This window comes from Euleptes europaea, chromosome 7, assembly GCF_029931775.1.
Source record: "Euleptes europaea isolate rEulEur1 chromosome 7, rEulEur1.hap1, whole genome shotgun sequence".
NCBI lineage: Eukaryota > Metazoa > Chordata > Lepidosauria > Squamata > Sphaerodactylidae > Euleptes > Euleptes europaea.
In genome coordinates, this window is record NC_079318.1 from 97,646,896 (window position 1) to 97,768,791 (window position 121,896).

Genomic DNA, 121,896 nt, shown 5'->3' on the forward strand with positions numbered 1-121,896 from the left:
GCCCGGGCCAGGCAGCTGTTGGCCCCGATCCAGCGCCTGGGCTGGGATGACACCGAGCGGCAGCAGCAAAGGCGCTGTTGTGTAATGCGGCCGGGCAGGCACCAGCCCCGGCTAATCGAGCGCTGCTCCTCCGAGCCGCCGGGGAGGGAAGGAGGAAGCCACCCTGCCAAGCGCGCTGCACCGGTTGCATTTCTGCCTGGCGGCCCCGCTGTTGTTGTTTTTTTTAATATATATTATTATTATTATTATTTTTCCTTAATTGCTATACATCTCATTTGACAATGCATCCTATATACCAATCTTTGACTCGATAAAAAATTTAAAAATTACTAGGCGCATGTCTTCAGTATTAAATATAATTAATAATAACTGACTTCCCCACCGACTTCCTCCCTCCCTACAAATATCTGGTGTCTCCTTTGTATTACTATTTTCTAATCCTTATAAGTCATTATTTTAATGTTATACTTTCCCCTTATTTAATATATTTCGATAAGCAATAATAATAGAATATTAATAATGAAGAGAGAGAGAGAGAAAAGAAAAAATCCTTTAAAAAATAAAAACAGAGACATTGCAAAGCACATTAACATAATTTTCTCCAGTCACTCGTCTCTGTCATGTACTCGGCCCCGCTGTTGTAACAGCGAGAGTCGGGGGCCGGGGAAGCCCCTCGAGGGTCGGTTGCAAAGGGCGGGGGCGGGGAGGGGTTTTGCCAAGCGAGCTGCACCGGTTGCGTTGCTGACTGTTGGCACAGCTCTGGGGAACCTCCGGGGGGGGGGGGACACTACGCAATTGAAAGAAAGAAAAAACGCAAATTGAAAGAAAAAAAAACGCTTAAGGACGTAGAGAAGCACAAATGTGGATAGGTGAGGTCTACCTGACCAGGCATCTTCCCCGGTTGTATGTCTGCCTGCCAGTCGAGTGGAGGAAGAACAAGAAGCCACACGGGGGAATAAAATAACACGGGGGAATAAACCCGTGTATTAGTTGGATGGCCCAGGCTAGCCTGATCTCCTCAGATCTCAGAAACTAAGCAGGGTTAGCCCTGGTTAGTATTTGGATGGGAGACCACCAAAGAAGTCCAGGGCTGCTGTGCAGAGGAAGGCACTGGCAAACCACCTTCGGTAGTCTCTTGCCATGAAAACCCCAAAAAGGGGTCGCCATAAGTCGGCTGCGACTTGAAGGCACTTTACACACACTCACATTAGTTGGGAGGTAGAGGCGAGGGAGGCTGCACCGGTTGAATGTCTGCCGCGGCCCTCTGCTGTGCAATAAAGGGATTTGCCAGGGGAGAGAGGCCGGGCCTCCAGGCGCCCCCTCCGGGGTTTGCAAAATGCTTTTAGTGCTACGGTTTGAAATAATAATAATAATAATAATAATAATAATAAATGTACATTCTGACAAGAGCGACGTAGTGGGACTAAAGAGTATAGCCATTTACGCAGGGGAAATTTGCGCTGGGTTCCCCGCTCCGCTTTCTGATCCGAATTCTAAAAACCGTTATTCATGGGGGTCTTTTTGCCCCGAAGATAGTCCCGGAATATCCTGACCGGATCGTGGCCATTTATGCAGGGTCGATTTTGATGCTCCCTCAAAGCTCTTTTTTAAAATGCGACCTTTGAAAGGCCTGTTCACCGTCCCGACCCCAAAGGAGAAATTTCACCCCCCACTCGCTTTTTCCTTAGTTTGCATCGCTATTAGCAGCCGCCGTTTGCCCAGCTAACGCGCGGCTGTGATTGTGCATGCTTCTTTGGGGGGATTCTTCGAGGCGGGGGCGGAGCAAACAGCTGGTCTTTGGAGCATGCAATGGGCTCGGAGGAAAGAGAAGCAGGCGTTCCACAGGGGCAGCTTCGCCTAGGTCAGGGTTGCTTTTCTGCCGGCCCCGGGGTCACCGGAGGAAATGGAAGGAGCCGTTTCACACGGTGGAGGACCCGTGTTAGTCTGGGGTCAAACGGCCGGGGGAGGGGGCGTGATTGACTCAGGGTCGAGGGCGGAGCGCTTTGTTGGACAGCGAAGGAAAGGGAAGAGGAGTTCGCGAGGGAGTTGCCAACGTTTTTCTCTGGCAGAGCTCCTGTGTCTTCTAAGAGGGTTGCCAACTTCTCAGTGGCCGCTGCTCCTGTGCCTCTGCTGGCAGTCGCAGAGAAAATCCGGTTTTGCTATCGCGCCGCTTTTCCTCAAAGGCATGGGAGCGATACTCAGGGGTAACCGCGGGGTCAGCTGGTAACCCGAGTCCAACCGGTGAAGCTTTCTCCCGTCGCCCCCATCGTGCAACCCCACAACGGCCCTCCTCTCGGTTCGCTGCTTCTCCTGCTGGGCGGGAGTTCAACAGGGGAGGCTTTTCCCGGACCATTGCGTGCTGGTGAAAGCTGCACCTGTTGAATTTCTGCCTTGGCGCTTCCAGCCGTGGACTCGGCAGCGGTGCAGAGAGAGATGGTGGGGCGCTGCAGAATAAGGCACAGAAGCGATTAACTGAACGGGGGACGAAGGGGGGGAAACTGAGGCAGAGAACTCAAGGGCGGCGGCGGGGACAGAAGGGCGCTTTCTCCGGTTGCCAGTTTCCCAACTTGACTCAGTAGCTGTGCCTTTAAGAGAAGTTGACAGATGCTTCAGATTATCTCCATGGGACGGCGGGGGGGAGAGGGGGGAGAGGGGCGTGTCCAGATGCTGACGTCACTGGACTGAGCAGCTGTTGAAGGCGCAAGAGCATGCCAAGTAGGTTTCTGGGAGGTCAGTTGGCAACCGGTTCCAGCCTTCCAGCTACAAAAAGATACCGTGTGCTTGCGCCGAAAAGGCTTGAGTAAATTGAGGAGGGGGGTTATTTTTTTGGGGGGGGGGAGGTTATGGCTCGTGTTGTGTCTTTGTTTAGAGGAGCTCACCGTGGACACATGAGCCCGTTTTATCCTAACAACAATCTTGCAAAGCAGGCCCGGCTAATTAGCAGATGGGTTCCCTCGAGATCGGCCGGCAAACGGAGCAGGATTTGAGTTCAAAATCTCCTGCTTCAAAGTCATCCCGCCAGATCTTCGCAGCAGCCTGGCTCCTTTGCTCTGTTAGTTAGCAGGCAATAGGCGATGCCTTTCAAAGCCTGAAGCGATGTAGAAGAGAGCGAGCGTCACCGGGCTGATGCCTGCCTGCCTGCCTGCAGCAGTAACGAAGGACTGGATGGGGGAGGTTGTTATCGCTAAGGAAAGGAGGCGTTCCAGAGCTGGGTACGGAGAAGCAGCAGCATCTAGGTTTTAGGGATCTGAATTTGCATGTGGCAGTCGGAAGTCCACCAGGTGCAGTTTTCCCAGGCACACAGGCGTCGAGTCAGAAAGCACCCCTGTTTAATCGCTGGCTGTTGCAGAACCGTTCCGAGACGCAGAAACATATCGGGGAAGAGGTAAGAAACTGGGAAGGCCCGCTTCAAAGAAAGCGGCCGAGGAACAAGGCGCGACCAGTGCAGGCGGAAATTCGTCCGGTGGTGCTTTGTCGTCGGTTTCATGGTCCCTCTGCGTGGAAACATTACCTTGTCGGTAAAAGGGAGGGGGAGGCTGATGTGAGGTCGAGGCATTACAGGCAGGAATTCACCAGGAGCAGCGTTGGCCAGGCAGGCTTCACGGGCGGGGCAAGAGCCACTCTTTTCATGACTGCTGACTAATAGTCCTGGGCGCTGGGCAGCAGTTTGGAGACATGGGGGGGCAAGGGGAGGAAGGGGGGGTGCAAGGACAGCCAGCCGGGCCCCCCGGTGATGTTTCGCTCCCCGCCGGAGAGAGGCGGGCCGAGCTCCCCCGCGGCGGCGGCGGCCTGCCCTGCGGGGCGGGCGTGAGGCTCCGGGGCCCCCGCTCTCCGGGGAGGCGCCGAGGCGGCGGAGCGCCCCTGGCGGCCGCGCGGGGCCGCTGCAAGCGCCGCCGGTTCGGGGCGCCACTGCTCTCCCCTGCTCCGCCGGAGCCGCGTCCCCGGCCGGCCCCGGCTCCCCTCCCCGAGCGCCGCCACCGCCTCCCCCCGCCCCGGCCGGCCCGGCCCGGCCCCATGGAGCCCTGCAGCGGCGGCGGCGGCCCGGGCAGCCCCGGCGGAGCCAAGCGGGGCAGAGACGGCGCGGCCAGAGGTAAGGGGGCTCCGCAGTTAGCGCCTCCCGGGGTTGTCTCGGTGCGTAAAGCAGATGGGGGGGGGCAGAAGGGGGGTGCGGGAGAGAAGGGGGTGCGGGAAGGGCGCGCCGGGTCCGCCCAGGTCTCCCCTCCCGCTTTCCCCCCTTCCCCACTTTCCCCCCCATTGAATAGAATAGAATCCTAGAGTCGGAAGGGGCCCCCCAGGGTCATCTAGTCCTACCCCCTGCGCAGTGCAGGGATTTCACAACCACCTCCCCCGCACCCCCCCCAGTGACCCCCTACTCCATGCCCAGAAGATGGCCTCCTCCCTCTCCCCACTTTCCCCCCTCCCCATTCCCCCCCACTTTTCTCCCCCTCCCCACTTTTCCCCCACTCCCTCCCCCATTGAATAGAATAGAATCCTAGAGTCGGAAGGGACCCCCCAGGGTCATCTAGTCCAACCCCCTGCGCAGTGCAGGGATTTCACAACTACCTCCCCCGCACCCCCCCCAGTGACCCCCTACTCCATGCCCAGAAGATGGCCAAGGTGCCCTCCTCCCCACTTTCCCCCCTCCCCATTCCCCCCACTTTTCTCCCCCTCCCCACTTTCCCCCCACTCCCCCCCCATTGAATAGAATAGAATCCTAGAGTCGGAAGGGACCCCCCAGGGTCATCTAGTCCTACCCCCTGCGCAGTGCAGGGATTTCACAACTACCTCCCCCGCACCCCCCATGACCCCCTACTCCATGCCCAGAAGATGGCCAAGGTGCCCTCCTCCCTCTCCCCACTTTCCCCCCTCCCCATCCCCCCCACTTTTCTCCCCCTCCCCACTTTCCCCCCACTCCCCCCCCATTGAATAGACTAGGATCCTGGAGTCGGAAGGGACCCCCCAGGGTCATCTAGTCCAACCCCCTGCGCAGTGCAGGGATTTCACAACTACCTCCTCCGCAGCCCCCCCCCCCGTGACCCCCTACTCCATACCCAGAAAATGGCCAAGGTGCCCTCCTCCCCCTCCCCACTTTCCCCCCTCCCCATTCCCCCCCACTTTTCTCCCCCTCCCCACTTCCCCCCCTCCCTACTTCTCCAAGAGGGAGGCGCCGGAGAGAAGTTGGCGAAGTGGAAGGAAGAGGGGTTGGGGGGGGGGTTTCAGGAGTTGCGAGGGGGGTGCTTAAAGAGAGGTAAGTCCGAAGGGGGAAAGGGGGTGTACTTCGCTCCGAGGAGGGCCCGTGCCGAAGATTTTTGTGAAGAGTGAGGGGGTTCGGGGGCAAAATGGGGGGGGGATGAGCTACCGGAGGAGTCCTTGGCAGGGTGCTCTCTAGGGGGAAACTTTCTGGGAGGGGGGTGGGGAGGGGGGCCTTCTCAGATCGGTATTCCAAGCAGGGGGGCAGAGGATCGTGCGAACACAACCCCCCCAACTTGAGTATCTTAAAGTACCCTCCCCTTTCCATTCGTAAAGAAGGAATCTTTCCATTTAGACCGCATTGTAGTCTGCATTTTGCATGCTAGGATTTATTTGTTTGTTTGTTTTATACCTTATGGGTGAATTTACTGGAGGGCCTTTTGAGTATTGGGGGTGGGGGTGAAGCTGTGGTCGTCTAATTCCCCCCCCCTTGGGTTTGTACCTATGTTTGATACTGCCCCCTAATGGAGAAGCCATGCAATGCATCGCCAAAGGGTCTTACCCTGAAGTGGGGGTCCTCTTGTGTTAGGGGGTTAACCCCTCTGGGGCCTTTTGTGACCTGGTCCGCTTTCTTGTTTTCTGTTTGACCACCCCGCCCCCAATGGATTTGGGGTTACGAAACGTGATTTCCAGGAATATTCCCCCCAGAGCGCTAACAAAGGGAGGGGGGTGTGCCTCCGTTTCCTTATTGTAGTGTTTCTCTTTGTTCCTGGGGGGGGGGAGGTAGTTGTGAATTTCCTGCATTGTGCAGGGGGTTGGACTAGATGACCCTGGGGGTCCCTTCCAACTCTATGGTTTTATGAAATCCACCTAAATCCAGAGGTTACTTGGGAGTATCTTGTCTGATTGCAGGCATGGTGAAGCGGGGTAGTTACCCCGCTAAAAGCAAGGAAGGAAATCGGTTTGTGTTTGCTTCTGGTGGGCGTGTGAACAGAAGTGGATTTAAAATGGGTGAAGTGGGAATTGTTTGTGAGTAAACCGAGTGTGACTTAAAAAATAAATTCCAGAGCGGGTTTTGTGTGTGACCACAGTACCCAGTATTTGACCCAGCAGGATCCGACTGGGGGTGTGTGTGTGGGCCAGTGGCGGAGCCTCTGCTTGGCATGCAGAAGGTCCCAGGTTCAACCCCCGGCATCTCCAGTTAAAGGGACCAGGCAAGTAGGTGATGTGAAAGACCTCCGCCTGAGACCCTGGAGAGCCGCTGCTGGTCTGAGTAGACAATACTGACTTTGATGGACCAAGCGTCCGATTCAGTATAAGGCAGCTTCATGTCATCTGGGAGACCCAGGTTCGAATCCCCATTCTGCTGCAAAAAGCTTGCTAGGTGACCTTGGCCAAGAGGCACATGCTCAACCTAGCCTACCTCACAGGGTTGTTGCGAGGATTAAATGGAGGAGAGAACGATGTTAAGCCGCTTTGGGTCCCCGATGGGAAGAAATGAAGTGAATAAACATAAATAAAATGCCTGTTTTCTGCTGCCACTGACTTTCTCAAGGGAAGGGGAGAATGTTCACTCTGGCATATTCTCCCCCCTGCCTGCTGGCAGTTGTCATTTTGGGTGGTTGGCTTTTTCCTTCGATACCAACCTCAGATGGTATGCTCCATGGGGAAGAGACTTCGTCCTCTTACATTACTTGGTAAACGGCCATGGATCATGCTAAACAAACGATCCTGAAAATGAGAGGGGGGAGAACTGGGAGAGGGGCATGTTTGTAACACCTGCAGTCTATTGCTTGGGCAGATTCCCCTGACCAAAGACCCCCATCCTGTGAGATCTTCATAGGACGGGCTATGTCTCCGCTTGGCCGCAAAAGTCCCAGGTTCAATCCCTGCCATCTCCCCTTAAAAAGGACCAGGCAGTAGGTGATGGGAAAGACCTCTGCCTGAGACCCTGGAGAGCGACTGCCAGCCCGAGTAGGCAATAGCGACCTTGGTGAATCAAGGGTCTGATTCAGTAGAAGGCAGCCATAGCAACAAAACAAGAGAAACCTTAACCCTATGAAACAAGAATAAGACATGAAACTAATATTGATACAAGTGATTTGGTGAATAATACCTAGTAAATTTAATACAGACACAAAAATAAATATAAATAGAAACACCTTGTATGTAGCCCTGTTCAAGCCTCTTTGTATCTATGCTAAACATGCCAAGTAAACATAAAAGCACAAAGTTACAACAGTGTAACAATATATCCAGACAACATCACAGCTCAAACTGGTCTGAGGAATACAATTCTGAATACACGTATGCCATTCTGAAAGTACACAAACGTATGAGAAAATTGCGATCCTTAGGCTGAATAAAATGACATTTGTAAAGTGTAAAGTCTAAAATTTGTTGATGTTTATTCCCTCCAGAGTTGCCTTTATGGTCTTAGGCTCCTATAGAATCATAGAGTTGGAAGGGACCACCAGGGTCATCTAGTCCAACCCCCTGTTGGAAGGGAGGGGCCGTGGCTCAGTGACAGAGCATCCGCTTGGCATGCAGAAGGTCCCAGGTTCAAGCCCAGGCACCTCCAGTTAAAGGGACTAGGCAGGTAGGTGATGTGACAGACCCGGCCTGAGACCCTGGAGAGCCGCTGCCAGTCTGAGTAGACAGTGCTGCCTTGGAGGGACCAAGGGTCTGATTCAGTATAAGGCAGCTTCATGTGTTCCCAATGCAAGAAATTCCAAACTACCTCCCCCCCACACCCCCAGTGACCCATACTCCATGCCCAGAAGATGGCCAAGGTACCCTCCCTCTTGGAGAACAGGTGAGCTGCCAGACGTATGGAAGTATATCTTTCGCAGTCTCTCGGTCATCAAGATGTATAAAGTGATGGGTCCCATTCCCCCCCATGGCAGCAGATTCTCCCAGTGTCTCTCCTCCCTCCCAGCCCTCTGGTTTTGCCTTTCTCCCCCCACCCCCCCCGGTTGTTGACAAAACCTGGCTGCTCCTGCCGAAAGCCCCAATTAAGCAATTTGCATGGCGGTTACACAGAGCGGCAATTTCGACAAAGCGCCGAGGCCGGCTCCCTTTGCTTGCGCTCCGCGGAGAGAGAGAGAGAGAGAGAGAGAGATGCTATCTCGGGGAGGCAGGGAGCGCTTTCCAACGCCGCCCGGCCAGTTTCTCCGTGCCTGCCCGGGTTTCGCTTGCTGGCGGTGCGCTCTCTAATGAGCACCTTCTCCCGGGAAGCAGCCTCCTTCTTCCAATGCCAGTTGGGCTCCAACCCCTTTGGAGTGAGAGGCAGCCCCAGGGTAAGCCCAGGTGGGAAGGATCTCTCTCGCTCTCGTCCAGGTAAGGAGCTGATCTTCCGACCTGCACTTTATTGATTCGTTGGCTCCGTTTCGACCCTACCTTTCTCCCCCAGCAGAAGAAGAAGAGTTGGTTTTTATATGCCGACTTTCTCTACCGCTTAAGGAAGAATCGAACCGGCCTACAATCCCCTTCCCACAGCAGACACCCGGTGAGGTAGGTGAGGCTGAGAGAGTGTGACTAGCCCAAGGTCACCCAGCTGGCTTCTTGTGGAGGAGCGGGGAAGCCAACCCGGTTTACCAGATTAGCCTCCGCCGCTCAGGTGGAGGAGTGGGGAATCGAACCCGGGTCTCCAGATCAGGGTCCGCCGCTCCAAACCACCGCTCTTAATCACTACACTGCGCTGGCGTACGCCGTCTTCTATTTTATCTTCGCGACAACCCTGTGAGGTATGTTTGGCTGAGAGTGGCTCCAGGGTTTATTGGCTTAATTTCTACCCCACCCTTCTCCCCAACGGGGACAATAATGATAATGATAATAGTAATAATAACAATAATAATAGTAATACTCATAATAATAGTAATACTAGTAATAATAATAATCTTTTATTTGTACCCCACATTCCCTAGGCCGCACTCAGGGCGGCTGACATTGTCTTGCTCACCTCCAGTTTATTCTCAGAACGACCCTGCGAGGTAGGGTAGGCTGAGACTGGCCCAAGATCGCCCAGCAAACTGCCACGCCACAGCAGGACTTGAAACCCGGGTCTCTCAGATCCTAGGCTGGCACTACCCACTACACCGTGATGGGTAGGTTAGTTATAAGGGAGGGCAGGATACTCTGTTTATGCTCAGAGGCTGGGTCTCCTTTTTTAATGACTCCAGCTGTTCCATGTGCTGAGCTTTTTGAGCTGCGAGTGTGTTCTGTAGGCTCCCAGCGTGATGTCTCCGTTCCCTTTCTCCAAGTTGTTGAGTTCACCAAACCTCTTCATCAAGTGGATGTTAAAAGGGGGGGGGAGAGAAAGGGGCATTTTGTGCCCCGTCCTTCACGCCTCTTGTCTGCATCCGGTATAGAATGCCTGGCAGCTTGGCAATGAAACATTTTTGATGCATTATATCCCGCTTCCCCCCCCCTCCCGGTTGGGGTTCCCATTAGCTTTTAGAACGTCCCCCTTCTCCATTTGTTCACAACAACCCTGTGCGGGAGGCCAGGTTGAGGGTTTGTGACGGACCCATGATCCCCCAGCAAGCCTGCATGGTAGAAGTGGGGATTCGTTCTCTCCTCCATTTCCTCACAACCCTGTAGGCCCGGCTGAGAGTTTGTGACGGGCCCACGATCCCCCCCCCGCAAGCTTCCATAAGTAGAAGTGGGGATTCGAACCCAGGTTGCCCGGGGTCCTAAGCCCACCAATCTATCCAATACACCACACCGGCTCGCCACTGGTAGGGTGGTCGCCTTCAGTTTGCCTCATTGGCCTTCCAAGATCAGGACCTACAAGGTATTTTATTCCCCGCCCCGTTTTCGGTTTTAATATCTGGCCAGATGAATAGTTCTGGAAAACTTAGAAGCCTGTGCATTATTTGGTGGGAGATTGGAGCGGGGTTGTCGTAATAATATACAATTCCCTACAGCTATTGCCAAAACCTACAATGTCGACCCTCCCTGAGCATGTGCAGAGTGTTCTGCCACCCTTTTACCTAGAAGTGCTCTCATTTTACAAATTAACCGTACGGGGGGAAGCAAGTTATTTCGCCCCTTTAATGCTGTGACTTGTCCTTTCTACACCCAGATTCTATTTCACTCGTTCCCCCCGCTTTCCACAAACCAGGGAACGTGCCGAAATTCCCACATTCTCACCGCTCAGATAGACTGTTCCTATTCAAAGCAGTTGCGAAGGAAAAAGATGGTCGCAAATAAAATAGTTATTGATCTCCTCCCCACCCCACCCCCATCTTCTCAGTAGCAGTATGTGCAGCACTGAATCGAGGCTGCGATCTGGTTTTGCTCCACCTAGCCAGCTGCCCTCACCAAGCCTCGCAGCGAGCAGCAGATCTGGCTTGGTACCTCTTAACCTATCCCGTTTCTTTTTTCATTTATTTGGAGAAGCAGCCAATATATCCCAAGAGCCTGGCCTGCTTCATGCCCCTCTCCGGGGGTCTGCTGCTCCATCCCCCCCTCCCCGAGACCCTCACATATCCCTCAGCTGGCAGCCGATTGCCTCCCCGGTGCCTGAACTTGCCACCTTCCCAGCCTCCACGGGCCCTTCTCTTCTAATCGAAATGCTTTATTTTTAACCACCGGGATTGAGCTAATATGTTAATACTCCACTCTGGGCTCCGCAAAGCCAGCTGATCGCGCTCGGGTGTGACGTGCGGCTCCTTCTAAGCCCCCATAATCCATCCCTCCCCACACACACAGCCCCCACGGTGCCCCCGTAGCTCACGCATATGGATGAGTGGGGTGCTTGGGGTCAAGGCTGATGAGAAACCTGGAGGATCGACCGGTATTTTTCAGGAAAGTTGGTCCTGTGTGCTGTTCGAATACACACTTCGGGGCCGGGGAGGCCCCGTGGCTCAGTGGTAAAACATCTGCTAAGTGTGCCGACACATGAAGCTGCCTTATACTGAATCAGACCCTCGGTCCATCAACGTCACTATTGTCTACTCAGACTGGCAGCAGCTCTCCAGGGTCTCAGGCTGAGGGTCTTTCACATCACCTACCTGCCTAGTCCCTTTAACTGGAGACGCCGGGGATTGAACCTGGGTCCTTCTGCAGGCCAAGCGGATGCTCTGCCACTGAGCCACGGCCCCTCCCCAGTTCAATCCCCAGCATTTCCAGACAATACTGACCTCGATGGACCAAGGGCCTGATTCAGTATAAGGCAGCTTCATGTGTTCAGGTCACCTAGGCACAGCGACGCTTGTCGGTTTCTACCTAAATTGCAAGCTTTGAGAATCAGGGTCTTGGCATTGGGTGGGGGGAAGAGTCCTTCTGATCCATTTCTTCCCCATCTTCATAGAATCATAGAGTTGGAAGGGGCCATGCAGACCATCAAGTCCAATCCCCTATTTAATGTAGGATCAGCCTAGTGCACCCCTGACAAGTTTTTATCCAGCCTCTGCTTAAAGACCGCCCGTGAGGGGGAGCTCACCACCGCCCTAGGCAGCCCATTCCACTGTCAAACATCTTACCTCCTAATATCCAGCCGGTACCTTTCTGCGTGCAATTTAAACCCATTATTGCAATTTCTATCCTCTGCTGCCAACAGGAACAGCTCCCTGCCCTCCTCTAAGGGACAGCCCTTCACGTACTGTGAAGGAATGACTTCTAGGCCGCGTGGCTTGAAACGGGGCCTGAAAAGGTACTGCTGAATCTGTCCTTCGAATGCCGTCGCCCGAGACGGCGATGGCTGTCCTCTTGGCCTTGCATCTTTGGGAGACATGCTTTTCGCTGCTCTTCTCCATCTCACGCCCAGCAGGTCTGTCTTCGATGGTCTGTCGTGGCTCTGCAGGGCAACCGTTGGCTCCGGTGTGAGCCGAGACCTGCCCTTTCCAGGACGTGAGCCAGACCCTCCTGTCACTGTGAAATGCCAAGGCGTATCTGCAGAGCACTCGAATGTGAACACACATGAAGCTGTCTTCTACTGAATCTGACCCTCGGTCCGTCAAAGTCAGTATTGTCTACTCAGACTGGCAGCTGCTGTCCAGGGTCTCAGGCAGGGGTCTTTCACATCACCTCCTCGCCTAGTCCCTTTAACTGGAGATGCCGGGGATTGAACCTGGGACCTTCTGCATGCCAAGCAGAGGCTCTGCCACTGAGCCACAGCCCCTCCCCAGAATTTAGGTTATTTCAGTTGTGGGGAACACAGTACTGCGGCTATGCATGGATCCCACATGGTGGTCCTGCATCCTCATGCAATGTAGGGAGATGTTGGGCTCTCTTTCTTTGGAGGTCTTTAAGCAGGGCTAAATGGCCCTCTGACAGCATGGCTGACTCTGTGAACTTAGGCAGATCATGAGAGGGAGGGCAGGAAGGGTTGTGTCAGTGTTTGGTTCTTGTGGCCCCTTCTCACATGCCCAGGGAAATGCACATTGCCACTTTGGGGTCAGGAAGCAACTTTCCTCCAGGACAAATTGGTCCAGGGATCCCGGAGGGTTTTTGTTGTCATCTTCTGGGCATGGAGTAGGGCTCGCTGGGGGTGTGGGGGGGAGGAGGCAGTTGTGACTTTCCTGCATTGTGCAGTGGAGTAGACTAGATGACCCTGGGGGTTCCTTCCAACGCTATGATTCTCCCATCCAAGTACTACTCAAGTCCTATGAAGACAGGAGCTGGGTATGTTCAGCCTGGAGAGGAGAAGACTGAGAGGGGATATGATAACTGTCTTCAAGTACTTGAAGGGCTGTCACATAGAGGATGGTGCAGAGTTGTTTTCTGTTGCCCCAGAAGGTCGGACCAGAACCAACGGGTTGAAATTAAATCACAAGAGTTCCCGGCTAAACGTTGGATGAGCTTCCTGACAGTTCGAGCGGTTTCTCAGTGGAACAGGCTTCCTCGGGAGGTGGTGGGCTCTTTTTCTTTTTAAAGAAGGTTTTAAAGCAGAGGCTAGATGTCCACCTGTCAGCAAGGCTGATTCTATGACCATAGGCAGATCATGAGAGGGAGAGCAGAAAGGGTTGCCTCAGTGTTTGGCTCTCGTGGCCCTTTCTTACATGCCCGGGAAAATGCCCATTGCCACTTTGGGGCCATGAAATAATTTTCCTCCAGGCCAGATTGGCCAGGGATCCTGGAGGGTTTTTGTTGCCATCTTCTGGGCATGGAGTAGGAATCGCTGGGGTGTGTGTGTGTGGGGGGGGAGGTAGTTGTGAATTTCTTGCATTGTGCAGGGGGTTGGACTAAATGACCCTGGTGGTTCCTTCCAACTCTATGATTCTCCAAGCACAGGATAGATCTGCTGCCATTTTTTAGATTGAAACTTCCGTCTTTCCACTGGCGTCAACCCCACGAGGCAGCGCATGAAATGGTAGGACAGCCATTCGCACAAAATGGTCCCCACAGCAAAAACAGTCTGTCAGATCCAAGAGAAAGTCGGCACTGAAACAAGGGAGAGAGTTTACCAGTTGAAGCCAGCAGAAATAAAAGCTGCCAGGGGGGGGGGAATTATCGATCAGCTTTCGATAAGTCAGTCTTTGATGGGAGGCCAGTCGTGGGTGCCACCACCAAAAAAGCCCTGCCCATGGGTTGTGGCTGGGGTTGAGTCTTGCAAGGAGGCGGAAGCACGTGAGGAAGGCGAGGGCGATAAGAGAGAAAAGGCTCCCAGGCAGATCCTGGGGCGAAGCCAGTTTGAGATAAGATGAGCTTTCTCCAGTGCCCAGGTATGCTGACTGGCAGGGGCTGGATCGATTTCAGCACAGGTATGAACAAAGGCCCTGGGCCCAGCTCCGGTTACCAAACCGAGCTGACCAATTCTGAATCAGCTTCACTTCTGAAGTGTCGCCGGATTATTTTTCTTTTTTGGAAACTCCATTTATTGGGCAATTGGAAGCTGATCGATTCGTTGATGGAGCCTGGGGGACAGATCTGTAGGTCGCAAACAGAGCTGTAGGTTTTAGCTGCCGAACCGGAGAATTGTTGGAAGCCTCCAGTTGAAAAAGTCTTTCCTTCCCGGGTGTGAGAGAAGGTAGAGATCCCTCTTTTCCCACCCTCTGCCAATTCCTCGCAGTTTTCGGTACGTACTTTGATTTAAAAGGCGCCCCTAAAAAATGGTGTGGGATTTTTTATTTTATTTTTAATGCAAGTACTTTCAGCAATGATAGGAAGGAAAGTCCATGTCGAAGAAGAGGCATTCCTTCTTTCCTCTAACACAAAAGAACGAATGCCGCTTCTGCAGCGGATCCAGCAACCAAGAGTTTTTGAAAGGGCCCGTGTTAATACATTTTTCTATCGGCTATCTTTGTTTGTATTGATGAAAAGTTTGTCGTTGATTGTCTAACCGGTACATGGACTGAATATCAAATGGCCAGAAGGCATCAAAATGATATTTCCAGCTGTCTGAAACTTGTTTAGCTGGAGGTCTAAACAGGCCCCCTGGGGTGTCATGGTTAGGGTCAGAGAATCCCCATTCTGCCTTGAAACTCCTTGTATGCTCTTGTGCTCTTCACCCTCACAGGTTTGTTGTGTGGATAGAATGTGAGCTTCTGATCTTGGAGGGCATTATTTTTTTAATACCATTTTGCTTGTGTCTGGTACGCCTACCCCACGTGGCCATACGTATGTTTAAAGACTTGGCCTTCTGCTTTGGAGCTGAAATTTCAAACATGTCACCGCTTCTGCATGTGGTAGATGTGTCGAGGGAAATACCCCGACTCTTCAGCATTTTCCTCTGTTGTTTTAATTGTTCTCGGGGCGGGGGGCTGCTTTCAGGTGCAGGAGGGGGGCTTTCTGAAACCATGGCTCTTAAAAATATTGGAAAACTTTGCGCCACCCTAAAATGTGGGAGAATTCACACTTAGAACTGATCTTCTGTGCATGGTCTAAAGAAATACACCCTTGCCCCTTTTCAGACCATATCGTAAAGCCAGTTTCAGAGGGTAGAAGAAGAAGAGTTGGTTTTTATATGCCAACTTTCTGTACCACTTAAGGAAGAATCAAACCTGCTTACAATCACCTTCCCCTCCCCACAACAGACACTCTATGAGGTAGGTGGGGCTGAGACAGCTGTGACTAGCCCAAGGTCACCCAGCTGGCTTCATGTGGAGGAGTGGGGGGGGGGATCCAGTTCATTAAATTAGGGTCCGCGGCTCATGTGGAGGAGTGAGGAATCAAACCCGGTTCTCCAGATCAGAGTCCACCATGTTGGTCTTCAGTAGAACTACTAGATTCAAGTCCACTAAAGGCCAACAAGATTTTTCAGGGTATAAGCTTTCGAGAGTCAACGCTCCCTTTTTCAGATGACCAGAAGCGGTAACCTTTAAGGTCTCAAGTCCCTTCCTCAGGTCTCCGGAACATAAATCTCTGGAAGGGGATGAATGTGTGGTGTCTCTCTGGCACATGCGTTCTTGTGCATGCACATGAACACCCACCATCCATGGCTCAGCCTGCACCTGGCCAGGGTTATTTAGTGGTAAGCAATGATTTTCTCTAGCACATCTTCAGCCTGAGGGGCAAACCTCTTCTGTGAGCCAGTGCAGGACAGATTTTGGCTGAGCGGACGGGTGCAGCAGGTGGAAAACTGCCTTTAGCACCACGGGTGATGATTCTTAGTGTAAAAAAACAAACAAACCAGGGTGTGGAAGAGTTTAAAGACCATGTAAAGAACAGATTTACATTACTAAGTTCTAGTGAACGTGAACCGGGAAAAGTGTGGTGTGAAACCTGAGATATTATCAAGGAAGAATACGCAAAGAATATGCCTGTAGCCAAAAGAAATGAAAAAAGAGAAATAAGTGGGTTGTAGATCAAACCAAGCCTGAACTCTCCATAGATGAAACGAAAATGATAAAACTGAGGTACTTTGAAGCTAAAATGAAGCTAAAATGACCAAGTGGAGGTACTTTGGTCACATTGTGAGAAGGCAAGATTCGCTGGAAAAGACAATCGTGCTAGAAAAAGTGGAAGGCAGCAGGAAAAGAGGAAGACCCAACAGGAGATGGATTGACTCTATAAAGAAAGCCATGGCCTTTTATTGTATTTGTTTGTTTTGTTTTGTGTTATAAAAATTTTAAAAAAATTAATAAAGAAAGAAAGAAAGCCATGGCCCTCAGTTTGCAAGACCTGAGCAAGGCTGTTAAGGATAGGACATGATTCAGTCAGGAGACTCTGAGGTTTTGAAAGCTATAAATGGGTGAGAACATATTAAGCAAGCTTGCTGATTAGAGATAGATATTCGGAATGCATCTCATCAGTTCTGAAAGGACTTCTTTCATTTCTAACTCTTTTCCAGACACAATTCAGAATGTGGCTTCTTGCTTTAAAATCCAAAATGGTTTGAGGCCAGGGCACTTGAAGGAACAGCTGCTCCCATATGTGGCTCAATGTCCTAGGTTCAATCCCTGGCATCTCCAGTTAAAGGAACTAGGCAAGTAGGTGATGTGAAAGACCTCTGCCTGAGACCCTGGAGAGCAGCTGGCAGTCTGAGTAGACAATACTGACTTTGATGAACCAAGGGTCCAATTCAGTATAAGGCAGCTTCATGTGTTCAAATCTGTCCCAATAGTCAAAATCTTCATAGGAGGACCTGGAAAAGACAATAATGCTAGGAAAAGTTGAAGGCAGCAAGAATAAAGGAAGCCCCAACAGATATGACTCTGTAAAGGAAGCCACGGCCCTTGGTTTGTAAGACCTGAGTACGGCTGTCGATGATAGGATGTTTTGGAGCTCATTAATTTATAGGATCTCCATAAGTAGGAAGTGACTTAACAGCACTTAACATACGTACAGCCATGAAGGAGCTTGAAAAGATTCTTAAGTGGCAGGATGTGTCACTGGCAACCAAGATCAAGTTAATTCATGCCATCGTATTCCCTATTACTATGTATGGGTGTGAAAGCTGGACAATGAAGAAAGCTGAGAGGAAGAAAGTAGATTCCCTTGAAATGTGGTGTCGGCGGAGAGTGTTTTGGATAACGTGGACTGCCCAAAAACAAATCAGTGGGTTCTAGATCAAACCAAGCCTGAACTGACCCTTGAAGCTAAAATGACTAAACGGAGGCTATCGTACTTTGGTCACATTATGAGAAGACAAGAGTCACTGGAAAAGACAATCATGCTATGAAAAGTCGAGGGCAGCAGGAAAAGAGGAAGACCCAACGAGATGGATTGACTCAATAAAGGAAGCCACAGCCCTCAATTTGCAAGATCTGAGCAAGGCTGTCAAAGATAGGACATTTTGGAGGACTTTGATTCATAGGGTCGCCATGAGTCGGAAGCAACTTGATGGCACTTAACACAAACACAACATACACAAATACAAAAGAGTTCCTATTTTTGTTTGTAGAATATTTCAATGGATTCTACCCCCGCCCTCCGTTCCAGACTGATTTTAGGGCTCTTATTCTTCTTGAATTTTTTTTTTAGTTTACAAAGCACCACGCAGCGTCAAAGGAGCGCTGTTGGCCATTTTAGAGGCGGGGAAACTGAGGCCAGGGAAACCCATCTGGGACCAAGGGGAGCCGGCGACTCCGGGGCCTAGCAGGGATTAGATCATACGTCCCAACTGGCCTTTGTCTGCTTCTGGCCACTTTTCACCCCACCTGCCCTGTTACACAAGAGGAGGAGGGAAAATCCATAGGTGTCGTCCCCCCCAGCTGGGTGAGAATTGCAGCTTTTCCTTTTTCTCTTTTCCCAATCTTCACAGCTTCTTTAATTGGTACGATACGTTCATCCTGCCCCAACGGGTGGGGTGGGGGTGTCAGCGCGAGAGGAACGTTCATCCACCCTCTCTCTCAGTGTTGCTTCCAACCCTTTTATTCCCCCTACCCATCTCCCCCTCCCATCCTTTCCGAAGAACAGGCTCACATGAACCCATGAAGCTGCCTTATACTGAATCAGACCCTGGGTCCATCAAAGTCAGTATTGTCTACTCAGGCTGGCAGCGGCTCTCCAGGGTCTCCAGGCAGAGGTCTTTCACATCACCTACCTGCCTGGTCCCTTTAACTGGAGATGCCGGGGATTGAACCTGGGACCTTCTGCATGGCAAGCAGATGCTCTACCACTGAGCCACGGCCCCTCCCTTAGAGGCTGGGTATGGATTCAGTACAGCTGTGCTAGCCAGTCAGTCAACCCGTGTTCTGCCGGGGAGTGCTCAAAAAGAATGGAGGTCTTATCTGTTTAGAGTTATTCTTGGGACCCGTTTGACTTTAAAAAGCCCCCAAAGCAAGCGTTTTGAAATAAACTAATAACGAAGCTCAAGACAATGCATTCTGTGGGCCTTAACAGAGATCTAGGATTCCTGTCTAGTGGTTTGGAGCGATTGGACTCTAATCTGGAGAATGGGATTTGATTCCCCACTCATCCACATAAGCGGCAGACTCTAAGCTGGAGAACAGGTTTGATTCTATTTCACAGGGTGTCTGTTGTGGGGAAGGGAAGGTGATTGTAAGCCAGTTTAATTCTGCCTTAAGTGGTAGAGAGAGTCGGCATATAAGAACTGACTCTTCTTCTCCGTCTATTCCAACCCCCTGCTTGATGCAGGATCAGCCTAGAGCAGCAGTTCTCAAACTGTGCTCTACGGTGCCCACGGTGCTCCGCGAAGCACCTCCTAGTGCTCCGTGAAGAGATTGGAAAGAAAAATACTACTGTCATTCAGTTTAGTATATAGGCGCTAGGTGAAAATTAGTGCTCCGTGACGAATTTCTCTCCTGAAAAATGCTCCACGTCTCACAAGGTTTGGGAACCGCTGGCCTAGAGCATCCCTGACAAGTGTTTGTCCAGCCCCTGCTTGAAGACTGCCAGAGAGGGGGAGCTCACCGCCTCCCAAGGCAGCCGATTCCACTGCTGAACTACTCTTACCGTAAAAAAAAACCCCAAAAACCCCAATGTCCAGCCGGTACCTTTCAGCCCGTAATTTATACCCATTGTTGCGAGTCCTGCCCTCTGCTGCCAACAGGAACACCTCCCTGCCCTCCTCTGAGTGACAGCCCTTCAAATCCTTCAAGAGAGCCATCCTGTCCCCCCTCGACCTCCTCTTCTCCAGACTTCGCTTATGCAGGATAGCAAAGCACTGTATGAAATTCAAGTATTGGAAGCACTTTGATGGTAAAAAAAAATCACAGCCAATATATGGAGACCCCTCATAAGGATGAACAGAAGTGGTTTGCCATTGCCTGCCTCTGCTTAGCAACCCTGGACTTCCTTATTGGTCTCCCATCCAATTACTAACCAGGGCTGACCCTGTTTAACTTCCAAGATCAGCTGGGATTGGGCCAGTTTGGGCCATCCAGGTAAGGGCAGTCACATTTAAGGTAAAGGTAGTCCCCTGCGCAAGCACCAGGGAAGAAGAAGACGAAGACGAATTGGCTTTTATATGCCGACTTTCTCTACCACTTAAGGGAGACTCAAACCGGCTTACAATCACCTTCCCTTCCCCTCCTCACAAAGGACGCCCTGTGAGGTAGGTGGGGCTGAGAGAATGTGTCTTGCCCAATGTCACCCAGCTGGCTTCATGTGGAGAAGTGGGGAAACAAATCCAGTTCACCAGATTAGCCTCTGCCACTCATGTGGAGGACTGGGGAATCAAACCCCGTTCTCTGGAGTCCGCCGCTCCAAACCACTGCTCTTAACCACTACACCACGCTGGCTCCATGGGGTGACGTCACATCTCGACGCTTGCTAGGCAGACTATGTTTTACGGGGTGGTTGGCCATTGCCTTCCCCGTTCGTCTACACTTTCCCCCCAGCAAGCTGGGTAGGCATTTTACCGACCTCGGAAGGATGGACGGCTGAGTCAGCCTCGAGCCGGCTTCCTGAAACCGGCTTCTGTCGGGATCGAACACAGGTCAGGAACATAGCTTGGACTGCAGTACTGCAACTTACCCCTCTGCGCCGTGGGGCTCCCAGTAGCATTTAGGGACCAGCAAAATTCTCTGGGGAATAAGCTTCCATAAGTCAAAGCTCACTTCACATGAGAGAGAAGACTAGAGGGGAACTTGGACTTGACTTTGTTCATCCCCCAAAGAGTGACACCTATCTACATCTATTGAATTCTACAGGGAGGGGCTGTGGCTCAGGGGTAGAGCATCTGCTCCCAGGTTCGATCCCTGGCATTTATAGTTGAAAGAACCAGGTGATGTGAAAGGCCTCTATCTGACCCTGGGGAGCTGCTGCCAGTCTGAGTAGACAATACTGACCTTGATGGTTTGATTCAGTGGAGGCAGCGTCATGCGTACATTATGTACCCTGGGCTCAGAAGCATGACTCTGTACTTAGCATCGCACCATCTGACGAAGTGAGCTTTGACTCATGAAAGCTTATACTGAACAAAAAAAGTGGGGGGGGGGAAATAAACCCAACCTTAAAAATCCGAAAGCTAGGTACCCATGGTTGGGTGGAGAAGGTAAAATTATATAATAGAAAAATATTTGTATTTTAAGGCGCTTATATGAGATCAGAAACATTACAAATGATAAAACAAGGCACATTGGCAACTCATAAGGTTGATAGACGTAAACCACACTGACCAGACGCATTTCCGCCTACAGGCCTTCGTCGGTGGTCCAATAAAAACACATATAATGCACAATATACAATGTGCATGGCCATATATGACCAGAACCAACAGGTTGAAATTAAATCAAAAGAGTTTCCATCTAGACATCAGGAAGAATTTTCTAACATTTAGAGCGGTTCCTCAGTGGAACAGGCAGCATGGTATCGCCCGATCTCGTCGGATCTCGGAGACTAAGCAGGGTCTGTTCTTGGAAGGGAGACCACCAAGGAAGACTTTGCAGAGGCAGGCAATGGCAGACCACCTCTGCTTGTCACTTGCCTTGAAAGTCCCTTGCTGGGGTCGCCGTAAGTTGGCTGCCACTTGGCGGCACGTTACACACAAATGCACAAGGGGAGACATGAGAGAGGTTTATAAAATTATGCATGGCATGGAGAGAGTGGACTGGGAGAAACTTTTCTCCTTCTATAATACTAGAACCCAAGATCATCCACTGAAGCTGAAGGGCGTGAGATTCAAGACAAAGAAAAGGATGTGTTTCTTCAAACAGCGCAGAGTGAATTTGTGGAACTCACTGCCACAGGATGTAGTGGGGCTATCAAACTTGGAAGGTTTCAAAAGGGGAGTGGACAAATTCATGGCGGAAGGGGCTCTCAATGACTGCTAATTGTGACGGATATCCCTCCCCTACCAGAGATATTATGCCTCATTAAATTAGATATTATGCCTCATTAAATTGCTGGGGAGTATTGTCAGGATTGTGCTGGTACGGTCTTCCTGTTTGTGGGCTCCCTAGAGGCAGGTGGTCAGCTGCTGTGTGAGCAGAACGCTGGACTAGATGGGCCTTGGGTCCGATCCAGCATGAAACACAGAAACAGAGCTGGCTGGAACCTCGAGGGTCATCTAGTCCAACCCCCTGCGCAACGCAGGAAGTTTACAACAAATTCCCCTCCGACTCCCTCAGTGACTCCATGGCTCTTTTTATATTCTTTTGAGAAGAAGAACAGTTGGTATTTATATGCCGACTTTCTCTACCACTTAAGGAAGAATCAAACCGGCTTACGATCACCTTCCCTTCCCCACAGCTGACACCCTGTGAGGTAGGTGGGGCCGAGAGAGCTCTAAGAGAGCGGTGACGAGCCCAAGGTCACCCATCTGGCTTCATGTGTAGGAGCGGGGAAACTAACCCGGTTCACCAAATTAGCATCCGCCGTTCATGTGTAGGAGTGGGGGAACCGAACCCGGTTCTCCAGATCGGAGTCCGCCGCTCCAAACCACTACCACGCTGGCTCTCCGGATTGTTGCTTCTGGATCTCTGGCTGAGAAATAGCTCTAAGCACCTGCTGGCTGAGGATGCCAGGACCTGACCCTTTACCCCTGAGCGCCACGTGTTCAGAGAGGGGGGTGGCTGGTCAAGTGGCAGGGGCAGCCAGTTGGACGGACAGGGTTCCCTTTTCGGCCGAGCCTCCGAGCCCCTTCGCGTGGGCACGACGCTGCCACTTCCGGGGCGGCGTGCCGTCGCTTGGCCCCGCCGGCAGCCGCGGGGAGAGAGCAGAGGGCCGGGGCGGGTGCTTTGGGCCTCCGCCTCTGGAGGGGAGCAGAAAGAGCGGGGCGTGCCCGGGTCTGAGCCGAGGGTGTTGAGGAGCTCCGGCAGCCAGCTCAGCACTGTGGAATCCTAGGAAAACTGCCACGGGGACGTTGGCTGCCGAACGCTCCTCGCTTCCAGGAGCCTTGGCGGAAAAGCCTTTTGGCAGAGGGGCCTTGCGTTTGCGAGCTGCGTGCACAGGACGTGGAAGGGGGGAGATGTTGGGCCCTTCTTGGATGGGCGGCCTCGGGCCTTCGCTGTGTCTGGAAATGGGGCTTGCCTCTGCACCGGGGTCTCCTTGCTCCCAGCGTGAGGCTGCCAACCTCCAGGTGGGGCCCGAAGATCTCCTGAACGTAAGAAAGGCCCTGCTGGATCAGACCCAGGTCCATCAAGTCCAGCAGTCTGTTCACACAGGGGCCAACCAGGTGCCTCTACGAAGCCCCCAAGCAAGACGACTGCAGCAACACCATCCTGCCTGCGTCCCAAAGCACCTAATAGGCCTGCTCCTCTGATCCTGGAGAGAATAGGGACGCATCATGACTAGTATCCATTTTTAGTAGTAGCCATGAATAGCCCTCTCCTCCATGAACATGTCCACTCCCCTCTTCAATCCTTCCAAGTTGGCAGCCATCACCACATCCTGGGGCAGGGAGTTCCACAATTTAACTATCCTGGAATGATAACTGGTCTCCAAAAGACAGAGATCAGTTCCCCTGGAGAAAATGGCGGCTTTTCGGGGTGGGCTCTGCGGCATTATGCCCTGCTCCCCGCCCCATACTCCCCCCCCCCCCGAGTCTCCACCCCCAAAACCTGCTGGAATTTCCCAACCTGGAGTTGGCAACCCTATCCCAGTGCCAAAAGTGAGTGGGGGGTGATCAATGTGGCAAGACCGTGTGCGCTCGGAAGTATTCTTCGTTCGTTACCTCGTTGCTTGGTTTCCGTCATCTAGTGTTTCGTCTAGGGCTTTGAGAAAGGGCATTTGCACCTTTTTGCACAACAACCTGACAAGGGAGGACGGAATGGTTATCCCCCCTATTGCAAGTTTGGGTTCATGGCTTGAAGTCACCTGCAGAGTTTCTGGAAGAGGTGCCGTTCAGGCTTGCACTCCACTTGTAGACAGACCAAATCGCCTTTCACTGAATTAGACCCTCGGGCCAGCGAGATCAGTATTGCCTGCTCAGACTGGCAGAGGTCTTTCACATTGCATACTGCTTGGTCCTTTCCACTGGAGATGCTGGGGATTGAACCTGGGACCTTCTGCATGCCAAGCAGAGGCCCTTCCACTGAGCCATGGCCCCTCCTCATGAAGTTACCTCCAGAGTCTCAGGCGAAAGTCTTTCTCATCTCCTACTGCCTGGTCCTTTCAACTGGAGATGCCGGGGATCGAACCCGGCACCTTCTGCCTGCCAAGCAGATGCTCTACCACTGAGCCACAACCCCACCCCTTGACTCTCCACGATCTTAAACAGAGGTCTTTCACGTCACCTACTGCCTGGCCCTTTCAACTGGAGATGCCCGGGATGGAACTTGGGACCTTCTGCGTGGCAAGCAGATGCTCTGCCACTTGAGCCACGCCCTCCCGCCCTACGAGAGAGGCGGAGAGCTGAATGCTTGTGGTAGCCACCTCCCTACCCTTCCCGGTGGTTGGCCCAAATGCCAGGATGCTAATCATATTCTTAAAGAAATCGGACCAACTCTCCCAGCTCTTTCGGGGTGCCGGATCTGCATGGCTTTGGTGCCGGCTGTTCATCCGTTCTTGAAAGGAACACGCCGAACGCAAGCAACTCTGGTTAAGTGGCACACCCAAGGCCAAACGCCGAGTCTGTGGCGGCACGCCAGGAAGTTGGAAAACACGCCCACCGCTCGGCCGTGGAGCCTTTTCCTTCTTCCTTGCCGTGCCAGTCCTCTCCCCCCCCCCCCCCGCCGCCCTGTGCCCTGATCTGGCCTTTCAGGGGACATGAACGCTATCGGGGAGGGGCTGTGGCTCAGTTTGTAGAGCATCTGCTTGGCACGCAGAAGGTCCCAGGTTCAACCCCCGGCATCTCCAGTTAAAGGGACTAAGCGAGTAGGAGATGTGAAATACCTCTACCTGAGACCCTGGAGAGCCATGGAGAGGGGCCGTGGCTCAATGGTAGAGCCTCTGCTTGGTATGCAAAAGGTCCCAGGTTCAACCCCCGGCCTCTCCAGTTAAAGCGACTAGGCAAGTAGGTGATGGGAAAGACCTCTGCCTGAGACCTGGGAGAGCCACTGCCGGTCTGAGTAGACAATACTGACTTTGATGGACCAAGGCTCTGATTTAGTACATGGCAGCTTCATATTTTGGTGAGGGGCCGTGGCTCAGTGGTAGAGCATCTGCTTGGCATGCAGAAGGTCCCAGGTTCAATCCCCGGCATCTCCAGTTCAAGGGGCTAGGCAAGTAGGTGATGGGAAAGACCCCTGCCCGATACCCTGGTGAGCCGCTGCCAGTCTGAGTAGACAATACTGACTTTGATGGGCCCAGGGTCTGATTCAGCAGAAGGCAGCTTCATTTATATATATAAGGGTGGGGGTATTATTTACTGGGAGAAGCTCTTCTTTGCAGGGGGCTTTCAAAGGCTCATGTTGAACCCCTGTTGCTTTGCAGGACAGAATGAACCCAGAAAAAAAGAGTTTGCTTGGATTTGGGAAGGGGTGGAAAGAAACATCCTTAAGGGAGAGAGGCTGAGATTCATATTGACGTTCTTTGGTGGTGGTGGGTGTTAATGGAGGCTAAGGCCCATCTTAGGTCTTAGCTGCTGCCTCGGCGTTTTAGTTTTTACTTGTATATGGCATGAGGTTGCCAACCTCCAGGTAGCAGCTGGAGATCTCCTGCTATTACAACTGATCTCCAGCCGACAAAGATCGGTTCCCCTGGAGAAAACGGCCGCTTTGGCAATTGGCCTCTACGGCTATCGAAGTCCCTCCCCTCCCCAAACCCCGCCCTCCTCAGGCTCTGCCCCAAAAACCTGCCACCGGTGGCGAAGAGGGACCTGGGCTGGGAACGCTAATACGGCACCGTTCTGGAGGCACCAGCCGACTAGTTGCCGTCCTGCCACGTCCGCTGTGGACAAAACCCCATGCTCTTGGGAGTCGATGCTCTCGACTGACTCGGCTTCGGGGCCCCGAAACAAACCACCGGCGGGACATCCATGCCTGCTTGCCTAATTGCTATTCTGCCATGCGCCGGAGGAACCCCTCCCTTGGCAGGCCAGAGAGGCAGGTGAAGCAACCGGGGCTGGTGAGGGGTGTGTGTGTTTGTGTGTGTGTGTGTATGCAATGATCAGTCGTTATATAATCTCCTGACACAGGTAGGGTGTGTCGGTTGCTGTCAGCCCAACCTGGGTGGGGTGTTGCATAAGCCGGCGGCGCTTTTGCTGGGGGAGAGAGAAATCTCCGCTTCTGGTTGCGGAAGAAAGCGAACGCCGGCGGAGGGGAGAAGGCGGTTGTCAAGCATCCAGAGAGCTGATTTAAGCCTCCCCCAGGTCACGGGAAGAGACAGTAAAGGCTTAGAGCATGTCTGAAGTACTTTTCCATGCATGGCTTTCCATGTACAAACTATTCCGCAGCAGCAACAACAAAATCACCAACCCCAGTTGCAGGAATGGGTTGAACACGGTTCACAACCATTGGCTGTGCTGCTGTGATGTCACAGAAGCTGGGAGGTCAGCGTTGCTAGGGCTTTGGTTTCCTTTTCATACTGTAAACGTCTCACCCTTCACAGCCATTGGCTGAGCTGCTGTGATATCACAGAAGCTGGGAGGTCAGCGTTGCTAGGACTTTAGCTTCATTTTCATATTGTAAACCCCTCGCCGCCATTGGCTGAGCTGCTGCGATGTCACGGAAGGGCAATGCAGAAGAAACTACTGGCCAACATCTGTGTCCTCATAACCACCTTGTGAGGTAGTCCTGGCTGAGAGCATGTCGGACCCAAGATCACCATTGAGCTTCATGGCAGATGGAAAGACTACATGGCAGGACCTAGTCCAGGGCTCTTAACTGCAGCAATGCTAGCTGTGCTAAGCATGCAGCCTCCCCAAAAACTGGGGTTCAGCTTGTTAAACAGAAAGAAACTTGCTTCTCCTCCACCCTCTAAAGCACCCCTAGTGCTTTTCTCCCTCTCTCCTAATACCAGAACGCGGGGTCATTTGCTGAAGCTGGAGGGCGGGAGATTCAAAACGGACAAAAGGAAGCATCTCTTCACACAACACAGAGTTAAACGGTGGAACTCCCTGCCCCAGGACGGGGTGATGGCTGCCAACTTGGAAGGCTTGAAGAGGGGAGTGGACGTGTTCACAGAGGAGAGGTCTACTAGTCAAAATGAATACTAGTCATGATGCATACCTATTCTCTCTAGTTATCAGAGGAGCATGCCTTTTATATGAGGTGCTGTGGAAGACAGGCAGGATGGTGCTGATGCAGTCGTCTTGCTTGGGGGCTTCCTAGAGGCCCCTGGTTGGCCACGGTGTGAACAGACGGCTGGACTTGATGGGCCTGGGTCTGTTCCAGCAGGGCCTTTCTGATGTTCTTACAACCATCACCACCTTGCGTCCCTATTTTGCCAGCTGGGAGAACGGAGCTGGCAAAACGAGTTCCTCGCTCCAGGCTAGCGATGGGTTGGGTGGGGTGGAAGGGGGAATCTCGGGGGAGAAACTGCCTTCCCGTCTGCCTCCTTCTCATGGTGCGGCAGGGAAAAGCTCGAGAGACAGGGGAGCGCGGAGGAGAAACCCCGTGAAGCTATTGCATCAAGACTTCTCCTTGCGAAACCGAGTTTGCTTCCCAGGCTGCTTTTCGGCCAAAGTTAGGGGTGTGTATATGTATGTGTGTGTTGTGTGTGTGGCAGGATTTGCCAAGTCGTCAGTGCAACTTAGATTTTGGTACTCAGACAGCGCTGGAAATATTTCGGCGTTCTTCCCCAAAAGTTGTGCATGCTTTTCCTGAAAAGCAGGGACGGGGGGAAGGGAAGCGTTGAATTTTATAGGTCTGGAAGTTCCTCCTGAGCTGTCCAGCGATCATACAGGATCTGCAGGCTCTCGAATAAGGCTGCCAGATCCCTCTTCGCCACCAGTGGGAGGTTTTTGGGGCGGAGCTTGAGGAGGGAGGGGTTTGGGGAGGGGAGGAGCTTCAATGCCGCAGAGCCCAATGGCCAAAGCAGCCGTTTTCTCCAGGGGACCTGATCTCTTATCGGCTGGAGATCAGTTGCACTAGCAGGAGATCTCCAGCTAGTACCTGGAGGTTGGCAACCCTATCTCGAAAGATTCTTCTGGATGGGGGAGGTGTTCCTCTGGGCCACCAAGGACTCGTAGCGGGAAGGGGAAGCGTTGCAAACCACGTGACAGTATAATGGGGGAAGGCCAGGGCTGGCAGGGCCCTGGGTTCAAATCCCCACTCCGCCGTGACATTTGGCGGGTGACTTTGGGCCAGTTGGCCTCTCGTGCCAGCCTACCTCGCAGGGTTGTTGTGAAAACGAAATGGGGGAGGAGAGAGAAGCGTGGGTGCCACCCTGACCTTCTTGGTGGGACAATGAGTGAAAATTGTAAGGAAGACCAAAAGGCCAAACGTGGTTTTGCGTGGAAATGAGTGCGATATAGAGGGGGGGGGAGATTTGGGAAAGGAGGGGGGAAGAGGATGTAAGAGCAGCCCTGAACCAAAGGCCAGATATCTAGACCAGCCTCCTGTTTCCAACAGTGCCCCACCAGATCCCGCTCAGGAAACGAAAGCAACCGTCTTCCTTAGCAACTGACCTTCGGAGGTACACTGCCCTTGAAGCTGGAAGTTCCACTTAGCACTCATGTCTTTTTTTAAAAAAAACTATTTAAATATAGCCATTAATAACCATGCATTTGTTTCATCCCCTTTTAAAAGCCGTCTATTTTAGCAGCAGCTGCCTCATCATGTGACAGGGAGTTCCACAAGTTAATAATGCGTTTTGTGTGACGCATTTTCTTTCTGCTACTGAGTCTCCGGCCTGTCTGTTTCATTTTATGGGCATGTTTTACAGTATTTTGTCAGACTGCTGGAAGGTGGGGGCAGAATCCCTCTAATTTATTCCTAAAAAATATTTATACCCTACCTTTCTGCAAAGTTATAACTGTGGTGGGCACCCTCTATCCAGGTTCTCCACACTCCGCCGTTTTCCTGCTGTGAATCTCCCTCTCCCTAAACTGAGTTTTCTTTAAAAGGGGAGGGGGTGTCATGGGGAGGGGTTGTTCAGCCTTCGAGCTAATGTCACACCGATGCCTCTGGGATCCTTTCTTGGGAGGGGATTGAGGAATGGGCCGTTCCAAGTTGCCCCTTGAAACCGTGATCCCCGGAATGCCCCTCTCGGGGAAGTGGCTCTCTGCACATGCTCTGCGACACCCAGCCAGTGGTGCTGGGCATCGGGAAAAGTGTCAGCCAAGAAGAAGAGGAGGAGGAGTTGGTTTTTATATGCCGACTTTCTCTACCACTTCTGGAAGAATCAAACCGGCTTACAATCACCTTCCCTTCCTCTCCCCACAACAGACACCCTGCGAGGTAGGCAGGGCTGAGAGAGTTCAGAGAGAGCTGTGACTAGCCCAAGGTCACCCAACGGGCTTCATGTGGAGGAGCGGGGAATCGAACCTGGTCCCCCAGATTAGTGTCCACCGCTCATGTGGAGGGGTGGGGAAACCAACCCGGTTCACCAGATTAGCCTCCGCCGCTCATGTGGAGGAGTGGGGAATCAAACCCGGTTCTCCAGATCAGAGTCCGCCGCTCCAAACCACCGCTCGTAACCACTACACCACGCTGGCCACAGTCTCGCTCTCCCTGGTGATGGACCCGCAGCTCCTTGCTTACGTTTTTGGGCATGAATAAAACCGGCTGGGACGCTGTGGCTCAGTGGTAGAGCCTCTGCCTGGCATGCAGAAGGTCCCAGGTTCAGTCCCCGGCATCTCCAGTTAAAGGGACCAGGCAAGTAGGTGATGGGAAAGACCCCTGCCTGAGACCCTGGAGAGCTTAGGGGAGAGGCTGGGGCTCAGGGGTAGAGCATCTGCTTGGCATGCAGAAGGTCCCAGGTTCAATCCCAGGCATCTCCAGTTCAAAGGACCATGCAAGCAGGTGATGGGGAAGACCCCTGCCCGAGACCCTGGAGAGATGCCGGTCAGAGCAGGCAACACTGAGCTTGATGGATCAAGGGTTGGATTCAGTAGAAGGTAAGGAGAAGGGGATGTAGCTCAGTGTTAATCTGCCTGGCACGCAGAAGGTCCCAGGTTCAATCCCTGGCATCTCCCAGGGGTTCCCAACCTTTTTTTTGACCAGGGACAACTAGGGCTTTTTGGTTCGGCGCAGGGACCCCAAGGTTCAAAATAAAAATTCCGAGAATTTGAAAATAAACTTTAATCAAAACTGTTAGTTAAACATTAAACTTAGAATAATATTTGAATATATATATTTTTGTAATGGAGAACTTTTAATTGAAAATATTAATTTATTATGGGTTTATAACTTTGTTTCGCAGACCTTAATTTAGTTCTCGCGGACCCCTGGGGGTCCATGGACCCCTGGTTGGGAACCAGTGAGCTAAAGGGACCAGGCAAGCAGGTGATGGGGAAGACCCCTGCCTGAGACCCTGGAGAGCCGCTGCCGGCCTGAGTAGGCAATACTGACTTTGATGGACCGAGGGTCTGAATCAGTATAAGGCAGCTTCATGTGTTCATGTGCTCCACCCCAGCCTCGGCCACCTCCCCGTGCCAAGCTGCCGGCTCCCGCTTAAAAACGGGCACCCCACCCAAAAGGGAGGCATCTGGGCCTGAGTCAACCGCGTCGGTAGCTTAGGAGCGTGGCACGCCGGGCGAGCTTCTCAGGCCTTGAGAGGCTTGGGGAGGGGGAGATAAAGTGGGATCCCTTTTTTCTCAACCCCCTTGCACCCCCCCTTGTCCCTTCGCGTCCCCCCCCCTTCCTTCTCCTCCTTGGCCCGGGCGGCCCTGGGAGAGGGGAAGCGGCTCCCGGCTGGCGTTGGCTTGCTGGGCTGGCTTCCACCCGCTGGGACTGGCACGCCGCCCAGGCCTGGTAGCGGAGTTATGTAACCGCGGGGTTCAGGCGAGGACGGCGGGCTGGGATTTGGCGGCGGGAGTCCCTTAGCAACCGCACTTACTGATTTAAGCCGCTTCCGTGGAAAGGCTGGGGGAAGGGAGGGGAAGCAGGGCAGGAGCTACCGGAGAGCGAGGGACCCGCACGGTCTTTTTCTAAGCTGTGTGGGTGTGGGTGTGTGGAGTGCGGGTGTGCATGCAGGTGAGAAGTGCCGTCAAGTCGCTTCCGACTCATGGCAACCCTATGAATCAAAGTCCTCCAAAACATTTCCTGTCCTCCTGTCCTTAACATAAGGATATGTCCTATGTGTGTGTGCAAAGTGCCGTCAAGTTGCAGCCGACTTATGGCGACCCCTTTTTTTGGGTTTTCATGGCAAGAGAGTAACAGAGGTGGTTTGCCAGCGCCTTCCTCTGCACAGCAAGCCTGGTCTTCCTTGGTGGTCTCCCATCCCAATACTAACCAGGGCTGACCCTGCTTAGCTTCCGGGATACGACGAGATCAGGCTAGCCTGGGCCATCTACTTGAACCAAAAAAGGGGGGGAGAAACTGACATGGTGTAGTGGTTAAGAGCGGTGGTTTGGAGCGGTGGGCTCTGATCTGGAGAACCGGACTTGATTCCCCACTCCTCCCCATGAGCGGCGGAGGCTAATCTGGTGAACTGGATTTGTTTCCCCACTCCTATCATGAAGCCTGCTGGGTGACCTTGGGCTAGTCACACTCTCTCAGCCCCACCTACCTCACGGGGTGCCTGTTGTGGGGATGGGAAGGTGATTGTAAGCTGGTTTGAGTCTTCTTTAAGTGGTAGAGAAAGTTGGCATATGAAAACCAACTCTTCTTTTTCTAAGCTGTGTGTGTGTGTCAAGTGCCCTCAAGTTGCTTCCGTCTCACAGCGACTCTGCGAATCAATGTCCTCCAAAATGTTTTCTGTCCTATCTTTAACATAAGGATATGTCTTATCCTTGAACAAAAAAAAAAGGGGGGGGAGAAACCTAGTCTAAAAAAACAAAAGATGGGTAACCAAGGTTGGGTGGAAAAGGTAAAAGAGAGAGAGAGAGAGAGACAGCGTGGTGTAGTGGTTTGGAGCGGCGGACTCTAACCTGGAGAACCGGGTTCGATTCCCCACTCCTCCACATGAGCGGCGGAGGCTAATCTGGTGAACCGGGTTGGTTTCCCCACGCCTACACCCGAAGCCAGCTGGGTGACCTTGGGCTAGTCACAGCTCTCTTAGAGCTCTCTCGGCCCCACCTACCTCACAGGGCGTCTGTTGTGGGGAGGGGAAGGGAAGGTGATTGTAAGCCGGTTTGATTCGCTCTTAAGTGGTAGAGAAAGTCGGCATATGAAAACCAACTCTTCTTCTTCTTCTTAAAATTGTATAATAGAAAAATATTTTTATTTTAAGGCACTTATATCTCGGTTAAAAACATTAAAAATTATAAAACAAGGCACTTTGGCAACTCATAAGGTTGATCGACCTGAACTACATAGACCATATGCATTTTGGCCTACAGACCTTCCTCAGTGGTCATATAAATACTCATGTATATTTTTCTATTATACAATTTTATCTTTTCCACCCAACCTTGGGTACCCAGTTTTTTATGTCCTGTCCTTAACAGCCTTGCTCAGATCTTGCAAATTGGGGGCCGGGGCTTCCTTTATATAGTTGATCCATCTCGTGTTGGGTCTTCCTCTTTTCCTGCTGCCCTTGACTTTTCCTAGCATGACTGTCTTTCCCAGTGACTCTTGTCTCATGATGTGACCAAAATACGACAGCCTCAGTTTAGTCATTTTAGCTTCTAGGGTCAGCTCAAGCTTGATTTGATCTAGAACCCACTGTTTTGTTTTTTCGGCGGTCCAGGGTATCCATAACGCTCTCCTCCAACACCACGTTTCAAAGGAATCTACTTTCTTCCTATCACACAACGCACAACACAAGCCTTTATCGCCATATAGTTTCTTCCTGAGCTTCCTTCATTATTGCCATATAGTTTCTTCCTGAGCTTCCTTCATTATTGCCATATAGTTTCTTCCTGAGCTTCCTTCATTGTCCAGCTTTCACACCCATACATAAGTAATAGGGAATACGATGGCATGAATTGACTCGATCTTGGTTAGCAGTGACACACCCTTACACTTAAAGATCTTTTCTAGCTCCTAGGTTTGGGGGTTTTTTTTTGTGGGGAGGGTTGCTTCTAGATTTCTTACAAACACCAGCTCCGCCAGCCTCACAAAATCCTATTGGATTACTTTTGCCCTTATGGAGGGAAATAAGATGGCGGGGAGGGGGGCATTTTGATCTGTTAAGCAGCCTGGCCACGGGGCGGGGGGAGAAGTTAACCCTCTCCTTTTTCAGCCCCATAGCCTTAGTCCTTTTCCTCCTTCCTCTCCCACAGCTGCTTTTTAAACATATATTTTTTTAAAAAATGCTTGGATACATTGTGCGTAGGGGGTACAAATCTAAAGTTGCATGTAATGCAGGGGTCCCCAACCTTTTGGAGCCTGCGGGCACGTTTGGCACAGTGGGCGCAGCGACAAAAGGGGTGTCCCAGGAGGGTGGGCTGTATGGCGTGATTCCCTGCTGAGGTTTCTCCCAGGCTCCACCCCGAAAATCTCCAGTAACCCTACCCCCTGTCATCTTTTCTCTGTCGGGATTCAGATTGGAGTCTCCTTGGGACAGGGAACTTTCGTCCAAGGGTTGCCAGCTCCGGGTTGGGAAATAATTGGAGATTTGGGGGGGGGCGGAGCCTGAGGAGGGCAGGCTTTGGGGAGGGGAGGGGCTTCAATGTTACCGAACTGATCTCTGTCGCCTGGGGATCTGTTGTACTAGTGCACTGGTTCCCAACCAGGGGTCCATGGACCCCCAGGGGTCCGTGAGAACTAAATTAAGGTCCGCGAAACAAAGTTATAAACCCATAATAAATTAATATTTTCAATTAAAAGTTCTCTATTATAAAAATATATATTCAAATATTATTCTAAGCTTAATGTTTAACTAACAGTTATGATTAAAGTTTATTTTCAAATTCCCGGAATTTTTATTTTGAACCTTGGGGTCCCTGCTCCGAACAAAAAAGTCCTAGTGGTCCCTGGTCAAAAAAAAGGTTGGGAACCACTGTACTAGTGGGAGATCTCCAGCCGCCCCCTGGAAGTTGGCAATCTTATTCCATCCTCTTCGGCTGCGTAGTCAAACCTGCCACGTGCGTCAGATGATGCTGTCAGGATAATTATTACGTGGGGGCAGAATTCAGCCCCCAAACATACAGTCATTCCCAAGGAAGCTGGAAGTGGGGCGGAGAAGCCAAAAGGGGAGGATTGGCCACCCTGTCAGACGCCAGTAAAAGCCCAAATTTACACGCCAGCTCGTGAGCTGTTTGCCAGCTCGGGCCAAGAGGTGCCGGGGCAGACGCCTGCCCCCTTTCCCTTTGCCGCAGTACAGGTTTTGTTGCAGAGTCTAAGGGAATGGCGCTCTGTGTGTGCTCAGAGGTCGTTTCCCCCTAACTCGTGGTGCAGGACTGAACCTCTTTCCGTCGGCTTCCCTCCCCAGTCCGGGTGCCGCTTCTTCCACGCCCCTTTTCCCCTGGGGAAGGGCTCGGAATCGGGACCCTACTTAGGGGGCCAAAAGACCATGGATTCTCTAGTACACTGGTTCCCAACCAGGGGTCCGTGGACCCCCAGGGGTCCGTGAGAACTAAATTAAGGTCCGCGAAACAAAGTTATAAACCCATAATAAATTAATATTTTCAATTAAAAGTTCTCTATTATAAAATATATATATTCAAATACTATTCTAAGTTTATTGTTTAACTAACAGTCATGATTAAAGTTTATTTTCAAATTCTCTGAATTTTTATTTTGGACCTTGGGGTCCCTGCACCGAACAAAAAAGTCCTAGTGGTCCCTGGTCAAAAAAAGGTTGGGAACCACTGCTCTAGTATGTCGTGCCTTATTTGAGAGCCAGTCTTGCCTCTAAATATATTAAACCCAGATTCTGGAGCTGGAACCCCTTGGCTAAAGCCGTTTTCTCCGTGGCTGGTGTGGATCAAACCTGACGCTTCTTCTGAACCTCTCCCTTTCTCAGTTTAATGCTCCTGTTTTGAAGGACACGTATACTGAAAAAATACCGCTGTGCAACTGAATGTGACAAATTATAGAATTTCGAAAAGGTGACTTATAATTCCACCTTTAGACTTATAATATTCCAAATGCTTATGTCCAAACAATGTACACTGTACAAATCCTAATATAGACTTATAATATTCAAAATACTTACGTCCAAATAATACTAACTATACAACAAGGTTTCGCGATTTTATCTTTGTTTCGCATCAGCTTCATCAGACGTCTGTTGCTTTTTATCTTGCTATTTCCAGGAGAATCTTTTAGCCTCTCTGATTCTAATCCTGTTGCTTTAAAACCGAATTTGCAACCTAACTATACTTATACCCTGAAACAAAGTAAGAGTGGTCTGCCCATTTAAACAGAATAATCTGCTTGGGTAAAGTATGTTGGTGTAAAATTATAGGTATAAGTGTACTTACGTTGTAAATTTTGTGCTTTGGGTACCGCTCGCCTTTTGGTATTTCCTGTTTTGGAGGAGGCTGCCTGGTGCATCTCTGTGTGAATCCCTGCTCTGGGAGGCTCACCCGCTTCAGTGGTTTATGCAGAAAAGGTCAGGGTGGCCCCCTCAGGGCAGGTCATCGGCCCTGAAGGGTGGGGTGGCCTGTGAATAAAAGCACTTTGTACAGGCTCAGAAGCATGGGTGTTCCAGGGTCTCACACCAGGCATTGACGACCGATTGTGAAGTCAGCTGGAATGTATTCAATAAATAACAGAAGTTCTGGGGCTGATATTAAAAGTCCAGGGCCTCTGCCTCTCACCCTCCCTCCTTCCCAAGAGCCCTGAGTAAAGGCAGGCAATGTTCTTGCATCTCTGAGTTGGATGTTATCTGGCATGGGGGGAAATTTCCTTCCTGACCCCAAAGTAGCGATCGGTCAGTTGGCATTACCCTGGGCACGCAAAAAAGGGCCACGAGAGCCAAACGCTGGCTCATCCGATCGGCAGAGGCGAGCCTGAGGAGGGTGGGGTTTGGGGAGGGGAGGGACTTCATTGCCATAGAGTCCAATTGCCAAAGCAGCCATTTTCCCCAGGCGAACTGCTCTCTATCGGCTGGAGATCAGTTGTAATATCAGGAGATCTTCTGCTATTACCTGGAGGCTGGGGGAGAAAAATGCACCACTGTACTAATGTCATGGAGATAAGGAATTCAGTACAGGAGCAACAATATATGCAAAGGTGAAAACAGTATTTATATAATAATAATATTATAATACACATACAAAGTGATTGCACAAAGAGGATGATGTTTCAAAATTTGCAAAAATTGGCACAGGTCGAAATTCAAAGTCTCATGTGAGTATTTTTGAAGAAAGTCACGTCTCCAATTGGGATGAGTTCAAAAAGGCGAAGAGGAGTTGGCAACGAGGAGACGATCGTTTCGAGCTCCAAAAGAGGCTCTTCCTCACGCGAGGAAAAAATACTCACATGAGACTTTGAATTTCGACCTTTGCCAATTTTTGCCAATTTTGAAACATCATCCTCTTTGTGTAGTCACTTTGTATGTGTATTGTAATATTATTATTATATAAATACTGTTTGCACCTTTGCATAGATTACCTGGAGGCTGGCAACCCTAGTTCTGCCCTGTTCCAAGTCCGCGGCAGCCGGCGTACGTGCGCCGAGCCTGTCGGGCCCCGGTTGTAGCCCTGGAGATAAAACAGTTAAGTCAAGGCGTTGAAGGGCGGCAAAGTAGCTTAGGCCCGCTTGAGCCCCGGCAGATCTTGAGATTAGCTCTCCCTGGCCAAATGCTCTGTACGGTTCAGCGCGGGAAGATCCCAGGCTCCCCTCACTAAGCTGCTCTTTCTCCCCTTTCCATCCCCCCCATTGACTTCTCCTTGCATTACTGGGGTGGGGGTGGAAGGTACAAGGAGAGTGACGAGGATGATCGGGGGCCTGGAGACCAAGCCCTACGAGGAAGGGTTGAGGGACTTGAGGATGTTCAGGGTGGAGAAGAGGAGGTTGAGGGGGGACAGGATTGCTCTCTTGCCTTGACCTGGATGGCCCCGGCTAGCCTGACCTTGTCAGCTCTTGGAAGCTAAGCAGGGTTGTCCCTGGTTAGTACTTGGATGAGAAACCACCAAGGAAAGCCCAGGGTCGCTCTGCCGAGGGAGGCAACGGCAAACCCCCTCTGTTCATCTCTTGGGTTCACCTGGATAGCCCAGGTTAGTCTGATCTCGCTGGATGCCAGAAGCTGAGGAAGGTTGGCCCTTGTTGGTACTTGGATGAGAGACCACCGCAGAAGCTCACGATTGCTACTAAGAGGCAGGAGATGGCAAACCACCTCTGAATTGCTAGAGAATAAAACTGCTGCTTAGAGAATGAAACTGCTACTATCATACTGCCCTTGTACACATCTAAGGTGAGGCCACACTTGGAATACTGTGTACAGTTCTGGTCACCGCACCTAAAAAGGGATATTGCAGAGCTTGAGAAGGTGCAGAAAAGAGCAACCAAAATGATCCGGGGACTAGAGCAACTGCCCTGTGAGGAGTGGTTGAAACGCTTAGGGCTGTTTAGCTTGGAAAGAAGGCGGTTAAGGGGAGACATGATAGAGGTCTATGCAATTATGCATGGGATGGAGAGAGTGGACAGGGAGAAGCTTTTCTCCCTCTCTCATAATACGAAAACGCCGGGTCATCTGCTGAAGCTGGAGGGCGAGAGATTCAAAACGGATAAAAGGAAGTCTTTCTTCACACAACGCAGAGTTAAACTGTGGGACTCCCTGCCCCAAAATGTGGTGATGGCTGCCGGCTTGGAAGGCTTTAAGAGGGGAGTGGACGTGTTCATGGAGGAGAGGGCTATCTATGGCTACTAGTAGAAACTGAAACCAGTCATGATGTATACCTATTCTCTCCAGGATCAGAGGAGCTGGACTATTATTTTGGGTGCGGTGGAACACAGGCAGGACGGTGCTGCTGCCATCGTCTTGCTTGTGGGCTTCCTAGAGGCACCTGGTTGGCCACTGTGTGAACAGACTGATGGACTTCATGGCCTTGGTCTGACCCAGCATGGCTTTTCTGATGTTCTAATGTTGGGTGGGAGACCACCAAGGAAGTCCAGGGTGGCCACACAGAGGCCGTCCGTGGCAAGCCACCTCTGTTTGCTTCTTGCCTTGAAAACTCTACTGGGCCGCCATGCGTTGGCTGCGATTGGACAGCCACGTTCCGACCCCAAACCCCGCTTAGGTGAAGTCACTCGTGCAAGTTGTCTCTGCATTTCTCAGCTTTTAAAGGGTTTGCAGCTGTATGTGTCAACACAGTGGTGGGATTAGAATCATAGAGTCGGAAGGGGCCGTACAGGCCATCTAGTCCAACCCCCCCTGCTTAATGCAGGATCGGCCTACAGCATCCCTGACAAGTGTTCATCCCATCTCTGCTTAAATACTGCCAGTGGGGGGTAGCTCAGCACCTCCCTAGGTAGCTGATCCCACTGTCGAACCACTATTACTGTAGACAAACTGGAACATGTCCAGAGGAGGGTGACAAAGATGGTGGGGGGTCTGGAGACCAAGTCTTATGAGGAAAGGTTGAAGGAGCTGGGTAGGTTTAGCCTGAAGAGGAGAAGACTGAGAGGGGATATGATAACCATCTTCAATTTCTTCAAGGCCTGTCATATAGAGGAGGGTGCCGAGTTGTTTTCTGTTGCCCCAGAAGGTCTGTTGCCCCAGAACGTGTTGAAATTAAATCCAAAGAGTTTCCGTCTAGACATTAGGAAGACAGTTGAACAGGCTTCCTTGGGAGGTGGTGAGCTCTCCTTCCCTGGAGGTTTTTAGGAAGAGGCTAGATGGCCATCTGTCAGCAACGCTGATTCTATTACCTTAGGCAGATCATGAGAGGGAGGGCACCTTGGCCATCTTCTGGGCATGGAGTAGGGGTCACTGAGTGTGTTTGGGGGGGAGGTAGTTGTGAGTTTCCTGCATTGTGCAGGGGTTTGGACTAGATGACCCTGGTGGTCCCTTCCAACTCTATGATTCTATGACATGCCTGGGCTGGTATAAAGTATTCTATCTGTATAGGGTCATACATTATATGTGTGCATTATATGAGTTTTTATTTAATCACTGAGGAAGGCCTATAGGTTTAGGTCCATCAACCTAATGAGTTGCCATTGTGCCTTCTTAACTGAGATATAAGCACCTTGAAATAAAAAATATATATATTTCTCTTATACAATTTTATCTTTTCTACCCGAACTCGGGACGCTGGCTCAAGAACATCGGAACTGCTTTATAGTTCTTGGGACAGGCAGGGCCTTACCTCTTTCGTGCCAAGGAGGGAATGTGCTCTAGCTCAGCCTTCTTGTTGTGTTTCATTAAAGAAAGCCTTTTATTTCTCTAATTATTTTGATCGAAACCGGATGGTTTGGCTTTCTCTCCCCCCCCCTTCCCCCCAACACATGCCAAATCCAGGCTGCGTTCTGATGCCACCCTGGGGCCGAAAGGCTGAACTGCAGCTCTTCCTTGCTTTGGTGCAAGGCAGTCTCTCACTTTCCACCCCCACCTCCTTTTTTATTTTTCTATATAGGGGGGATACAAAAGGGAAAAAAGGGGGGGAAATAGGGATAGCAGCAATATAGTTAAAGAGACAGAATGTTTTTTAAAAAGGCAAATCAAACAGAATAGATTGCCATGCTGTTCAACATAGTTGTGCAATCGAAATAGCTACCCAACTTGCAAGAAATAATTTTAACATTAGTAATTAGCCTGAAGAGGAGGGGACATGGTAACCATCTTCAAGTACTTGAAAAGCTGTCATATAGAGGAGGGTGCTGAGTTGTTTTCTGTTGCCCCAGAAGGTCGGACCGGAACCAACGGGTTGAATTTAAATCAAAAGAGTTTCCGTCTAGACATTAGGAAGAATTTTCTAACAGTTAGACTGGTTCCTCAGTGGAACAGGCTTCCTCGGGAGGTTGTGGGATCTCCTTCCTTGGAGGTTTTTAAGAAGAGGTTAGATGGCCATCTGTCAGCAATGCTGATTCTATTACCTTAGGCAGATGATGAGAGGGAGGGCACCTTGGCCAACTTTGGGCATGGAGTAGGGGGTCACTGAGGGTGTTTGGGGGGGAGGTAGTTTTGAATTTCCTGCATAGTGCAGGGGGTTGGACTAGATGACCCTGGTGGTCCCTTCTAACTCTATGATTCTATTCTATGATTCTAATCATACGACTGAAAACTAATTTCCTTATCAAACTTATCGAGCATATTTAATGTCTATACAGCCAGGATAGTTACCCAAATATGAAATTAAATGAGAGTTCACTATACTTAATTAGCAACTACTCTCTTATTTTTGTTAACTATAATCCAACCTCGAACATATTGATACAATAATTTCCGTTTTTCGTCAAACTGCTCATAGTTTGTATTGCTGTTTACCATATTGGCCATTTTAGCCATAATAGCATATTCCATTAATTTTTCTTTCCATTCATCTTCATCCAGAAGGAAGTCTCTCACAAGGTTGCCAACTCCAGCTTGGAACATTCCTGGAGATTTGGGCCAGGGCCAGGGGAGAGCAGAGTCTGGGAAAGGGAGGGGTAGAGTCCACCTTCCAAAGCTGCCATCTTTAGGAGATCTGATCTCTGTCACCTGGAGATCAGTTGAAATTCCAGGCCCTGCCTGGAGGTTGGCAACCGTACAGAAACTACCTTCCCCAAAGTGCCCTGCTGTCTTTCTTCCCCTTCCCCAAACTCCCAACCCTTGTCTGATGAGCTCCTCAGCCAAACTCTCCCCCTTTGGAGCCGCTGGCCTGTTTGTTTGCGTTCTCTAACCAGCCCTTTCACATTGGCGACGTTCTGTGATGTCACAGCAGTTCGGCCAATAGCTGATGGGTCTGAGTGGGGCAAGCAGAGGTATTGGCCATGCAGGCATAAGTTAAGGTGATCTTGTGTTCAGTGTCGAAGGAAGGGCGGTGGCTCAGTGGTTGTCCGTATCAGGTGTCTGTCCCTAGCATCCCATAAGCAAACTCACCCAGGCAGGTAGCTCTGAAGCAGTAATGCTTTATTAGGAGCAAAAAGACAGATTAAAGGACTGACTGCCTGCAGGCAGGTGAGGCTAGTAATGGTGAACACCGGCAGGTTACATGCTTAAGACACTACGGACTGAAAAGGTAAACATTGCTAGGCAACCCCGAGATAAGCGGTTCCCAGGAAGACAGACTAAACATTACCGCAGCTGCAGAAAACAGGATGAGCGGAACTGTACACAGACGTTCATAGGCATGAGAACCAAGGACTTGACGTGTGGCCAGATCCTGGCCTGACTCATGTCAAGAGCCTTTGCTCCAGCAAAAAAAAGGCAAAGGACTGACAGTGGAAGAGCATCTGCTCGGCATGCAGAAGGTCCCAGGTTCAATCCCTGGCATCTCCACTTAAAGGGGCCAGGCAAGTAGGTGATGTGAAAGACCCCTGCCTGAGACCCGGGAGGGCCGCTGCCGGTCTGAGTAGACAATACTGACTTCGATGGACCCAGGGTCCGGTTCAGTATAAGGCACCTTCATGAGTTATGCAGGGCCAGCAAAGCTGGTTCTTCCTTATTTGATCCTTAAATTAAAAGTTAACTTTTAACTTTGGCTCTGTGAACTTAGGCGGATCATGAGAGGGAGGGCAGGAATGGATGAGTCAGTGCTCGGCTCTCGTGGCCCTTTCTTACATGCCCAGGGAAACGCCAACCACCACTTTGGGGCCAGGAAGGAATTTTCCTCTAGGCCAAATTGGCCAGGGATCCTGGAGGGTTTTTTGGGGGGGGGGCTTACTCTGGGGCACAGAGCAAGGGTCGCTGGGGGAGTGGGGGTGGGGGGAGGTAGTTTTGTATTTCCTGCATTGTGCAGGGGGTTGGACTAGATGACCCTTGAGGTACCACCCCATTCTCTGTTTCTAACTCTGCCTTCCTGTTGTTTGCAGGGCCTTCGGCAATGAAGAAGACTCATACGTGTGAGTACTGACGTTCTGTTCGGATTCGCTAAGTTGGTTTGGTTTGAAGGGCTGTGAAGATATTGGTTGTCTTTGTTGTCCCCCCACCTCAATCTCCAGCAACGGTAACAAGTAGTTTCCTTAATCACAGTATCCCCCCCCCCCCCACCGAAGGACACTGCAATCATCCGGTGAGAAACTGTTGGTAGTCCCTGGCCCTAAGAATGTGCGGTTGTCAAATATGAATTGTATCAAGTATTAAGTATTGCTTCAATAGGTAGCCTGATAAGTAGTGGAAACACGGATAAAGGATTCGGATAGATTATTGATTTAAATGAATGTCCAGTACGACATGAATGACTACAGGAGAATCACACAACTTTAAGGTTGACAATGAGGAAATTGACATTGTTGAAGACTTTCTATTCCTTGGCTCCATCGTCAACCAAAAGGGAGACTTCAGCCAAGAGATCAGAAGGAGATTGAGACTAGGAAGGGCAGTCATGTGGACTTTTGGCAGATGTGTTTGGGGGGGGGGGCACTAACACAGATGGCTGTTAATTGTTCATGGAGGAGAGGTCCATCAATGGCTGTTCGCCATGGCGGCTGAAGGGAACCTCCATGTTCAGATGCAGTGTACCTCTGCATACCTGTTTCTCAGGACAGCAGGAGGGGAACATTCTGGTCTTTTTATTCTTGTAGGCCTTCCATGACAACCGTTTGGCCAGAGTGGGGAAAAGGATGCGGGACTAGATAGACCCCGGACGTAATCTAGCAAGGTGGTTCTTCTGACAGTCCGCCTGCCATGAATTTGACTACAGGAAGAGCTCTGTCAAAAGGCCCCTTTGGTCCCCAGCTGCGATCAGCCGCACCTGGAAAAAGTATAGGATCTTCAAAAAGGGTATGATCTTCAAAGATAGACTGCCTTTGAGCATGGAGGTTCCATTTAGCTAGCCTCCATGAATTTTGCCTGATGCTTCTAAGATGCCACCTACCTTCTTGGCCGTTGCCGCCTCTTGTGGTGGTGAGTTCCACCGTTCTCCCTTGCATGTGAAGGATTTCTTTCTCTCGCTCTCGAACCTACTTTTCGAGTTCTAGGCAGGCAGGGCGCAGGGGAAGCGGTGGTGAGGTTAAACTCTTTCCCCTTGCGTTGGTGCCTGGAAGAGGTTGCGTGCGAGCCACGATGGAGTGTGGTGGGGTGACCCCGTTCTGCTGCCGGGTCCCACCAGCCGGCGTCACGGGTTCTGAATCTTTCCTCGCTTGACGCGGTGCGGTCGGAGTCATCCTCTGGCGTGCAAGGCCTAGAAACACACTGTTCTAGCCGCCCAACACAGCTTGCGGTGCGAAAATGGAACTGTCGTGACGTATCATAGAATCATAGAATTGTAGAGGTGGAAGGGACCACCAGGGTCATCTAGTCCAACCCCCTGCACAATTCAGGAAATTCACAACTACCTCCCCCTCACACCCCCAGTGACCCATTCTCCATGCCCAGAAGACGGCCAAGATGCCCTCCCTCTCATCATCTGCCTAAGGTCATAGAATCAGCATTGCTGACAGATGGCCATCTAGCCTCTTCTTAAAAACCTCCAGGGAAGGAGCGCTCACCACCTCCCGAGGAAGCCTGTTCCACTGAGGAACCGCTCTAACTGTAAGAAAATTCTTCCTAATGTCTAGACGGAAACTCTTTTGATGTAATTTCAACCTGTCGGTTCTGGTCCGACCTTCTGGGGCAACAGAAAACAACTCGGCACCCTCCTCTATATGACAGCCCTTCAAGTACTTGAAGATGGTTATCATATCCCCATATGGTTATCATACCAGAGGGGACCTTGGGTTGGCCCACCTACAGGGCTCACCGATGTCAAGAACAGGCAGATGGGAGGATTCCTCTGGCCTGGAATCATACATTCCTTCTTAGAGCCGGGGTGCAGAGTGGTTAGAGCAGGGGCGTCAAACTCAAATGTTACGAGGGCCAGATATGACATAAATGTCACTTGGTTGGGCCAGTCCATGCCTCGCCAGCCCAGATTGAGAGTGTGTGGGGGGTGAAGGCCTCGGCTGGCTTGCGGGCTGGATAAGAGCTCTCAAGGGGCCGGATCCGGCCCTATGTTTGACACCCCTGGTTTAGGGTTTTGGACTACGATCTGGGAGATCCAAGTTCCCCCCCCCCGCTCATTCACCAAACTTCCTGGGTGACCTTGGGCCGCACATCCTCAGCCTCGCCTACATCACAGGGGTGTTGTGAGGAGAAAACAGGAGGGAAGGGCGAATTATGTATTCCACCCTGACCTCCTTGGAAGAAGGGCGAGATAAAAACGTGTTAGGTAAAGAGACCACGCCGCGCTTAGACTTGCCTACCTCTCGAGGTGTTGTGAGAATGCGGTGGGGGCAGGTGAATGCCACCCTGACCTCTTTGGAAGACGGGCGAGATAAAAACGTATTTATTAGAGAGGCGATGCAGTTTTAAGATTAATCCTCAGCCTTCGAAGCAATGCATTGATCTAAAACATGCCTGCTTCTTCGATGGTGGTGTCTGTTGCAGGAACCACAAGGGAATATGTAGTTCAATCAAGAAGGAAGTCCCTTCATTGCTAGGAGGCAGAGGGAGAGACCAGGCAGAGCAGAAAGAAAGCCCCCTGCAGAATACTAAACTTAAGGTGGCTCAAGTCAGCGAGCCCAGCTGCATTCTACTACCTTTCATCTGGGCCTCTAAAATGGTTGGGCTTAGGAGGAGAAAGGGAGGTCCCCCAGAGCCGACTAAAGCCAGATTCCTGCATTTCAGGCCCACTGATTGTTCAGGGTGCAGCCTTAGAGATAGTAGCTTGGGACTTCTTGCTTTTCTGTTTGAGGATGAATTTATTTTCCAGGTTACACAGCCCAGGAGCCAGGTTTTCTGGGTGCCTCGAGGAAGTGATATGAGGCTCGGAGGAGGGGGCAAAGTCAGGGGCCTAGAAGTCCTGGATTCAAATTCTGCTTTAGGCTACTCCTGCTTGTATTAGTACAGTGGTGAAGAGAGGGTGGTACAGTTTGCAGATCCCAGATTGGAGATCCCCAGTGTTGGTACTCCATTCCAGGGTAGATAAAAATTGGGGAAAAACTTAAAATAAAATAAAAACAGATTTTTTTATATTTAAAGCTGATTTTTTACATTTAAATCGGATTTTTAAAAAATAAAATGCATTTTGAGGAATCTATCGAAAGATAGTTTTCTATTTAACATACATTACAGTCCATTCATCATGAAATAAAGATGAGGTTTTAATCATGTAGCATGAGGCTGTATATTCATGCCACATTTAAAATTTTTGGTAAATGCATGCCATTAATCCAGTCACAATGTATTGCCCTTACAGAGGTTTCTGTAAGATGATTTTGGGCAGTTTTTCGAACTAGAAGATGTTATCACAGATGCATGGTTTTACAGTTCCCAAACTGTGTATTTTGCGCCTGCAGAGATAACATGCCTCTTCTTCACAGCAAACATGTTATAAAATAAGCATACAGAGTTGAGAAAAATATGTGTGTGTTTTAAGTGCCATCCAACTCATGGCGACCCTATGAATCAATGTCCTCCAAAACGTCCTATCTTTAACAGCCTTGCTCAGGTCTTGCAAATTGAGGGCCTTGGCTTCCTTTATTGAGTCAATCCATCCCTTGCTGGGTCTTCCTTTTTTCCTGCTGCCCTCAACTTTTCCTAGCATGATTGTCTTTTCCAGTGACTCTTGTCTTCTCATAATGTGACCAAAGAATGACAGCCTCAGTTTTGTCATTTTAGTTAGCTTCTAGGGTCAGTTCCTGCTTGCTTTGATCTAGAACCTACTAATTTATTTATTTTTTGGCAGTCCAGGGTATCTGTAACACTCTCCTCCAACACCGCGTTTCAAAGGAATCGACTTTCTTCCTATCGGCTTTCTTCATTGTCCAGCTTTCACACCCATACATAGTAAGAGGGAATACGATTGCATGAATTAACTTGACCTTGGCGGCCAGTGACACATCCTGTCACTTAAGAATCTTTTCTAGCTCCTTCATGTCTGCCCTTCCCAGTCAGTTGAGAAAAATACCTTAATCTCATTGTTCCTTTGCAAATCTATGTACACGAAATCAACCCTTTACCTCTTAAGTGCTAGGTTTCAAGAAGTTCAATGAATAGAAGATTGTTTGGAGTGGAATAGATCTTCATAAGGAGCTCAGTGTGAGGAGGGAGGGGCTCAGTGCGAGGAGGAAAGTGAAACCTTTTGAACAGAATACTCCACAAGTCTTTATATAGAAAACCATGATTTAAACCTAGTCTTACTGACTAGTGATTTAAATCGATTTCATTTAAATCAAATCCACCCTGCTCCATTCTGCTTCAGTGTTCATGCCCCTCTAGGGTTGCCAACCTCCAAGTACTAGCTGGAGATCACCTTCTATTACAACTGATCTCCAGCCAAGATCATAGAATCATAGAGTTGGAAGGGACCACCAGGGTCATCAAGTCCAACCCCCTGCACAATGCAGGAAAATCACAACTACCTCCCCCCCACACCCCTAGTGACCAGAAGATGGCCAAGATGCCCTCCCTCTCATCATCTGCCTAAGGTCACAGAATCAGCATTGCTGACAGATGGCCATCTTCTTAAAAACCTCTTCTTAAAAACCTCCATGGAAGGAGAGCTTACCACCTCCCGAGGAAACCTGTTCCACTGAGGAACTGCTTTAACTTTTAGAAAATTCTTTGTACTGTCTAGACCAGGGGTCCTCAAACTAAGGCCCGAGGGCCGGATCCGGTCGCCCCCTTCCCCCTCTCCCTCCCAGGCCCAAAACCTCCTTTCCTGGGTGCGCGAGGCGTCTTGCTGCCTTGCACGCCGCCCAGTCGCCCCCTTCCTGTCCTGGCATTCCTGTTTTGGCCACAGTTGGCAGCGTTCTCACGGCTCGGGGCTCTCTCTCCTCCTGGGGGTATCCTTGTGGCCTGGAGGTAATTGTAGGGGCCCCTTGGGGGGGCTGGGCATATCTCCAGGGAGAAGAAAAAGACTTGTGGCCATTTATGCACAGGAGGTTTTGCCTTGGATTTGCCGCTCTCCAGATGCACATTTTCCCCATCCGAATTCTCAGAACTCAAAAGTAAATTTCCCCCCCCACCCCAGGGGAGAGTTTGGAGTATTCGGATGGGGAAAATGTGCATCTGGAGAGCGGCAAATCCAAGGCAAACCCTTCCATGAATAAATGGCCTTGGTTTTTACATGCCAACTTTCTCTACCACTAAAGGGAGACTCAAATTGCCTTACAATCCTCTTCCCATACCCTCCCACAACAGACTCCCTGTGAGGCAGGTGGGGCTGAGAGAGCGCTAACAGAGCTGTAACTTGCCCAAGGTCAGCCAGCTGGCTTCGTGAGTAGGGGTGGGGAAACCAACCAGGTTCACCAGATTAGCCTCCGCTTCTCACGTGGAGGAGTGGGGAATCAAACCCGGTTCTCTAGAGTCCCCGCTCCCAACCACCACTCTTAACCACTACAGGGGGAATGACCGGGCTTGTAAGGAGGATGCTTTTCCGGAGAGCCCCCTCGCGCCGCCGCCTCCTCCCCCGAAACAGTCCGGCCCCCAACAGTGTTTGAGGGACAGTGAACTGGCCCCCTGTTTAAAAAGTTTGAGGACCCCTGGTCTAGACGGAAACTCTTTTGATTTAATTTCAACCCTTTGGTTCTGGTCTGGCCTTCTTGGGCAACAGAAAACAACTCGGCACCATCCTCTATATGACAGCCCCTCGAATACTTGAACATGGTTCTCATATCCCCTCTCAGTCTTCTCCTCTTCAGGCTAAACATACCCAGCTCCTTCAACCTTTTCTCCTAGGACTTGGTCTCCAGACCCCTCACCATCTTTGTTGCCCTCCTCTGGACACGTTCCAGCTTGTCTACATCTTTCTTAAATTGTGGTGCCCCAAAATGAACACAGTACTGTAGGTGAGGTCTAACCAGAGCCAAGTTCACCTGGAGAAAATGGCCGCTCTGGCAATTGGACTCCATGACACTGAAATCCCTCCCCAAACCCGGCCCTCCTCAGGCTCTGCCCCCCAAATCTGCCGCCTGTGATGAAGAGTGACCTGGCAACACTATGCCCGTGGTCCCTTCTGCACTATGAAACTACTGCTACTGATCTGCCTTGCAGGACTGTTGCAAGGATTGCTTGTGGGACAGTACACTTGAAATGCTTGGAACATGCACAAATGCTTTATAAATGCTACAGAACAATTACAGGGTTCTTAAATTCTGTATATTGTCGCTCCTTTGTAAAGACAGCAGTATAACGGCCCGAGGTTAACGTGGGGGACGGGGTGGCTTGGCTGTTCCTAAATAAAACAACGTGAAATGAAAGTTCGCAAAACCAAGGCCTGCATCCGACCTGCCCTGGCGATGTTGCCCCCTTCTCTGAGTAGACCCCCCTCACCTTGTTTGCAAGTGGAAACTTTTTCTCTTTCTTGTGGCCCTTTTGTTCTTTTGTGGGTTTGGAAGTTTCCAGCTCGTAGCGTCTCTCTTTCTATCCCCCACCCCACCCCAAATAGAGCTGATATTTGATTGGCTGACAGGGATGCCATTCTCTGGGTTTACTCGGGTCACCTGTGCAAGCGCCGGCTGAGGTTGGCTTTTTAAAAAAGGGATGCATCCTCCCAGGCCCACTGTGTACTGAGCACAGCTGCCAACACCCGGACCTCAGCAGGGGTTGCAGGATCAAACCGCTGTATCCCCTTCACCTAAGGCAGCACCATCATGCGAGGTAGGTTGCTCGGGGGGGCAGGGGGGAACAGATGCCGCTGTTTTATACCACATGTAGATTTGGAGACAGCTCCGAAGCATGGGGTTTCTGGCAGAGCCCTGGGACGTGAAATGCCGAATGTGAGAATTTTCAGGGTGCTCGAAACAGTTTAATGGCCGAATGTGAGAATTTTCAGGGCGCTCGAAACAGTCCAATGGCCGAATGTGAGAATTTTCGGGATGCTTGAAACAGCCCAATGCCAAATGTGAGAATTTTCAGCATTCCCTCAGATCCTACCGAGGGTCCCTGAAATCTGGGAACTGTCGCCACCCCGAATGGCCATGCCCCAGAATGAAGCAGGAAAAGATGCGTATGGGTAAACAGGTAGCCCGGCGTTAGGTTTTTTGTTCCCACCATCAGTGGGGCAGGTGCCACACACCCTTCAGAAGTGGGTTCAGCAGCTGCCCGAATGTCTCTGTGCAGAAAAGGAGAGGTTGGGGATTGATCAAAGGGGTGTGGAGCAGAAGCGAGTTGTTTATCACCGGCAGCTGTGAAAAGCAGGTGTGCCAGATAACGGAGTTGCAGGACAGTCAGGACCAAACCTCTGGTGTTTAAAAACACAACTGCAGCAGGCCTTGAAATGACTGGCAGTAGGGACGACATGCATCTCCGCACAGCGCATAATGACCTTACGGCACTCTTTGCCACAAGGTGCATCTGGTAGTTGACATTGACGTTGACATTGCCCTTTATTGGCATAAAATCGCTATACGTATAGTTACATGTAGCAATAAATTTTTTGAAATGTAACCTTACAAAACAGTTAAAAGACACTTACATGAAATAGTATTGTGACTTAATACATCCATCTATTTAACTGTTTTGTGATGTTTTATAGTCATTTTAAAAAAATTGTGCTACTTTCTCCAAAACATGGGGCGAACGATTGTTCGCTAGAATGGACGCATTACAGGAGTCAAAAGCATTCAGTCTGTTTGTCAGCAAAGGGCTTAATAGTTCGTTATGGATTTCTGTATAAAAACTACAATAAAATAAAACATGAACCACTGTTTCAATAGAATTACCGCCACAGGGATAGAGGCTGTCTGATTGGGAGATTTTCCTAAATCTTCCTTCACGTAGCGCAGAATGTTTGGCATAACATTAATCCTAGCTAGGGAAATGGCTCTTCGATGGGATGGATCATACATGTGAGATAAATATGGGGAGGGCTGGTAGCAGCTGGTAGTTTTAAAAAGAGGTTAGTCAGATGGATAAATTGGAAGGCCGTCCACAATGCAAATCCTTGGTAGCTAAACGGAACCCCTAGTTCCAATTCATTCTACCTCTGAGTACCGGTTGTTGGGGGACCAATTGAGAGAGGGTTGGCTGTTTCTCTTTTCTGTGAGTGTAAGTTTCCTGGGAAGCATCTTGCTAGCCGCTGTTGGAAACAGGGCACTGGTCTAAGGGGACGTTTGTGTGTGAGCTCGCCGGGGTCGTCTTGCCGCCTTTGAAAAAACACGGGGGGCTCTTTTTGTTTTTGTTTTTAATTTAATCTTCAACCCTGGTGTGAATAATGACGCAGTCACATGCATGTATATTGAAAGTCACCCACCTACCCCAAAAACCCTTTGTATCGCTGCCCTTGCAGAGCGGTTAAATCTGCAGCAATTGTGAAATCTAAAATTTCTCGGCTGGAGTAGATTTGACTCATTTGCTGAGTCAGCTATAAAGTTTTAGTTGCATAATTGCTGGGTGTGAATTTGATCACAGGGCTGGAATTTGTTTGGGTATTGGCAGCGCCAAAACCTGTATCTCAGTGGATCCTTACAACGGCCCTGGAAGGTAGATTTAGTACTGTTACCTTTGCGGTTTGCAACCAAAGGTGCGGGGCTAGGTGACAGCAGTTTGCTTACATACGCTGGATCGATTTGTGGCCGAGGCAGGATTTGCCTTAGGGCCTTCCCGTATCTCACTTGTACCCAGTAGGTTTTTCACACTTTGAAAAACGAAAGGATAACTTTCGTTAACATACCACACCCTCATTAGCACATTATCTTGATACTTACAGGACAATGATTAGCACATTACCTTTGATACTTTTTGCAGGACAATGATTCAGCTCAAACCCAACCCCTTCTGACTATATATTATATATCTTCCTACACACTTGACACTGATGAGAGACACTGTCCTTCAGTGTTACTCCTCTGAAGATGCCTGCCACAGCTGCTGGCAAAACGTCAGGAAAGAAAATACCAAGACCACGGTCACACAGCCCAGATAACCTACAAGAACCGAAAGGATAACTGTCAAGATGATTTCCCTCTAGCTATCGCTAAGTTGCTTTCATAAAAAAAAATTAGAGTTTTTGTACCATCCCGCATAATGTGTGTGTTAAGTGCCGCCAAGTCACTTCCGACTCACGGCGACCCTATGAATCAATGTCCTCCAAAACGTCCTACCTTTAACAGCCTTGCTCAGATCTTGCAAATTGAGGGCCGTGGCTTCCTTTATTGAGTCAATCCATGTCTTGTTGGGTCTTCCTCTTTTCCTGCTGCCTTCGACCTTTCCTAGCATGATTGTCTTTTTCAGTGACTCTTGCCTTCTCATAATATGACCAAAGAACGATAGCCTCAGTTTAGTCATTTTAGCTTCTAGGCTCAGTTCAGTCTTGATTTGATCTAGAACCCACTGATTTGGGGTTGTTGTTTTTTGGCAGTCCACGATATCCATAACACTCTCCTCCAACACCACATTTCAAAAGAATCTTTCTTCCTGTCAGCTTTCTTCATTGTCCAGTTTTCACACCCATAAATAGTAATAGTGAATACGATGGCATGAATTAACTTGATCTTGGTTGCCCACATAATAGGCTGACTTATTTCAATGAAACTGTCCAACTTCTGTTTTTCGAAGGGGTCTTTCTGGTGGATTCTGCCCCATCATATTTAGCCAGGATGCCATTTGATACCCCACCTCATCAGGATCGCTTAGGTTGGCACCTCCAAAACTGAGTTCCTAGGATTTGGGTTTTAAAGCTTGGGGCATTGACTTCTGGGTGACAAACTGTTGATATTAAAGGGCGTTTCAAAAACCATTGTTATCGTTTGTAGCATGCCACCCTGCCTTGCAAGGTTGTTTTTAAGTATTAGTGGGGTATCAACTGGAAAACATATGGAAGCTTGGCAGTGCTTCTGAAGAGGAGAAGACTGAGAGGTGATATGACAACCATCTTCAAGTAGTTGAAGGGCTATCACATAGAGGATGGTGCCGAGTTGTTTTCTGTTGCCCCAGAAGGTCGTACCAGAAACAACAGGTTGAAATTAAATCAAAAGAGTTTCTGTCTAGACATTAGGAAGAATTTTCTAACAGAGCTGTTCCTCAGTGGAGCAGGCTTCCTCGGGAGGTGGTGAGCTCTCCTTCCCTGGAGGTTTTTAAGCAGAGGCTAGATGCCCATCTGTCGGCAATGCTGATTCTGTGACCATAGGCAGATCATGAGAGGGAGGGCATCTTGGCCATCTTCTGGGTATGGAATAGGGGGTCACTGGGGGTGTGAGCGGGGGGAGGTAGGGCGTCTTGGCCATCTTCTGGTCACTAGGGGTGGAAGGGGGAGGTAGTTGTGAATTTCCTGCATTGTGCAAGGGGTTGTACTAGATGACCCTGGTAGTCCCTTCCAACTCTATGATTCTATGCTAGAAATTTGTTGTGGGGATGATGGGGTGAGGCGGAGAAAGACAGAGAGAGGTTTAGCTCAAACTTGGCGGCTCAGAGGAAAATGTTTATCAAAGCCAGGCTGTGTGCAATTTTTGCTCCACAAAACTAGATTTTTTGAATTTAGGGCCAGTTTTTGCAGGGGGAGGTTGTTACTGCTTTTTTGATACTGCCCCCCTTTCTCCACCTGTGCCTGCTTCTTGTCTTGGAGCCGAGGCATTGGGGAGTTCCCAGATCTCGCAGTCTTTGCAGCCAAAAACGGCTGTCTGCAATGTCCCCCAAACTGTGCCAACACGAATGCAGGTTTTTCTAGCAATTCCAAACGCCGATCTGGAGCCCACAGGTTGCTTTTCCTAGGGTGTATTGCACCAGTATAGTGTAGTGGTTAGGGTTTCGGACTAGGATCTGGAAGAAGAGCCAAGTGGCTGCCTTAATGATAACTACCCTTCGTGGGAACTAACATGCATCCAGCATTTTGAAATTTAATCTTTAAGATGTGCAATATAAGAGGAATCTATATGAAGGACTGATGAAGAATTCTACCCATAAGAATTTGAAACGGCCGTATCCTCCATCAAGTTACTCCTCTAAAATTGGTATTTCTGCTAGAATTGCACTCTTACCTGCATGGGACTTATAGAAGAATGCAGCACCTTGCTAAAGACCTTGCATTTTTGTGAATTTTGTCATTGTCTGTGTCACCATCCATGTGGACTTGTTTGGTTGTGCTTGTTATTTTTGTATGCTTGTACATAACACTGTATGTTTAAATGTATAGTTGTATTTAGACACCATAGGATAAACATTGGTTGCACTTAACAGTAATTGTTATAGTACATTTTTGTCGCCCCTGTACTGATTTCCTAATCTCCTGATAGTAGTACAGTGGTGTCTTTTTCTCCTAATACCTGGAGGTTGGCAACCCTATCGGGTGGTGTTTCTCTCGGGACCGGAGCTAGGGTGGCCAGCCCCCCCGATGGGGCCCACAGATCCCCCAGAATTGCCACCGTTTTTCAGACCAGTTCCCCTGGAGAAAATGGCAGCTCCGGAGGGAGGACCCTATGAACATAAGAACATAAGAAAAGCCCTGCTGGATCAGACCCAGGCCCATAAAGTCTAGCAGTCTGTTCGCACAGTGGCCAACCAGGGGCCTCCAGGAGTGCAGCAGCACCATCCTGCCTGTGTTCCACAGCACCTCCTCTGATCCTGGAGAGAATAGGTATGCATCATGACCAGTATTCATTTTAACTAGTAGCCATGAATACCCCTTTCCTCCATGAATACGTCCACTCCCCTCTTAAAGCCCTCCAAGCTGGCAGCCATCACCACATCCTGGGGCAGGGAGTTCCACAGTTTAACTGTGCGTTGTGTGAAGAAATACTTCCTTTTATCTGTTTTGAATCTCTCACCCTCCAGCTTCAGCAGATGGCCCCGCGTTCTAGTATTATGAGAGAGGGAGAAAAACCTCTCCCTGTCCACTCTCTCCAAACCATGCACAATTTTATAGACCTCTATCATGTCTCCCTTTAACCACCTTCTTTCCAAGCTAAACAGCCCTAAGCGTTTCAACCGCTCCTCATAGGGCAGTTGTGCAAGCTCCCCTGATCATGGTTGCTCTTTTGTGCACCTTCTCAAGCTCCGTAATATCCTTTTTGAGGTGTGGTGACCAGAACTGTACACAGTATTCCAAGTGGGGTCTCACCATAGATTTGTACAAGGGCAGTGTGATAGCAGCAGTTTTATGGCATCGCCTCTCTGCCCCAAACCTCCAGGAACTCCCCAACCCATAGTTGGCAGCCCTAACTGGAGAACATCAAGGCCCACGAGCTGCTCCTCTCCCTCTACGCTTTCTGAAACGTCCCTGAACAGGGAAAGGATTTGCCTTCTGAATGCCTTTTTGCTGCTGCATTCGCCTCTGGGTCTGAGTCGCGCTCTCCGAGATTTCAGAAGGGTGCGATCGTAAAATGAGCAAGGGCTTTGGTTTTTGGCTGTTGTATGGCTGGGAAATGGATCTTCCCCGTCGCTTCCTCTTCTTCTTTTTCTGTACTGAGGTGAGGGAAAGATTGCTTTCATGTGCGGCACATGAATTCTCATTTGGTTGGCCTTTCTCTTTGTCAGTCATAGCCTAACCGCTTGCAGGGAGGAGTGGGAGACTGCTCCCGCACGGTGACAATTCTCTGCGTAGCACTCGTTGCTGCTGAGAATCCACGGCCGTTCGCAGAGGGTCAGCTTTTTATTTATGACTATTTATTTACTTTATTTATATCCCGCCTTTATTTATACCCCAAGAGATGGATTGACTCAATAAAGGAAGCCACAGCCTTCAATTTGCAAGATCTGAACAAGGCTGTCAAAGATAGGACGTTTTGGAGGACTTTCATTCATGTCGCCATGAGTCAGAAGCGACTTGACGGCACTTAACACACACACACACATATCCCGCCTTTCCCCCCAATGGGTTCCCGGAGCGGCTGAAATCTTTCTCTCTCTGCTGCTTCTCTCTCTGCTGCTTTATCCTCAGAACAACAGCCCTGCGAGGCTGGTTAGGCTGAGAGGGGGCGACTGGCCCAGGGTCATCCACCGAGCTTCCATGGCCGAGCGGGGATTCGAACCTGCGTCTCTCAGATCCTGGTCCGACACTTTAACGACCGCATCACGCTGGCTATTTATATTTTTAAAAAAATTTGAAACCTCTTCATGTCGCCTTGATGCCCAATTCAGGGTCCCATGAGTGGCAAACCACCACAACTTCGAAGCAGATTTTAAAATTCGTGTATGTAAAACCATGCAAACAATTTGGCAAAAGCTGTGCGCATACATGGGAAGGAGGGTCATTATAGGAATGCCAAAAAACAGAAAAGGATTTGTCTGCTGGTGAAATGCCATGAGAGAGGGGGAGAAATCAATTGCCCTAGGGAGGGAATTCCATGATTTCCCCGCAGTTCCCTTTCTTCAACTCCCCCTCCGCCTCTATGGCTTCTATTCACTACAAGTTGACTTTGGGGAGGGGTCTTTAAAAAAAAAAAGCATTGGAAATTGATAGAATTATCCGTTGCTTTGACCTGCCGGACGCTGTGAATTCCCAGCTTTCTTTTTTTTTAAAAACGAGTCCCTAGTCCCCTTTATTGAGGAGAGGGATATAAGGGATAGTGATTTTTGTAAAGTACTTGTTGGAAATTCAAAGGAACTATTAGCTAAAAAGGCAAATGCGATCTTGGGCTGCATCAACAGAAGTATAGTGTCCAGATCACTCGAAGTGATGGTATCGCTATACTCTGCTCTGGGTAGACTTCATCTGGAGTATTGTGTTCAGTTTTGGGCACCACAATTTGAGAAGGATGTAGACAAGCTGGAAGGTGTCCAGAGGAGGGCAACCAAGATGGCGAGGGGTCTAGAGACCAAGCCCTATGAGGAAAGGTTGAAGGAGCTGGGTATGTTTAGCCTGGAGAGGAGAAGACTGAGAGGGGATATGATAACCATCTTCAAGTACTTAAGGAGCTGTCATATAGAGGAGGGTGCCGAGTTGTTTTCTGTTGCCCCAGAAGGTCGGACCAGAACCAACAGGTTGAAATTAAATCAAAAGAGTTTCCGTCTAGACATTAGGAAGAATTTTCTAACAGTTAGAGGAGTTCCTTGGTAGAACAGGCTTCCTCAGGAGGTGGTGAGCTCTCTTTCCCTGGAGGTTTTTAAGCAGAGGCTAGATGGCCATCTGTCAGCAATGCTGATTCTATGACTTTGGGCAGTTCATGGGAGGGAGGGCATCTTGGCCATCTTCTGGGCATGGAGTAGGGGTCACTGGGTGTGTGGGGGGGGCAGGTAGTTGTGAGTTTCCTGCATTGTGCAGGGGGTTGTACTAGATGACCCTGGTGGTCCCTTCCAACTCTGTGATTCTATGATCATGGCAATTACTGTTTTCTGTTTAAAGGTCCTCATCTGAGGGGAGGAAATGGGGCCAATGCAAAAATAGTGCCTTAAACATGTGCGGTATCTTACCCGCATGGCCTGAAAAGTTGTTTTGACTCCAGTTGTGGGGGAGATCACACTAAAAGCATGTGAAAACCCAGAAAGTGGTTGATTTCAGAGAAACGGGGCTGAGGATGCTTTAAAGAAACCCGCTCCAATTTGGGTGCCAAACTGGAGCAAAACTGTGGAAGCGACCCAAGATCATATTAATGGCTTCATTCTTTCAGCTCTCTGGATAGCCAGGAAAAAGGCCCTACCATTCTCTGCTCCCCATTTACTCTTGGCAGCATTATAAAACTGTGCATCTTCATCTTTTCATGATATATTTAAAAAATCGGACCTGCAGTGATGTATTGCATAGTGGTCCAGATCCAGCTATCTGGATCAGCGTGGTGTAGTGGTTAAGAGCAGTGGTTTGTGTTTTCTTTATTTTTCGACTGTTTCCCTTTCCTTGTACTTCCCTTTTCCCTTTATACTAAAAATAAATATATTTTTTTAAAAAAGAGCAGTGGTTTGAAGCGGTAGACTCTGATCTGGAGAACCGGGTTTGATTCCCCACTCCTCCACATGAGCGGCGGACGCTAATCTGGTGAACCGGGTTGGTTTCCCCACTCCTCCATGTGAATCCAGCTGGGTGACCTTGGGCTAGTCACAGCTCTCTTAGAGCTCTCTCAGCCCCACCTACCTCACAGGGTGTCTGCTGTGGGGAGGGGAAGGGAAGGTGATTGTAAGCCGGTTTGATTCTCCCTTAGGTGATAGAGAAAGTCGGCATATAAAAACCAACTCTTCTTCTTCTTTCTCTTCTACACACAGCAAGCATGGCGCACTTGCAGAAGAGAGATGCTTTCGAACACACAACTCCCACCGGGAATGCCCCGCTGCTCAGAAACTCTGTCCGTGTGCGGAATCCGCTTTTGTTTAGCAGATCGGTTCCCTCCTTTTTGTTCCCAAATAATCATTTTGGAGGTTGGAAACGGGCCACCTTCAGTATCAGCCATGCAAATACCAGGAGCGCTTTTTCAAACGGTGAGAAACGCATCTCTAAAGAGGAGCCGGCAATCTCACGTAATGCTAAACTGCCAGTGAAAGCGAAACCTGGCTTTGAGAACAAAACGCACACAGAGCTAGCTGATAAGAGCAGTCAGTAACATAAGCAGCAGTCAGATTAAATAGAGCCAACCGCACCGATTAAAACAGTATCAAATTGTCGGGGCGGGCTGAAGAAATGGGGAAAGCCTTCTGGGGTGAAAGCACAGAAATCTTGACAGAGCAAAGCTTTGAAGAAGAAGAGCTGGTTTTTATGCGCCGACTTTCTCCACCACTTAAGGGAGAACCAAACCAGCTTACAATCGCCTTCCCTTCCCCTCCCCACAAAAGGCGCAATGTGAGGTAGGTGGGGGGCCAAGAGAGCTGTGACTAGCCCAAGGTCACCCAGCTGGCTTTGTGTGTAGGAGTGGGGGAAACAAATCCAGTTCACCAGATTAGCCTCCGCCGCTCATGTGGAGGTGTGGGGGGTCGAACCCGGTTCTTCAGATCAGACTCCACCGCTCTTAACCACTACCCCACGCTTTGGCGTCATTGGCTCTGAGAGATGCTGCTCTGCGTAAGAGCTGGTTCTGAAGATCCCCCTGTTTTGTGCACCCGCGAACGGTGTTGCACGTGCAGAAAAAGGCGCAGCAGCACAAAAGCAACTCGGGCAGTCAGCGAGTCCTAGATGGGCCATCCGCATCTTAGCAGGGGGGCTACTGCATAGCTGCTCCTGAATGTTTCTCCAGAGAATGAAACGTCTGTCATACTGCCCTTGTACAAATCTATGGTGAGACCACACTTGGGATACTGGGTGCAGTATTAGAGCCAGTGTGGTGTAGTGGTTAAGAGCTGTGGTTTGGAGCGGTGGACTCTAATCGGGTGAACCGGGTTTGTTCCCCCACTCCTCCACACGAAGCCAACTGGGTAACCTTGGGCTAGTCACACTCTCTCAGCCCCACCAACCTCACAGGGTGTCTGTTGCGGGGAGGGGAAGGGAAGGTGATTGTAAGCCAGTTTGAGACTCCCTTAAGTGGTAGAGAAAGTCGGCATATAAACGCCAACTCTTCTTCTTCTACAGTTCTGGTCACCACACCAAAAAAAGGATATTGCAGAGCTTGAGAAGGTGCAGAGAAGAGCAACCCAAATGATCAGGGGACTAGAGCAACTGTCCTATGAGGAACGGTTAAAGCGCTTAGGGCTGTTTAGCTTGGAAAGAAGGCGGTTCAGGGGAGACATGACAGAGGTCTGTAAGATTATGCATGGTATGGAGAGAGTGGACAGGTAGAAGGTATGCATCATGATAGTATCCATTTTGACTAGTAGCCACGAATACCCCTCTCCTCCATGAACATGTCCATTCCTCTCTTATAGCCTTCCAAGTTGGCAGCCATCGCCACATCCTGGAGCAGGGAGTTCCACAATTTATGCATTGTGTGAAGAAATGCTTCCTTTTAACTGTTTTGAATCTCTCACCCTCCAGACTCGGAAGATGACCCTGTGTTCTGGTATTATGAGAGAGGGGTGAAAGCTTCTCCCTGTCCACTCTCTCCATACCATGCATAATTTTATACACCTCTGTCACGTCTCCCCTTAACCGCTGTCTTTCCAAGCTAAACAGCCCTAAGCGTTTCAACCGCTCCTCATAGGGCCGTTACTCCAGCCCCCTGATCGTTTTGGGTGGCTCTTTTCTGCACCTTCGCACGCTCCGCGATGTCCTTTTTCCGGTGTGGTCTTCACAGTATTCCACGCGTGGCATAGTCCTGGCCCCCCTCTGTGTGTGGCGCAAGCTGTGTTCCCGCGCCTGCCCCCCCTGTCTGTGGTTCCTGCCTTTTCCCCACAAGGGGCTGTGGCGTTTGAGGGCAGGGACGCCCGGGCGGCCCAGAGGTTGAAACGGCAGCTCCGGGGGCTGGCAGAAGGATGTGGGCTCGCGAGACGCAGCAGCCGCTAGAACTGTCGAGGCGGAGGAAATCGCTGACGGAAGGGTTTCTCGGCGGCCCGCGGAGACCCTGCCAGCACGTCCTTTGGAGGTGCGCTTCTGTGGCTTGATGTTCACATGCGCCCCCTCTGAAGAGCGCATGCAGCCATTTCCCGCTGCTGTCGTTCTCTCCCCTTTCCCCCATCTGCTCCGCACCTTTCCGTAACCTAAATTAGGCCCCGACGCAAAGAGGGTGTGTAAAGCGCCGCCAAGTCGCGGCCAATGATCCCGTAAGGTTTTCGAGGCAAGCAGAGGTGGTTGGCCGTTGCCTTCCTCTGCACAGCCTTCCTTGGTGGTCTCCCATCCAACAACAGGCCCTGCTTAGCTTCCAACTTACAGTGACCCCAGCAAGGGGCTATCAAGGCAAGCGAGAAACAGAGGTGGTATGCCGTTGCCTTCCTCTGCAGAGGAATATTTTGCCTTGAAAACTGCGCAGGGTTGCCATATGTCCGCCGTAACGGGACGGCGAAAAAGAAAATACAATATACAAGAAAACTTACCAATGTACAAAAATACTTGCAAATATATCTTAAGGGTAAATACATTTCAAAACCTTCCCTGCCACATTTTAAAAATACATTTCAGGATTTCTATCCTCACATTTTCATCTGGCTTAATTTTATTCCACCAAAATAATGAAAGAGGAGGAGGAAGATTGGTTTTTATATGCCGACTTTCCCTGCCACTTAAGGAAGAATCAAACTGGCTTACAATCACCTTCCCCTCCCCACAACAGACACCCTGTGAGGTAGGTGGGGCTGAGTGAGCTCTAAGAGAGCTGTGACTAGCCCAAGGTCACCTAGCTGGCTTCATGTGTAGGAGCAGGGAATCAAACCCGGCCCACCAGATTAGCGTCTGCTGCTCACGCGGAGGAGTGGGGAATCAAACTCGGTTCTCCAGATTAGAGTCCACCGCTCCAAACCACCACTCTTAAACCACTGCACCAAGCCGGCTCTCAAATGGCTCCCTGGTTTTTTAAAAATTATTCCTGCTTGTTCCTCTGCCCATTTCGTAATTTTTGAAAACTGCAGTGGTCGTGTTCACTAGCAGGGTGAACTAAAAGCTTGAGGGATCCACACATTTGAATCAGGAAGCTTGTATTCCACCACCCCCAAGTTTTGTGCCACAGTTAAGCTAGCAGCCACTGGTTTCTTTCTCTCTGGTAGACTCAAGACCAGTAGCACCTTAAAGAACAACTAGAGTTTCATGGTATAAGCTTTTGAGAGTCCAAGTTTCCTTCGTCCAACATATTGAAATTTTGGGAAGTGTAAAATTAATAAGGAGAAGACCAGAGTCACTGGAAAAGACAACCATGCTAGGAAAAGGGGAAGGCAGCAGGAAAAGGGGAAGACCCAACATGAGATGGATTGACTCTCTAAAGCAGTGGTTCCCAACCTTTTTTTGACCAGGGACCACTAGGACTTTTTTGTTCGGTGCAGGGACCCCAAGGTTCAAAATAAAAATTCTGAGAATTTGAAAATAAACTTTAATCATAACTGTTAGTTAAACATTAAGCTTAGAATAATATTTGAATATATATATTTATAATAGAGAACTTTTAATTGAAAATATTAAAATATTATTATGGGTTTATAACTTTGTTTCGCGGACCTTAATTTAGTTCTTGCGGACCCCTGGGGGTCCATAGACCCCTGGTTGGGAACCAGTGCTATAAAGGAAGCCACGTCCCTCAGTTTGCAAGATCTGAGCAAGGCTGTTAAGGATAGGACACTTTGGAGGACATTGGTTCGTAGGGTCGCCATGAGTCGGAAGTGACTTGACGGACTTAACACTCACAAAATTAAGGTAGAGGTTTTTTGACTTGTATCTGATGAAGGGAGCTTTGACTCATGAAAGCTTGCATCCCCCCACAAAGAAGTGTTGGTCTCTAAGGACCTCCCCGACTCAAATCTAGACATTCTCCTGAAGGCTAACAGGGTTACTCTCTGAAACCTTTTGGATCCATTTTCTTCAACCCAAACATTTTTTAAAGTTCGATCCACCTCCCTGAATTCTGTCTGGCAGACATTGATCAGCAGGGGAAAGAGAAGATGTGGCCATTTTAGATTTACTCTCCTTAGGGTTGCCAGGTGCCTCTTCGCCACCAGCGGGAGGTTTTTGGGGCGGAGCCTGGGGAGAGCGGGGTTTGGGGAGGGGAGTCCAATACCATAGAGTCCAACTGCCCAAGCGGCCGTTTTCTCCAGGGGAACTGATCTCTATCGGCTGGAGATCAGTTGTAATAGCAGGAGTTCTCCAGCTAGTACCTGGAGGTTGGCAACCCTAATTCTCCTGGGCCTCCAGCTGCCCTGGCTGCCCGAAACAGCTGGTGAGTTGGTTGGGGAATGTCCCCCCCCCCACCCGGAGGTGCTTCTGAGGCCAGGTGTCTTCATGCTTCGGCAGAGATCTGCACAAAGCCGGCTGTTAGGTGGTGCCAACCGAGCGCCTGACCATTATCCCCGTTCAGTCGCGTGCATTTGGCAACTCGCTTTCTGTTTCGGGAAGGGAGCACAGGGGCGGGGAGCCATCGCCTCGCCAAGCAGGTGGCCGAAGGCTAAAGATCTGCCTCGCAGGCCTTGGTGTGGGGCTAGGGATGCCATCCTCCAGGTGGGGCCTGGAGCTCTTTAGGCTTTACAACTGACCTCCTGGCTGCAGAGCTCAGTTCCCCTAGGGGGGAAAATGGCTGTTTTGGAGGATGGACGCGGTAGCATGACATCCCTACTGAAGTCCCTCCCCAAATCCTTCCCTTCCCAAGCTCCACCCCCAAATCTCCAGGAATTCCCTAAGCATCGGTTGGCAACTTTACATGGGGCAATCAGGGCCGGCCCAAGCGTAAAGGTGAACTAGGCGACCACTTAGGGTGCCAACCTTTCAGGGGCACCCGATCAGACGAGTGAATTTCTATGTCTATTTTTACGTTATTCATTTTGAATGCACCATTTGTCTGTCTGTCTATCTGTCTGTCTATCTACTTACCTACCTACCTACTTATCTTATCTATCTACCTACCTACCTACAGTACCTACCTACCTACTTACCTATCTATCTACATACCTACCTATCTCCCTATCTACTTACCTACCTACTTACCTACCTACCTATCTACCTACCTACCTACCTACCTATCTATCTCTGAATACACACACACACATACACACTCACTATTTTTGTTATACATCATCAGTAAAAATTACAGTGTGGTGTAGTGGTTAGCATGTCAGACTAGGAACTGGGAGACCCGTGTGCCAATCCCCTGTCTCCCACGGGAGCTCGCTGGGTGGCCTTGGGCCCGTCACACCCTCTCAGCCTAACCTACCTCGCGGGGTTGTTGTGAGGATAAAGTGGAGGAGAGGAGGACGACGCAAGCAGCAGGGTCTAAACGAAGCGAATGCAAGAAAGTAAACAAGCGTACGATATTTGGTCGCGGCTCTCGCAAAATCGAGCAGAGAGAGACCCAAGTCATCGTGCTCTCTGCTAATTTCATCCTCTCTCCGGAGGGAAAATATCAGTCAACTTTTACCAACTTTTAGATGTGTCTCAAGATTGGGAGATGAGTCATCGCTTTTGGGTTTGAGCCTATTCCAGTAATTTATAAATATACACCACCTTTGAACAAAAAGAGCCAGCCTTGAACGTGGGGACGGCCACGAATGCCATAGTTCGCCGTGGCCACCAAGAATCTTTCGCCTGGCCCTGCCGGCCTCCTGGGGCGGGCCGTGGCTAGAGCCCCTTGTGACCTGCTTGGTCGGGGTGGGGGGAAAGGTCTCGGCGGCTCTCCCAAGCACCACGACTTCCGTTTCCACGTCGCTCGGCTGGCCAAGGACCCCTTCGCTGTGAAGCGGCGGTGCGTGGCAAAGGATTCGGGGACATGGTGGAGGGCGGCGCACTGCGTTCCCCTGTAGCTGACCCGATCCCAGGATGAGCTCCTGGGCCCCGTTGCGGTCAAGTTGGGTGCCTTCGACAATATTTTGGGTGTCCCTGTTTTGACCCCGTTGGGAATTTCTTGGGAAACTTTGTGGGAGTTTCCAGGACTGTCAATAGTTTGTGGTCCACTCACACTGAGAGCCAGTGTGGTGTAGTGGTTAAGAGCGGTGGTTTGGAGCGGTGGACGCCGATCCGGAGAACCGGGTTCGATTCCCCCACTCCTCCACATGAGCGGCGGAGGCTAATCTGGTGAACTGGATTGGTTTCCCCACTCCTACCCATGAAGCCAGCTGGGTGACCTTGGGCTAGTCACAGCTCTCTCAGCCCCACCTACCTCACGGGGCGCCTGTTGTGGGGAGGGGAAGGGAAGGTGATTGTCAGCCGGTTTGAGTCTTCCTTAAGTGGTAGAGAAAGTTGGCATAGAAAAACCAACTCTTCTTCTTCTCTCTCGAAGTCAAATCTCTGAGTCAAGGATAGAAGAACAGGTCTCTGTCAGGGCGCCCGCATGAACCCAAAGGTCTGGCCGTTCCATGTGCCACCTAGGTGCTGTGGGAAAATTAAATGTTCTTTTTAATCGAAGGGGCCAAAATCTTGCTTGACTTATACATCTGTGGAGGATGGGCTGTTGCCAAATACAGAAATTATAGCCAGTGTGCCATCATGGCTGGAATATTCTGGGCATGGAATAGGGGTCACTGGAGGGTGTGGGGGGAGATAAATGTGAATTCCCTGCATTGTGCAGGGGGCTGGACTAGATGACCCTGGTGGTCCCTTCCAATCTTATGATTCTGTTGGATGAATGTTAAAAACACTGGGGCTTCTTCTTCCTCCATGGAGTGAGGATAGGATTGCCAGGTCCCTCTTCGCCACCAGCAGGAGTTTTTTGGGGTGGAGCCTGAGGAGGGCGGGGCTTGGGGAGGGGAGGGACTTGCTTGCCATAGAGTCCAATTGCCAAAGCGGCTGTTTTCTCCAGGGGAACTGATTCCTGTCGGCTGGAGATCAGTTGTAAAAGCAGGAGATCTCCAGCTAGTACCTGGAGGTTGGCAACCCTAAGTAAAGAGTGGAGCTGCCCATTTCGCACGTCTTCCTCTTCCCCCGTTGAGCTTCTTCCGTTTTCTTTGCCTTTAGTTTTCAAATATTCCCTCTTAGGTGGGTCCATTTTTCATGCATTTTCAGTCTCCTGTGCAACCAAAACAAATACCTGATAAAGTGAGGTTGTGGCAGAGGTTTTCTTGGGGTGGGGGGGGGGAGCATGTTTTAGTTTTGAATTTCTACACACACCCCGGAAAAAAAAGACATGCACAGTCCTCTCTCAGATATCCCTACCCCCACTGCATTGTGATGCTCTGAACCGTCCCCTCATAGCCAATTCAAGGAAGGAAAGTCCCTTTTAAGCACACATTATAGGTTGGGTTGCCAATCTCCAGGTGGGGCCTGGAGATCTCCCAAAATTATAACTGATCCCCAGACTACAGAGATCCATTCTCCTGGAGAAAATGGCTGCTTTGGAGGGTGGGCTTCGTGGCATTATCCCCCACTGAGGTCCCACCCCTCCCCAAACCCTGCCAGTGTGGTGTAGTGGTGAAGACTGGTGGTCTGGAGCGGAGGACTCCGATCTGGAGAACGGGGTTTGATTCCCCGCTCCTCCACATGAGCGGCAGAGGCTAATTTGGTGGACAGGATTTGTTTCCCCTCTCTTGTACACGAAGCCAGCTGGGTGACCTTGGGCTAGTCACAGCTCTCTCAGTCCCGCCTACCTCACAGGGTGTCTGTTGTGGGAAGGGGAAGGGACGGCAATTTTAAGCTAGTTTGATTCTTCCTTAAGTGGTAGAGAAAGTTGGCATATAAAAACCAACTCTCCTCCTCCTCCTCCTCCTCCTCTCCCTGGGTCCACCCCCCCCAAAAAAAATCTCCAGGAATTTCACCAACCCAGAGTTGGCAACCCGAATTAGAAGAGGGTAAACATGGCCCTTTGTCGATGTCGGTCTCTCGCAAGGTTGTTGTGAGCCAGACGGGCCGCTGAGTAACAGAGCCCCGGGTGGGAGTCGCGCGCCCAGATGTTGGCGCTGTTTTCGGTTTGATTCATGTGGGGAAAGTGTTAACGAATCCCCCTCCCCCGGGTTGCGGCCACCCCGATGTCGTGAGAAGGGGGAGGAAGGGGACCATCTCCAACCAACACTTGCGTGCTATTTTTTGCCTTGTGGTTTTTCTGAACAGGTGCGCGCGCGTGTGTGTTATTTATTTTTTTTGTCGAGGCATAGCAAGCTGGGTGCGCCGCTGAACTGACATGTTTTGCACGGGGAAAGGTGTTTCACCTGTGCGCCCAAACCTCGAGACGGGGAGGTGCCGGGGATTTTGGAAACGGTTTTTCTGCCCCTGAAGGTTCCAGATGTTGGAAAGGGACATAGAGGCCATCTAGACCAACCCTCTGCTCAGTGCAGGATCGGCCTAGAGCAGGGGTGTCAAACATACAGCCCATGGGCTAGATCTGGCCCCTTGAGAGCTCTTATCCGGCCCGCGAGCCAGCAGAGGCAGCCACCACCACCCCTCTCGATCTGGGCTGGCGAGGCATGGCCCTGCCCAACCAAGTGACATTTATGTCATATCCGGCCCTCATAACAATGGAGTTTGACCCCCCTGTCCTCGAGCATCTCTGACAAGTGTTCGTCCAGCCTCTGCTTAAAGACCGCCCGTGAGGGGGAGCTCACCACCTCCCTAGGCAGCCGATTCCACTGCTGAACAACTCTTACTGTAAAAATATTTCCTAATATCCAGCCGGTACCTTTCCGTCCGCAGTTTATATCCATTATTAGGAGTCCTATCCTCTGCTGCCAACAGGAACAGCTCCCTGCTCTCCTCTGAGTGACAGCCCTTCGAATCCTTCAAGAGAGCAATCCTGTCCCCCCTCAACCTCTTCTTCTCCAGACTCCTCTTATCCAGGATAGCAAAGCACTCTGGGGTTTTCTCTTATGCTAGCTGAAGGCCATTTGGCACCTTTTCACACATGCAAAAAGTAACTTGCAAACAGTATGAAGTTCAAATTCGGTGGCACTTTGCTGGTGGAAAGTGCTGTCAAGTCACAGCCGACTTAGGGAGACCCCCTCGTGGGGTTTTCAAGGCAAGAGATGAACAGAGGGGGTTTGCCATTGCCTGCAACCCCGGACTTCCTTGGTGGTCTACTAACCAGAGCCAACCCTCCTTAGCTTCCAAGATCTGACAAAATTGGGCCATCCACATCAAGGCAAGTGATGAACAGAGATGGTTTGCCATTGTGTGCCTCGGGAGCAACCCTGGACTTCCCTGGTGGTTTCCTAGCCTAGTAATAACCAGGGCCGACCCCGCTTAGATTCCAAGAACTGATGAAGTCAGGCTAGCCGGGGCCATCAGGTCAAGGCAGGAGACATTCAGAAGTGGTTGGCTGTTTCCTGCCTCTGCAGAGCAACCCTGGACTTCCTAGGTGGTTTCCCATCCAACTAGGGCTGGCCATGCTTAGCTTCCAAGGTCTGACGAGATCGGGCGAGCCAGGGAGCCAGCGTGGTGTAGTGGTTAAGAGCGATGGACTCTAATCCGGAGAACCGGGTTTGTTTCCCCATTCCTCCACATGCAACCTGCTGGGTGACCTTGGTCTAGTCATAGTTCTCTTCGAACTCTCTCAGCCTTACCTACCTCAAAAGGTGTCTGTTGTGGGAAGGGGAAGGCAATTGTAACCTGGTTTGATTCTCTTAAGGTAGAGAAAATTGGCATATAAAAACCAACTCTTCTTCCTCTTCAGAAGGAGGGAATCTTGGCCATCTTCTGGGCATGGAGCAGGGGTCACTGGGGGTGTCGGGGGAGGCGGTTGTGAATTTCTTGCATTGTGCAGGGGGTTGGACTAGATGACCTTGGTGGTCCCTTCCAACTCTATGATTCTCTTATTCTTCACCACCGCTGTGCAAAATTCATAACCCTCTCTTGTGCTTCTTCCCCTGCCCGACTGTTTTTCTAAACTGAGAGTGGAGGGCAGCTGCCAGGGCGGGCCTGAAAGGAATGCTGCCCTGCCAGTCAATCGCTTGGCATCGCAGGCGTGGAGCCGGGAGGGTTTGGGCGAGGTGTTTGGTTGAAGCCTGGGGACGCTCATCGGCCCGTGTTTGCACGCCTGGTATGCTCAAGAACACGTGAAGCTGCTTGATTCCTACCATTGGTCCGTCCTGCTCAGTTTTTAAGAAGAGCCCTGCTGGATCAGACCAGTGGTCTTTCTAGTCCAGCCTCCTGTTTCATGCGGTGGCTGGCCAGTTGCCCTGGTGGGCCAAACAAGCTGGGCATAGAGGCCGAGGCCTACCCCTAATGTTGCCTCTTGGTGCTGGGATCCAGAGGTTGACTGCCTCTGAACATGGAGGTTCCCTTTAGTCCGATGGCATAAGAACATCAGAAGAGCCCTGCTGGATCAGACCAGTGAAGGACCATCCAGTCCAGCATCCTGTCTTACACAGTGGCCGACCAGTTCCTCTGGAGGTCCAGCAACAGGGCATAGAGGCTGTGGCCTTCCCCTGGTGTTGCCTCCTGGCGCTTGGATACAGTGGTTGACTGCCTCTGACCATGGAGGTTCCCTTTACTGACCATGGCTGCCAGCCACTGATAGAACCTCTTCTGCCTTTTTAAATATCTTGCTTCCTCTCTGACCAAATTTTGCTCCTGCAAAGATCAGCAGCTGCGCTTTGGTTGCCTTGCTTATTTTTATGTTTTTTATTGATTTCGGTGCCTTTGGGGAGACGTCACGGTCCACCCGTTAGCCACCTGGGAAAGTTTTAGGGTTGACAGCCAAGGCACACATATTTAAAATTGAACAAACGCACATGCACAGATATTGGAAAAGGCCCAATAGGTACTGAGAGGAGGCAGGACCATGGGGCATGTGGCCAGAACCCTGCTCTGGAGGGTGATGAACATAACATTTAATTTAGCTCAGGAGGAGCGGAACAAGAACATAAGAAAAGCCCTGCTGGATCAGACCGAGGCCCATCAAGTCCAGCAGTCTGTTTGCACAGTGGCCAACCAGGTGCCTCTAGGAAGCCCACGAGCAAGACGACTGCATCAGCATTATCCTGCCTGTACTCCATGGCACCTAATATAATAGGCCTGCTCCTCTGATCCTGGAGAGAATAGGGATGCATCATGACGAGGATCCATTTTGACTAGTAGCCATGGATAGCCCTCTCCTCCATGAACATGTCCACTCTCCTCTTAAAGCCTTCCAAGTTGGCAGCCATCACCACATACTGGGGTAGGGAGTTCCACAATTTAACTATGCGTTGTGTGAAGAAAGACTTCCTTTTATCTTTTTTGAATCTCTCACCCTCTAGCTTCAGCAGAGGACCCCGCATCCACTCTCTCCATACCGTGCATAATTTTATAGACCTCTATCATGTCTCCCCTTAACCGCCTTCTTTCCACGTTAAACAGCCCTAAGCATTTTAACCGCTCCTCATAGGGCAGTTGCTCCAGCCCCCTGATCCTTTTGGTTGCTCTTTTCTGCACCTTCTCAAGCTCTGCAATATCCTTTTTGAGGTCTGGTGACCAGAACTGTACACAGTATTCCAAGTGTGGTCTCACCATAGATTTGTTCAAGGGCAGTATGATAGCAGCAGTTTTATTCTCTATTCCTTGTCTAATTATGGCCAGCATGGAATTTGGCTTTTTCACAGCAGCCGCACACTGGGTCGAAATCTTCATCGAGCGATCCACTACCACCCCAAGATCCCTTTCTTGATCTGCCACTGCCATCACAGATCCCATCAGTGTATATGTGAAGTTAGGATATGTGAAGTTATGGCCCCAGTATGCAGACCTCTATCATTTCTCCCCTTAACTGCCTTCTTTCCAAGCTAGACAACCCTAAGTGTTTTAACTGCTCCTCATAGGGCAGTTGCTCCATCCCCCCCAATCGTTTTGGTTGCTATTTTCTGCTCCTTCTCAGAGGGCACGGGTTTGTCTCTCGGCCGGCAGTCTCTAGCAATAAATATCTGTGCCTTTGCAACATTGAACAGCACAAACCAGGAGGGAAATGTGCCCCCCTCAGGCAGCCGCCTCCTCCTCCTTCTCCCCACCACCACATCTGATGTTATCAGGGCCTCTACCGGCGCACGAACGCACCTCGGGTTTGGCCCGGGCCATTAAAGCAATCGTTTTATTATTTCTTTTTCCTGTCAGGTTTCCTGAAAGTCAGCACCCGGCCTGGATTTCTGAAAAGCCGACCCGTCTCTTTTGCTCCCCGCGCCATGTTTAGCATGAACATCAGCTCCTCCGCTTCCCCCTTTTGCACCCTAATTGCAAACGAGAGATGTGGGGAGAGAGTTCGGGGTGGGTGTGAGGTGAGCAGGGGTGAAAACCACCGTGTCAAGATTTAGCTCAACCCCATTTGGAAAGTGTTTCTCTTTTGCTCGGAGGGTGCGGGGGCAGAGACGCCAACCGGCGAGGTGGGAGCGCGGCACGAGGTGGGTTTGGGGGCTCGAGAGATAGCGTTCTAGTAGATTGGCGCAGGGTGTCGATTTCTAAGGCTGACTCAGCCTATGCCGCAGTAGCGAAAAAATATATATTCTTGGACTCTGAAACCTCTCATGAAAGGTAGACAAAGCGCACTACAAAATCCATGTTATTCGTGCAATATTAGTAAATCGCGCAGGTGGTGATCCCTGGCCCTAAGAGTGTGTGGTTGTCCTCGACGAGAGCCGGTGCCTTTTCGGCCCTGGCGCCGGCCTGGTGGAATGATCTGTCCGGTGACGTCAGGGCCCTGCGGGACCTCAGAGAGTTCCCCAGGGCTTGCAGGACAGCTATCCCGCCAGGCCTATGGCTGAGGACAGCCGCGAATATCGTCATCTGCTGGCCTCCCTATCCCCCTCCCTCCCTTTGGGTATACCTATGGATGTCAACTTAGAGGTAACCTGCTCCGTATATCTGGCAACATGAGCAGTGTTTAGGCGCCACCCGTATTTTTGTTGTTTTTAAGTTTTAAATTTGTGATTTTATTGTTTTAAATTTAGCTTTTTGGGCTAATTTTATTGTTGATTGTATTATTGCATTTGCATGATGCCTGAGCCGGCTTCGGCTGGGGAGGGTGGGCTATAAATCACAACATAAATAAAATAAAAATGGTGACCTGTTTACCTGGGTGTGGAGAGCCTTCTCCATCTCTTGTGTCAAAGGAAGGTGCCGCCGTTCGAGTAATAAACCTGAAGGATTCAAATGTTCGCATGTCTGTATTAGATTTTTATCCTACCGTCGTCCCCCCCAAGGAGTGGCGAACCTATCTTCCCCCTCTGTTTTATCCTCACAACAACTTTGTGAACTATGTTGGACTTAGGGCTGAGCATATCGTATACCCGAACCGAAAAAACCTGAAAAAAGTAATTTTGGTAAATTTCAGGTTCGGGTTTACTGAATGCCTCAACCTAGAGAGAAAGCCTAACCCGAATTTGCAATCCCCAAAAAAGCTGGAAAAATCGGTTCTTGTAGGTTATCCGGGCTGTGTGACTGTGGTCTTGGTATTTTCTTTCCTGACGTTTCGCCAGCAGCTGTGGCAGGCATCCTCAGAGGAGTAACACTGAAGGACAGGGTCTCGCAGTGTCAAGTGTGTTGGAAGAGTAGTCAGAAGGGGTTGGGTTTGAGCTGAGAAAGAACAAAGTAGATGGGCTTTCTTGTTCCTAAGTGTTTCCAATCTCCGGGTCTGCTGAAATATTTCCTCCCCATAGAGGCGCTCAAAATGTTGTCGAAGGCTTTCACGGTCAGCTGGAAAAATGTTTGGTTTTTCCAGGCTTTTTGCGGCTCCTGGGAGGGCATTTTTGCAGGTAGAGCCCTCAAATTTGCAGTGCGGCTGCAAGGGACTCTCGTTGCAAGAACCCCCAAGTTTGGTGAAGTTTGGATCAGGGATCCAAAGTTATGGGATCTGGAAGGGGTTGCCCCCCCCTCCATAGAGAAGCTCGTCAGATTATCTGATCCTCACCTAGACACCCATGGAAGAAGGGGTGACCCCATAAAACCGAACCCCCTGATCCAATCTTAACCAAACTTTGGTGTTGGTGCAATGAGAGTCCCTTCAAGTTACCCTGAAAATTTGGGAACTCTACCTCCAAAAATGCCCCCACAGGAGCTTTGCAAAAAACAACAATCATAGCTTCAATGGTGGGAGCTTTCAATGGCCAACCAGGTGCCTCTAGGAAGCCCAAAAACAAGACTATATCATTAAGAAGAAGAAGAGTTGGTTTTTATATGCCGCCTTTCTCTACCACTTAAGGGAAACTCAAACCTTCCCTTCCCCTCCCCCCAACAGACACCCTGTGAGGTAGGTGGGGCTGAGAGAGCTCTAAGAGAGCTGTAACCTGCCCAAGGTCACCCAGCTGGCTTTGTGTGTAGGAGTGGGGAAACAACTCCAGTTCCCCAGGTTAGCCTCCGCCGCTCTAATCTGGAGAACTGTATTTGTTTCCCCACTCCTACACACGAAGCCAGCCGGGCGACCTTGAGCTAGTCACAGCTGTCTTAAAGCTCTCTCAGCCCCACCTACCTCACAGGGTGTCTGTTGTGGGGAGAGGAAGGGAAGGAGATTGTAAGCCAGTTTGATTCTTCTTTAAAGGTAGAGAAAGTCGGCATATAAAAACCTCCTCCTTCTCCTTCTCCTCCTCCGCTTCTTCTTCCCCCCCTCCAGGCTCCATCCCAAAATCTTCAGGAGTCCTCAACCTGGATCTGGCAACCCTACCCCCCCCCCAATCCCCTGCCAGAGGCTAGGAGGGGGGGACCTGACAACCTTATCCTGGTGGTACACTAGAGTTCCCCTGCAAATTGGCTACCAGTCTCTGGAGCAGGGCCTTTGTAGATGGGCACCCATCCTTTTCCCTTATTACATGGGTGTCATAGCAAACCCCACTCTGATGAACGGATTGCTGTGTAAAGAACCAGTTCCTATCAACATTGCAACATAAAACTGGTTTAATAGTGTTTCCTTCTGAGAAAGATTGGCAGAGGAGGGATGTCTCCAACAGCACCCACACAAAACTACAGTTCCCACTATACTTTGGAGGATACCTTTGGAGGAATTCTTTTTCTTTCTTTCTTTCTTTCTTTCTTTCTTTCTTTCTTTCTTTCTTTCTTTCTTTCTTTCTTTCTTTCTTTCTTTCTTTCTTTCTTTCTTTCTTTCTTTCTTTCTTTCCCCCTGTTCTTAGACCGAGGTTTTCAACTATAAAACCATAACACTTAAATAAGACTCATCTTATTTAAATAAGTTAAATTGTGGAACTCCCTGCCCCAGGATGTGGTGATGGCTGCCAGCTTGGAGGGCTTTAAGAGGGGAGTGGGCATGTTCACGGAGGAAAGGGGTATTCATGGCTATTAGTTGGAATGGATGCTTGTCATGCTGCATACCTGTTCTCTCTAGTATCAGAGGAGCATGCCTATAATGTTAGGTGCTTTGGGACACAGGCAGGATGGTGCTGCTGCAGTTGTCTTGTTTGTGGCTTCCTGGAGGCACCTGGTTGGCCACTGTGTGAACAGACTGCTGGACTTGATGGGCCTTGGTCTGATCCAGCAGGGCCTTTCTTATGTTCTTATCTCTAAAACCACCGCCCTTCGTCTCTTCTGCAGCCTCCAAAAAAATGAGCAACAAAATAAGTACGCTGATGGTCAGAGTCCTCTAAGAGGAACTGACCCTTTTGTTCCAGAGTTGCTCGAGAAAACGCGGGGCACTTGTTAAAACATGGTATAATCCATTTTAGCCTAAGTTGGTACACGTAAGGGCACTGCAAAAGGATATGTACCAAGGAGTCCCCTGACTGAAGAGGGCAGGGACACAGCCGGTCTGAAAAGGGGATCTTTAGCATACGGCCCAGCAAAACCATTGAAAAAGGGCAATTAAATCTTGAATGCATAAAGATTCTACATAACTTTGGACTAACCAGAGAATCAATATTAGGAAGGAAGATTACCCGTAGATAACAGGCCCAGGGAAAGTGGAGAACATGTCATCCGAGCATCAAAATGAGTGTAACTCTTATCTCTAGCATAGATCAGTTTGGCTACATGTTATTGGAGGATATCTAGGGTGCTTAATATTTCTGTAAAACCATGCATATAAGAAAGTTGGTGGCCTGTTGGGGTTGCGGTTTGTCACATTTGTGATGTATTTGTTTTTTTATTTATACCCCGCCTTTCTCCCTAGTGAGGACCAAAAAGCAGCTTACGTCGTTCCCCTCTCCTCTATCCTCACAATAACCCTGTGAGGTAGGTTAGGCTGAAGAGGGTATGACTAGCCCGAGGACAGGAAGCTTCTGTGCCAGAGCAGGGATTCGAACCCCGTGTCTCCCAGATTCGAGTCTGATTCTCTTAATCCCCACACCGTGCTGTACGCATGTGCCCAGTGTGATGTAGTGGATACAGTGTAAGACTAGTAGGGGGGAGACCTGGATTCAAATTCCTGTGTTGGGAGACATTGGGTGGCTGGCCTCGGGCCTGTCACGCACTCTCTCCATCTCTCTCAGCCTAACCTAGAATCACAGAGTTGGAAGGGACCACCAGGGTCATCTAGTCCAACCTCCTGTACAATGCAGGGAATTCACAACTACCCTCCCCCCCACACCCCCAGTGACCAGATGATGGCCAAGATGCCCTCCCTCTCATCATCTGCCCACGGTCAAGGAATCAGCATTGCTGACAGATGGCCATCTAACCTCTTCTTAAAAACCTCCAGGGAAGAAGAGTTTAGCACCTCCCGAGGAAGCCTGTTTCACTGAGGAACCGCTCTAACTGTTAGAAAATTCTTCATAATGTCTAGACGTAATGTCTAGATGGCATCTTGGCCATCTTCTGGGCATGAAGTAGGGGTCATGGGTGTTTGTGGGGGAGGTAGTTGTGAATTTCCTGCATTGTGCAGGGGGTTGGACTACATGACCCTGGTGGTCCCTTCCAACTCTTAGATTCTATGTTTCTACCCTAGGAAAAGTCGAAGGCAGCAGGAAAAGAGGGAGACCCAACAAGAGATGGATTGACTCTGTAAAGGAAGCTGCGGCCCTCAATTTGCAGGGTCTGAGCAAGGCTGTTAAGGATAGGATGTTTGGAAGGACATTGATTCATAGGGTCGCCATGAGTCGGAAGTGACTTGACGTCACTTAACACACACACAGAAAGGAGCAAGAGTCCAGCAGCACCTTGAAGACTAACAAAATTTCTTGCAGGGTATGAGCTTTCATGGGTCACAGCTCCCTTCTTCAGATGCAGCTAGAACGTGAGTCCATCTATCCTCAAGTAGAGAAGAGTGAATTCAGACACCCAACACTTACATGCTATTAGGGTGTCTTAGTTCACACCTCTACTTAAGGAAAGATGGACTCCCATTCCAGCTGTATCTGAAGAAGTGAGTTGTGACTCACGAAAGCTCACATCCCGCCAGAAATTTTGTTAGTCTTTAAGGGGCTACTGAGAGCCAGCGTGGTGTAGTGGTTAAGAGTGGTGGGTTGGAGCAGTGGACTGGAGAACCAGGTTCGATTCCCCCACTCCTCCACCTGAGCCGCGGAGGCTAATCTAGTGAATTGGATTTGTTTCTGCACTCCTACACATGAAGCCCGCTGGGTGACCTTGGGCTAGTCACACTCACTCAGCCTCACCTTCCTCACAGGGTGTCTGTTGTGGGGCGGGGAAGGGAAGGTTTTGATTCTTCCTTAAGTGGTAGAGAAAGTCGGCATAGAAAAACCAACTCCTCTTCTTCTTCCTCTTTTCTACCGCTGCAGACAGACTAACACAGCTACCCATCGCCATCTATCATTACAAGGGCATTCAAGATGGCGGTGTGGGGGGGGGAATCCTTCCGGGGCTATGGTTTCGTGGCCTGCATCTGTTCCTCCAACGTTAACGTCACTATACTTCTGCGCTGGTGGTGTTTCTTGCCTTCCCAGTCCCTCTCCCTCACCACTTCCATTTTCAGATGGAGCAAGATGGCCGCCGTTGGGGCATCCATCACTCAAGATGGCCGCCCGTTCCCAGTTCCCACGGCAACAGCACCCGAACGAGGGCCGGGGATTCACGTCCCCGGCTCCCCAGCTAAGCTCGGCGTGACAGATTTTTTTGAGCGTCCCCCCCCAGCTTTTAGTGCACGTCCGGCCCTCCCTTTTCCACCGCCGCTCGCATTTCCTTTGACGCCATGGAAGCCGCGGCTTGGGAGGTGGGCGGCCCCATCAACGGGAATTGCAGCCGTAACAGTGCCCGTTTCCTGACCGCACGGGTCTTAAAATACACTCCTTCCCCCCCTTTTTCTCTCTCTCTTGCTTTTTTCACTTTTCTCCCCAATCTCTTTGGCCCGAGCCCCCGTTGACCTGGCGTCAGCCTGGATTTCCTGGCACCCGCTGAGGTGTTAAAAAGGGAGAGTTTTACTGGCAGCCCGTCCGAGGGAGATCCACTGACTAATTTAGGAGCTGACTCAGTCCTCTTTCGCTCCATTCCCTTCTTACTGAAGGTGCAGGTTTGAGGTTGGGGGGGGAAGAAAACCTCACTCTCTGTGGCTTCGTCGAGCTTTCGGGTGCGTTTTTTTTTTCCATTATTTGACACGATGCAGAGGAGGAAAAAGATAGCTGCGGCCAGGTGATATAAATCGGCAACAAAAACATAGTTTCTAATGCTTTTAAATCATAGAACCACAGAGTTGGAAGGGACCACCAGAGTCATCTAGTCCAGCCCCCTGCACAATGCAGGAAATAGGGTTGCCAGCCTCCAAGTACTATCAAAATAGACACTTCTGTGTACAAACAAGTTCAACCCAAAGACACATAAGAACATAAGAAGGGCCCTACTGGATCAGGCCAAGGCCCATCAAGTCCAGCAGTCTGTTCACACAGTGGCCAACCAGGTGCCTCTAGGGAACCCACAAACAAGGTGACTGCAGCAGCATTTATCCTGCCTGTGCTCCACCGCACCCAAAATAATAGGCATGCTCCTCTGATACTAGAGAGAATAGGTATGCAGCATGACTAGTATCCACTTTGACTAGTAGCCACTGATAGCCACATCCCCCACAAGAACATAAGAAAAGCTCTGCTGGATCAGACCGAGGCCCATCAAGTCCAGCAGTCGGTTCACACAGTGGCCAACCAGGTGTCTCTAGGAAGCCCACAAGCAAGACGACTGCAGCAGCACCATCCTGCCTGTGTTCCACCGCACCCAAAATAATAGGCATGCTCCTCTGATACTAGAGAGAATAGGCATGCAGCATGACTAGTATCCATTTTAACTAATAGCCATGAATACCCCTTTCCTCCATGAATATGTCCACTCCCCTCTTAAAGCCTTCCAAGTTGGCAGCCATCACCACATCCTGGGGCAGGGAGTTCCACAATTTCACTATGCGTTGTGTGAAGAAATACTTCCTTTAATCTGTTTCGAATCTCTCATCCTCCAGCTTCAACAGATGACCTCGCGTTCTGTCCACTCTCTCCAAACCATGCATAATTTTATAGACCTCTATCATGTCTCCCCTCAGCCGCCTCCTTTCCAAGCTAAACAGCCCTAAGCGTCTTAACCACTCCCCATATGACAGTTGCTCTAGTCCCCACACACAGAATATTGACTCGTATAAACATAACCCAAAATGTAATGGGAATCAAAATATAGAATACAAAGATTTCATGGAATCAACAATGTACCGAAAAATGGTGTTCCATTATATGTTACAATTCAGACACGTTGACCAGGTAAGTATACAATCAATCACAATATTTCATATTAATGTCATAAATCATCTTTTGTCTTTTTGTTCCTGTAAAAAAGATAAAAGAGGATTTTTCCTTTTCAGCCTGATTTTCTTGTCAACCTGACGTGTTGAATATGAGGAGTATTGTTCCTGTAAAAAAGACAGAGGCACCTGGTTGGCCACTGTGTGAACAGACTCCTGGACTTTATGGGCCTGGGTCTGATCCAGCAGGGCCTTTCTGATGTTCTTATGTAGTTCCTGCCGACCAGGTGCTGTCTCCTTGTAACTCTTAGGCCCTGTCTCCTCCATTCCTGTGGGTGAGGGAACAAGCTGTGGAGAGGGGAAACGCTCTCTGTACATGGACAGAAACATAACTCAATGACCTTTTGCTGTTCTGACCGCAACTGGGACAAAGGTCTGGTTGTGCAGCTGAGGAAAAGGACCCGGGAGTTCTCTGTAACCATTGCCAGCCCGCATGGCATAGTGGTTAGAATGTCAGAGTAGGACCATAAACTTAATGGCCCATAAAGCAACGGCCCATTGCTTTCAATGGTGGGAAAGTTTGCCAGGCTCCTCCATAAAGAAGCATAGTGAAGTTCGCAATAGAGAATCTAACTGCGGCCACTTCACTATTTCTTCTCTATGGAGGAGGAAGGGGGTGACTCCTTCCAGACCCCATAAAACTGGACCCCAGACCCAATCTTCACCAAACCTTGGAGTTCAGGTAACGGCAGTCCCTCGCAGCTATGCTGTAAATTTGGGGGCTCTACCTCAAAAAATGCCCCCAGGAGCTTTGCAAAGCCTGTGGAAAGCCGAACCCCGAAAAGCCGAATAAACACCCGTTTTTTTCGGGAATGGCAATTCAGCTTTGGATTTCCCTCCAGTTTTTGGCATTCGGTAAACCCGAACCCGAAATGTACCGAAATGCCTTTTTTCGGGTTTATTTTAGGTTTGGGTTTATTAAAATGCACAAGCCTACCTGGAGATTTTGGGGGTGGAGCCTGAGGAAGGCAAGGTTTAGGAAGGGGAGGGACTTCAATGGGGTATAATGCCACAGAGCCCACCTTCCAAAGCGGCCATTTGCTCCAGGTGAACTGATCTGTGTCACCTGGAGATCGGTTGTAATCCCAGGAGATCTGCAGCCACCCCCTGGAGGTTGGCAACCCTAGCTAACAATAAAAGCGTGCATGGGTGTTCTGCAGGATGGGAAGAAGGAACATGGGAGACTCGCATGCTGTAAACTGGGAGCCCTTTCCTTATAACCCAAAGATGTGGGAGCTAGTTGGCGTTTACTCGATGGTGAGGGAAACACTCTGCGCAGGCTCAGAGGTGCTGGCCTCCAAATTCCTGTTTTGAGAAACAAGTTAGAGAAAGTTAGCCAGGTAGAAAGTGGTGCGAGCCTGCCACCTAGTGGTTCTTCATGCGAACTACATCTTGGACCTCCCCCCCCCCCCCCAAGGAGACATGAGCTCTACCTGGCAACTAGTTTTCCTGACGGGCCAGCTGGGTGACCTCACGGTTCTCTCCGAACTCTCTCAGTCCCACCTACCTCACGAGGAAGGTGCTCTAATTGATAGCCATCTAATCGCCCAAACAAAATCAGCCCTGTGGTATAAAATGATAAGAAAAGATCATCTCAGAGCTTCTTATCTGGTAGATATAATAACTTACAGACTTACAGCAACTTTCTCATCACTGCGATTTCAACCTATGCCCACGGAGCTTCTTGCCAGCCGTTTTTTGCAAAAACCCTGGGCTCAACGTATCTGTATATGCGGTAGCTCAGTGGAAGATCTACTCCATTACATCCTGGCCTGACCTCTCTACATCAAGCCTTGGAATAGGTTCTTGGCAAAAAAAAAAATTCCACTTTATACTTATTATCTGATGCTGATAAACTAATTTTCTTGCTTTCCGATGCAGACCCTTTTGTTTCCCGGAAAATGGCACTTTATGGCCTTGAGGCCAGGAAAATCAGGGCAAGGAAAGCCATCAAAAGGAGCCAAACTGATGTATTTTAATCATATCTAGTATCAGAGGAGCATGCCTATTATTTTGGGTGCAGTGGAACACAGGAAGGGTGGTGCTGCTGCAGTCGTCTTGCTTGTGGGCTTCCTAGAGGTACCTGGTTGGCCACTGTGTGAACAGACTGCTGGACTTGATGGGACTTGGTCTGATCCATCAGGGCCTTTCTTATGTTCTTATATATGGCCTATGGGCATGCACAAGAAACAGGACTGACTGACTACCTCGTGAAGTGTCCGTTGTGGGGAGGGGAGGGGAAGGCGATCGTACTTCGCTTTAGACTCCTTAAAAGTAGAGAAAATCGGGGTATAAAACCCAACTCTTCTTCTTTTTCTTCAGGTCAGGGCTTGTTCAAATTACAGGCGTGCAAAAAAAAATTTCATTTTAAAATACTGTGTACGGTGCGTTGTACAGAAATGGCCTAAGATGCGATCTCTTCTACCCTCACTCTTCCCTGCTTTTTTTCTCCCTCCCATAGCCCAGATAGAGGTGATCCCCTGCAAGATCTGCGGTGACAAATCCTCGGGGATCCACTACGGGGTCATCACCTGTGAAGGCTGCAAGGTGAGTCTAGGAGCCTTTGACCCTTCCGGGGTCGGCACCCTCCTTTTCATGTCAGTGACCCCCTTGGCTTTTCGGTGCCTACAGGCTTTGCAAAACTTAAGAGCCAGCGTGGTGTAGTGGTTAAGAGCAGTGGTTTGGAGCGATGGCGTCTGATCTGGAGAGCCGGGTTTGATTCCCACACTCCTGCACATGAAGCCAGCTGGGTGACCTTGGGCTAGTCACACTCTCTCAGCCCCACCTACCTCACAGGGCGTCTGTTGTGGGGAGGGGAAGGGAAAGTGATTGTAAGCCGGTTTGATTCTCCCTTAAGTGGTAGAGAAAGTCGGCATATAAAAACCAACTCTTCTTCTTCTCCTCCTCTTCTTCTTCGTCTTCGTCTTCATCGTCGTCGTTAGGGAACCTGTATCTCCCCCTTCCTTAACTACAGTTCCTGGGATTCTTTTGTAGGATTAGGGTTCAGGTGCTTTAGCACAACACTCAAGCCTGTAGTAAAACCTCTCCTTTGTGAGACTGTAAGAGCCTCCAGTCTTTTACTCCGGGAGCCATAGCTCGAGGGTAGAGCATCTGCCTTGCATGCAGAAGGTTCTGCGTTCGACACCCGGAATATGCAGGGACGGCATCAGTATATCCTGAAATGGGGCAGCTGCCAAAGCCCACGGCTTCTGGGGGCCCCCACTGCCACTGACCCCCACCACCACCCACACATCTCCCTCACTGCCCACCTGCATGTTGTAAGTCAGGGGTCCCCACCCTGGTGCCCATGGGTGCCACGCCGCCCTCCGACATTTTTGCTGGCACCCACCATTTTTGTAAGAAAGGCCAGGTAGGGCTGTCGGCCGCTGGAGATTTGACTGGCTGTGCAGATTCCTTGCAATGCTGCTTTGGCGGCAGTTGCCCCCACAGCACAAGGATCTTCGCAGTGCGACTGAAGGTCGCCATTTTGGGGCTGGCTCCGCCTCCTGCGGCAGCCATTTTAGGGCTTCACCCACTGTGCTGTGTCAGAATTGCAAAGGTGCCCGCAGGCTCAAAAAGGATGGGGACTCCCTCTCACAAACCCAGCCCCACGCACTGCTCAACACAGTCAAGGAAGGGCATGTGAGCACACTGTGGGCAGGGGGAAATCTGCAAGTGGGTGAGGGCAGGGCAGATACCTAGGCAGTGGGGGAGGAGAACGCAGGCAGGTGGGCAGGGAGGGGTGAGTCGGGGGCGCGGTGGCAAGCAGAGGAGGGGAGGTGGCCCGTGGGTACTTTTTGCCCAAGAAACATGGAACCGAACCCGGTCCGCGTGTTTATCCGGCGCCCCTCGAGGCTGAATACAGCCTACCGGGTGTCTCAGGACTAATTTATTTGAAGCTCTATGTATAGGTTAAAAACATTTTAAAACATCAAATGTAGATGCTCTACTAGGTTGATACCGGCACACATCGTATATGAGAGACATATACAAACCAGTATTACAACCAGAACCAATCTGACCAGATGTTTGAGTAATTGATAATAGATTTTGCAACCTTATACACATGCCTGGTTTGATTTAAACTGTTTGTATATGCATTTATTTCTGTAAATGTGTGAAGGCTTAACATGGGTTTTAATTGACCACTGAGGAAGGCCCAGTAGGCCAAAATGCCTCTGGTTTGTGGTTACAGATATCAACCCTAGGAAATGCCATTGTGCTATTTCAATGTTTTTAAATAGTTTTAACCTTTATATATATATATATAAAGAATATATATATATATTCTTTCTACCCAACCTTGGATACCCATCTTCAGGACTAGGGCTGCCAGCTCCGGTCTGGGAAATACCTGGAGATTTTTGGGGGCGCAGCCTGAGGAGAGGAGGGACTTTGATGGCTTATAGAGTCCAATTGCCAAAGCGGCCATTTTCTCCAGGGGAACTGATCACCAGGTGATATGATAACCCTCTGAAGGGTCATATAGAGGAGGGTGCCGAGTTGTTTTCTGTTGCCCCAGAAGGTCAGACCAGAACCAACGGGTTGAAATTAAATCAGAAGAGTTTGCGTCTAAACGTTAGGAAGAATTTTTTGACAGTTAGAGCGGTTCCTCGGTGGAACAGGCTTCCTCGGGAGGTGGTGAGCTCTCCTTCCCTGGAGGTTTGTAAGCACAGGCTAGATGGCCATCTGTCAGCAATGCTGATTCTATGACCTAAGGCAGATGATGAGAGGGAGAGCATCTTGGCCATCTTCTGGGCATGGAGTAGGGGTCACTGGGGTGTGTGTGGGGGAGGTAGTTGTGAATTTCCTGCATTGTGCAGGGGGTTGGACTACATGACCCTGGTGGTCCCTTTCAACTCTGATTCTATTATCTCTGTCAGCTGAAGATCAGTTGTAATAGCAGAACTCCAGCAAAATCTGGAGGGCTGTATCTTGGCTGGAGGCTTCCTCAGCCTCTGTCGATCTTCTGGGCATGGAGCAGGGGGTCAACTGGGGGTGTGTGGGGGGAGGCAGTTGTGAATTTCCTTGCTTCTGCAGGGGGTTGGACTAGACCCTGGAGGTCCCTTCCAGCTCTCACCAGCTCTCTTTCCCATGCCCCCTCTTCCCGCCCTGGTCTTGCCACCGCTCTAGGGTTTCTTCCGGCGCAGCCAGCAAGGGAACGTGACCTACTCCTGCACCCGGCAGCAGAACTGCCAGATCGACCGCACCAGCCGCAACCGGTGCCAGCACTGCCGCCTGCAGAAATGCCTCAGCCTGGGCATGTCCCGGGACGGTAAGCCTCGGGCGGGGCTGGGAGGTGGCGGAAGGAAGCGTTTGGGAAGGGTCTCGATGGTCTGGTCGGTGGAACGAGTGGGAAGGCTCAGTAAGGATGGCGGGCAGTGGATGTGAACAAAACTCTTGGGGGTGCGGGAGGGGACCGTAAGTTAAATACAAGCAGCCAGTGTGGCGCAGCGGCAAAAAAGGCGAATGTGATCTTGGAGTGCATTGACAGAGGCGTAATGTCCGAATGGCAAGAGGTCATAGTCCCACTGTATGCCGCATTGGTCAGGCCGCACTTGGAGTATTGTGGGCAGTTCTGGAAGCCATATGTCAAAAAGGATGTAGACAGAATCGCCCATTAAAAGGACCACGCAGGAAGTGATGTGAAAGACCTCTGCTTAAGACTGGGGAGAGCCTTGGGGTGGGACTGTGGCTCAGTGGGAGAGCATCTTCTCGGCATGCAGAAGGTCCCAGGTTCAATCCCCAGCATCTCCAGTTTGAAAGGACCAGGCAGTACGGATGAGGGGATGTGAAAGACCTCCGCCTGAGACCCTGTAGAGCCATGGAGAGGGGTCGTGGCTCAGTGGTAGAGCCTCTGTTTGGCATGCAGAAAGCCCCAGGTTGAATCCCCGGCATCTCCAGTTAAAGGGACTAGGCAGGAAGGTGATGTGAAGGACCTCTGCCTGAGACCCTGGAGAGCTGCTGCCAGCCTGAGTAGACAATATTGACTCTGATGGACCAAGGGTCTGATTCAGTAGAAGGCAACTTCATGGGGAGGGATTGTGGCTCAGTGGTAGAACATCTGCTTGGCATGCAGAAGGTCCCAGGTTCAATCCCTGGCATTTCCCGTTAGAAGGATGAGATAGGAGGTGGTGTGAAAGATCTCCACCTGAGACTCTGGTGAGCTGCTGCCAGTCTGAGCAGATGATACTGACCTTGATGGACCAAGGGTCTGATTCACTATAAGACAGCTTCATGTATTCATGGGTGGGATCTCAGACCAGAACTGGCATGAAGTCGAGAGCCTCCGGATAAGCCCCAAGGGTGTAACCCAGGGGTATCGAACTCAATTGTTACGAGGGCTGGGTTGGGTATGACCAAAATGTCACTTGGTCGGGCTGGGCCATGCCTCATCAGCCCAGCTCGGCAGTGTGAGGGGTGGCTGCCTCGGCTGGCTCACGGGCCGGAGAAGATAAGTGCTCTCGAGGGGCCAAATGTGGCTCTCAGGCTTCGTGTTTGACGCTCCTGGTGTAACGGGCCTTGATTTGCTTGCATGAACCGTTCGCCATCGTTTCCTTGGCTGGCTCGTAGGCTGGATAAATGCTCTAGAGGGTCCCAATCTGGCTCTCGGCCCTGGTGTAACGGGCCTTGTGCTGCTGCTGTTGTCTTGTTTGGAGGCTTCCTAGAGGCCCCTGGTTGGCCACTGTGTGAACAGACTGCTGGACTTGATGGGCCTGGGTCTGATCCAGCAGGGCTTTCCTATGTTCTTATGTTTTGCTCGCACGTCATTCCCTTTTCTCCCAAGCTAAACGCCCGTCTCTCTGCCTCCCCAGCCGTCAAATTTGGCCGCATGTCCAAGAAGCAGCGGGACAGCCTCCACGCCGAGGTCCAGAAGCAGCTGCAGCAGCAGGCCCAGGGGGGCGAGGTGGGGGCTTCGGCCTACTCCCTGGGCGTCGCCAACGGGCAGCTGAAGCTGGCCCCCTCCCCTGACCTGCGGGAGGCCTCGTCCTGCTCCGCTGGCTTGCTGAACGGGCAGGCCCGCCTCAGCCAGTCCCCGGAGGAGACGATGGCGCTGACCTACGCCAACGGGATCTCCAAGGGCCATGGCCTCCTGAGCGAGGACCTGCGGGCGCCCTTCGCCAAGCCGTACGGCGCCGAGCGCATCAAGGTGGAGAGCCGGGGGAGTGACTACTACGGCCTGGGGATGCAGGCGTCGACGGAGCTCTCGCGGACGGAGGTCAACGGGGCAAAGCGGCCGGCGGGGGGCGAAGCCGGGAGCGAGAGCCTTGACTTCTACACGACCCCCAGCTTCACCAGCCTCCTGGAGTCTCCCAACTCGTCCCTGACTGAAATTGGTGAGTGACCCCTGCAGATTTTTTTTCGAGACCTGGTTGTACAACAGGAATCCTTCGCTTTTTGTTATGCATTTTCCAGATGGCATGCCCAGGGTAATTAGGGTTGACAGGTCCATCTTTGCCACCGGCAAAAGGTTTTTGGGGCGGAGCCTGAGGAGGGCGGGGTTTGGGGAGGGGAGGGACTTCCATGCCAAAGAGTCCAATTGCCAAAGCGGCCATTTTCTCCAGGGGAACTGATCTCTATCGGCTGGAGATCAGCTGCAATAGCAGGAGATCTCCAGCCATCACCTGGAGGTTGGTAACCCTAAGGGTAATGCCAATCACCACTTTGTGGCCGGGAAGCAATTTTCCTCCAGGCCAGATTGGCCAGGGATCCTGGAGGGGTTTTGTTGCCATCTTCTGGGCATGCAGTAGGGGTCACGAGGTGTGTGTGTGGGGGAAGTAGTTGTGAATATCCTGCATTGTGCAAGGGGTTGGACTAGATGACCCTGATTAGAGAGTTCTGTGTGTGCACAAAGGTTTGTGTGCGTGCGAGAACTAGAGGTGTCGGGGGGGAAACGTGAGCCCATTGTCCTATCGTCCCGTTGCAACGACGATCCCTCGCAGCCGAACCAAAATGCCGAGGGGGGGAGGTAGAGGGGAACCCAAGCAACGTCACGATTATGTGTTGCTCCCTCCACGCCCCCCTCTCTCTTGTGTGCGCGCTATTTTATTGGAGGTGCATTCTGAAAGCTGACGTTTCAGAGACGTTAGAACGGGCAGGAGTGCAGGGGGGAAATTGGAACTCGCATCCAGGACAAACGCTTTTAAGGTGTTTTCCACACGTTTCCTGGACTGGGTGCGATAAGCCTCCCAGATGGACCAAGGGTCTGATTCAGTATAAGGCATCTCCATGTGTCCAGGTTTCTTGGAGAAGGGCTGGGGCTCAGTGGTAGAGCATCTGCTTGGCATGCAGAAGGTCCTGGGTTCAATCCCCAGCATCTCCAGTTGAAGGATCTGGCAGGGGGTGACAAGAAAGACCTCTACTTGAGACCCCAGACAGCCACAGCCAGTCTGAGTAGACAATACTGACTTTGATGGACCCAGGGTCTGGTTCAGTATAAGGCAGCTTCATGTGTCCAGGTTCATGGAGAAGGCTGTGGCTCAGTGGTAGAGCACCTGTTTGAACACAGGAACACGTGAAGCTGCCATATGCTGAACCAGACCCTGGGTCCATCAAAGTCCGTATCGTCTACTCAGACCAGCAGCAGCTCTCCAGGGTCTCAGGGAGAGGTCTTTCACATCACCCACTTGCCTAGTCCCTTTAACTGGGGATGCCGGGGATTGAACCTGGGACCTTCTGCATACCAAGCAGATGCTCTACCACTGAGTCACAGCCCCTCCCCTTGGCATGCAGAAGGTCCCAGGTTCAATCCCTATCATCTCCAGTTAAAGGATCTGGCAGGAGGCAACATGAAAGGCCTCTACCTGAGACCCCAGAGAGCTGCTGCCTGTCTGAGTAGGCAATACTGACTTTGATGGACCAAGTGTCTGATTCAGTATAAGGCAGCTTCCTGTGTTTATGTAACTTCTGCCCCTGCTACCACATGCGGAGTTTTTTGTGGCGAGGAAACCACGGAGCACGCAGAGGCCTGGCTAAAGGTTCACACACCTCCCAGATTACCCCTGGCCAATCACTTGTGGGGGAAGCTCGAAAGGGAGGAGCCCCCTGACCCATTTGCCCCATTGCCTTCCTCAGAGCATCTCACCCAGAATGTCCTCAAGTCCTACCGGGAGACCTGCCAGTTGCGTTTGGAGGACCTCCACCTGCGGCGCTGGGAAATGTTCACGCGGGAAGAAGTCGGGAGCTACCAGAAAAAGGTAAGCGGATTCTTCTCCGTCGTCAGGAGGGGCTGTCGCAATCCATTATTTATTTTTTATTTGGCTCCATGGGGACCCAAAGCGGCTTAGGTTGTTCTCCTCTCCCCCATTTTGTCCTCACAACAAACCTGTAAGGAAGGTCAGGCTGAGAACCAGAGTGGCGTAGTGGTAAAGAGCAGTGGACTCTAATCTGGAGAACCGGGGTTGATTCCCCGCTCCTCCACATGAAGGCAGCAGGGTGAGCATGGGCTAGTCACAGTTCTCTCTGAACTCTCGGCCTCACCTGTTTTGGAGAGAGGAAGGGAGGGCGATCGTAAGCCGGTTTGAGAATCCTTAAAGGTAGAGAAAATCGGGGTATAAAAAACAACTCTTCTTCTTCATGACTGGCCCAAGGTCACCCAGTGAGCTTCCAGAGTGGGGAATTCAAACCCGGGGCTTCTGGACACTAGACCAAAGGCCAACAAAATTTTCTAGGCCATTTGCCTTTGTGAGTCAAAGCTCAGTTTGTTGTAACTCACAGGACGTGTCCCGTAAACATACCCTGTAGGTGTGTCCAGTCATTCGGTTTTTCTGGGAGCAAGTTATTACTCGCATCAGTTCTGAACATAAGAAAATTCTGAACATAGGAAAGGCCCTGCTGGATCAGACCCAGGCCCATCAAGTCCAGCAGTCTGTTCACACAGTGGCCAACCAGGAGCCTCCAGGAAGCCCACAAGCAAGACGACGGCAGCAGCACCATCCTGCCTGTGTTCCACGGCACCTAAGATAATAGGCCTGCTCCTCTGATCCTGGAGAGAATAGGGGTGCATCATGACTGGTATCCATTCTGCATTAGAGTGTTCATTGATTTTTCGGAAGGCTTCTGTACTTTTAAACTATTTGCCCGTCTCTTGGGCAAACTGATGGCCAATGAAACTAGACCCTTCGTACTCTTACTACAGCTAAAATAAAAACATTGGATAGATGAATGCCCACCCCCCTGGTATCTGACGAAGGGAGCTTTGACTCTCGAAAGCTCATATCCCCAAAATCTTGTTGGTCTCTAAGGTGCTACTGGACTCGAATCCATCACTTCTACCGCAGACCAACACAGCCTTCAAATGGGAATCTTAGCCTTGGCTTTGGCAAGATCCTTTGGGTTTCATCTGCTTCCAAAGACGCTGAGCTTTCCAGCTGATGGGGCTCTTGGTTTTCTCCATTGCAAGGTGCCTGCCGAGGCCTCTGGCCGTAGCAGCTGCCTGCGGAGGGACTTGATTTGTGGCATTAAAAAAAAAATTAAATTAATGTTTCAATGGCAGAATTGGACGACGGAGGGAGAAAAATATTCACTTTGATTCGGCTGCTTGTTAAAACCTATTAAGTAATGAGTCTCTTTCTCCCTCTCTTTGGAATTGCTAAACAGTGACTCAGGTTTTCAGACGGAGCCAAAATGCTTCAGAGCGTCTGCCTAGAGAACATTGGGATAGATTGTTTTGGCTTTGAGGGCACACAGAGAGAAGAGAAAAAACATCTGTGGACTGTTGCCAGATCTTACTGACAAATTGGTTCCTTTATTTACTTCATTTTTACCCTGCCAAAGTGGCTTACATCATTCACCTTTCCGCCATTTTATCCTCACAACAACCCTGTGAGGTAGGCTAGGCTGAGAGTGTGCCGGGCCCAGTGTCATCCAGCAAGCTTCTGTGGCACGAGTGGGGATCTGAGCCTGCGTCTCCTAAATACTCGTCCAACACTCTTAACCACTATACCACAAACAAGCTGTCTCTTCACCTGCCTTGGCCAGCTCAGTCCTGGTTCTTGGTCACTCTACAGGGTGACCTAGATCCTGGGAGCTAGCTTTGATACTGGTAGCGTGGTGTAGTGGTTAAGAGTGGCAAACTCTAATCTGGAGATCTGGGTTTGTATTGAGGAATCGGGGCCCCAGTTCCTGTAAAGGGAACCCCGATATTTAATTTATCTGCTACCAAATCAGAGGGATTGGATCGTTCCTCTTGAACTATGAGAATTGAGATCACACACACGCACAAAAGAGGCAAGACGCATTTGTCTTGAAGTAAAACAATCTTTACTCTAACTCAGGGTAGGGAAAAAGTCACTGGGATACAAAACAAAAAATATCTGTCTACATTCTATGTTTCCTATACTTGCCAAAACCTTTGGCAAGGCACTAAGCTTACTTACGAGTAGGCACCCTTAGCAAAAGGAGAGCCTCTCCCCATCCTGCCTGTTCAGCAGTCAAGCAAAAAGAAAAAGAGTGGTGGTCAACTGCTTTCAGTTCTAACAAAGAAATCGAAAGCAGTTGAACATGCAAAATAGTTGTATACGTGACCCTCAAGCACGATTGCAATGGTCACTACAAACTGGCCATTTGGTCAGTTACAATATTAACCCCTTAACTGTCTGACATGTAACAAAGCTCGCTCTCTAATACCCAACAATCCCCTTTTCGAGGTTTAGTTACATTCAGACATATAAACACAATGCATCACGCAAGTATTCAAACTGTTGTCTGGGCAGTGGCTTCGTCAGGATATCGGCCACCATCTCTTTACTTTCACAGTACTTCACTACTACGAGACCTCTTTCTTGTTTGTCCTTTACTGAGTCCATTTTGAGTCGAAGAAGTTTCTTCCCTTTCTTAGAGTTCTCGCCATTCAGTAGTGCTATACACGATTGATTGTCCTCAAACATTGTAGCAGGTGTCAGTTCATCTAATCCAAAGTCGCGTAGCAGTTCAATTATCTCTTCCAGCTCTGTACATGCGCACTTGGCTGCTATGCATTCTGCTTCAGTTGAAGATGTTGACACAACTTGCTGTTTCTGGCTGGTCCAGGAGATTAGGTTTTCTCCAAAGTAGAACAGATATCCACTTGTAGATTTGCTGTCTGTTCTAGTACCACCTAGACTAGCATCCATGTATCCTATCAGTTTCAGCTCAGTATTTGGAGTTATCTTCAACTTCAAATCAATAGTTTTCTTTAAGTATTGTGTGAGGTGTTTGATTGCATTCCAATCATGTTCTGCAGGTGTGCTGGTCCTTCTACTTAGGATTCCAACTGCTGCACTTATATCCGGTCTACTAACGTTGCTCAAGTATAGAAGTTTTCCAATAGCTTCTCTGTATTTGTGATTGTTAGGCAATAGTTCACCTTCGTCTAGATCCATATATGAAGGGTCAAGTGGAGTGTCCTTGGTCTTGCACTCCTTCATATTCATGAATTGCAGAAATTCCAGTATCTTGTTCCTTTGATTGATTGAAAATCCATTGTCTTGGTTTCTTTCAATCTCCATTCCAAGATAGTTCTTTACTTCTCCAAGTAGTTTCACTTCTACTGATTCATTCAGTTTGTTTGCAATTTCTTTTGCAGCTTCTTCAGTGTCAGAACAAATCAGAAGATCGTCTACAAAGGCCAAAACAAAGTCCCATCCATCATCCTTCTTCCTTCTGAATAAGCATTTCTCTATATTTCCTTGTTCAAAGCCTTGAGCTTTCAATAATGAGGTTAGTTTGTGGTTCCATGCTCTTGCTGACTGTTTGAGCCCATATAAAGTCTTTTCAAGTTTACAAACTTGATTTTTAGTATCACAGTCCTTTAATCCTGGTGGAAGTTCCATGTATATTTCTTCTGATAATTCGCCATTCAAGAAAGCTGTTTTGACGTCGAGTTGCAGTACCACTTTATTCCTGGAGGCGGCTATACTCAGCAAAGTCCTTATAGCCGTGTGACTAATCACAGGGGCGTAGGTTTCTGTGTAGTCAGTTCCATACTTCTGGGTAAATCCTTTTGCAACTAGTCTTGCTTTGTACTTGTCAACAGTTCCATCCGAATTTTTCTTGACCTTGAACACCCATTTACATCCCACAGTCTTCTTGTTTGGTGGGAGTTTGGTTAGTTTCCAGGTATTATTCTTCTGCAGTGAGTCTAATTCTTCTTGAATTGCCTTCAGCCATCTTGACCGCTCCCCATCGGGCAACTTTTGCAGTTCGTCCCAACTTGAGGGTTCCACGTGGCTGTCAATTCTAGTGAAAAGACTCAGTTTCTCTGCTGGTATTCCTTTTGTAGTCCTTGTAGATCTCCTTAAGGTCTGAGAGGGTTCCGCTGTTCCATCAGCACCGGGATCAACCCCTTTTGAATCTGCAGTCTCTTGCTGTTCCGCAGGAGCAGGTGGATTGCAATCCCATGCTGTAAATGGAATCTCTATGGTTTCCTCTTCACAAACCTCTGGATCATCAAAGTTATTAATTTGTTGATTATTAATAACATTTCTTTCATCTATATATACTGCATTCAATATTTGTAAATTGTAAGTCTTAATGTCCATTATCCTGTACCCTTTTGAGAAAGGATGGTATCCCACAAGAATTCCAAGTTCTGTAGTAGGATCCATTTTTCCCCTTTTCTCCTTTGGGATGTATGCAAACACACGAGATCCAAATGCTTTCAAGTGTTTCAGACTAGGCTTCCTGCCATTCCATCTTTCATATGGAGTCATGTTGATAGCACTTGAAATTGTCCTGTTGTAAAGGTAAGCTGCTGTATTTACACATTCTCCCCAGCAGGGGTAAGGCAAGCCTGCCTGTAGCATTAAGCATCTTGCACTTTCCATCAGAGTTCTGTTAAACCTTTCTGACAACCCATTGTTCCTAGGGGTATATGCAACTGAGGTTGCATGCTCTATTCCTTCAGATTCAAGAATTTATTTCATTTCCTTATTAAGGTACTCAGTCCCTCTGTCAGTGTACAATAACTTTATTCCTCTGTCATGTTTATTCTTCATCAGGGCAACATAAGCTTTAAATTTTTCAGCTACTTCAGTCTTTGATTTCAACAAATACACATATGCAAATCTTGAAGCGCTGTCTATGAAATGCAGAACATATTTTGCCCCTCCTGCTGAAGGCTTGAGTGGGCCAATCAAGTCTGTGTGCACTTCTTCCAAAATCTCTGCCTTAACACTGCTTGGCCTCTGCACGTGCTTAGGCGCTGTTCCCTTTCCTCTGAGACACACTTCACAACGTTCTTTGTCCTTAAAGCATTCCTTAACTGGCATTCCACAATCAATCAGCAGTTGCTTCACTGACTTAAAGTTTTTATGAGCTAGTTTCACGTGCCATTGGTACAAACAGTCCTTGTGGTTGCAATCTGCAGCCTTCTGCTCTGTCAATCCTTTATTAAAAGCAACTAGGCACTTTGATTCTTCCTCAACATTATCCTCATTTCCATCAAAATCACTTTCATCAGAATCAACATTGCTCTCAAAATCACTACAAGCATATTCCTCCAATTGACTTGCAACATTCTCCAGGCAATAGTGTGAGCCTACTGATAGCACTGGGTATTCTCTCCCTTCAGAATCAAATAAGCAACATTTGTCCTTTTTTATAGACACTTCAAAGTCTGCATCCACTAGTTTATTCACGGACAATAAATTTTCATCTGAATTAGGCATTAGGAATACGTCTTGTAAGGTTAAATGCATTACATTTCCACAATAGCTCTGAATTGCAATAGAAACTTCACCTTTCTGAGTGCATAGAAATCTTTCTCCACAAGCCATAACTAATGTTTCATCACAAGGCTCTAGAAAGTCAAAAGCTGATCTCAGGCCAGACACATGTACATCTGCACCGCTGTCCAGAACAAATGTATTTACACGCTTTAAATAATCTTTGGTTGACCCTTTATTCGAGACTAGATAAGCCTTTGGCTGGTGATTGTGCCATCTGGGCTTCCCTTGGCTTGGACTCCCTCTTGTGGATGATTGGGGCTGTTGCCTCCCATTTCCATCCCTCTCCCTTTGTGAGGATTTGGCGGGCTTTTCTTCCCGGCGAGAGGGGGGGGAATTTCTCCCTTTGTTTCACGTTTCTCACATTGAAATGACCGGTGACCATGCTTTCCACATGAGAAGCATCTGATTGTGGATTTGTCATTTACACGCAGTACAGACACTCCACGAGATAATTCCCTCTCTTGGCTCCTGTCTGCGTCAAACTGTTTAAGTGCAGTCACCAGCTTAGTAAGGGTTAAGTCCTCTCTACCCAAAAGATTCCTTTTTTCAGCGTTATATTTAGAATGCAAACTTCCCAGAAATAGTACGAGAAACTCCTCTTCACCTATTTCCCCTCCTACAGCCTTCAATTCTGATTCCATATCTTGCATTTTCTTAAGGTGTTGCAAGAGGGTCATATCTCCAGACATTCTATTTGCATACAGTCTAGTTTTTAAAATCATTTTCTGGGTTTTGGACACAGTTCCAAATTTCTCATTGAGTGCATTTAGCATTTTCCTGGCGGTATCATTATTCAAAATTATTGCTGTCTCTTCCGGATTAATTGCGTTGGCAATCAAATTCATTGCCTGGGCATCTGCAATTTTAAATTTCTTAAGGGCTTCTCTATCTGTGTCAGCTGGCGGGTCTTCATTCAAAACGTGATTCACCCCAATTGCTGTTAAAGCATTTTCCACCATTCTCTTCCATACTGGAAAGGAGGCTTGGGTGATATGGGGGACAGAAACGGATTGGGGCCCTTTTGAATTCATACTTTCCTTATCGTTGCTCATTCCAGCGGCTCAGGGCTGCTTTCTTCCTCACAGGATTCAAGCGCGGGGTTGTGTTTCCTGCCGTCCTTTGCAGACCAGGCTGCTGGCTCCGTCACAGGAAAAATTCCCTCTGGGCGTTTGTAAATCCTTTCGTCTCCAGTGAAGATCCCAAAATCAAAAAAAAGGTGCGGTGTGATCCTATCTCAATAGCCAAAATAAAAACCAACCGTACTCTGCTACCACTTATTGAGGAATCGGGGCCCCAGTTCCTGTAAAGGGAACCCCGATATTTAATTTATCTGCTACCAAATCAGAGGGATTGGATCGTTCCTCTTGAACTATGAGAATTGAGATCACACACACGCACAAAAGAGGCAAGACGCATTTGTCTTGAAGTAAAACAATCTTTACTCTAACTCAGGGTAGGGAAAAAGTCACTGGGATACAAAACAAAAAATATCTGTCTACATTCTATGTTTCCTATACTTGCCAAAACCTTTGGCAAGGCACTAAGCTTACTTACGAGTAGGCACCCTTAGCAAAAGGAGAGCCTCTCTCCATCCTGCCTGTTCAGCAGTCAAGCAAAAAGAAAAAGAGTGGTGGTCAACTGCTTTCAGTTCTAACAAAGAAATCGAAAGCAGTTGAACATGCAAAATAGTTGTATACGTGACCCTCAAGCACGATTGCAATGGTCACTACAAACTGGCCATTTGGTCAGTTACAATATTAACCCCTTAACTGTCTGACATGTAACAAAGCTCGCTCTCTAATACCCAACAGTTTGTTTCCCCATTCCTCCACATAAAAAGCCAGCTGGGTGACCTTGGGCTAGTCACAGTTCTCTCTGAACTTCCTCAGCCCCACCTACCTCACAAGGTGTCTGTTGTGGGGGGGGGAGGGGAGATTATTGTAAGCTGCTTTGAGATTCCTTAAAGGTAGAGAAAATTGGGATACAAAAACGAACTCCTTCTTAAATTAAAATTGGAGGGATGTATTGCTCTTAACACCCCTGAAAAGGTGTACTGTCAGGATACAAAGGTACCCACTAGGGTTATGCAAAAAAAAAATGAGGGGGGGTAAATTTCAGGTTTGGGTATAGTGGGCTTTTTTTTTTTTTTGTAAACCCGGTATAAGCCGAATACCCATGCCGGTAAATATTGGCATTCAGCTGATTTCCAGGTTTACTGAAAATTTGGGCCTATTATAGTCTATAGGGATTTTTTCCGAAACTCTTGGGAGCCATTTTTGGAGGTATAGTCCCCAAATTTGCAGCATGGCTGCAAGAAACTGTCCCTAGACAGACACCGAACTTTGGGACAGGGGTTCCGATTTTATAGGCCTACAAAGGGGTTCCCCCCATTTTCCAGGCATTTTCCAGTTTTCTGGTTCAGAAGTTCAGCTCTGCCGAGGACTGCTAAAAGAGCTGATTGCCAGGCTGGCGCCTCAAAGTCTGGGGGCTGCCTTAGTTTCTGAGGCACATAGCATGATGCCCATGCAAATTAGCTTTCAAATGGAGGGAAAAGGCTTAAATGCAAGAAAAATAAGGCACGGATGACATTTCTTTTGGTGGCAAATGACATCAGATGAACAGTTCTTTATTGCAGTAATCAAAAATCTGATTGCAAGAGATGGTCACAGTGCGGGGAAATGAAGCCTCTACTCGGGGCGGCCTTCTTTTGGAAAGCAGGTTGTCATGGGGGGGTGATATCTGAGCCAGCTGAAGTCTCGACCACGGGGGCAGTCTGAAGGAGATTGCTCATCCACGTGGATGAATAAGTCTCCATCGGAAGCCTGGTGGTAGCAGCAGTCGAAGCTGGCACCTTTTTACTTGGAGAGTATATCCCTCCGGACGGGACTGGGTGAGCCCAGTCTTTTAAATGACTCTTCTGCTATGCAGACAGGTCTTCAGTTGGGTGATATACCTGGAAAGCTGGTCAGAGCAAGTTGGCTCCGATTACACGACCCCTACTTCAAAAGGGCCCCAACTATGGGGCCCTAACAAAACCAGTAAAAAAAAAAAAGATAGAAAAATGGGAGAAAGCACAGAGCCATGCCTCTGAGCAAAGTAATAGCTGGACCCGAAAAAGCTGAACATTAGGCTTTTTCAGGAATTGCCTATTCGGCTGTGGGAAGATGCTCAGGTTTTGGCATTTGGTAAAACCGAAGCCCGAAAATTACCAATACAGCTAATCTCTGGTTTATTGTCGTTTGGGGTTTATCGATATATGCACAACCTTAGTACCCACCATCAGAGGAGTCCACCCATTGAGCCTCTGTGCGAGCCACTCGTCCAGACATGCCTCCTGATTGGAAAGAAGTGTATGCAGGATCAGTGGCTCATGAAGAGATGCAACTGGCATCCTCTTTCACGATTAGGTGAGTCTGCCCCAGTCTCTGTGCAGTTCTGAGGTGAAGAGAAATCTTGCCCTTCTTCTATTTTGAGAGAGAGAGAGAGAGTTGGGTTGGGGGAGTTATTTATTGGCTATAGAACTACCTAATTTTCAGGATCCCATTTCTTTGTCACACTGCAGGGCAGGGGTCCCCAAGCTTTTTGAGAAAATTAGTCAGGCATTACTAATCATATAATCAAATAGTTACCCAAATTATATAAAAATATTCAGACATTGCTGATCGCGTAATATGATCAAAAAATGATCACCAACTTATCAATCAGAGGTATTTAATATCTCTTCAATTAACATAGTTATCTAGATATAAAATAGGATAAGATGTCACTACCATAAGTTTATTTTTGGTTTTGTTAACATTAAACCTCAACATATTTATAAAATAGTTTCAATTTTTCGTGAAACAGCTCATAATTCGTGTCATTGCTTATGTTCATCATGTTGGCCATTTTCGCCATAATAGCATACTCCATTAGTTTTTCTTTCCATTCTTCTATGTCAGGAAGTAGTGGCTGTTTCCATTTCCTCACTAAAACTATTCTGGCAGCCGTAAAAGCCACATTATTAAAAATCAAATCTCTAATAGTCATTCAGAAGCATTGCGGGGCAAAAGCTCTGTTTGGCCTCACCCACTTCCTAAAAACACTTGGCGGGCACCACGACACCATGTTGGGGACTGCTGGAGTAGACAGTACTGATTTTGATGGGCCAAGGGTCTGATTCAGTAGAAGGCAGCTTCATGTAGCATGGTGTAGTGGTTAAGAGCGGCGGACTCTAATCTGGAGAACCAAGTTTGATTCCCCACTCCTCCACATGAGCGTAGGACTCTAATATGATGAACCGGATTTGTTTCCCCGCTCCTCCACATGAGGCCAACTGGGTGACCTTGGGCAAGTCACAGTGCTCCCCGAATTCTCTCAGTCCCACCCACCTCACAAGGTGTCTGATGTGGGGAGAGGAAGGGAAGGAGATTGTAAGCCGCTTTGAGACTCCTTAACGGTAGAGAAAAGCGGGGTATAAAAATCCACTCTTCCTCCTCTTCTATACAGCTCTGCTCTTTTACTTTTAGCCAGAGGGCTTTGTGACTCCATGGCACGGAATCGAATTTCAATGCAAAAACGCCAGGTTCTTGGAAGCGCCTCGTCTAGAAGTTCTAGGGAAAAGACCTTTCTCTGCCAAAGAGCCGAGTACTGAGCTAGAGGGATCAACAGCCCGACTCTGTATCAGACAGCTTCGCACGTTCTTTTATTTTTTATTTTTTTGAAAAAATTTTATTGGTTTTTATAATATAAATTTTCCATATTAACAAACAACAATGAAAGTAATATGAAAATCTAAATCATAACTAATGTTGTTGTAATTACTTAAGTACTTAATAAAAATAAAAAATATAGGAAAATTTTTTGACTTCCCCATCACCTCCGTCCGCCTCTTAATAAAGTATTCTATCCCATCGTAATATGATCTGATCTTAATTATTCTTATATCTCAGTTAAGTTTCATTTACAATAATCTGTTAATATAATTAATTACACTTCTTTGTATTAATATTATCATCTAGATCAGAGTAAAAGGTACTCTTCCATTTTCCCCAGTCCTAATTCATATTCACAGTATTTCATCCAAGCCTCCCATTCCCCCATAAATCGTACATTGTCTTTTTGGTTTAAAGTAGCTGTAAGTTTTGCCATTTCCACCAGTAGCTTTGCACGTTCTTTTATGACCCGGCGTTCTTGTGTGCTCGTCTCTCTCTCTTGCGCAGTCTATGGAGGAGATGTGGGAGCGCTGCGCCTGCCGCATCACCGAGGCCATCCAGTACGTGGTGGAGTTCGCGAAGCGGATGGGCAGCTTCATGGACCTGTGCCAAAACGATCAAATCATCCTTCTCAAAGCGGGTAAGGGGCGTGCTCTGGCCGGGGGGAGGGAGGCAACCTTTTCCCCCAAGCAGCTGTGGGTGGAGAAAGTTTAAACGGTGGGGCTGTAGCTTGGCGGGGAGGGGAGGGGACAGAGTCTGTGCTAGAAGCCCTTACTCATCAGAAGGACAGCGTTCAGGATCTGAAGCCAGGAACAAAGGAAGCCACGCAAGTCGGTGGTGAACGGTGCCGTCAGGTTGCCGCCGAATTATGGCAACCGCGTTGGGCAAGGTTTCCCAAGGGTGCCATGGCACCCTTCAGTATTTCCTTTGGCACCCACCCAGCTTTTCAAAAAGTGGGTGGGGCCATTGTAAAGCAGGGCTTGTTCTTGGCTGCTTTCATTCAAATGAAAAGGTTTTCCACTGGAAGAGGAGGAGGGTCGGTAAGCCATTGGGCTTTCCTTAGTGAGCGCGCCGTTCCAGTCCCCCCTTCATGATTTCCTTCTTCCCAGGAGGTGTGCAGAGGGAGGTGTTTCATTCGGCTCCCCCTCCCGATGCAGCCATTTGGGGTTAGGCTCCGCCTCCCATGGCAGCCATTTTGGAGGGGTGCTGACCACCCCCTCTCAAAATTTCACAGGTGCCCACACTTGGGGATTTCTGCTGTAGGGATTTTCGAGGCTACAGACAAACAGAGGTGGCCTGCTGCTGCCTGCCTCTGCATAGCAACCCTTGCTGGTCTCCCATCCAAGTACTAACCAGGGCCGACCCTGCTTAGCTTCGGAGATCTGACAAGATTGGGCCATCCTGGTTGAGACAAGAGATGTCCAGAGGTGGTTTGCCATTGCCTGCTTCTGCATAGCATTCCTGGAATTCCTTGGTGGTCTCCCATCCAAGTACTAACCAGGGCTAACCTGGGCCATCCTGGTCCCAGGTTCAATCCCCAGCATCTCCAGCTAAAAGGACCAGGTAGGAGGTGATGTGAAAGACCTCTGTCCGAGATTCTGGAAAGACGCTGCCAGTCTAAGTAGACATTGCTGACCTTGACGGATTGATGATTCAGTATGAGGCAGTTTCACGTGTCATGTGTCACTTTCTGCTCGGGGATAGGATCAGCAATACAACCCTAATCCTTAATTTAACTTAACTCTGTCGAAATTCTGTTCCGGACTGTATGGTAAGTGTTAAAGCCAGAACAGGAAAGGTGGTGTGAAGGAGGGACCTGAAGGAATTGGGTGTGTTTCTGTGTATTTACATCTTTCGGGCTTCCTTACCCCCAACACCCACCTTTTTCCTCCCAGGTGCCATGGAAGTGGTTTTGGTGAGAATGTGCCGTGCCTTCAATTCTGAGAACCGGACAGTCTTCTTCGAAGGCAAATTCGCGGGCCCGGAGCTCTTCAAATCCCTTGGTATGAGAACATCCCGTTGTTTGGGGGGACAGTAGCTGGGAAGAGACCATCAAGTGGGGCTGGAAGGATAACATAGACTTTGGTAACATAGAATCCTAGAGTTGGAAGGGGCCATACGGGCCATCTAGCCCAACCCCCTGCTCAGTGCAGGATCAGCCCAGAGGAAGGGTGTCAAACATGGCCCAGGGGCTGGATCCGGCCCCTTGAGAGCTCTTATCCGGCCCTCATAACAATTGAGTTCGACACCCCTGGCCTAAAGCATCCCTGGCAAGTGTCTGTCCAGCCTCTGCTTAAAGACTGCCAGTGAAGGGGAACACACCGCCTCCCTAGGTAGCCGACTCCACTGATGAACAACTCTTACTGTAAAAATGTTTTTTTCCTAATATCCAGCCACTACCTTTCTGCCCTCAATTTAAATCCATTGTTGCAAGTACTTCCCTTTTCTCTACTTTTAAGGAGTCTCAAAGCGGCTTACAATCTCCTACCCCTTCTCACAACAGTCACCTTGAACACATGAACAAAATGAAGCTGCCTTCTACTGAATCAGACCCTGGGTCCATCAAAGTCAGTACTGTCTACTCAGGCTGGCAGGGTCTCAGGTGGAGGTCTTTCACATCACCTACTCCCCTAGTCCCTTTAACTGGAGATGCTGGGGATTGAACCTGGGACCTTCTGCATGCCAAGCAGATGCTCTACCACTGAGCCATGGCCCCTCCCTTGTGAGGTAGGTGGGGCTGAGAGAGTTTAGGGAGAACGGCCTGGTGGAATGAAGAAGAAGAGTTGGTTTGTACATGCCGACTTTCTCTACCACTTAAGGGAGACTCAAACCGGCTTACAATCGCCTTCCCTTCCCCTCCCCACAACAGATGCCCTGGAGGTGGGTGAGGCTGAGAGAGCTGTGACTTGCCCAAGGTCACCCAGCTGGCTTCATGTGGAAGAGAGGGGAAACAAATCCGTGTGTAGGAGCAGGGAAACAAATGCTCTGTCTCGTGACATCGGGGCCCTGTGGGACCATAAGGATAGTCCTGTAGGTCCTGCAAGACAGAGCTTTTCTGCCAGGCTTACAGTTGAGGACAGTCGCAAATGTCATTTTGCTGGCCTCCCTACCCCTCTCCTTTTGTATTCTTTTATGCCAACCGAGAGGTAACCGGCCGCCTATCTCCGGCAACGTGAGTGGCATTTAGACGCCATCTCTAGTGCCTAAAATTTTAAAGTGGGATTTTATTGTTTTAAATGTAAAGTTCATGGTTAATTTTATTATTGGTTATGTCGATGCATTTTAAATGATGCGACCCGCTCTGAGCCTGGCTTCGGCCGGAGAGGGCGGGCTATAAATCGCAAAAATAAGTAAATAAATAAGATTTCCAGGGTATAAGCTTTCGAGACTCAACGCTCCCTTTGTTAGATGCCTTCCTCGGGTATCTGGTGAAGAGAGCATTGACAGAAGGAGGAGGAGCAGTTGGTTTTTATATGCCGACTTTCTCTACCACTTAAGGAAGAATCAAACCGGCTTACAATCGCCTTCCCTTCCTCTCCCCCACAACAGACACCCTGTGAGGTAGGTGGGGCTGAGAGAGCTGTGACTGGCCCAAGGTCACCCAGCTGGCTTCCTGTGTAGGAGTGGGGAAACAAATCCAGTTCACCAGATTAGCCTCCGCCGCTCACGTGGAGGAGCAGAGAATCAAACCCGGTTCTCCAGAAGAGTCCACCACTCCAAACCACCCCTCTTAACCACTACACCATGCTGGCTCTAAAAAGCTTATACCCTCGAAATCTTGTTGGTGCTGGTGGACTCAAATCTTTCATGTTCTGCTGGACTTCAGTCTTGTCCATCAGGAGCACAGCCTTCTTGGTAGTTGCCCCAGTACTGTGAAACTCACTCTTCCTTCTCTCGCCTCTTTCAAGGGAGAAGGCAAATGCTGCCCTTTCACCCGACTCCTTCTGGTTTTCCCAGTGGCGCTTACAAAAATTGTTATGGTCCTTCTATTACTTTTTTTTTTTTTTACTGTAACTATTATTAAAGAAATAGATACGATCTGCCGTTTAACTTTCATTTCCTCCGCTTCTTTCCCCCCCGCCAGGATGCAATGAATTGATCAACTCCATTTTCGACTTTGCCGGCAGTCTTTGTTCTCTGCACTTCTCCGAGAACGAAATCGCCCTTTTCACGGCGCTGGTGCTCATTAACTCAAGTAAGGAAACACCGCCGGGGCTCTCTCTGGCTGCCTGTTCATCGTTTGGCTCCTTTCCAGGCGTTCCTGGAGGTTCTTTCTTTGAGTCCTATCATTCATGCTGCAAACTTGATGTATCCATGGTCAGAAATTGGGTCGCCGTGTTTCAAGATGTAGCCCTAGAGAAACAGGGTCTACACATGAATACATGAAGCTGCCTTATACTGACTCAGACCCTTGGTCCATCAAGGTCAGTATTGTCTACTCAGACCAGCAGCGGCTTTCCAGGGTCTGAGGTAGAGGTCTTTCCAGGGTCTGAGGTAGAGGTCAGACCAGCAGCGGCTTTCCAGGGTCTGAGGTAGGTAGGTCTACCTACCTAGTCCCTTTAACTGGAGTTGCCGGGGATTGAACCTGGGACCTTCTGCATGCCAAGCAGTTGCTCTACCGCTGAGCCACGGCCCCACCCCCTAGTCATGAGACTAGTCATGAGACATACCTAATCACTTCAGTATCAGAGAAGCAGACCTGTTATCTTAGGTGCCGTGGAGCACAGGCAGGATGGTGCTGCTGCAGTCGTCTTGCTTGGGGGCTTCCTAGAGGCACCTGGTTGGCTGCTGTGTGAACAGACTGCTGGACTTGATGGGCCTTGGTCTAATCCAGCAGGGTTTCTCTTATGTCCTAATGAGCAGTGCCGGATTTATGTATAAGCTAAACAAGCTATAGCTTAGGGCCCCACTCTCTTGGGGGGCCCAAAAAAAATTAAAGGGAAAAAAAACCTGGATGTACATTTCCAAAATATAAGATAAAAAACAAATAAAATAAAACCTACATACAGCAACAGTGTTTTGTGTTGTGTAGGCTCCTATGATGTAAGTAATTGTATTTCAGTTCAAGAATTACTTTGATAAAATACATATTTTGTTATGTGCAAATGGCTTTAGATACCTATTAGGTTCATAAATTACCATATAGCATATATTCAACACAAAAAACAGCGACAATTTGTTGTTGACAAAGGTCAGCTGGACATATAAAGGGCCCCATTACCTTCAATATCTTAGGGCCTCATCAAACCTAAATCCGGCCCTGCTAATGAGATCAGCTGTAATTTTCCCAGAACACCTTTGTTTACTCCCTTGGTCATAATACCAGAACGCGGGGTCATCTGCTGAAGCTGGAGGGTGAGAGATTCAAAACTGATAAAAGGAAGTATCTCTTCACACAACTGCCAAGTTAAATTGTGGAACTCCCTGCCCCAGGACGTGGTGATGGCTGCCAACTTGGAAGGCTTTAAGAGGGGAGTGGACATGTTCATGGAGGAGAGGGGTATTCATGGCTACTAGTCAAAATGGACACTAGTCATGATGCAAACCTATTCTCTCCAGGATCAGAGGAGCATGCCTATTAGATGAGGTGCTGTGGAACACAGACAGGATGGTGCTGCTGCTGGCGTCTTGCTTGTGGGCTTCCTAGAGGCACCTGGTTGGCCTCTGTGTGAACAGACTGCTGGACTTGATGGGCCTTTGTCTGATCCAGCAGGGCTTTCCTTATGTTCTATGAATACTAGTCATGATGCATACCTATTCTCTCCAGGATCAGAGGAGCATGCCTATTATATAAGGTGCTGTGGAACACAGGCAGGACAATGCTGCTGCTGGCGTCTTGCTTGTGGGCTTCCTAGAGGCACCTGGTTGGCCATTGTGTGAACAGACCGCTGGACTTGACGAGCCTTGGTCTGATCCAGCGTGGCTTTTCTTATATTCTTCGTTTTCTCCCGTACAGATCGTCCCTGGTTGCAGGAGAAGAGCAAAGTGGAGAGGCTACAAAACAACCTTGAACTGGCCTTTAAGCACATGTTGCGGAAGAACCACCGGGAAAGCATCTTGGCCAAGGTGGGCGGCTGCCAGGGGTTTGGGGGTTCAAAGCTGGAATTCCAACTGAGCTGAGTGTCGTGGGTCACAACAGACAGGATGCTGGGAAATCCCACTCCTACCTTCCCCGTGTCTTTTGGGGACCTCTACACGGGGCTCCAGTCTGGATCAGAACCCACAGGGAGGATAGAGGGGGTTTAACGCTTCCCCCCATTTTACCAACGAAAACATGGCTCCCCACACTATTGTAGCATGTTAATGAAAGAATATGAGCGCAAGGGCTGCCTTTCTTTTTTCCTGTGGGAAATACGCAAACCAGACACAAAGGCAATAGCCTCAAAAAATTATTGTTTGATGGTCATCTGGTGCATGGAGGTTTCGTTTAGCCTTCATAGCCAAGAGCCACGAATGGGCCTTGCTTAGGGTTGCCAGGTCCCCCCCCCCCTTGCCATCGGCGGGAGATTTGGTGGGGGGCGATCTGCGAGCTCGCAGCACATGTGTGCAATAATGTCCCTTCTGGTTAGTTTTTGGTTGGTTTTTTTATATATATATGCCGACTTTCTCTACCACTTAAGGGAGTATCAACCCAGCTTACAATCCCCTTCCCTTCCCCACAACAGACACCCTGTGAGGTCGGTGGGCTGAGAGAGCTGTGACTAGCCTAAGCTCCCTCAGCTGGCTTCATGTGGAGGAGTGGGGAAACAAATCCGGTTCACCAGATTAGCCTCTGCTGCTCGTGTGGAGGAGTGGGGAATCGAACCCGGTTCTCCAGATCAGAGTCCGCTGCTCCAAACCACCGCTCTTAACCACTGCACCATGCTGGCATTCATTCCCGGGGTAAACTTGGAAGTGACAGGGACGCTCTAGCATATTCCTCCAAAAACTCAATGGTTTCCAAGGAGTTGGGGTTTTTTTTAGGGACGTGCTAGAGCATCCTTGTCACTTCTGGGTTTACTTAGGAAGGGACATTATTGTGCCACCCTTTAGCTGGCCAGTTTCTCCCGCTGGCCAGCTGAGGGGCTGCGGGCAGGGCTGTTAATTGGCAGCCAATTACTAGCCATTAACAGGCACCTGGCCACCCTAGCCTTGCCTCCGTGTCTTGTCCCTTGTGAAGCCGTTCCAAACCAGCAGCCCTCACCCACGTCCAGTGGCAGTGAGTTCCATGAATCCATGATGTGTGAAGTGGTACATAGGGTTGCCCTCTGCCTGTTCCCACTGGCCTTTGCCTGTTTATCCAATCGCTTCCCCACCAATGCTAATTTAAAGAAAATTTGGGGGGGGGCGTTTATTGATTTCATACATTTATTAGCCACCTTTCTTCCTTACATAGCTCAAGGCAGCCTATGACATCGATAAAACACACATTACATTAAAAACCAAATTCTAAGACCACAGATCAGGACAGCAAACTTAAAGCAAATGCGGAGCCTGAGTTGGGCAGGGTTGGGGAGGGGAGGGACTTCAATGCCATCGAGTCCAATTGCCAAAGCAGCCATATTCTCCAGGGGAACTGATCTCTATCAGCTGGAGATCAGTTGTAATAGAGGGATATTTCCTGCTAGTACCTGGAGGTGGGCAGCCCTGAAAGACTTGAAAGCCCTTTGTCACATCCCCCACCCCCAAGCCCCCTTTGAGATGTGGCATTCCAAAGTGTTTGAAATAGGGTTGCCAACTGCTAGGAAACAAAAAGAAGAGGATTAAACAATTATATGAACTTAAACTTATTATTTGAATACTTACCAACTGATGAAAGTATTTACATGAAACAGGACAGTTACCGGAAGCCTGTCTTGATCTATATTAATTTTGTATACTTTGAAATTTATTGTACTGACATCCAAGTTTGGATATATATTGTTTTGTGAAGAAACAAAGCACTAATAAGAAATTCATTTTGTGTAATTTTGGTCTCATATGGGTTTTGTATATAGCCATAGTGATTGCTCTCCTTGACTAACTGCTAGGTGGTAGCAGGAGATCTCCTGCTAATTCAACTGATCTCCAGCCGATAGAGATCTGATCACCTGGAGAAAAATGGCTGCTTTGGCAATTGGACTCTATGGCAATGAAGTCCCTCCCCTCCCCAAACCCCGCCCTCTTCAGGCTCCACCCCCAAAATCTCCCGCCGGTTGCGAAGAGGGACCTGGCAACCCTAGTTTGAAAGAGAGAATGACCCTCTCCGTTCTCATGTCCCCCTCTCCCCTTTCACAACAGCTGCCGCCGAAAGCCAAGCTCCGGAACCTCTGCTACCAGCACGTGGAGAAGCTGCGCTCTTTCCGCCAGATGTACCCGGTCATCGTCCACGCCGTCTTCCCCCCGCTCTACAAAGAGCTGTTCGGCTCAGACTGCGACCCGCCTCAAGGGACGGCAGGGGAGTAACCCCCCCCCCGAAAACCAAGAGGAGGGCGGCACCCAGAGGTCTCTGCCCATCTCTCCGCCTCTCTCCAATTTGCAGTGTTGCCCTCGGAGGCTGGCACTAGAGAACCCAGGGACGGGGGTGTGCGAGAGGGCGGGAGAACCCGAGACCAAAATTCAGACCCGGCTTCCGCGCCTTCCTGTCCGAAAAGCATGATCAGGAGCGGAGGGGCAGAGCAGAACGTCTGGGGGTGGGGTGGGGTGGGGAAGGCGGTTCGACCCAACTTCTGACACCAGCTTTGGTACGTAAACCTCGGAGTCGCTTCGTGCCTGGAGACGTAGCGGGGCGACGGCACGGCATCGCCCCGCATCGCAAGGACGGTAGGTTGAGGGGGGGGGTGTAAGCCACGTAGACGAAGATGCTCGGGGGTTAGGCGCCGTTTGAAGCACAAAGAGTTAATTGAGCAAGGGTCTCGTGTCCGTGGGGTACTCCTAAGAGGAGGAAGTTTTCGGTTCTTTTTCTTCCCCTCTCTCTCTGTGACGTGGTCTCATTGGATGGGTGAAATCCGGTTAGCCGCAGTTAGTACCACCGCCAAAACGGCTGGCGTGGACAGTGCCAGAAATACCTCATTTTTGCTGACTTAACGGCATGAGACTCAAGCAAGCTGTTCTGTGTGTATTCCCCCCGCCCCCCAAACCAAGTTTTTAAGAAATAATATATTATATATATATAGATATATATTTTGTGGACAGATGTGGTTCTATAAGATAGATCTCTATTTTTAAGTGTCTGGCCGCTTCTTTATTTGAAAACGAAGGAGTCATAATGTCTCTCTGTCTCTTCTTTCTCTGTCTCAGCAAACTGACTTCTTATAAGTGATTCTAACAACCAGCAACTTCTGAGTAATAATAGTAATAACAATAACCCTGCTGCTTTGGCGTCGTTTAAAAAAAGAATGTTGTTGGATCCCCATAGATCCAGGTTCCTTGCGCCGGGGAAAGCACTGCCGTTAATCAAAAATAACTGAAAGGCCAAACTCTTTATTTTCGTCCCTCTCCGACAATCCCATGCAATGTAGGTTCAACTGCTTCCGTCCCCGCAGCCTCAGATATTCATGGGATATTCCCTCTCATTGCACAGTCAATCAGAATGGTAACGGGGTATCCTTTTGCAATTCCATGTCGGTCGTTACAACCGTATCCACGCTTCCATCAACAGAATGTTGATAAATGGCACAACTTCTGGGAGCAAAGCGAGAGGTCAGTCCCCAAACCCTTAGCCAAGATGAGCGGGGCCATTCTGTTGGCAGGAAGAGAACAGAATGCCAAGGAAGCTATTAAGAGATGGAACGATTTGAACTCACCACCATCCAAGTTTTTTATTCTTTAAAAAATACTTCCCTCCGCAATGCGGTGAAGTTCATAACTGCACGCTAAATTGCATTAATTTTATGCCTGTTTAATTGGCATGGCTTCCCCCAAAGAATCCCAGATATTATAATGTGCTAAGAGGTTAAGAATTCTTCTGTCTGGAAAGAGAAGGCTAGATTATGCAAATCATCCCTTAATTATTTCTTTTCCTGGAGCAGTCGCTCGATTTAAGACCGTTTAGTTGACTAACAGTGCAATGCTGTGCAGAGTTACCCCAGTCTAAGCCCATTAAAAGGGAGTTACTCTGTTCTCCCTTTAGGATTGCACTGTTAATCACATGGGGTTTAGGTGTGCATATAAGTTTGCACATGAATCTGAAACAAAAACCCTTCTGGAGCAAAAAAAAAAAAAAGGATTTTGTTTTTTAAACAGTGCATGATGCGGCCGTCATAGACTAAAAGGAAGCAATCCTTCATGGGGAGACTGAGGAAGGCATGCCATTTCGAAGATGCTATACACTTCCCATGGCTTGGTTAAGTACTTGTGTTACAGATTATCACTCTAAACAAAACAAAACAAAAAAAACCAAAATCCCTGTTTCCCAAGTAATCAGGGCCACTATTAAGTTGATCCAAAGATTCTTGATCCACTAATCCCCCCAGTTTTGCCAATCAGCGATGCGTACCATTTGGGTATTTAAAAAAAAAAATGAACAGTGTAGAAATACTATAAATAAATTAGGGAGCATGGAATGTCTCTCTTTCTCTTTCTCTTTCTCATTCTGTTAAATAATGCAACTGCATTGGTTAAAAGTCAGGCAGTATTAATTATAGTAAAACTTAAAGCAGAGCCATAGTGCGTGCCCATGACCGTGTATCCTAAAGAGTTTGGGATAATGGGGTTTCTTAGCTTTTTTTCTCTTTTTTAATTCCCCCACCCACCCTGCCCAATTTTAATATTCTGATTATTATGTTAGAAAAACATCTTGGTAACCTCAAGGCTATTTTTGAAAAGAGGAAATTGTATACTTTTTAAAGAGACACACGTTTTTTATATGATGGAAGTAAAATTTCTTATCTTTCTTTGGAACACGTGTTCTAGGGTTGCCAGCCCCAGCTTGGGAAATTCCTGGAGATGTGGGGTAAAGCGTGAAGCGGGCAGGATTCGGAGAAGGGGAGGGACCTCAGTGAGGTAGAATGCCAGAGTCCACCCTCCTAAGCAGCCATTTTCTCCAAGGGGGAAACTGATCTCTAGTTTGGAGATCCGTTGTAATTCCAGGAGATTTCCAGGCCCCATCTGGAGGTTGGCAACCCTATGTTCACCCCTCCCTAATTCCGGGGAGGGGCAAGTTTGAATGTAATTCAGTGCAAAAGATGTTGAATGTAATTCATTGTTCCTTGGCATCTCTCTTTCCCTTTAAGGAGCCAATTTTAAGAGTTCCATCATTTCTTCTGCTTTACGGCAAAGAAGGCCCCAAGTCCGTAGTTTCCTTTCCGCAACACTTTGTACAAACCTGGTCGCCATCTTAGCATGGTGGCTTCTGTGGACGTGGGTTTTTCTCGTTCTCTCGAACGGAGGCGAACCCCGGGACGTGTCCAAAGCTCCCCTCTCTGCGGATACAAACAGGGGACGGTTTCGTGAAAATGGAGGCAGGGGGAGCTATGTCATAGAACCATAGAGTTAGAAGGGGTTTTAGAGGCCATCTAGCCCAACCCCCTGCTCAAGGCAGGATCAGCCTAGAGCAGGGGTTTCGAACTCATTTGTTACGTGGGCTGGATATAACATGAATGTCACTTGGTTGGGCCAGGCCATTTTTCACCAGCCCAAACAGGGTCGGGCTGGGGGGGGTGGCTGCCTTGGCCGGCTTTGTTGCCGGATAAGAGCTTTCAAGGGGCCGGATCTGGCCCACGGGCCGTATGTTTGACACTCCTGGCCTAGAGCATCCCTGACAAGTGTTTTTCCAGCCGCTGCTTAAAGACTGCCAGTGAAGGGGAGCTCACCACCTACCCAGGCAGCTGATTCCACTGTTGAACAACTCTTACTGTAAAAAATCTTTTTCCTAATATCCAGCCAGGACCTTTCCGTCCGCCATTTAAACCCATTATTGTGAGTCCTCTCCTCTGCTGCCAGCAGGAACAGCTCCCAGCCCTCCTCTAAGTGACAGCCCTTCTGGATGCCCCCATGCCACAAGGGCCAGGCTTAAGGGTTGCCGGCTCCAGGTTGGGAAATACCTGGAGATTTTGGGGCGGAGCCTAAGGAGGGTGGGGTTTGAGAAGGGGAGGGACGTCAATGCCATAGAGTCCAATTGCCAAAGCAGCCATTTTCTCCAGGTGAACTGATCTCTATCGGCCGGAGATCAGTTGCAATAGCAGGAGATCTCCAGCTAGTACCTGAAGGTTGGCAACCCTAGCTGGGCTAGATGCTGGAGACCTGGTGTGTGTCATCTTGGCTGTTGTCATTCAGGCTGTTTCTTAGCCTGAATCCTTCCCTGTGACCATCCTCACTCTTATGGGTTCCATCCTGGCCATGTCAGCCATTTTGCTATGTAAGGGCAACAGGAGGCCAGCTTCTGGTCTGGCGGTGGAAGAAGAAGAGTTGGTTTTTATATGCCAACTTTCTCTACTACTTAAGGAAGACTCAAACTGGATTACAATCCCCTTCCCCTCCCCACAACAGACACCCCGTGAGGTAGGTGGGGCTGAGAGAACTGTGACTAGCCCGAGGTCACCCAGCTGGCCTCGTGTGCAGGAGTGGGGAAACCAACCCAGTTCACCAGATTAGCCTCCGCCGCTCATGTGGAGTGGGGGAATCAAACCCGGTTCTCCAGATCAGAGTCCACTGCTCCAAACCACCGCTGTTAACCACTACGCCACTCTGGCTCTCAGAAGTAGGGTTGGAAAGGTATTGGCAGGCACCCCTGTGCCCACGTGGGGAACCCAGGAGCTAGAGGCGACACTGAGGCAACTTCAAGCAGAGGCTGGACAAGCCCTTGTCAGGGATGCTCTAGGAAGATCCTGCATTAAGCAGGGGGTTGGACTAGATGGCCTCTATGGCCCCTTCGAACTCTGATTCTGTTCTACGATTCTATGAGACTGGTGGCTTTTAGATTGTGAAGAGTCAGCAGGGCTGCTGCTACCACCACCACCTCCAAAAAAAGGTCTCCGTCTTGATGGCGCCCACGATTTCCAATTAGGACCGGAGACAATCAGAATCCATTAACAATCCATGCGCCTCTCCCGATGCTGTTATCAATGACCCTCTTTTCTCGTGTCACACGCTTGTTTCTCGAACGTGCAAACTTTTCAGTGGGCCTGCAGAAACGGTAACCTGTCATGCTGAAGTCTGTCCACCACCTGGCGTGTTAGGCAATGAAAATTGGGTTTGGAAATTCTGGTGTCATTTGGCAGGGACAGGAGCCGGGATAAAAAGCTGCAGATCTGGGGAGCCGTTTAGGTTGAAATCTGGTTGGAACGGGAGCAAAACAAATGCAGGCTCCAGCAAGTTACATTTCTGGCTTGGTCAGTTTTACGGTAGTCAGCTCAGCAAGATACTTGCTGGAGATTGATAATCCATCACTTTTTGAACATATGAAGCTGTCTTATGCTGAATAAGACCCTTGGTCCATCAAAGTCACTATTGTCTACTCAGACCAGCAGCGGCTCTCCAGGGACTACCTGCCTAGTCCCTTTAACTGGAGATGCCAGGGATTGAACCTGGGACCTTCTGCATGCCAAGCTGATGCTTTACCACTGAGTCATGGCCCTTCTCCATGAACCAGTTGACACATGAAGCTGCCTTATGCTGAATCAGACCCCGGGTCCATCAAAGTCAGTATTGTCCACTCGGACCAGCAGTGGCTCTCTCAGGCAGGGGTCTTTCACATCACCTACTTGCCTAGTCCCTTTAACTGGAGATGCCGGGGATTGAACCTGGGACCTTCTGCATGCCAAGCAAAGGCTCTACCACTGAGCCACAGCTCCTCCCCTCAAAGTCAGTATTGTCTACTCAGACTGGCAGCAGCTCTCCAGGGTCTCAGGCAGGGGTCTTTCACATCACCTACCTGCCTAGTCCCTTTAACTGGAGATGCCAGAGATTGAACCTGGGACTTTATGCCAAGATGAAGCTCTACCACTGAGTCACGGCCCTTCTCCATGAACCAGTGCACGCATGAAGCTGCCTTATACTGAATCGTACCCTTGGTCCATCAAAGTCAGTATTGTCTATTCTGACCGGCAGCGGCTCTCCGGGGTCTCAGGCCGAGGTCTTTCACATCACCTACTTGCCTGGTCCCTTTAACTGGAGATGCCGGGGATTGAACCTGGGACCTTCTGCATGCCAAGCAGGTGCTCTACCACTGAGCCACAGCCCCTCCCCTATGGCTTGCTTTAGGGGAAAATGGGGAGGGGGTGAAGCACAAACGTGGCCGGTGGTCTGTGTTTGGCTTACTGGGTAGCCGCTTCCGCAGGCCTGCTTTCAAATATCTGTTGTCTTTCTCTGTCACAATCTCCACCTTTTAAAGAACAACCTCTGCGATTTTTTTGTTTCGTTTAAAGAAAAAATCTGTTTGAAATAACTGAATAGATTTTTTGGTTGTTGTGTAAATATGTGTTAAATTGTAATTTTAAAAAAAGCTTTAGAGCAATCATTCTTTTAAAAAAAGATGTACAACTGAAAAGTTTTAGGTTACTTTTAATTTAATTAAACGACGGTGCATATTACATGGCGGCTGGTTGTGGCTTTTTTGACTCTTAGCTGGTTCATGTTTACCTGCGTATGTGTTTCGTTTTTTTAAGCCAGAAGAAGGTTGTGAGGAATACAGGTTGAGTACCCCTTGTCCGGACATCCGATATCCAGACTGATCCAAAAACCGGACCTTTTGAGCAGGCACGCAGGCATTATTTGCAGGCCCTCCGCAGTACCCCTGATAGTTCAATGTACACAAAATTAATCCTGGAAGAAAAAAGAGGGGAATAAAACCCAACCTGAAAACAGGCTCTACTAGGTTGATAACTGCACAGATCGTATATGAGAGACTTATACTAACCAGCATTACAACTAGAACCAATCTGACCAGATGTTTGAGTAACTGGTAACAGATTTGACAACCTATACACATGCCTGGTTGAGTTTGAACTGTTTGTATATGTATTTATTTATTTCTGTAAATGTGTGCAGGCTTAACATGTGTTTTTATTAATCACAGAAGGCCCAATAGGCCAAAACGCGTTTGGTATGTGGTTACAGAGATCAACCCTAGGAAATGCCATTGTGCTATTTTAATGTTTTTAAATATTTTCAACCTTTACTTAGTGCTTCTAATAAATTATATTTTTAATATTTATATACATACATACATATATATATGTGTGTGTGTGTGTGTGTGTGTATATATATATACACACACATACACATACATACATACATATGTGTGTGTATATGTATGTGTGTGTATATATGTATATCTATCTATCTATCTATCTATCTATCTATCTATCTATCTATCTATCTATCTATCTATCTATCTATTCTTTCTACCCAACCTTGTGTACCCAGCACAAAATTAACCCTCCAAAATGTCCTATCGTTAACAGCCTTGCTCAGAAGCTTTGTATATCTGAAGAAAGGCAGGATATAAATATTCAGTAAATAAAACCACCTCCCCAAGTCTCTGACCTTGGGCCAGTCACAGTTCTCTCAGAATTCTCTCGGCCCACGCGGAAGTAGGCGATGGCAAACCACCTCTGAACGTCTCTTGCCTCGAAAACTCTACAGGGTGGCCATAAGCTGTGATTTGACGGCCCTTTACGCACGCACACACACACACACACGACTCCGGGGCCATTTATGCAAGGTATTTAGTTTGCAGTCCCTGCTGTACTGCTTCGAGGCTTCCTTTGCATTATTCATGATTTTACTGACCTTCAGACGTGACTTCGCTCTGGCCTTGTTCTTCCCCCGCAATTCTAGGATGCTGTTTTAGAACAAATTTAAATATTGCTTCGAGGCAAGAGCAACGCAAATTCCCCCCATTTCCATGCATGGCTCTTCCGGTTTCTCTCCCCACACCCATTTTGGCTTCTCCCTCCCACTTGTCTGTCCCTCCCATCCAACCCCTTCCCTCAAAGCAAAGCACAAAAGAGGGATTTAAACCTTCATGAAATGTGAAGGAAGACACTGAAGAAGGCTGCAACGGTTGGAAGGCAGCTCCCAGTAGGGAGCTGTTGAAGAAAGATGGGGAGGAATACCCAGCAAAAGCACATGCAGTCCCTTTAACAGCTGACAGGCTCCTCCAAGTAAAGTGCAACAAGGCTGCATTTTCAGGGGGAGGGACTCAAAAGCTCCGTGATTCACTGGGGATGCCTAATTAATCATAAGGTACTCCTGGAATTTTTTTTGGGGGGGAGCCCTCATGCATATGATGTTTGAGAATTCGGAGCAGAAAACTGTGCAGCAAACCAAACACAAATTTCCCCTGCATAAATTACCTGGAACACCTTTCCCCAAGAAATGTGACTGGTCACATCCCTTTTAATTTTCCATTGGTAACTTTGAAATAGAACTGGAATCATAAAATCATAGAGTTGGAAGGGACCACCAGGGTCATCAAGTCCAACCCCCTGCACAATGCAGGAAATTCACAACTACCTCCCCCCAACACACACCTAGTAACCAGAAGATGGCCAAGATGCCCTCCCTCTCATCATCTGCCTAAGGTCACAGAATCAGCATTGCTGACAGATGGCCATCTAACCTCTTCTTAAAAACCTCCAGGGAAGGAGATCTTACCACCTCCCAAGGAAGTCTGTTCCACTGAGGAACCACACTAACTGTTAGAAATTTCTTCCTAATGTCTAGACGGAAACTCTTTTGATTTAATTTCAACCCGTTGGTTCTGGACCGACCTTCCTGGGCAACAGAAAACAACTCGGCACCATCCTCAGTATGACAGCCCCTCAAGTACTTGAACATGGTTATCTGACTATTAAAATTTAGTCAGCATTTGCTTCCTCCGATACACAAGAAATGCTAAACCCAACGGTGATAAGGGTTTCCTGCTGATGGGAGATGTGGGGTTTCCTTTTTGCTCTGTGGCTAATGTGTTATTTTATTAGCTGGTGCTGCCGTTGATAGCTCGGTTTCGCTACCCTGGGTTTTACTGTATGTCGGAATTCGCGTTTGATTGTACTGCAAACCGTTTTGGGAAGAGACAGGTGCATACTAAGAAGTAGGACGGGGTTTTTTCTTGAGTAACAAAAGGAAGTTTGCATCTAACCAAAATGGTTGCATCTACCTAAGTTTTTGACTTAAAAAAAAAAACGGTCTGATTTTTTGCAAGACACCATAGGTAACCATAGACAGATGTGTGTTTCACAGTCCAGTAGCACTGTAGAGACCAACAACTTTTTCCAGGTGTGAGCTTTCAAGAGTCAAAGTTCCCTTTGTCAGGACTTGGACTCTCAAAAGCTCATAGAGCAACTAGACTAGAACAACCGCCCTGTGAGGAGCGGTTAAAACACTTAGGGCTGTTTAGCTTGGAAAGAAGGCGGCTGAGGGGAGACGTTATAGAGGTCTATAAAACTGTGCATGGTTTGGAGAGAGGGGACAGGGAGAAGCTTTTCTCCCTCTCTCATAATACTAGAACGCGGGGCCATCTGTTGAAGCTGGAGGGTGAGAGATTCAAAACTGATAAAAGGAAGTATTTCTTCACACAACGCATAGTTAAACTGTGGAACTCCCTGCCCCAGGATGTGGTGATGGCTGCCAACTTGGAAGGCTTGAAGAGGGATGTCGACATGTTCATGGAGGAGAGGGCTATCCATGGCAACTAGTCAAAATGGATACTAGTCATGATGCATACCTATTCTCTCCAGGATCAGAGGAGTTGGCCACTGTGTGAACCGACTGCTGGACTTGATGGGCCTCGGTCTGACCTAGCAGGGCTTTTCTTATGTTCTTACGTTCATACCCCAAAAATCTTTTGGATCTCTTAGGTGCTACTGGACTCTAATCTTGGGCTTCTACTGCAGACCAACAAGACTCACTTCTGAAATTATAACACAGTGAACTTCTTTCAACTGTAAAGGTAGTCCCCTGTGCAAGCACTTAGTCATTACTGACCCATAGGGTGTCATCAAATCCCGACGTTTACTAGGCAAACTACGTTGCCTTCCCCAGTCATCTACACATTACACACACACACACACACACACCGCAAGCTGGGTAATCATTTTACCAACTTCAGAAGGATGGAAGGCTGAGTCAACCTTGAGCCGGCTACCTGAAACTGGCTTCTGTTGGGATCGCAGAGCTTGGACTGCAGTACTGCAGTGCAGCTTACCACTCCGCGCCATGGGTCTCGAAGGTATAATCCCCTGTTAGGATTGCCAACCTCCAGGTACTGAGGAGAAAGAAACCAGCACAACTCAATATATTAAACAATTCATTAACAACTAATAACAGTGAAAATAACCACAAAAAGTGCAAATATATACAATTATTTACAATAAGTTATCAAAAAGCCTAATAGCAAGTCCAAAGGTCTATCAGAGGCAATTGCTAGCTGGAGGTCTCCTGCTATTTTACAACTGATCTCCAGCCGACCGAGATCAGTTCACCTGGAGAAAATGGCCACTTTGGCAATTGGACTCTATGGCATTGAAGTCCCTCCCCTCCCCAAACCCCACCCTCCTCAGGCTCCACCCCAAAAACCTCCCACTGGTGGCGAAGAGGGACCTGAGAACCCTATGCCCTGTGCAAGCACCGGGTCATTGCTGACCCATGGGATGACATCACACCCCGACGTTTACTAAGCGGACTATGCTTACAAGGTGGTTTTCCATTGCCTTCCTCGGTCGTCTACACTTTACCCTCAGCAAGCTGGGTACTTATTTTACCGACCTTCATAAGGAATAGTAAAAAATAGCCTGAATAGCCCTGACCAGCCCAATCTTGTCCAAGTTTGGAAACTAAGAAGATCGGCTCTGGTTAATACTTGCATGGGAGACCACCAAAGCAGTCTGAGATTGTTTTGCAGAGGAAGGGAATGGCAAACCACCTCTGCTCATCTCTTGGCTTGAAAAATCCCATGGTCCTGGGGTCGCTATGTGTGAGTTGTAACTTGATGACACACAATTATTATTATTTATTATAAATCTAAAAATTATTAAAACATAATAGTTCAGTAGAAAAGATTTCCAAATTCTTATTCTCCATTACGGTTAGAGCGGTTCCCCAGTGGAACAGGCTTCCTCGGGAGGTGGTAAGCGCTCCTTCCCTGGAGGTTTTTAAGCAGAGGCTAGATGGCCATCTGTCAGCAATGCTGATTCTATAACCTTAGGCAGATCACAAGAGGGAGGGCATCTTGGGCATTTTCTAGGCATAGAGTAGGGGTAGGGTTGCCAGGCCCCTCTTTGCCACTGGCAGGAGATTTTTGGGGCGGAGCCTGAAAAGGGCGGGTTTGGGGAGTTTGATCTCTATCGGCTGGAGATCAGTTGAATTAGCAGGAGATCTCCTGCTACTACCTGGCAGTTGGCAACCCTAAGTAGTGGTCACTGGGGGTGTGGGGGGGGGAGGTAGTTGTGAATTTCCTGCATTGTGCAGGGGGTTGGACTAGATGACCCTGGTGGTCCCTTCCAACGCTATGATTCTATGATTATTACTATGAATCAGCTAACACTCCTATTTTCTACATATAAGTACAACTACCAAGCCAAATCCAATATTTCCTTTTTTTTGCTGACTCCAAGGAGAACTGCTTGTTACGATAAGCAACAAAAGGAGCCCGCTGCTGAATAAAAAGTCTCAGCGTCTTTTTCTTCCTGATGTACAGTTGCTTCAGCCCTGAGGTTTTTATCTATTAATATTACCAACCAAACTCTTCCCATCCGTTATCTCAAAGCTCAGGAGCATACATAGCTTCCAATTATTATTTTTCAAAAATGGGTAGAACAAGATCAGGTAAGGCTGGGTGGTGGGTTCAGCAGAGCGTCTGCAAAAAGGAGGTGTGAGCTAGGGGGTCCCGAGTTCAACTTCTGCTTGTGCTTCATCGAGGGCCTTTCAGGGAGCCGTGCCCTGTAAGTCCCCGCCTACAATATGATGCTGATACTGACCTAGATCGCACAGCTGTTGAGTGGGAGTTCAGCAAAATGATCTATGTGAGAGCATGTTTTGAACTTTTGAAAACACTGCGGGGATGCTTATTATTTTATGATTCACTGGATTTCTCTTTGACTGTTGTCCTGGCTGGAGCGACGGGACCAAGGTTTCTTAGCCCACTAACATGCAGCTACATTGTAGACCGGTGGTCCTTTCTAAGAACTCTGCAGCGGCAGTATGGAGGGTATCTTATGATTATGTTAAGATTTATTATGATGATAATCACAATTTAATGCTCATTATTATATCGCTATTTACTGCTAGTTATTGCTATTGTCTTTTATTGTTTACTGTTTACTATATCGTTGTCTATTAGAATCATAGTTGGAAGGGACCACCAGGGTCATCTAGTCCAACCCCCTGCACAATGCAGGAAATTCACAACTACCTCCCCCCCCACACACACACACACACCCCTAGTGACCAGAAGATGGCCAAGATGCCCTCCCTCTCATCATCTGCCTAAGGTCATAGCATCAGAATTGCTGACAGATGGCCATCTAGCCTCTGCTTAAAAACCTCCCTGGAAGGAGCGCTCACCACCTCCCGAGGAAGCCTGTTCCATTGAGGAACCGCTTTAATGTAAGAAAATTCTTCCTAATGTCTAGACGGAAACTCTTTTGATTTAATTTCAACCCGTTGGTTTGGTCCGACCTTCTGGGGCAACAGAAAACAACTCGGCACCCTCCTCTCTATGACAGCCCTTCAAGTACTTGAAGATGGTTCTCATATCCCCTCTCAGTCTTCTCCTCTCCAGGCTAAACATACCCAGCTCCTTCAGCCTTTCCTCATAGGACTTGGTCTCCAGACCCCTCACCATCTTCGTTGCCCTCCTCTGGACACGTTCCGGCTTGTCTACATCTTTCTTAAATTGCAGGGCCCAAAACTCAACACAATACTCTAGGTGAGGTCTAACCAGAGCAGAGCAGAGCAATACCATCACTTCGCGTGATCTGGACACTATACTTCTGTTGTTACAGCCTAAGATCGCATTTGCCTTTTTAGCTACCGCATCACACTGCTGACTCATGTTCAATGTTTGGTCTGCTAAGACCCCAAGATCCTTTTCTCACACACTACTGCTGAGACAAGTTATATATATTTTCATCTTTTTTTTCCTTTTGATATAATTGTAATTACAGTTGGATATGGTTTCGATTCTCTTTCTTTTTTCTGTTCTGTTTATAAAAAAATTAATTTTATTTTTTTAAAGGAAACCAGGACAAGAGGGGGATTTATCCCCCACTCCAGCACCCTACCCTGAATTGGGGAGATGAGCTCAATCGCTATCCGCTTTAAAAAAAGAAATGCACAGAGGCTCCACATTCCCCTATAAATCGCAACCTTAGATGACCTTTCGAAAAAGGCGTTAACACATCGCTGGAAGAGGAGAAAGGTCTGTTAGGGACTGGGATCGTTCAGCGGAGCCTCCAGGATCAGGGGTAGCCTACCTCCGAGGGATTAATGACGGAGGGCTGGCTCTCCAACTCCCTGGCTTACTCGCGAGTTTGATGGAAGCGTCCAGCTGGCCGCTCTCGGAGATGTGACGTTGGACTCACTCGGGCAGGGCTTATTTTCTTAAGTAGTTTCCCGCTGGGATAAGCGTTCTGCTGTCTCTTGCTGCTGAAGGGGGGGAAAAAATAATAATGAATTTGCTCCCATCCATGCTGAGCGTTATTTAAAAAAAAAAATAGGCAGCCCAAGGCTGGAACGTTCCCTTGGCAAAGTGATACCCACGTGGCCGACAGAGAGAAAGCGAGACAGAGGGAGAGAAAGGAGAGGCGCAGAACAGACATCATTTGGGGAAGCCGAACTGCTAGAGCCACCAGCATCTCTCTGACTCCCACCTGCTTCAGGTAAGCGGCTCCGGCTCTTCCGATTTACCTGTTCGAAAGACAGCATGCAGCACACAGCAAAAGGGAGTTTTCGAGGGCCTTCACGATGACCGTTTCCCCTGTGAGTAAAAGGAAAGGCATATAAGTGGAGTGTTTTAATATGGACATTTTAAGTGGAAGGGGTGGGGGAGAAAGGTTTCCAAAACCGGGAGGGGGGTTTTATAGGACAAGAGCCGACGGAGGAGGGAGACCTCTCTCCGTAATTCTTGGGAGTTGGCGTTGTTCCATTCGGTGCGTTGCTAGTCGGTTGTGGGGAGAAATAGGCAGCTCTTTACAGGAGGTGTGTGGTAGACTTGTGGAATTCACTGCCACAAGATGTGGGGGGTGGCAGCAGACACCTGCCACCACCATTTGAGTTCAGGGGGGGGTCTCTCTTTCTCTCTCTCCCGGTTTGGATTAGCTAATTTTCGCGTTTGATATATTGCCTCGCCTTCGGAAGAAGGCCTCGGCTCACTTGTGTGAATCTTTGGGGGCTGCTGGTCATCAGGGTCATCTAGTCCAACCCCCTGCACAATGCAGGAAATGGCCACTTTGGCCATTGGACTCTATGGCATTGAAGTCCCCCCCCTCCCCAAACCCTGCCTTCCTCAGGCTGCACCCCCCAAATCTCCAGGTATTTCCCAACCAAGAGCTGGCAACTTTACTCGTAAGAGAAGGGGCTGTGGCTCAGTGGCTTTATCCGGCCAAAGGTCCCAGGTTCAATCCTCAGCATCTCCACTTACAGGGATTTCAGGTAGCAGATCTTAGGAAAGACCTTTCTCTGGCTGACACCCTGGAGAACCACTGCTAGTCATGGGATACAAGACTGGCCTAGAGAGGCTCCTAGGGATGCCAGCCCTGGGTTGGGAAATACCTGGAGGTTTTAAGGGTGGAGTGTGGGGAGGGGGGGTTAGGGAGGGAGGGACCTCATCAGGGAATAATGCCATAGAGTCCACCCTCCAAAGCAGCCATTTTCTTGGTCATCTGGAGATTTTCTTGGTCATTTGGAGAGCAATTGTAATAGCAATTGTAATTGCAATTGTAATTGTAAAAGATTATAATTTTTGCCACCTTCTGGGCATGGAACAGGGGTCACTGGCAGTATGGGGTGGGGAGGTAGTCGTGAATTTCCTGCATTGTGCAAGGGGTTGGACTAGATGACCCTGGAGGTCCCTTCCAGCTCTATCTTTCTATGATTCTAGCAATGTACCACCATCTGCTGTATTGAAAGGTAGATATAATAAGATTCCGCTTGCGAGGAGGATCTGTCCATGTGAACTTGGAGAGGTCGAGACTAGGGAGCAGATTTAGATGCCCTATTTATAATCAGCTCCGACTCGCCATTTTATCCCCACTATTGAAAAACCTATCCGGTTATTGGAACAAATGTAAACTTGAAAAAACTTCTGGTGGATGAAAACCCTTTGACCACAAGACAGGTTGCCAAATTTTGTATTGCGGAGATTAAAGTACACAGTAAATTAAAAAGCAAAGGTGCAGATAAAGTTTGAGCTCCAACTACTGGATTTCAAAAGTGGAGAAACCTGATGGCTGTTTTGTTTATAGGAAAGAGATAATTGTTAAACTACTATGTGGTAATCTGATTTTAATCTTGATAAGTTTTTTATATCCTATTTTATTTGAATTGTTGTATGATTGTTACATATAGTATTTATTGGTCTGACCACAAATAAAGTCATTCATTCATTCATTCATTCATTCATTCAATCAATGATTCTATGAGATTTCCAGGTACCACCTGGAGGTGGCAACTCTAGCTCCTGCTTTGTTTCCATGCAGGGTGGCTTTCATAAGAGATGGGAGAGCATGGAAATCCAGGTGCCAAAGGAAAGCGGCCAAGAACAAACCGGGTTTATTTTAAGCCCACAGTTTCTCTCTCTCTCTCTCTTCCCGCACTCCCCTTTTTAAAGTCTTGACATTTCAAGCTTTAAAATAATGTAGGATTTTAAAAAGTAATAATAATAAGATACATGCACCGCTCCCACTTCTCAAATGACATCCCACAAGCTACTGCCCTCGATAGCTACAGTGCCAGGTGCTGAGCCAGGCAACAGAGCAGGTAGTGGGGCAGTCCTAGGGTTGCCAACCTCCAGGTAATAGCTGGAGATCTCCTGCTATTACAACTGATCTCCAATCGGCAGAGATCAGATCACCTGGAGATAATGGCCGTATGGCAATTGGACTCTACGGCATTGAAGCCTCTCCCCTCCCCAAACTCTGCCCTTCTCAGGCTCCGCCCCCCAAATCTCCTGCAGGTGGCGAAGAGGCAGTCCCCGTCATTTTAGGGCAGGGCAGACTCGGGATCCCTCATTCATTCATTCATCCCTTACAGGCGGTGGCCATGTGATTTCGCACCCACATCCTCCCCTCCGCTTCTGCTGCCAAGTTTTCAGGTCGCTTCCATTCCTCGTGGGAAGATTTTCACAACTTGGGGGGGCGGCGGTGGAGTGTTTAACACGACTTGCTTCTGCGAATTTGTTTCTCTGTGCTTTTATTTCACTTCACAAGAAGAAAAGGCCAGAGAAGTATGAAGATAGACCCAATTCTTTTCTTTTAAAAGAAATGTTTCCGGGCAGATTGCCTTTGTTTAAAATTAAAAAAAATCAGAAAATTCAGGGGAGGGAAAAACTAGTCCATCCTTCTTCTGGATGGCCACCCCTAACACCCCTTGGTGGCTTTGGGCATACAACCAAAGGGCTGCCAACCTCCAGGTGGGGCCTGGGGATAGGGTTGCCAACCTCCAGGTACTTGCTGGAGATCGCCTGCTAGTGGTGAATTTCCTGCATTGTGCAGGGGGTTGGACTAGATGACCCTGGTGGTCCCTTCCAACTCTATGATTCTATGATTACAACTGATCTCCAGCCAATAGAGATCAGTTCACCTGGAGGAGGAAGAAGAAGAGAAGGAGGAAGAGGAGGAAGAACAAGAAGAAGAGTTGGTTTCTATATGCCGACTTTCTCTACCACTTAAGGAAGAATCAAACCGGCTTACAATCACCTTCCCTCCCCCTCCCCACAACAGACACCCTGTGAGGTAGGTGGGGCTGAGAGAGCTGTGACTAGCCCAAGGTCACCCAGCTGGCTTCATATGGAGGAGTGGGGAATCAAACCCAGTTCTTCAGATTAGAGTCCACCACCCCTAACCATTACACCAATGTTCCACAAATCACAAATCTAGGCACGGTGCCTCATTGTAGAGGCTGAAACTGTCTTCAAAACACTGCAAGATGAAGTTCTTCTCAGCAAGGAGTACTCTTTCTCCTCTTTCTACTTATTTTTTTAAGAAAATGGAACCACCAGCTTTTCTTTAAAGTTTCAGGTTCAGAGGAATACCTCGCAGGTTAGAGGGTATCTTTGAAAACTTAGTGTATTTGTGTGTGTGTGCGTGGGGGGGGGGAATTCAATCCTTCAGATGTGCTTGCAAACCCTGAATCTGTTTTTAAAATTGTTTGCCCCCAAAACCCTTTGGTACATAAAGATGGAGCTCCTGTTTTTCCCCTTTGTACTTAAATAAGTGGGGAATCAAACCCGGTTCTCCAGATAAGAGTCCGTCGCTCTTAACCACTACACCACGCTGGCTCTGAAGCATCTTAGTTGAAACGAGGGACATGCATACTGGATGGGGAATACACTTCTGGGCAGCAGCGTGTGTGAACAAGATCTTGGGGTACGGGTAGACCGTAAGTTAAATATGAGCAGCCAGTGTGATGCAGCGACAAAAAAGGCTAATGCAATCTTGGGGTGCATCAACAGAGGCATAACATCCAGATCACAAGATGTCATAGTTTCGCTGTACACTGCATTGGTCAGGCCACACCTGGAGTATTGTGTGCAGTTCTGGAGGCCTCAATTCAAAAAAGACGTGGACAGAATCGAGTGGGTGCAGAGGAGAGCGACGAGGATGGTCAGGGGCCCGGGGACCAAGCCCTACAAGGAAAGGCTGAGGGAGTTGGGTATGTTTACTCTGGAGAAGAGGAGGTTGAGGGGGGACATGATGGCTCTCTTGAACTACTTGAAGGGCTGTCACTCAGAGGAGGGCAGGGAGCTGTTCCTGTTGGCAGCAGAGGGCAGGACTCGCAATAATGGGTTTAAATTGAGGGCAAAAAGATATCGGCTGGTTATTAGGGAAAAAGTTTTTTACAGTAAGAGTTGTTCGACAGTGGAATCAGCTACCTGGGGAGGTGGTGAGCTCCCCCTCTCTGGCAGTCTTTAAGGAGCAGCTGGACGAACACTTGTCAGGGATGCTCTAGGCTGATCCTGCATTGAGTAGG

The 121,896-nt window shown here is 49.2% G+C and overlaps 1 protein-coding gene and 1 non-coding gene across 2 annotated transcripts; one reads left to right on the forward strand and one right to left on the reverse strand.

Moving 5' to 3' along the window:
- Nucleotides 1–18,139: 18,139 nt before the first annotated feature.
- On the reverse strand, nucleotides 18,140–18,208 carry TRNAG-GCC (transfer RNA glycine (anticodon GCC)). The gene has a single exon. It is a non-coding gene; the product is annotated as a tRNA-Gly (tRNA).
- Nucleotides 18,209–41,326: 23,118 nt separating this feature from the next.
- On the forward strand, nucleotides 41,327–104,231 carry RORC (RAR related orphan receptor C). Its single transcript, XM_056852686.1, has 10 exons — nucleotides 41,327–41,345; nucleotides 78,865–78,950; nucleotides 81,537–81,678; nucleotides 83,219–83,740; nucleotides 85,479–85,600; nucleotides 96,313–96,445; nucleotides 97,701–97,808; nucleotides 99,890–100,000; nucleotides 101,762–101,871; nucleotides 104,065–104,231. The coding sequence occupies exons 1-10, from the start codon at nucleotides 41,327–41,329 to the stop codon at nucleotides 104,227–104,229; spliced, it is 1,518 nt and encodes a 505-aa protein (XP_056708664.1). The 3' UTR covers nucleotides 104,230–104,231.
- The last annotated feature ends 17,665 nt before the right edge of the window (nucleotides 104,232–121,896 follow it).

Bases quoted from the DNA above. Each gene is read 5' to 3' on its own strand.
- RORC (XM_056852686.1), top strand. The intron at 100,001-101,761 runs GTAAGGAAACAC...TCTCCCGTACAG, and splicing joins GCTGGTGCTCATTAACTCAA to ATCGTCCCTGGTTGCAGGAG. The intron at 101,872-104,064 runs GTGGGCGGCTGC...CTTTCACAACAG, and splicing joins GGGAAAGCATCTTGGCCAAG to CTGCCGCCGAAAGCCAAGCT.